Consider the following 144,179-nt stretch of genomic DNA (forward strand, 5'->3'; position numbering starts at 1 on the left):
ACCAGTAAGATTAACAAATTCAACCATGTTATAAATTTGGCTTTTGAACATATTATTTCACTTTGGTTTATGTTTTACTCCACAATTAAAAACAGATAATTGTATTGCAAACATAGTATCAACTAGACTAGAATGAGAATTGCTCCATATCTTGGGCCTGAGATGGAAGGCAACCTTATTATTAGGGATAATACTGATGTTGAAAAGCCACAGCACATTAAAGCTGATTTTAAAAGGTAAAAGAAAGATAATCAGAAAAGCAACTCCACAAAGAGACAGAACTATATATTGTTAAGAATGGAACAATGTGGAGTATAAACTATTCACAGAAACATGGTAAACAAAATATTTTAATTTCCTCATCATTTCAGACATCCATCTTTAAAGGGTAACTGCCTTTTAGGAAGGCGTTAGAAAAACTCATTTTGACTTTGTGATGTGACATGCAAATAATAATGTTTTGCCATCATTATGAGAATGTAAGTTAATTTTAACACATAACATCCCCTCTTCGGAGTTCTTACTTGAGTACCTTATGCAACTTATACTCAAAATTACATTTTCTTTCCTCTCACTTTTGCTAGTTAAGAATGTTAAACATTAACACTGCCTTATTTAGATGTTGTTTGTAGTGAAGTATTGGGAGATATGGCTTCTTGTTCTGCTGTCGCTTTTCTTTTCAGAACCCTGCTACAAAAAGCTGTTCACAGAAAAACTTAATTTCTTCCCTGATCATAGGCTATCAAAAACATAGGCTGGAGCCAGTCTATGTAATGACTATGTAGCTCTGTCCTTTTAAGATCTTAGGAATTAATATTTTTGTCAACAGTGTAGCTGCCAGAGGCCCTCAATGTTTAAATGTAGACGGTGTTACACTGTTTTCACAATACAGAAACCGGTTATTTGATTCAAAAGGCCTAAGCTGGTTCTACTGCTCCATACATGTCTCCTGCCACCCCACTTCATCTAACACCATCAACAACTGCTTTCTCCCTCAGGTGTTTGTTTAGTTTCCCCTTGAATCATCACTGCTTGTTGACTTAGCTGCTCCGTGTGGTTGCAGGTTCCATGCACAAGCCATCCTTTGGCTGAGGAATTGCCCACTGCATTTATTAGTGACTACCTTACATTTATGGCTCCTAGTTATTGTGTCCCCTGCAAACGGTAAATATCTGTTTGTCTACCCTACTGAACCTTTTAATTATCTTAGAGACATCAATTAATTTCACAATCTCATGCTTGGTACCAACACAGCTGTATTACAATACGCAACTAATAATAGTATACTGACGTAAAACTGCAATATTTTATGGCTTTTATATTCCAAAAAATGGTATAAAACTCAAGTGTAAACTCTAAATTAGCCAAAATCCCACAACCTATAAAATAACATGACTGTGCTGCATAAATGTATTGAAGTAATGAAAGTTCACTCGTTTTATAGATTTAAACAAAATGTTCAATTTGGCATGAGATGATTGCAGACAGGCTGTGGAAATAATGACTTCCTGGAGATGGGTAGCAGATTGCATTTCATGCAATCCTCTTAACTCCATGGAAACTCTCCTTTTTCTTTTGGTGCAATTACTCTCTATATTCATAAACTTTTTCAAGGTGCATTTACATTTGCACTGTATAATCTTCAAAGCAAACTGAGTCAGGCCTCAGCTGTTTCAGGGAAGTGACAGGAGAATGTTTTGGCGAGGAAGTGCAAATTAAACATATACTGTTTAAAAAGTGATCAAGAGTTTTTGTCCCTTGAATTTCCTGCTTGCTCCATAATTGCACTTAGCACAAACATTTAGATAGTGCAAAGACTTATTATTCCACTGTCTAAAATGTGACTGCTGAGAAAGGAATTTTGTGCATATGCACAAACACATTAATGCAATACTCTGAGCATAAATCCAGTCAGAGATTGCAGACAAGTGAATGAAGAATTGTCTTGCTGAAACTGACTACCCTTTTCTTTTCCACTCTTTGTAGCTGTACAGGTGAAAAACTTGTGACAGTGCAGTTCTGCTAGTTAGGATTAAACATCATGTGTCTCTGTTTATTCTGTTATTTTAACTATAATAGATTGAGCTGACTGTATTACTGTCAGCAACTTGTGTTTATTTGTTAATTTTCCTAGATTTTTTTTCAAAGTCAATGTTTAGGCATTGATGCTGTGGTGCAACAACAGGGTAATTGCAGGTATGAACAGCTGTCTCAAAACACTGCCCTTGAAATTATCCAGTGTATGGATGTTTAATGCATCCCCATATAAAATTTATTATTGGCATTTCTAAGAGGCAGTTTACAGAAATAGCCTAAGTTAAAATGATGTAAAGTGATAACATCATCATGTTATGTTCATACATTAATATCCACAATTATTTCAAACTGCAGTATTATTTTGGTTGCCATGGATTGCTAATTTAGCATGGTTGTGATGATTTCAATGGGGACAGAGGAAAATTACATCTCTATTCTGATTATGATAATAATCAACTTTGAGTTTTGAGAATTTATTGCAGCACTAATGCAGCAACTGAATTTATTTCCAAGTTCAACAACAATTTAATTTAAATTAGGTACAATAAAACATTTCTAATGAAGAGAAATACAAAGGGAATGACCATTTGATATATTTTCATGCATCCTCCCAAAGAGTTATAATTTACTGGTCAAAGCATCAAACTATCTCTTAATTTATCCAAACATCTGGCCTCCATTAAATTATCTGAAAAGCTATTCCAGGCATGAATCACTCTTTGCATTAAACTGTGCTCTGTCCCATCTGTGAAAATGTTTTTCACTGGCATGTAACTTGTCTTTGGTGATTGAATCTTAATGCATCACATTAAAATGTCAATTCCAAACATTATCTTCCACACTTCATGTACAGTTCCTTCTCATTTGCCTCCTTTAACTGCTGGGAGTCCTGGGTTGGCTTAAGTAAATTAAGAAAATTGCATGGAAAAGAAGGCAGTTGCGTTTACCTAGCAACTGGACAATAACACACTCTTCTTTTCATTAAAAGAATTTAAATAGTAATGATTGAAAAGAAAAAAAACACTCCGCCTCTGGAAACTGTTTTAGCAAGGTGGGAAACCATTTAGTTACTTTGTTCTAAATAATGTAGCTAAATATTCTAGCTGCCTTTATATTAAAATAAATTGCAAGATAAAGTTAAACTCTGGGTACCAAAGCAAAAAGCACTTTTTTTTTCAGTTTTGGCCTTTTTTTGTAAAAATAAACAATTTGTTAAAAACTCTTAAAGTGGAGCTCAACATAAAAGAAAAAAATACAATAAAAATGAACTCAAAACTAGCTTTAAACATTAAATGCACATTTGCTTTTGGTCAAGTCTATTCTTCCCCTACTGTTATTCTATGGGAAAACAGCTTGTAAGAATTTTCAAAGGGGTGGCTGCCTTGCATCTCATGTACAATTAACCACTGTCTATTTTCAAGAGAGGAGTTGCAAACATTTGTAATGTTTATGTACAATGATAAGTGGTTCTAAACACATCTTGTTTTATAGATTTGTCACTTTCTCATTACCTTTTAACCAAGAATGCTGTTTCATCCTGATCTACAGGCATGGTATTTGACTATATTACTGCTTATTATGCACTGCCACACATCCATATTTCCCTCATGGTACCTCCTGCCGCTGATAAACAGGAAATGGAAATTAGGAAGTCAGCTCCCACTCAAATCTATACAGTTTCTCCAACCACTTCAATAACTTTAACCTTGCTGCAATCCCCAATTCCCTTCACACTCTCACCATTCCACTTGCTACTTTCCCTGCTCCCCTTTGCCATTCTCTGCCTAAACCACCATTTCTCTGGCTATTCTCCACCATTTTCCTGCCGTTCTCCTCATTCTATTTCCTGTCTCTTTAGATTCCCTTCCATCCCAGAAGCAAGGCAGCGGAAAGAGGCTGTGGGGGGGAGGGGAGGGGGTGTTGAAGTGAGCTATGAGATGTGAAGAGAGTGATTGATATGAGCAGACTGTTAGTTAAAGTGAGGAGAGTGGTGAGAACAGGGAAAGCTGCTAGGGATGTCAGTAAACCATTTAAAAATTAATTAAATTCATGTTTCCAATTGTGTGCCAACTGTCAGTTCTTAAGGTGCCATTGAGCTAAGATAGTGCCTGCACTGAGAATGCTTCTATGATTATTCAAGGTAACACGGAGTTACAGTGATCATTGCAGGCTCTGCTTGGGACGTCAATGCTCTTGATGGCACAGGTTCCGACTTGGCATCTTTGCATGTGCAGCAAACGCACCCCCTCATGTTGAGGCACAAATAAATGCAGCCCCTAACCAACCATGCTTTATAATATTTTAAGTACATTTCATTAAAGTCATTGTTCTGTTTTTTCCGACAAGAAATAACTTCTAATTGTTCATCTGCCATTAAACTAAATCGATAACAATCTAAAATGATTCACTTTTCACTCCAAAATGAATCAAGAGACCCTAGAATATCATGAAAACAAACCAACTCTGGCTAATCTCAAAATTGCCCAACAGATTATTTTTGAAACAATTAAGCTATGGCTGTTGTAGAATTAACAGTAAAGGTTGCAAAAATGCTGCAGGGTGGAGGCCAACTTGTCTCCTTGTGACTTTCTTCAAAATAATTCATAATATGTTATCAATTGTAGGATTTCTCATTCTACTGATGGCACAAAAGACAAATAGCCCCCACCACATCAACCCCATGCTCCACCAAGTCCAAATTCCAAAAGCTTTTGTGCAAATGTTTCAGTCAGGAAACAATTTCCACTGTTTCTTAACCAAATTTATCTAGTCAGACCATGGCAATACAGCTAAATCCACCTTTTGCCTGATACATGTTTTTGGCATAGGAAAGCTACCTTGGAATGACAAACAATAGACTGCACCATTTAGACTGGTAAATCAGCTTTCAACTTCCAAATTTGGATACATCTGCATTCGAGTTTCCTCCATACTTAGCTCAACTTCCAGATACAGGACCTAACAAGCTGAGATGCTTAGCTCAATTTGAGTTTGCTTCAGCACCTTGCACAACAAACTCTGTTCATGAGTTACCATGAACAGGAGTGAAAATAAAGACATTGAATTATCTTTTTACCCTGTTAGGTTGATTACACATGTGACAAGTGGATCTAGTAACACTCTATCCCTAATATAAAAGGAGCTTAGTATTGTATCTGGACTAATGAAAGTTCTGTATTAATGAATCCTACACAGCAACATCTTTGTCAAAATATCTTATCATTAAGAGGCCAAGTTTTATAAGGACCGAGACTTTTATAATGAGGGTGCATTTTTGTAAATGAAGCACAGCCACCTATCCACATGATTATTTTTTCTAAAGGTGACAGATTTTGTTGGTTGGTCAAGACTCAGCGTGTTAAGCTTTTGATGTTAAGAACACTGCTTGGGAATGGCTTTTGCAAATTAAAAGGCAGCAACTTTTATACTTTATGGGAATATTTCCAGATCTTTAGTTATTGGCTAGGTAACACGCTGACTTAAAGTCTACATTTCTACTATTGGAGATATTAGCAGGTAAGTGTTTAGTATGTTTATGTGGCATTTCATCACCTGTTATTTTAATGGAGTGTTTATCTTAGTTTGGATGATTCTCCATTAAACAAAGCAGGCAAAGGAATATGCCATGGGTTTGTGAAATAATGATGCCAACGACAATTTATTCAATTTTTAATAAGTTTAACTATTAAAAGTAGGCAAACTCTCAAGTGCTTCCCATCCCTCCCCATTACAAGATAAAAGCTATTATTTTAAAAAGGTAATTATTTTATGGTCGGATCAGCAGCTTTATATAATGGGATTTGAAACACTGGAAATCTATGTTTAATTGACATACTCATTTCCTCAGAGTCAACAATAAACATGACGAGAGATCTGCCTTTGAACTGTTGTATAAATAGAAGAAGAGCCCTCTAAGTTTTGTATAATCAATTATCTAAGTTCCAAGGACAAACATATGAAATTTTAAATCCAGTACTCCTTGAAGTTTTGTTCAGTCAGCAGGACCAACACAATAAGGTGCTCAATCCTGCATCTAGAATGTGTGTTACAAAAAGTGTCTGCCTTAAGTATAAGGAAAGATGCCAATTTGAGATTTAATTGTAGGGAAAAATTAGTGTCTTCAGAATGTTCCACACACTATACAGCGGTTAGTGCACAAGCTGGACTACAGTGTGACTGGAAGTCTGAATTATCCTGCACAATAAATTATTTCTGAATTGTCCTTAATTTTCTGTATTTCCTCTCTCCCCTGGGCCTTTCCTATTGTTTGAAATGATGCTCTGAAAAGGTCAACTAAGGTTTGTGAAGCAAACCTTCTGAACATTCATTTATAATCTCCATATCAAACAGTCTAAGGCCATAGCTCACTCCTTTGCATGCTGCTGAAATGGACCCACAGAACTCCACTGCTTCTGCGCTTTTTTGTGGTTCAAGTCTAGTTTGTACAAAATGGGAATGAAGAAGATTCAGGTGTTCAACATTCTGAGATCTGCTTGACCTGACACCTCAAGTGTTTCCTGGAGATTCAGTCAACAGCTTCCAATGAAAGAGCAGTAGGGAATGTGAACATAGAGAGTGCAATCCTATAAAAATCTACAGAATCCCACAGTTAATATCAAATAACTCCAGACTGCTTTGACAAAACCACAACATCATCCATGTTTGTGCATTAACCACTGACACTATTACTTTAACTTGTTCATCACCCTGAGTTTAATCTCCCTTTAAACCTTTCTTCCTGTTTAAGTAAGTTTCATAGAAGAAGCAGCAAAAGAGAAGAAAATAACTAAAGTACATAATGGAAGACAAGATGATATTTGCAAAGAAGGAAGGACAATGACCCTCGTGCATCCACATGTAAATCAGCACATTAACCACCATGCCCATTATCATCTGCATGATCTGGGTGAGGGTAATAAACATGGCAAATCTACGTGGCACATGAAAGCCTGCAGCACGAAGTGTATAGTATGAGTACATAAAGGCATGGACGCCATAATTCATTGTCATAAACCAGCCACCACCAGCTACCATATCTTTGTAAGAATACCAGGAGTAGAGCAACACGGTGATGTGGTGATACCAGTGCAGGAATATCAGTTTCTGTTTCCGTAGAACGATGAACATAGTGTCACCTGCAATAGAAGGTATCAGATAGTTCAGCAAACTTTAGTAAAATGTGAAGCATATTGAACAGGTAAATACAAAATCCACCGTGGTCAAATCCTGATCATGAGGCAAGAAGATAAGCTAAAGCTGACACAATTATTGTTTTTCTTTCAAATTGCATATTTGTACTTGTGAAAGTAAACATAAACATTTTAAGGGACATTTGGATAAGGCCAGAGCACCTTAAGTCACAACTTGTGTATTGATGGTATATGGGGTAATGGACCTTTAAGAGAGTTAAAAGCTAGCAGAACTACCTAATATAGCATCAGGTATTCTGAATAAGGTGACAATGTAACATTTGGTCAAACAGCTAAATTAGCTGGGTTGCCTGGAGATAACAAAACAAATTCAAATATGGCCAATCAGATTAAATTACACCTTAAAGTACCAAACTCGAATCCAGTTTGAATTTAGTATGTTGACAATATTAAAAGCCAATGACACAATCCGATGCTTTGGGGTATAAGACCGGGAAAAATTGAACAATTGGAGAACTGCCAAAAGACCAACAGATGTGGGCTGCTAGTAAGAACTCTCTGAGAGGTACCTGTCTAGAGAAGGAGTTTGCACAGAGAAAAAACATCGACACTGACCTAGAGAGCAAATCTAAAGAAGTTTAAAAACAGAAGATTTGACAGCTGGCTGGTTTTGAAACTTGAATTTTTTTTGGTAAATCTTAATCAGGGGTTTTATCGGGACTAGAATTACAGAAGGTAAAGTAAAAGATAGGTTAGAGGGAGGAGTTGTAAATAGTTGCTGGTTCATTATTTTCTGTTATACTTTAAGAAATAAAGTTGTTAATTTTTACTTAATAGTTCTTGGCCTCTTGAATTTTCACAGATTACTGCACAGGATAAATCTTTTGTGTTGCTGGAGGAAATTAAGCAGGAGGGTTTATCTTGTGATATTAGAGTTTGGGGGCTCAGTCGTCAGGATTTGAACTGGTTTAGACAGATTTGAGGGTATGAAAAATCCCAGCAGATTTAAACACTTGCAGGTTAATGTCCTAGATCTTTAAATAAAATGTAGGTGAGACAATTTGTTTAATTTTGGTTGATTAAATTAAAAGTGAGAGAAATGGCTCTTAAAATTGCTGAAGAGGTTCTGGGATTTGATGATGATTCTCAAATTGGTCAAGGAAGTTTAGAAGGAAAGAAAAAGCCATACTTTTAGAATTAGCAAAGAAATTAGATTTGGGTTTAACCCAGGACATTTAAGAAGCATTTGGATGGGTATATGAATAGGAAGGGTTTGGAGGGATATGGGCCGGGTGCTGGCAGGTGGGACTAGATTGGGTTGGGATATCTGGTCGGCATGGACGGGTTGGACTGAAGGGTCTGTTTCCATGCTGTACATCTCTATGACTCTAAGAGCCAAGGAGAGTGCACACCCTAGGCAGGGGCTGGGTATGGAGTAAGCACCTGATTTGCTTTCCCAAAATGCAGCACCTCGCATTTATCTGAATTAAACTTCATCTGCCAATTCTCAGCCCATTGGCCCATCTGGTCCAGATCCTGTGGTAATCTGAGGTAACCTTCTTCGCTGTCCACTACACCTCCGATTTTGGTGTCATCTGCAAACTTACTAACTGTACCTCTTATGCTCACATCCAAATCATTTATGTAAATGACAAAAAGTAGAGGGCCCAGTACTGATCCTTGTGGCACTCCAGTTTGAAAAACAACCCTCCACCACCACCCTTTGTCTTCTACCTTTGAGCCAGTTCTGTATCCAAATGGCTAGTTCTCCCTGTACTCCATGAGATCTAACCTTGCTAATCAGTCTCCCATGGGGAACCTCGTCGAACGCCTTACTAAAGTCCATATAGATCACATCTACTGTTCTGCCCTCATCAATCTTCTTTGTTACTTCTTCAAAAAACTCAATCAAGTTTGAGAGACATGATTTCCCACGCACAAAGTCATGTTGACTATCTCGAATCAGTCCTTGCCTTTTCAAAAACATGTACATCCTGTCCCTCAGGATTCCCTCCAACAACGTGCCCACCTCCGAGGTCAGGCTCACCGGTCTATAGTTCCCTGGCTTGTCTTTACCGCCCTTCTTAAACAGTGGCACCACATTTGCAACCTCCAGCGTTCAGGCACCTCACTGTGACTATCGATGATACAAATATCTCAGCAAGAGGCCCAGCAATCACTTCTCTAGCTTCCCACAGAGTTCTCGAGTACACCTGATCAAGTCCTGGAGATTTATCCACTTTTCACTGTTTCAAGGCATCCAGCACTTCCTCCTCTGTAATCTGGACATTTTACAAGATGTCACCACCTATTTCCCTACAGTCTATATCTTCCATATCCTTTACCACAGTAAATACTGATGCAAAATATTCATTTAGTATCTCCCCCATTTTCTGTGGCTCCACACAAAGGCCGCTTTGCTGATCTTTAAGGGGCCTTATTCTCTCCCTAGTTACCCTTTTGTCCTTAGTATATTTGTAAAAACCCTTTGGATTCTCCTTAATTCTATTTGCCAAAGCTATCTCATGTCCCCGTTTTGCCCTCCTGATTTCCCTCTTAAGTATACTCCTACTTTCCTTATACTCTTCTAAGGAATCACTCGATCTATCCTGTCGATACCTGACATATGCTTCCTTCTTTTTCTTAACCAAACCCTCAATTTCTTTAGTCATCCAATATTCCCTATACCTACCAGCCTTCCCTTTCACCCTGACAGGAATATACTTTCTCTGGATTCTTGTTATCTCATTTCTGAAGGCTTCCCATTTTCCAGCCGTCCCTTTACCTGCGAACATCTGCCTCCAATCAGCTTTCAAAAGTTCTTGCCTAATACCGTCAAAATTGGCCTTTCTCCAATTTAGAACTTCAACTTCTAGATCTGGTCTATCCTTTTCCATCACTATTTTAAAACAAATAGAATTATGGTCGCTAGCCCCAAAGTGCTCCCCCACTGACACCTCAGTCACCTGCCCTGCCTTATTTCCCAAGAGTAGGTCAAGTTTTGCACCTTCTCCAGTAGGTACATCCACATACTGAATCAGAAAATTGTCTTGTACACACTTAACAAATTCCTCTCCATCTAAACCTTTAACACTACGGCAGTCCCAGTCGATGTTTGGAAAGTTAAAATCCCCTACCATAACTACCCTATTATTCTTACAGATAGCTGAGATCTCCTTACAAGTTTGTTTCTCAATTTCTCTCTGACTAATGGGGGGTCTATAATATAATACAATCCCAATAAGGTGATCATCCCATTCTTATTTCTCAGTTCCACCCAAATAACTTCCCTGAATGTATTTCCAGGAATATCCTCCCTCAGCACAGCTGTAATGCTATCCCTTATCAAAAAGGCCACTCCCCCTCCTCTCTTGCCTCCCTTTCTATCCCTCCTGTAGCATTTGTATCCTGGAACATTAAGCTGCCAGTCCTGCCCATCCCTGAGCCATGTTTCCGTAATTGCTATGATATCCCAGTCCCATGTTCCTAACTATGCCCTAAGTTGTGGGCGACACGGTGGCACAGTGGTTAGCAGTGCTGCCTCACAGCGCCAGAGACCTGGGTTCAATTCCTGCCTCAGGCGACTGACTGTGTGGAGTTTGCACATTCTCCCCGTGTCTGCGTGGGTTTCCTCCGGGTGCTCCGGCTTCCTCCCACAGTCCAAAGATGTGCAGGTCAGGTGAACTGGCCATGCTAAATTGTCCGTAGTGTTCGGTAAGGGGTAAATGTAGGGGTATGGGTGGTTTGCGCTTCGGCGGGTCGGTGTGGACTTGTTGGGCCGAAGTGCCTGTTTCCACACTGTAAAGTAATCGAATCTAAAAAAAAGTTCATCTGCCTTCCCTTTTCGGCCCCTTGCCTTGAAATAATGCAGTTTAATTTATTAGTCCTACCTTGTCCCTGCCTGCCCTGATTGTTTGACTCACTTCTGTTCTCAGCTGTACCTATCTCAGATCGATCTCTTTCCTCACCATCTCCCTGGGTCCCACCACCCAATCCCCCCATGTTACTAGTTTAAATCCTCCCAAGCAGTTCTAGCAAATTTCCCTACCAGTACCCTTCCAATTTAGGTGCAATCCATCCTTCTTGTACAGGTCACTTTTACCCCAAAAGAGATTCCAATGATCCAAAAATGTGAATCCTTCTCCCATACACCAGCTCCTCAGCCATGCATTCATCTGCTTTATCCTCCTATCCCTGCCCTCACTAGCTCATAGCACTGGGAGTAATCCAGATATTACTATCTTTGAGGACCTCCTTTTTAAATTTCTGCCTAACTCTCTCTAATCTCCCTTCAGAGTCTCAACCTTTTCCCTTCCAACGTCATTGGTTCCAATGTGGACAATGACCTCCTGGCCCCTCTCCCCTGTGAGAACATTCTGCACCCTCTCTGGAGGCATCCTTGATTCTGACACCAGGGAAACAACACACCATTCTGCTTTTTCTCTGCTGGCCACAGAAACGTCTGTCTGTACCTCCAACTACAGAATCCCCTAACACAATTGATCTCTTGGAAGCCGACGTACCCCTCATTGCATTAGAGCCAGTCTCAATACCAGAAACTTGGCTGTTCGTGCTACGTTCCCCTGAGAATCCATCACCCCCTACATTTTCCAAAACAGCATACCTGTTTGAAATGTGTATATCCACAAAAGACTCCTGTCCTAGGTGCTGATCTCTCTCACCCTTCCTGGAGTTAATACATCTATGTGACTGTATCTGAGACTTTCCCCCCTTCCTATTCGCCTCTTTGGATAAAGTTTACTCAAAGAACAGGGGGAGAAGGACACAAAGTTATAATTTTGAGAGATACAGGATCTAACCAGTCACAAAAAGTAAGGGATGAGCGAATATGCATGCTTTCTGATCTGTTACCCAACAGTGTGGTAATCTGTGGGATAGATGGACAGACATTTAGCGTTCTGCTATGTAAGATCAGGTTGGAGTGCCAACTCAAGACTGGCGAAGTAACAGTGGGAGTGATTGACAGCATGTCAGTTTCAGGAATTCAGTTTGTTCTTGGGAATGATTTGGCAGGGTCCCTAACCCCCTCTGTTGTGGAGAAGCTAAAGGAAGATGAAGAAACGGAGGAGTTAAAACAGAAATATCCTGGGATTTTCCCAGACTGTGTAGTAACCAGATCCCAGGATCTTAAGTCACAGCACGAAGCAAAAAGTAAAGAGAAAGATGAAGGAGTTGAGGTTCAGTTAGCGGACATTCTGTTTGACGTAATGGTGCAGAAAAAACCTGAACAGGCAGAGGATCAGACAGAAGTGTTTAGTCCTGAAAGGCTAAGAGACTTACAAAAGCTAGACGAGGTGGTAAAAGATATATATGTGGATGCGTCTTCTGAAAAGGAGGCAAAGAATATTCCAGAGGGTTATTATCTGAAAGATAGAAGCCTAAGGCGGAAACGGAGACCAAGGCAGGTTAGTGCAGAGGAGAAATGGGCCGAAGTGTCCCAGATTGTGTTGCTGGTAGCATACAGACAGAAGATGTTACCGGTAGCACATGAACTACCTATAGGAGGTCACCTATGGGTATGAAAGACTCTGGCTAAGGTACAAAAACATTTTCATTGATGTGGTTAACTTTTGCTGTACATGTAATACATGCCAAGTGGTAGGTAAGCCACAGGTGGTAATAAAACCAGTACCACTGTTGCCAATTCCCACATTTGAAGAAGCTTTAACGGGGATTATGACTGATTGTGTAGGTCCCTCCCAAAAACTAAAAGTTGTTAACCATAACGAATGTGTCTACCAGATTTCCGGAGGCATTATGGAGTATCAAGGCAAAAAGGGTAATAGAGGAATTAGTAGCTTTCTTCACACGGTATGGGCTACCCAGAGAGATTCAGTCAGACCAAGGGTCAAATTTTACTGTTATGCTGTTTGAGGTGGTTATGGATAGCTTAGGTATACAGCACTTTCAATCCAGTGTCTATCATCCTGAATCCCAAGGAGATTTAGAAAGGTGGCATTAGACCGCGAAGACCCTGTTGACAGCGTACTGTCAGGATTACCCGAATGATTAGGATAAAGGTATTCCATTCATACTGTTTACCATTAGAGATGCCCCAAATGAATCTACTCAGTTTACTCCCTTCGAGTTAATATTCGGGCATGAAGTGAGAGGCTCTTTGAAATTAATTAAAGAAAAATTGACAGGACCAAAGTCTGAGATCTCACACTTAGATTATGTATCGGAGGTAAGGGAGAGACTAAATTGAGTAGGTGAGTTAGCGAAACAGCACCTAAAGAGGACACAATGTAGAATGAAGCAGGTGGCAGATAAAAGCTCTGAGACACTGACATTTTCACAAAGGGATGACGTGCTTGTACCAGTGGTAGGAGATCCCTTCAAAGCCAGGTTTAGTGGTCCCTATCAAATTGAGAAAATTTGAGTCAGATCAACTATTTAGTAAAAATGTCAGATTTCAAAAAAGAAAGGTATTGGGTATGTCATGTGAACATATTGAAATAGTATTATACTAGAGAGAAAGAACTGGAGGAACAGATGTTAGTTACTGCTCTGCATAGTGAGGAATCAAATCCAGATGATGTGCCTCAAAATAAATTAAAAAATAAAGAAGTCCTTGAGGAGTGGGGCAGATTAGTAAGCTGTTTTAGGAGCATAGAACGCAGTTGAAAGATTTGTTACTGCAGTATAAGGACATATGTAAGAATCAGATGAGGAGGAATTGTACATGAAGTAGACAGGAAATACTGCTGTGATAAAACACCACCCCTATCGGCTTAATCCTTTCAAAATACCAGACAGGTCTAAATGGAGGTGGAGGTCATGCTCGACAAGGACATCATCAAACCACGCCAGTGCGAGTGGAGTTTACCGATTGTCTTAGTTCCCAAACCGAACGGGACTCAACAATATTCGTGGATTAGTGGAAAGTCAACACCGTTTCAAAATCTGACTCCTATTCAGTTCCTAGATTGGAAGTCTGTATCGAGAAAGTCGGTCAAGCCAGTTACATCATCAAGTTGGACTTAATGCATGATTACTGGCAGGTATCTTAATCAGAGACGGTGCAAGAAATTTTTGTGTTGGTAACCCCAAATGGGCTATATCAATTTAAAGTGTTGCCCTTTGGAATGAAGAACACACCTGCCACATTCCAAAGTGTTAACAAACTGTGCAGTCTACTTGGACGATGTAGTGATCTTTAGTAAGTCCTGGAAAGATCACATTGTGCAGTTGGCAGAGCTCTTTGAACGACTACAAGAAGCAAAACTGGTGATAAACATAAACAAAACTGAATTCGTGAAAGCAGAGGTGACATTCTTGGGACTTAACATCGGTCATGGATGTTGACCCCACAGAATGCAAAGACGAAAGCCATTGAGAAATGTCCCTGACCAACCTCGAAGAGATGTTTGATTCTTAGGACTCAGAAGATTCTACTGGAAGTTTGTTCCAAGCTTCAGCAGTGTAGTGGCACTGTTAACCAATTTGCCGAAGAAAAAAGTGTGGGTGGACAGAACAATGCCAGGAGGCATTTGACCATTTGAGATCAATATTAACCACAAACCAGTTTTAGCTACACCAAACTTTTCAGAAGTCACCATCGATGCTAGTGACATAGGAGTTGGAACTGTACTCCTACAGGAAGATGAGATGGGAGTGAACTGCCAGTTGGTTATTTTTCAAAGATGATCAACATTCTCTAGATGAAATACTCTACAATCGAAAAAGAACAATTGAGTTTGGTACTGGCCTTTCAACATTTTAATGTGTACATCACAAACAATGTATCAGAAACGGTACATGGATCACAATCCTCACATTCTTAGAACGCTTTAAAGACAAGAATATGAGACTATTTTGTTGGAGTCTTATATTATTTTAATTTAAAAATTGTATATGTTGCAGGTCATAAGAATGTAATCACCGTTTCTATTGATTTAACCGATAAGGCTTAGATGAGTTTTTACACACACATACACAGGTATTTGGGAAGAAGTTAAGGTGAACTTAGATTAAAGTTATTGCTATGTCAGGGTAATGTGTTTAAGGAATAGAAAAAAAAAAGAAGCTACCTTTTCATTATGATGGTTCATTTTTTTCCTAAAGGGGGAAGGTGTTATGATGGTGTTAGGGGTGCTGTACCTTTAAGAGTTTAAAAAAAAAGTGCTGTATCAGATAGTTCTGCTAAGTGTTCTAAATAAAGTAACAATGTAACATTTGGTTGAACAGCTAGATTAGCTGGGTTTCCTGGATACGACAAAACAAATTCGAATTCAGTCAGTCAATCAGATTAAATTATACTCCAAAATACCAAACTCCAATCAAGTTTGGCTTTTAATATTGTCAATACTAAATTCAATTACACAATCCAATGGTTTGGGTTATAAGACCAGGAAAAAACTGAACAGTTAGAGGAGAACTGCTGAAAGACCAACAGATGTAGTCTGCTCGTAAGAACTCTGAGAGGTGCCTGTCTAGAGAAGGAGTTTGCACAGAGGAAAAAAAAACATCGACACTGACCTGGAGAGCAAATCTACAGAAGAAGATAAAAAGAGAAGATTTCACAGCTGGCTGCTTTTGAAATATGATTTTTTTGTTAAATCTTAATCAGAACCTTTATTGGACTAGTATTGTAGAAAGGAAAGTAAAAGATAAGTAAGAGGAAGGAGTTGTAAATAGTTGTTAGTTAATTATTCTCTGTTAGACTTTAAGAAATAAGGTTGTAATTTTTACTTGATAGTTCTTGGCCTCTCGAATTTTCACAGATTACTGCATGGGATAAATCTTTTCTGTGCAGTTGGTTTAAATTAAGCACAAGGTTTACCCCGTGACATAACACCTGTAAGTTTATTTATTATCAGGTAAAGTTGCCACTTTTGGGTGTAATTGATGGCATCAAAGTGAAAAGTGCAACCGGAAATCAACGATTTTTTAACTTATTTTCACTCAAGTTTCCACTCAAGCTCATTTTAAAATTGCTGAACATGCGATGCTAATCAGTGTTATAGACCATAATATTTTTAAAAAACTGTTTCAATTTTTTCCTTGATATATACTTGAGTACAGGCAGCTTACTGCAACTTTATTAGAACAGCTGAAGATGATTTTATCACAAAACATGCATTTTAAGCAGAATGTCTGGTCCATCATCTGTACTTAAAGTAACTTTAAATAGATAAAAATGACTTTAGAAACACTGTGCAGAATCATTGGAACACTAGATATAGAAGCATGAATCCTCCACCACCCTTAGCATATTCAGGCATTCATTAAATCCTGGTTTAACTTCTACATGAAGTTCATTATTCCAATCTATTCATATATAGTCGGTTCTGATATAACGCGGGAGTTCGGTTCTCGGGCAAACTTGCGTTACAAGAAAGTCACGCGTTATAAACTAATGGGGCCGGAAACGCATTAAAGCCAATACAGGTAAGGAAAGTTTGTGTTCTACAAGTAACTCAATCCTTCAATCTAAATTCTTCAATCTTGTTAAAACCAATTTGTGTTGAAGAAACATGTGTTATAGCAGACCGACTGTATTACTTCATTCCCTTGAACAGATTGAATGCCTAATCAGATTATTGCTTTATTAACAAAATATGGGCTTTTGTCCACTTTAACTGTAAGTAACTTATGTTCATTCTAGACTGAAGATGTGACTGTTCTGTTAAAAGTTCTGTTTTAAAAAGAAAAAAGTTAGCTTGGAGGGCAGAAGAGGTTGAATCCTTCTCTGCAATTTGAGCTCAAAGGTAGCTAATTAACAATAGCTTGATCATTTTACTTTGCAGGGAGGAGAGGGCGAAAATTTGGGTTGTACAAAATCAGGAGAACAATTTCAACAAAACACCATATATAAACATTTAAAAATGGGTTCGCAATAAACGTGAGCACAACTTCACGGCCTCTACTTTTCTTACCTAGTTCTGGAGCTTTGCTCAAGACAAATGCATATGCCCAGAATTTGCTCACAGGTCCATTGTAGAAGCTCTGGTCACACACTGATTGCTTGAAGCCACTGGTGTACAGGACATGCCACATATACCACCCTGTTCTGAAAGCACCAAGTATACTGTTGGGGAAGAAAACATTCGCTATTATTTTTATAACATTGAATATTCCAATTGTATATCGTTAGAATATAGGTTTCTGTTATAAATTAATATAATGGGAATTTATTCTTATTTTTTAGCATCTTCTTTCTGGATTACCTGACACTGGAGAGCAAAGTGTTTCTTTTTAATGCTTCGAGTTTGTAACAGTAAGGGGTGAATGGTAGAACAGGATGATATTAATTATGTACAGGTTGATGATAACAGGACAGATGACTTTTAGAAATGAAAACAAATTTCTGGAAAAGCTCAGCAGGTCTGGCAGCATCTGTGAAGAGAAATCAGAGCTAATGTTTTGGGTCCAGTGACCCTTCCTCAGAACTCCATTATTCACCTTATCTATATCCTTCATGATTTTATAAACCTCTACAAGGTTACCCCTCAACCTCCATGCTGCAGTGAAAAACGTCCCAGCCTATCCAGCCTCTCCTTATAACTTCACCCCTCTATTCCTGGCAACATCCTGATAATTTTTTTCTGAATGTTCTCCAATTTAGTTATATCCTTCCAAAGCAGGGCGACCAGAACTGGACATAGCACTCCAGAAGAAGTCTCACCAACATCCTGTACAACTACAACATGACATCCTAACTCTTATACTCAAAGGTCTCAGCAATGAAGGCAAGCATGCCAAATGCCTTCTTAACCACTCTGTCAACCAGTGACGCAAATTTCAAAGAATGACATACCTGAACCCCTAAGTCTCTTTTGTTCTACAACACTACGCAGAACCCGACCATTAACTATATAAATCCTGCCCTTGTTTGTTTTACCAAAATGCAATACCTCACGTTTATCAAAAATCAGACTCCATCTGCCACTCTTCACCCCAATGTCTCAATTAATCAAGATTTCTTTGTAATCTTAGATAACCTCTTCACTGCGAACAATACCACTAATTTTGATGTCATCTGCAAATTTATAAAGCATGCCTCATATATTCTCATCCAAATCATTTATATAAAATAACAAACTGGACCCATTACCGATTCCTGTGGAACACCGCTGGTCACAGGCCTCCAGTCCAAAAAAACAGTCATCAAGCCAATTTTGTATTCAATTTGCAAGCTCACCCTGAATCCCAAGTGATCTAACTTTACTAATTAATCTACCAAGCAAAACCTTGATAAAAGCTTTACTAAAGTTCATGGAAACAATGTCTACCGCCCTGCCCTCATCTCTTTGAATTTGCTAAAGAAGTAACCAATCAAGTTGTCAGACACTATTTCCCTTGCAGAAAAATATGCTGACTATCCCTTATCAGTCCTTGCCTCTCCAAGTGCATGTAAATCCTTTCAGAATCACGTCCAAGAGGGGAGCAAATGATATTTTTTTTCTTGTAGGCGACAATCACTTGCAGTTATATAGTACTTTCAAAACAGGAATAAATCTGATGCTGATGACTTCACAGATGTAAACAGACCTTCATTCTTTTACAATATCTTCTCCGTATTCGGAAAGGAAGCAATGTTAGTAATTCAACAAAAGGATCGTGTTAAAATATGATCAACTAGTCAAAATTCAAACTCCGGATTTGATGCCAAATGATATTGAGTATCAACATTTGTCTTTGAATCTCAAGGCTGTGGGTTTAACTCCCATTTCAGAACTTGAGCACAAAACTAAAGTGCATATTCCTTCACTGCTGCAGTGATATGTTGCACTGTTGGAATTAAATCAAAGTCTAGATTAGAGTGGTGCTGGAAAAGCACAGCTCTTCGGATGCTGCCTGAACTGCTGTGCTTTTCCAGCACCACTCTAATCTAGACTCTGGTTTCCAGCATCTGCAGTCATTGTTTTTACCTATTGGAATTAAATCAAATCCCCGTCTCCCCTCTTAGGTGGCTATAAAAGATCCCATGGCAATATTTTGAAGAAGGGAGTTGACTTAGCCAGTATTTACCTTTTTAATTAACAGCACAAAAACAGAGTAACTGGGTGTTATCACACTGCTGACTATGGAGCTGACTGCAGATCAACCTTCATATTTCCTCTTTAGCACTGACTACACTTGAAAAGTATTTCACCAGCTGTAAATCACATTTGAACATCCTGTGTTCATGAAAGCCACAATATACAATTTACTTTTTTTCTGATAGACTTTCTAAACTATGTTATGCTATTCCAGGGCAATAGTCTATTAAGACCACCAGAGACAATTCTTTCGCAAGCGAGTTAAGAGTGCTAAAGTGAAAGTTTTGACTTGTCCAACAGATGGCTCAGATATCTTTTCACAGTTAAAACAGAACCAAAGTCACATTTGGTCTGTGTGGGAAGATTTACGGAAACATCATCGTATTAGCTGGGATACATGAGTGAGGTTCAAAAATATTGTGTGAGAAAGCCACTGCAGTATAAAAGTTGTCAAATTGCTCCAGGCAATCAATGCAAAAGAAAAAGTCAAACTGAGACTTGCAGGGACTACATCAGATGTCAGTAGGTGAACATTTAGGGGGCGGTGACCATTGTATCATAAAGTTTAGGAAGAGGATAGGAAATGACAATGATCAATCCAGAATAATACTAATGAGTTGATTTCAATGGGGCAAGATTGAAGTTGGGCCAGACAGACTGAAACCAAATATTGGTGAGAAAAACTAACTGTACAATGGACCACCGATAAAGAGGAGATGGTTCGGGTACAGTGAAAGTATATTTCATCAAAAGGGAAAGGTGGGACAAACAAATCCAGTATGCCGTGGATGACAAAGAAGGTGGACAGCAAGGTAGAAAGAAAGCATTTATGATTAATGTCAGATAATAAATACAACTAAGAACAAAGATAAAAACAGAAGGATCAGAAGGGAGTTGGAAAAGCAAATAAGAGAAGCAAAGAAGGAACAGGCATGGCTGAGGTGTTAAGTGAATACTTTACACCTGTACTTGATGGCAAAGTAGATGCTACACAGGCCATGGTGAGGAAAGGTGATTGAGAGAGAGGTGATTGAGAGAGAGGTTTAACATTGAGAAGGCATTGGTAAGGTACCCAGACTGGATGACATGCAACCAAGCAATGGAAATTGTAACAGCCCAGCATGAATTTCTCAATATTCCTTGGATTCAGTGATAATGCCCAAGGGCTGGAGAATTTCAAACATTACACCCTTGTTCAAAAGTTGTGAATATAAGCCCAGTAATTACAGGCCTGTTATTTTACTTCAGTGGTGGAGAAACTGCTATAAATAATTATTCAGAATAGAATTAATAGTCACGTGGAAAAATGTGGCTTACTGAGAAATAGCCAGTATGGATTTGTTAAAGGGAAGTCAATTCAACTAATTTGTTCAATTATGTTTTGAAAAGGTCAAAGCTTTTGATACAGTGCCACACTACAGCCTTGTAAGTAAATTAGTGGTCATGGAATAAAAAAGTCAGTAGCAACAGGGAAGCAAAATTGGCTGAGGAAGAGGAAACAGAGAGATGTCTAATAGTTTTTTTTAAACTCTAGGAAGTCTATTGTTGTGTCCTCCACGTGTTAGTATCAGACCCTTGATTTCCTGATGTACACAAATGATCTAGATCTTGGTGTGCGGGAAGAATTTCAAAGTTTGCAAACTACACAAAACTTGGGAGTACTTTAGAGTACATAAGGACAGTGTAGAAGTTCAAAGGACATTGCAAGTAGGTGGAATGGGTATGAAGTTCAATGTAGAGCAGTCTGAGATGATTCATTTTGACACAAAGAACACAGAGACAATATACAATAAAGAGCACTATTGAAAGGCATGCAAGAACAGAGTACTACATCTAACTATACATGAGCTATTAAAGATGGCAGGACATGTAGGAAGAGCTGATAATAAAGCATACAGTATTTTAATGAAGCATACTGTAGAGGTGTACAGAACAAGAGCAAAGAGGTTATGGTGAATGTATTTAAGAACTTGGCTGGAATATTATGTACTATTTAGGTGTCACACTTGGAAGCATTTGAACACAGAGTGCAAATTGGTTTGCATGAACGGTTCCAAGGGATGAGAAACTTCAGTTATGGAGATAAATTTAAGAAATTGGGACTGTTTTCCAAAGAGAGCAGATTTGATAGAACTTTTCAAAATCACAATGGGCCCAGACACAACAAAACTGTTTCTGCTTGTAAAAGGAACAAGAACCAGGGTTAAAGTATTCTGCAAAAGAAGCAAATGTAAGATAAGAAAACATGCTTTCACTCAAAGGTTTAACAATAGAATATCCTACCTGGAAATAAGAAGGTGGAGGCAAATTTGATTGAGGCATTCAAAAAGGATAGGAGATCATGATTTAAATAGAAAGAGATATGGCAGGAGTTTGGCAATAAGTCAATGCAGGCACAACAGACCAATACTATAATTCTGTACTTCTCTGAGATTGCAAGGTTACCTGTACGCTCTGTACCCTTACTGCATCACATATTCGATACAATTTAGGCAGCTAAATGCAAGCTTAACTTAATGTAAACCAGTAATTTCTATATCTCGTTTAATTTAAACATTAATTTTATTTAGTGGCATGGAAACTGAACAGTGCATTTTTATCTCCCTTCCCCATTAATGACACTAATGACCCTAAAATTGTGCATAACATTCTGTCTGTACCAATAGGCAGGGACAGGCATATCTCCACAAACCTAGCATTTTGACTGCCACAAGGAGATACAGCCACATTCAATGATGTAGCCATAATATTACAAATAATTCTGAACTCATGTCTCTTAAGAGCCATTGGACTATTTCCAGCATTTCCCTGCCTGATAGTGCTGATTGAAAATGAATGATTGCTTTGAAAAGACCTGTCATTTTAACATTATTCTTTCCTTGCTTTCACACAATACCCACATCAAACTAGGAAGAATTTTCATCTACACTGTCATCAGCCCTGATAGAAGATTAAACATCTAAGAGTCACACTATAAGAAATACGATGACAATAAGTCATTCGGCCCATTGAGTCAGCTCCACTATTCAATGAGATCATGGGTGATTTGATAATCCTCAAATCCACTTTTCCTTTGTCGATCTCAGCCCCGAATACACTTAATGGCTCTATTCACTAACGTCAGAAAAGAAATTCTTATCATTTGTGTCCTAACTGGGTGATGCCCTCTGGTCCTACAAACTCCCACAAAGAGAAATAACCTTTCAGCAACAATCCTGTTAAGCCCCTTAGGAATCTTTATGTTTCAATAGTGTTATCTCTTTCATGTAAATTCCAAAGATTTCGCCCAATTCAATCAGCCTTTCCTAACAAGATGTCTCCAAGGCCAAGATTAACCAAGTGAACTTTGTCTGTACTACCTCCAGTATCAGTATATCTTGCCTTAGAAAAAGGGACCAATATTGCTCAGTATTCTAGGTGTGATCTTGGTCATTTTAGTAGTATTGTTTTACTATAGACTTCCTTGTTTTTATACTCTATTCCCTTTGAAGTAAAGGCAAACGTTCCATCTACCTGCCCTATTACCTGCTGAACTGAAATTCTAGTTTTTTTGTCATTTATATGCAAAGGTCCTGAAATCCCTCTGTGCTGCAGATCTCTCTGTATAAACAGTATTCAGATACTCCTTTCTTCCTGCCCAACCTCACATCTTCCCTCATTGTATTCCAGATGCCACGTTTTTGCCCAATGACTTCACCTCTCCATATCCCTCTTCAGAATCTTTGAGTCATCCTCACTAATTGTCTTCTCACCTATTTTGTGTCATCTGCAAACTCTGTGATAGTGCAGTCACTTCCTTCATCCAAGTCATTAATATAAATAATTGTGACTCCAGCACTGAACCGAGTGGAACTCAACTAGTTAAAGATTGCCATTCTGAAAATGCCCCTCTTATCCCCAATTCAGTCTTCTCTTAGACAGCCAAATTTCTATCCAGGAGCTCTTATCAAGTAGCCTGCGTGTGGTACCTTGTCAAACATCTTTTAGAAACCAAATATATTACCTGAGGCATAAGTGGCAAGTAGAATATTCATCTTAGCTTCCTTCAGAGGTCCTCAGCACCATAGATGTTTATTTTCAGTCAATTCAATTCACACCACAATATCAAGAAACAGTTGGAGGACCTGCATACTGCAAAGGCTATAGGCCCTGACAACATACTGGCAATATCACTGTAAATGTAATACTGAGAACTTGCGATACCCTTAGCCAAGTTGTTGCAATACAGCCACAACACTGGAATCTATCCAACAATATTAAAAATTGCTGAGGTATGCCAGCTACAAAAATGGCAGTAAAAAAATACAACGCTACCAATTACTGCCCCATCAGTTTATTCTCTATCATTAATAAAGTGATGGAAGACACTGTCAACACTGTTATCAAGCAGCACCTGCTTAGCAATAACCTAGTCACTGACTGTCAGTTTGGGTTCTGCAAAGGCCACTCAGCTCTTGACCTCCTTACAGCCTTGGTTTAAATATGTTTCAGAGCCAAGTTCTGGAAGTGAAAAAAATGAATGGTCTTGATATCAAGGGATGCATTTGAACAGGATAGGCAAAGAGCCCTCATAAAACTCCAGTCTATGGGAATATGGAGAAAAAAATTATTTTTGGTTGGAGTCACATCTGGCTTGCTGAAAGATGGTCGTGTTTGTTGAAGATGTGTCATCTCTCAAGAGCTTATCTAAGTAGTGTCCTCGAGCCAACAGTCATCAGCTGCTTCATCAATGACATGCTCTCCATCATGATGTCAGAAATTGAGATGTTTGCTGATGATTGCACATTGCTGAGCAATACTTGCAACTCCTCAGACACTGAACAATCATGTACAAGTGCAGAAACAAAATCTGGGCAAAATCAGGCTGGGGTTGATAAGTAGCAAGTAACGTTTGTACCACACAAACACGAGACAATGACCATCGCTAACAAGAGAGAATCTAATTATTGCCCCTTGACTTTCAACAATATAATCATCACCAATCCTGACAACTAACAACAGCCTGGGGATTACCAGAAAATGAATTGGCCGAGCCAGAAAAATACTGTGGCTACTGAGGTCTACAAATCCTGCAACAAATAACTCACTTCCTGATTCCCCAAAGCTAGTTTACCATCTCAGACACAAGTCAAGTTTAATAGAATACTCTCCACTTACCTAAATGAGTGCTGCTCCAACATGACTCAAGAAGCTTGACAAAGCAACCAACTTGATTTGTACCACATCCACAAACATTCATTCTCTGTACCGCTGACATGCAATGGCAACAGTGTGTACTAGCTACAAGATACACTGGAGAAATTCACCAAGACTCCTTAATCAGCACCTTCCAAACCATCAAACCACTGCCATCCAGAACAAGAGCAGCCGATAACTGGAAACACCACCACTTCCAAGCCACTCACCATCCTGACTTCGAAGAATATTGCCGTTCTGTCACTGATGCGGAACCAAATTGTTAGAACTCTCTCCCCATTGGCATTGTGGGTCTACCTACATCAAATGTATTGCAGCTGTAGAAGAAATCTGCTCACTAGCACCTTTTTTAGGGCAATTAGAATATGCAATAAGCGCTGGCCCAACCAACGACACTCATATCCCATGAATGAAAAAAACATCAGAAGTTAGATCTCGTGAAATACAGGGAGAACTAGCCATTTGAATATAGGACTGACTCAAAGTGAGTAAACAGAGAGTGGTGATGGGGGGGCTGCTTTTTGGACTGGAGGCCTGTGACCAGTGGTGTGCCATAAAGATTGGTGCTGGTTCCACTGTTTTTTTGTCATTTATATAAACGATTTGGATGTGAACATAGGAGGTATAGTTAGGAAGTTTACAGATTACACCAAAATTAGAGGTCTAGTGCACAGTGAAGAAGATTACCTCAGAGTACGACGGGATCTTGATCATATGGGCTTATGGACTGAAGAGTGGCAGATGGAGTTTAATTTCGATAAATGAGAGGTGCTACATTTCAGAAAGGCAAATCAGGCTAGGACTTATACACTTAATGGTAAGGTCCTGGGGAGTGTTGCTGAACAATGAGACCTTGGGGTCAGGTTCATAGTTCCTTGAAAGTTGAATCGCAGGAAGATAGGATAGTGAAGAAGGTGTTTGATATGCTTGCCTTTATTGGTCAGTGCATTGAGTAGAGGAGTTGGGAGGTCATTTTGCAGCTGTACAGGACATTGGTTAGGCCACTGTTGGAATACTGTGTGCAATTCTAGTCTCCCTGTTGTAGGAAGGATGTTGTGAAACTTGAAAGGGTACAGAAAAGATTTACGAGGATGTTGCCAGGGTTGGAGGGTTTAAGCTATAGGGAGTGGCTGAATAGATTGGGGCTGTTTTCCCTGGAGCAACAGAAGCTGAGGGGTTACCTTATAGAGGTTTATAAAATCATGACGGGCATGGATAGGTTGAATAGACAAGGTCTTTTCCCCAGGGTGGGGGAGTCCAAAACTGGCAGAGGGTGATGTGATAAGGAATGAACTGCCAAAGGAAGTGAGGGAGAAAAGTACAATTACATTTAAAAGGCATCTGAATGTGTATATGAATAGGAAGGGTTTAGAGGGTAAGGGCCAAATTCTTGCAAATAGGAGTAGATTAACTTAGGTTATCTGGTCGGCATGGACAAATTGGAATGAAGTATCTGTTTCTGTGATGTACATCTCTATGACTGTAAGATTCTGCAATGAGTATTTAATCATGTAACTTTAAAAAAAATTCTGGGATTTACATATGGATATAAATGTAATTATATATCACTAACATAGTCATTCTAAAAGGTGAAAGACATAAGCTAAATTTGTTTAATATTACATTCCATGACACTGCAATTCTATTGCTATAAAGTCCGTGTCTTATGATTCTGCTCCAAACCAGCTTATGAAGAAGCAGTGCTTCAAAAGCCAGTGATTCCAAATAAACCTGTTGGACTACAACCTTGTGTTGTGATTTTTAACTTTGTGCACTCCAGTCCAACACCAGCACCTCCAAATCATATTTTAATCAAATATGATGGAAATACACAAAATGAACTGAGAATGAATTCAAAATTCACTCCACTGATTTTAGATACAGTGTTTAATGAATACGCAGATAAACCAATGAGATGAACTTGATATAACTGTAACATGTAAAAGCACTGAGTATGTTGCTTGGTAGCCTTACCATCATTTACAGTCTGTTTATAAACATCATTTACAGGCAGCCTGAAAGTCTAGCCTGAGTTTGTATGAAGAACAGAATTTGAGGGTAATGTTTACAATTCCAACATGGAGATGGGAGGAATGGAACAGCAAAAGTTTTTAATTTGCAAAGAACAGCCCCAGGGCATTCTAGAGTCCGTCTTCATTTTGTATATCAAGCACTTGCTAAAATGGGTTTGGGAGAAAGTATGAGATGGTGGTTAGGAAGTAATGCACATAAAGAATGCTTAAGGGCTATATGTATGAGACAAGGCCTTTGAATAATTTTATGTGAATGGAAATGGAACAATCAAAGAAGAAACCAAATCAAACTGCAAAAAAGTTGGCAAAATTGCCATTATTTGCTTACTGGTGATCATACAAAAACCTTGTCTTTCTTTTGCAGACATATGTAGGGGGGCAAGTTTTAGGAGGAAAAGCCCAATGTTCCATGCATGCTCCAATTGCCAGTTCTGGAAGATGTTGCTGCACACAGGGCTCTGTGGTCCACACAGAAGTAGGAAAAATGAGGGAGAATGCAGGAAGTATGTCTCCTTAATTTCCTTCTATCTCGACAAATACTACTCAATACTGAAAAGAAACAGCATCCCTTCCTAACTACACTGGAGATGTACCTACTCACCATGGACTGCAATTAAAGAGTCATACAGCACAGTCAGACCCTTCGGTCCAACCAGTCCATGCTGAACATAATCCCAAACTAAACTAATACCACTTGCCTGCTCTTGGCCCATATCCCTCCAAACCTTTGTTAATAATGGATCCATCTAAATGTCTTTTAAACATTGTAACTGCACCCGTATCCACCACTTCTTCAGGAAGTTCACTCCACACTTGAACCACTCTCTGTATAAAACAACTGCCTCTTGTTGAAGGAGGTAGCTCGCTACCAACTCCTCAAGGGAAATTAGGAACAGGCAATATACTCTGCCTAGCCAGTAATGAAAAAAAGTGAAATTCAAAAGTCTGGAAGCCTAGATCTATGAAACAGATCTGTTTTCGGAAAGCAGGCAAAAGAAAGTGTTCATTCTGCAAGGTAGCAGAGTAAAACGAAGAATATTCTTACTCCAAGTGTCAGATTAGTTACTTCTGTTAAATCTGGTCTGGGAAGGATGTGTCAGCCTTTTATGCAATTCCCCATCCTGCATCATCCAAGTGACGCACAGAATTGATATTTATTTAATTTGAATCAGATCTTGTTGGAGTATAGCCAGGAGTAACCATGCCTCATGATTTAAAATGCATTCAGGGCACTTTGTCACCTTGCATTATATGAGAGTTGACCTAAATATATCCATTGTCTTGAGCTTGTTTCTAGGAAATAGAGATAGAGGGCTCACTGCTGGGATTTTTATATTGTATTTCAGACTGCTGCAGAGATACAAACAGACCTAGAAAAAATATGCAAAGTTAATACATTTGTCCGGATTGAGTCAAGAGTTTATTCAGGTAGAATTTCATTAACAGGCACCATATTTACAAGTTTCTCTGAAATAACTCTGACTGACAATGTTCAATTTTAGTTGTTACGGTCACTCTTACCTAAAATGTCACTTATTTAAACATTATGTGGTGAAACACTTCATTTAGTTAATATCACGGGTAGATTCTGTCAAAGCATAATTAACTTTTTAAAGGGCTAGTGTTTAAACAAAGATCTGTATTAGCATTTTTTTCTGGTTTATAACAAATATAATGATGAAAAGAATTACAAGAGCTAAATACCTACATTATCATCAAGTATTGGTCCTGATCCTCATGGTGTATGAAGGTCAGTGCTTTCACAATAAATGTCGTTTCTTTCAATTATTAGTTTCAATTTGCAAATAAATCAGTGAGGTTTCAACTGATTCTTTATTTGTATTTTATATTTAAGTCCAGTATTCAAAGGAAAACATGCAAACTGAAAAGACCTGGTACAGATGGCAAACCACTTGTTTATGCTTTGAACAATCAACTAAAATTTAATAGGTAGATTTGCTCTCTTTTGTGTAATCTGATGATCTGTATAGTAAACCTGACAAATGTTCAATGGAAATATCATGCAAACATGGCAACTTCCCTCTTGCACACTGTACTTGAGACACACAGCAAAACCATTATTAGATTCATTGTGAATTACACACAATCTTAATCTTTTTCAATACATTAGCTCTTTTACTAGAAAATCCAATTTTGATTATGGGTGACAATGAGGAGGACTATTAAAACCGTACAAGTTTTACACGTACACCAACCTGGAGAAGGATGGCATAACAACAAGATATTAAAATATTTATATTAGGTGATGACTGATGGATTGGAATGCAAAATCAACTCTGTTGTAAATTAGCTTCTAGTCACTTTTAGCTTTCTCGGAACCAGCAAGGAGTGCTGAATGCTCTTGCAGAACCTAAACTGAATATCAGTGAGCAAATTATTGCTGAGCAGGAGTTGCTTGATAGCACTGTCGATGACTTCGTCCATCACTTTACTGGTGATCAAGAGTAGACTGATGAAGCAGTAATCGACCAGCTTGGATTTGTCCTGCATTTTGTGTAAAGATCATACCTGAGCAATTGTCCACTTTGTCAGGTAGATGCCAGTGTTGTGGCTATGCTGGAGCAGTTTGATTAGGATTGTGGCAAATTCTGCAGCACAAGTCACGGTAGACTGATTGGTAAAGTTAGATCACATAGGATTCAGGGAGAGTTTGCCAACTGGTTATAAAATCGGCTTGATGGTAAGAGACAGAGAATGGTGGAGGAGGGTTGTTCATCGTGACCAGCGGTGATCTGCAGGGATCAGTGCTGGGTTTGTCATTTATATGAATGACTTTGATGAGAATTTAGGAAGCATGGCTAGTAAGATAGTGGTGACACCAAAATTGGTGGTATACTGGACAGTGAAGAAGGTTATCTAAGATTACAAAGAGATCTTGATCAATTGGGCCAATGGGCTGAGGAGTGTCAGATGGAGTTTAATTTGGATAAATGTGAGGCGTTGCATTTTAGTAAGAAAAACAAGGGCAAGATTTATAAAGTTAATGGTAGGGCCCTGGATATTGTTGTCGAACATAGAGACCTAAAGGTTCAGGTACATAAATATTTTGAAAGTTGTAACACAGGTAAACAGAGTGGGAAAGGCGGCATTTGGCACGCTTTCCTACATTGCTCAGACCGAGTACAGGATTTGGGATATCATGTTGCAGTCGTATAGGACATTGGTGAGGCCACTTTTGAAGTACTGTGTATAGTTCTGGTCACACTGCCGTAGGAAGGATATTATTAAATTAAAGAGGGTGCAGAAATGAATTACAAATCAGTTACCAGGACTGGAGGGTTTGAATTATAAGGATAGGCTGGGGCATTTTTCAATGGAACATAGGAGTTTGAGGAGTGACCTTATAGAGGTTTATAAAATCAGGCAGGGTATAGATAAGGTGAACAGGAAAGGTCCTTTTCCCTGGAGTAGGGGAGTTCAAAACTGGACAGCATATTTTTTAAGTTGATTGGCGAAAGATTTAAAAGGGACTGAAGGGGCAACATTTTCACACGGAGGGTGGTTCACACATGTAATAAACTCCCAGAGGAAGTGGTAGATGCCAATATAATTACAGGAGCTGCTCTAAGCAGCATTTAAAAGACACTTGGATAAGCACATGAATTGGAAAGGTTTAGCAGGATAAGGGCCAAATGCAGGCAAATGTTGAGTTTAGTTTTGGAAACTTGGTGAACTTGGACAAGTTGGACCGAAGGGTCTGTTTCTGTACTGTATAACTTTATGACTCCAGTACTGAAATGTTATCAGTGTCTCTTTGCAGTATGCAGTACCTCCATCTATTTCTGGAGTTCACGTGGAATTAACTGAATTTGCTGAAGACTGGCAACCGCGATGCAGGAGTCCTCTGGAGATGGCCAAGGTGAATCATCCACTCTGCACTTCCGGCTGAAGGTTGCTATGAATGCTTTAATCTTTTGCACGGATGTGCTTTTTCTCCCATCATTGAGGAAGGGATATTTGTGCAGCGTCCTCCTCCAGTGAGTTTTTGATTGCCCCCCCTCCATTCACAACTGGATGTGGCTGGACTGGAGAGCTTAGATCTGATCAATTTGTTCCACGATCACTTAATTGCTGGCTTACAAGTAGTTCTGTTTTGCAGCTTCTCCAGGTTAACACTTCATTTTTAGGTATGCTTAGAGCAGCTCTGGGCATGTCCTCCTGCACTCTTCATTTAACCTGGATTGATCCCCTGGTTTGATAATAATGGTAAAGTGGGGGATATGTTGGTTCATGAGGTTGCAGATTGTAATGGAGGAAAATTCTTTTTCTGCTGCTGGTCTACAGCATCTCATAGATGCATCATGTATAGTTGTTAGATCAGTTACAAGTCTGTGCCATTGAACACAGTGATGGTGCCACACGACACAATGTAGGGTAGGCTCAATCTGAAAGCAAGACTTCATCTCCACGAAGACTGGAATGGTCACACTTACTAATACTGTCATGGAGAGATGCATCTGTAGCAGATAGACTGGTGACAATGAGGTCAAGTAAGTTTCTACCTCTTGTTGGTTCCATCATCACCTGCTGTGCCCAGTCTCGCAGTAATGTCTTATCAGATTCAATCAGCTTGATCAGTAGTGCTGCTACTGAGCTATGCTTGGTAGTAGACATTGAACTCCTTCACCCAAAGCATATTCTCCTTCCTGGCCACACTTAGTGTTTCCTCTAAGTGTTGTTCAATGAGGAGGAAACAGCGTCATCAGCCAAGGAAGGATGTTATGTGGCAACCAGGAGGAGATTGTCTCCATTTCTGACCTGATGTTGAGGTCTCCCAAAGCAACTCCCTCCCAACTGTACACCATGGTGCCGCTATCTCTGCTGGCCTGTCTTGACAGTGGCACAGGGCATATCCTTAAGGATGGTGATGATGTCTGGGACATTGCAAAGTATGGTTCCATGAGTATATCCTTGCCAGGCTATTGCTTGACTAGTCTGTGAGACAGCTGTCTCAATTTATCAATAGTTCCAAATGTTAGGAAGGAAGTCTTTGTAGGATAGGGTCAATTGGCTGTTTTTGCCATTGATGTTTCTAGTTCCAAGGTCAATATTAGGTGTACTGTCAGGTTTCATTCCTTTTTTTGAGACCTTCCATTTATTGACACAACTGAGTAACTTGCTGGGCGATTTGGAGAGAGTTGAGAGTCAACCACGCTGTTGTGAGTCTTAATTCACAAGTAGGCCAAACCAGGTAAGGCCAACAGATTTCTCTCCCTTAAGTGTATTAGAGAACCAGAAAGGTCTTTCCAACAATTAACAGTGGTTTCATGGTCACTGTTAGGCTTTTCATTTTTATTAAATTCAAATTCAATGACAGAATTTGAAACCGGATCCTTGGAACCTTAGGCGAGTTCCTGAAGAAGGGCTTATGCCCGAAACGTCGATTCTCCTGTTCCCTGGATGCTGCCTGACCTGCTGCGCTTTTCCAGCAACACATTTCCAGCTCTGATCTCCAGCATCTGCAGACCTCACTTTCTCCTACTGTATTAATAACCTTACAATAATATCAGTGGGTCATCACCTTTCCTCATTTACGTGGTTGATTCCCAAAGCTCAATTTGCTAAGAATCATGTGAACCTCATAGTAAACTTAGAAAGACCAACTAGAGTACCAACCTCTGCCTTTCATTTTACTTTTAGTATTAGCATTTTTATTTTAAAAATTACCTAGACTGGACATAAACATTTAGCAAAAATTGTTTAGTTGTATCATGAACCTAGTCATTTTATTATTGAAATTTGTCTGTTATCCTCTGATGGTAAAATCCTTAACTGTTCTTTGGACCATTCCATTGTTAGATTCAAGACAGTGATACCAGAGTCTGAGAGACTTCATCTGGCCACTCCTATCGGTTTATAATTTCTCTCTTAATTTTCTTCCAAGTTTCCACTTGGCATATGAAACACGAATAATCTTATCTGCCTATCATTTATTTTAAAGTAAAATTGCCATTATATATCAACCACTCACCTGAATAAAGCAAGGGTCAGTGACCACAAGACTAATGGTTTCCGAAGTTCAAACTTCTTCCGCTCTCTCATGTAATACTGCCCAGCAAAGATCAACGCAGCATAAACTGCAGAAAACAGAAACGACTTGCTCCTAAAAAGAAACAGCAGAAAAGTAACTAAAGGTAGATTGTTGAATTTTACATAGAGAAAACCACTGACTGATGACCTGCTGATTTCAAACACCAGCAAAACTGGAATAAAAAATGTTTGATTTGAAAAATTATTTAAAGCTTGAAATGATGTACAAGCGTGCAACAGCTCATGGGAGCACTAATATGTTGGAACACAGAATAGCAAGCTTCGGATTTTCCGATCAAATCCATTCGTCTCAACTATTTGTTACAGGAAGGTGAAAAAATGATTTAAAGCCAAGCACTGTCCAAAGGAATAAGTTACTAAGTTAGGAGTAAGAGAATAAACTATTAGGTACAGGTACTGTTCCCAATTATATTGTAGGCTTGAACATATTTTATACATTCTGATATTTAAAAGTTTTTTTAACAATTAGGTAATTTTGCATTATTTTAACACAAGCAAATAATTACACTTTTCCTTACTTCTTGGGTTGTTAAGAGTAATTTATTGTTAGTGTTGATAATAATGGCTCAAGTAATCATTTTCCATTGTTAAAAATCATACAACACCAGGTTACAGTCCAACAGGTTGATTTGGAGCACTAGCTTTCGGAGCGCTGCTCCTTCATCAGGTGGTTGTGGAGTATAAGATTGTAAGACACAGAATTTATAGCAAAAGTTTATAGTGTGATGTAACTGAAATTATATATTGACAAAGACCTGGATTGTTTGTTAAGTTTCTAATCTTTTAGAATGAACATGTTGATTTCAGTTTTTCATATGTAACTCACAGAACATTTAGAAGTTACATTCTCAAGTGAACATTAACTATTGGTATCATGTCGGCCCAGATAATGCAGTTATGGTGTGAGCTATCTGTGTGAGACTGTCTGTGCCACAATGGTCAAACGGATTCTAATCTAAAAAACAGATTTACAGAATCTTACATGGATTCATGCAGTTTTTGAGCAAACTAAAATGTAATTCTGCAGCTACAAATTCACCCCACAAACTTACATGTGTATGTGTGCATGTGGGTGTGTGTGGGGTTTTAAGTGTCTGTGAGAGAATGTGTGTGTGTGTGTGTATAAAGGGGTATAAGTCTGTGAAAGGGTACATGTGTAAGCGTATGAGAGAGTGTCTGCGTGAGTATATGGGTCTGTAGGAGTGCGGGTGCTTGTGTGTGCGTGTGCGTGTGTGTGTGTGTGTGTGTGTGTGTGTGCGCGCGCGCGCGCGCGCATGTGTGTGTATGTGTATAGTGCAATGGGGTCACCTGCAGTGTGACATGAACCCAAGGTTCTGGTTGAGGCCGTCCCCACGGGTATCGAACTTGGCTATCAGCCTCCGTTTTGGAGGACGATCACCTGAAGGTTTAAGGTCGAAAGTCCTGAACCACTGAAGTGTTCTGCATCTGGGAGGGAACACTCCTGTCTGTTGATTGTTGTGCAATGTCCATTCATCCATTGCTGTAGCCTCTGCTTGGTCTCGCCAATGTATCATGTAATTTCATCACACTGTAAACTTTTGCTATAAATTCTGTATCTTACGATCTTATACTCTACAACCACCTGATGAAGGAGCAGCGCTCTGAAAGTTAGTGCTTCCAAATAAACCTGTTGGACTATAACCTGGTGTTGTGTGAATTTTAAACTTTGTGCACCCCTATCCAACACTGGCATCTCCAAATCATTTTCCATTGTTTCATATGTGTTTTCTATTTGCCTGTTTCTCACTCATTTGCAACATATTAATTCCACTAAGTGCCCTGGGAATTAAGTTCAAACTTCTAATGTGTTTATCTGTGATCATAAACTATTTTGTTCAATTTTTCTCTTAATTATAAGATCTCTAGTAGATATCTGAACTATAATAATGCAATTATGTGGCATCTTTTACATTGAAATATTTCAAAACCCTTTGCACAATTAATTTGTTTTAAGTATAATGACTACTCCATGTAGCCATACAGACTTTGAAGGTGAATGGTATTGTTAAAGTAGAGATTTGAGACGGCCCAGGGAATCCCTTATGGACGCAGATCTGTAAGCCTCTCTCTTGGTTCATCCTGGAGATCGTACTCTTTGGAAATCTGGAATAAAAAACCTCTTCCAGACAGATTAGTTTAATTTTAGTCATCCCCTTTATTTAGGAACAGCATCACTGTTACAACATAACACTGATACCTAGAAGCTAAACTGACTAGGTTCTAATAACCTAGGAGAATAGGGTACCAGCTCAAGTGCCCCAGCAAGCTACTCCAATGTACTGATGCAAAGTGGCTTCCTTTATACAAAAGTTTACAAAAACATTGCATGTTCTTAATTACACAGATAACAGTGAAAGACAATAATTCATAAGGAAGAAAAGTTAATTGACAGGCTGTGTACCCTTGACGAATCACTCTCACAAGTTCTGAGCTGTTCATCAGATGGGAAAACATACCCAGCTGAGTTAGGTGCCTGCTAGCGAGATAAACTCCTATCATAAAGCGGTACCAGTCTAAGCTAATTGGAGAGTTCATAAGGAAACCTTGCACAGCTCATATGTCAGATACAGTTGTTTTACAAAATGGCTTCTTAGCAAGGAGGGCAAACGGTTGGCCATAAAATAGCTTCCCGATACATTGTGCCAGAATCTCTTCAATGTTAAGCCTAGAATAATTTCTAAGCTAGGAACAGACTCCTGCTTTTTAAGCATTGAATCATTCTGTACCTGAGGCTGAGATGTTACCGTAAGGTTGCATTAATTTTTGAACTAAACATGCTTTCTTTTCAGGGTTGTGATTCAAACTCAAATAAGACAGAAGATCTGATTAGTTAGAATGGACAGTGGGACAGTCTGTAAGGTCTGTAGAGTGGTCTGCAAGAACAGCAAGTAAGTTAAAGCTTCATCAATATTAATTTTTACAGAGTTTGTATTTAATAACCGGTAATGGCTATTCAATATCATAAAGTCCCAAAATGCAATTAAAAGTAATCCATAGCAGGTACGCACTAAGAGTTAATTTCCTACTGGCTTCAACAGCTTCAGCACTAAAATGGTCTCTCTCTCTCTCTCTCTCTCTCTCTCTCGTGTCCTTTTGAACTCTCAAGTCAGGGTCTTGTAACAGCAAAGATGTTTTTCTCGGTGTTTGCCCCGCTTGCGAGTGGGATCTGACCGTCAATTATAAGGCTTTTGACAGTACCGAGTTTCGTTTCAGGGTCAGAATCAAACACGGTCATTAATTTCACAAGGGAACGGCCGTGAGTGTTATCACTTGGTGTCTTGTTCACACAGATTCATCGATGCTAAGGCAAAGGTTCTTAATTGCCATCGAGCATCTCGTTATGACTTGAAAGCACAGACGTCCCTATCTTCTGCATTCCTTGAGTTCCCCCCTTTTTCTGGGCCTTCCTGCCTGTCTATTTTCTAGTGTGCAGCAAGTGTTTGATAATTCACCATTACATTTTAGTCTAAATGTTTAAAAACAAAGTTTTAAGGTTATAGACTTTCTCAGTATGAACCATCACGAGCACAACCTCAGCTGCCTTGTATGAGAGGTCTTTCATAGATCAAATTGGATAGACTATTTCCACTTGGAGGAGGATCAATATTCAAAGGACAAAGATATAAGATTATTGGCAAAATAAGCTCAAGAAAGATTACTTTCTGCAGCAAGTTGTTATGTTACTTGATGCAATGCTTGAAGGAATAGTAATAGCAGATGCAATAGTAAGTTTCAAAACATAATTTGATACAACTCGAAAGGGAATTTTTATTATTCTGAGATGTGGACATCACTGACAAGACCAGCTTTTGTTGTCTATCCCAACTGCTCTTGAACTGAGAGGCTTGCTCTGCCATTTCAGAGGATAATTAAAAGTCCTAACAGTTTTCCTTTCTTAACGGGAAGAAATCTTAGAGCTTGTACGATTGAAGATACAGCAGACACAATGTGTTAGAGGAAGGGATGAGGAGAATTTCTTTTCCTCTCGGAGACATTTTCTTTCCCAATGGTGGAGGCAACGGCATCAAATATATTTAATGTTATGTTAGATTCTCAATTGGCAAGGGAGTCAAATGGGAAGAGGCTAGATAGGAAAGTGGACTCGAGGCCACAATCAGATCAGCCACAATCTTATCAAATGGCAGAGCAGGCTGAAGGGGCCAAATGGTCTTCTGAATGCTCATATACATGTTCTGTGACCCTATGAAAGGCTCAGTAGAACGTAGCTGCTCATAGGAGTTAACTGTATTCTTCAGATATCCTAAGCTATTCAGACAAAAGTGAGGAATTATCGGGCAAGATAGGAAGGACATACTGGCACTGGAGCACGTCCAGTGGAGATTCACACGGATGATCCCTGGAATGGTAGGCCTAACATACGATGAATGGCTGAGGATCCTGGGACTGTATTCATTAGAGTTTAGAAGGTTGAGGGGAGATATAATAAAAACTTACACACTGGTGAGATGATTTGAACAAGTCAGCATGGATTGAGTAAGGGGACATCTTGCCTGACAGACCTGTTAGAATTATTTGAAGAGGTAACCAGGGTAACCCAGTGGATATTATCTATCTTTTTCCAAAAGGCTTTGATAAGGTGCCTCACAGGAGGCTGCTGAGTAAGGCAAGGGCCCATGGTGTCCGAGATGAGCTGCTGGCATAGATTGAAGATTGGCTGTCTGACAAAAGGCACAGAGTTGGGATAAAAGGTTCTTCTTCAGAGTGGCAACTGATGACAAGTGGTGTCCTGCAGGGTTCAATGTTGGGGCCACAGCTGTTCACTTTACATATTAATGATCTGGATGAAGGGACCGGGGGGCATTCTGGCGAAGTTCGCCGATGATACAAAGTTAGGCAGACAGACAGGTAGTACTGAGGAGGTGGGGAGGCTGCAGAAAGATTTAGACAGTTTAGGAGAGTGGTCCAGGAAATGGCTGATGAAATTCAACGTGAGCAAATGCAAGGTCTTGCACTTTGGGGAAAAAAAGAATACAGACATGGACTATTTTCTAAATGGTGAGAAAATTCAAAAAGCCAAAATACAAAGGGATCTGGAGTGCTAGTCCAGGATTCTCTAAAAGGTGACTTGTAGGCTGAGTCCGTGATTAAGAAAGCAAATGTAATGTTGTCATTTATCTCAAGAATATAAAAGCAGCGATGTGCTTCTGAGACTTTATAAAGCTCTAGTTAGGCCCCATTTAGAATACTGTGTCCAATTTTGGGCCCCACACCTCAGGAAGGACATACTGGCACTGGAGCATGTCCAGCGGAGATTCACACGGATGGTCCCTGGAATGGTAGGCCTAACATACGATGAATGGCTGAGGATCCTGGGATTGTATTCATTAGAGTTTAGGAGAAAGTGAGGACTGCAGATGCTGGAGACCAGAGTTGAAAAATGTGGTGCTGGAAAACCACAGCAGGCCAGGCAGCATCCAAGGAGCAGGAGAATCGACGTTTCGGGCATAAACCTTTCTTCAGGAATCAGCCCTTCCTGAAGATGGGCTTATGCCCGAAACGTCGATTCTCCTGCTCCTCAGATGCTGCCTGGCCTTCATTAGAGTTTAGAAGGTTGAAGGGAGATCTAATAAAAGCTTACAAGATAATGCATGGCTTAGAAAGGGTGCACACTGGGAATGTGTTTCCATTAGGTGGGGAGACTAGGACCCATGGGTCCTAGCCTTAAAATTAGAGGGGGTCAATTTAGAATGGAAATGAGGAGACATTTCTTCAGCCAGACAGTGGCGGGCCTGTGGAATTCATTGCCACGGAGCACAGTGGAGGCCGGGACATTAAATGTCTTCAAGGCAGAGATTGATAAATTCTTGATCTCGCAAGGAATTAAGGGCTACGAGGAGAGTGCGGGTAAGTGGAGTTGAAATGCCCATCAGCCATGATTAAATGGACTTGATGGGCCCAATTGCCTTACTTCCACTCCTATGTCTTAGGGTCTTATGTGAGTTATTCAATGTAATTAAATTCCTAATCCTTGTCAAAACATTGAAGGAGATAGAGATCAAAATTTGGAAAATTTGCCAAAGGACTGAGAGAAACTCAATAACTCAACTATTCTCAAACTTATCATATATCACCTCAAGCATCAATAACTTCCATTTAACAAACACTTTTCAGTGTTCTGAGGCAATCTCTGGGAGCAACTGCTAAATCAACTTTAATACTATGGCACATAACTAGATAGTACAACAGATCATCCAAAATTTAATAGCTACCATAGAACCATCACAGAATCATAGAATCCCTACTGTGTGGAAAGAGGCCCTTCAGGCCTCCAAAGAGTAACCCACCCAGGCCCATTCCCCCACCCTATATTTATCCCTAACTAATGGATCTAACCTAAATATCCCGGAACACTATGGGCAATTTAGGATGACCAATTCACCTAACCTGCACATCTTTTGGATTGTGGGAGGAAACTGGAGCACCAAGGGGAAACCCACACAGACACTGGGAGAACGTGCAAACTCGACATAGACAGTCACCTGAGGCTGAATTCAAACCTGGGTCCTGGGTGCTGTGAGGCAGCAGTGCCTGCACCAAAATTTTCCAGTGGTACCATATTAACCAGATTTTGCTGACCGCTTATGATTCGATTAGATTTTCTACAGTGTGGAAACATGCCCTTCAGCCCAACAAGTCCACACTCGCCCTCCAAAGAGCTATTGCTATTGCTTTTAAGGAAACGGTGTCATAAAGCAAATCCAAAAATTTCTCAAACTATAAAAATGGTCTCAACTGCCCCCAATTTAAGCTGGAAGTTGCTTTTTTGCTTAAATGTCTCGTACCCTGTCCTCCACAAAGGCAAACAAGGCAAAGAAATTGGTTAAAAACTCCAGGTTTTTGAAGTAAATATTGTTTATCTTTCAGTTTTTCTTAAATGGACTATTATTCAATGTTGAATGTCACTTGTTTAGCATTTTACAGCATACAGTATAATTAGTCATGCTGACATGTAAAAACTCATTGCTTAGGACCTAAAGAACAGGACAGATGAAGGAGTCCATTGATCCTCACCCCAAAGTCTTAGCAGTTTATGGTTACAAAAAAAATCTAATCTTACAATATTCATGGAGATTTTAAGGCTGCACCCAATTATTTTTATCACAGTTTTTTTTATTTGTTCATTCCTGTGGGCAAATCTTGACACTGAAGAAAAAGCAAAACATTCGTCAACAAGCAAAGAACGCAGATGAAAGATACTATTGCAAGAACTAGGCTCAGCAGCTGTCACCAGGCTTGATACTGTACTCTGTTCGTTTAAACTATACTGTGCCTGCACCAAAATTTTCCAGTGGTACCATATAAACCAGATTTTGCTGACCGTTTATGAGTAGATTAGATTTCCTACAGTGTGGAAACATGCCCTTCAGCCCATCAAGTCCACACTCGTCCTCCAAAGTGTAACGCACTCAGACCCATTCCCCTATGTTTACCCCTGAATATGGACAATTTAGCATGGCCACTTCACCTAACCTGTACATCTTTGGATTGTGGGAGAAAACTGGAGCACCCGGAGGAAGCCCACGCAGACACTGAGAACGTGCAAACTCCACACAGTCACCCGAGGCGGGAATTGAACCCGGGTCCCTGGCGCTGTGAGGCAGCAGTGTTAACCACTGTGCCACCCTTTGCCATCGATTTTCATCAGCGATTTAAGGAGGAATGTATTTTTTACTGGAAAAGTACTTTTTCAAAACTCAAACATAAGAAAAAGCCCCAAGGCTCTTCACAGGTTTATCCATATCCTGGGCGGGAGGTTTACTAGAGCTCTTCGGGAGGGTTTAAATTGGTTTGGCAAGGGGTTGGGATCCAGAGCTACAGATCTGAAGATGGAGTAGTGAGCAGTGTGTTGAGAGTCTGTGAGGAGGAATAGACAGTTGTTTAGGCAAAGTTATAGTCTGTGTGATGGGTCGAATTGTGTCTATTTTAACTTAAGAAGCGTCAGGAATAAGGGTGATGAACTTAGAGCATGGAGCAGTACTTGAAAATATGATGTGGCTATTATGGAGAGTTGGATATCACAGGGGCAGGAATGGTTGTTGGATGTTCCAGGATTTAGATGTTTCAAAGGAATTTCAAAGGTGGGGGAGGTAAAAAGAGGTGGACGAGTTTCATTGCTAATCAGGAATAGGGGAGGTCCTTAATGAATACTTTGCTTCAGTATTCACTACTGAGATGGACCTTGATGTTTGTGAGGACAGTGTGAAACAGGTTGATATGCTCGAACAGATTGATGTTCAGAAGGAGGATGTGTTGAAAATTTGAAAACATAAGGAGAGATCAGTTCCCTGGGCCAGACAGGATATACCCAAGGCTATTACAGGAAGCGAGGGAAGAGATTGCTGTGCCTTTGGCCATGATCTTTGCATCCTCACTGTCCACTGGAGTAGCACCAGATGACTGATGGGTACCAAATGTATTCCCTTGTTCAAGAAAAGGAATAGGGATAATACTGGGTATTACAGACAAGTCAGTCTTTGTCATGGGCAAATTATTGGAGAGGATTCTGAGAGACAAGATTTATGATCATTTGGAAAACCATAGCTTGATGAGAGATAGTCAGCATGGCTTTGTGAGGCTTATTGAATTTTTTGTGGATGTGATAAAGCACATTGATGAAGGTAGAGCAGTGGATGTGGTGTATAGGATTTTAGCAAGGCGTTTGAGAAGGTTCCCCATTGTAGGTTCATTCAGAAAGTAAGGAGGCATGGGATACATGGGATAAAGGCTATCTGGATACAGAATTGGCTGGCCCATAGAAAACAGAGGGTGGTAGTAGATGGAAAGTATTCAGCCTGCAGCTTGGTGACCAGTGGTGTTCCAAAGGGATCAGGACCACTGGGTCTGGGACCACTGCTCTTTGTGATTTGTATAAATAACTTGGATGAGGTAGTGGAAGGTTGGGTTACTAAGTTTGCAGATGACACTAACATGGGAGGAGTGGTGGATGGTGTGGAGAGCTTTTGGAGGTTGCACTGGGACATTGACAGGATGCAGAGCTGGGCTGATAAGTGGCAGATGGAGTTCAACCTGGAAAGTGTAAAGTGATTCATTTTGGAAGTTTGAATTTGGATACAGAATAAAGAGTTAAAGGGAGGATTCTGGGTAGTGTGGGGGAACAGAGGAGTCTTGGGGTCCAGATCCGTAGGTCCCTCAAAGTTACCACTCAAGTTGATAAGATTGTTATGAAGGCATATGGTGTGCTGGCTTTAATTAGCAAGGGGATTGAGTTTAAGACTCCCGAGGTTATGCTGCAGCTCTAGAGAGGCCTTGTTAGACCACATTAGGGATACTGTGTTCAGTTCTCGGCGCCTCATTACAGGAAGGATGTGAAAGATGTAGAGGGGGTGCATAGAAGATTTACAAGGATGTTGCCTGGATTGGAGGACATGTCTGATGAAGAAAGGTTGAGGGAGCTAGAGTTTTTCTCATTGGAGTGAAGAAGGATGAGAGATAACTTGATAGAGGTGTACAAGATGATGAGAGGCATAGATAGAGTGAGTAGTCAGAGACTTTTTCTCAGGACAGAAATGACATAATTTTAAAGGTGATTGGGAGGTGGTTTAGTGGGGATCGGTTCTTTGCACAGAGAGAGGTGGGTACATGGTATGCCCTGCCAGCGGTAGTCGTAGAGTCAGATACATTAGGAACATTTAACTGACTCTTGGATTGGCACATGGATGATAGTCAAATGAAGTGTGTATAGCTTAGTTTGATCTTAGAGTAGGATAAAGGGTCAACACAACACTGAGGGCAGAAGGGCCTGTACTGTGCTGTACTGTTCTATGTTTTATAAGGAGAACTGGCAATGAGCTGGAGGGGAGATATGAACTGGAGGTGAGAAATTAATAGAGGTGACCAAAAGCTTAACTAAAATGACTGGAAAGGGAGAAATTTAAATAAGAATTCCAAAAAAAAGTTCTTAAGTAGCTGAATGTTTGCTACCAGGGAATGGGTAAGAAATAGAGTAGGTTGACTAAACAAAAAGAAACACAGAAAAAAAAAATCCATGAAGTAGCACCTTACACAATTTTAAGACGTCCTAAAGTGCTTTACTGCCTGTGAAATATGCTGACTGTTGTAATGTAGGAACTGCAGAAACAAATATGTGCACAGCAAGCTCCCACAAACAACATTGAGATATTCTGCATCATTGGTGCTAATTGAAGGATAAATATTACACCGAACACTGGGGAGAACTCCTTTCTCTTTGAAATAGAAAATGTAATTAGTTCTGTCCACCTCAAGTAACCTCAATGTCTTTCCGTTTCAGTCTTTCATGCTTTCTTGCTGTCATGTTCATTCCTAACTTTTCCCCTGCCTGAACAATAAGAATTAGTTCCAGCTAATTTTAGTAAGCATGTAAAATAGTTCCAGCATAGCAAGGAGATCTAGTATACATCAGGAACCATTGTCTTCAGCTGCCATGGGTGAACAGCACCCTCTACTGCACAACTCAACAATTTAATTATCCACATGGGCAAACCTTAAGGTTCTGGTAGATCAGTGTGACCAAGCCCTCTTTTATTTGAGAGTGGTTACAGTTAGTCTTTTCTCCCACCATTTTCTACGAGGCAAGACTGAATCAGTCTTTTGAGATCAAGGCCTCTCTCCAAATTATTCTTGAACTATTGACATTCTAACCTCAGAAACAAACCAAAGCCATCATGTACTTGAAATATGATAATCCTGTAAAAGGATCCTCAAAACAGCATCGCAATCCAGCAACTTATGAAATATGGTTAAATAAGTTAAATTTCAGCACTCCTCACATTAATATTTCTACCAGCTTAAAATTGCTTTTATTCTTTGATTTCTTAGGTTTTAGTTTATTGTTTGGAGGGGAGGTACAAAAGTGATACAATTCAATATGCTTGCCGTTTTGGGCACAAGACTCAAATCAATGATGACCAAAGTGTTAGAAATCTTTCTACCTTGCTATTAAATCCTGTTTGGCATTGGTAGTGTTTACATATAATGTAAGAACAAGGAGCAGGATCAGGCCATTCAGCAAGATCACAGTTGTCTTTTACTCCTCTAAACTCCAGAGAATACAAGCCCAACCTGCGCAACCCTTCTTCAGAAGAGAACCCACTTATTCCAGGTATTCCTGGTAAACTTTCTCGGAACTGTTTGCAAGACATTTACATCATTCTCTAAATACTCTGCACAGTCACCTGCAATGGACAACACCTTCTCCATGTTCTACTCAACGAGTATTTTCCTATACTTATAAACCTGCTTATGGACACACACCAACACCCCCCTCCCACACACCCCTCAGCTAGATATTGAAGTAATAGTCCCTTTTTATGAATTTAACTAACAGAGCTCACAAAGTGTACAGTGAGTGCACTGTGAGGAAGCTTGCAGATCTAGTTAAACCCTGGTCTTGGCTGAAGCCATTACTGACTATGAAGTTGGGGATAGCACAAAAGAGAAAACATGTCATGTGGCAAAGGGCAGTGGGAAACCAGAGGATTGGGAAGCTAACAAAGACCAACAGAGGGTTAAAACAAAAGGACGGAGAAGATTAAATATGAGGGTAAGCTAGCCAGTAATATAAAGGAAGACAGTAAGAGTTTCTTCAGATATATAAAAGGCAAAAGAGATGCAAAATGGACACTGGGCTGCTGGAAAATGACGCTGGAGAGATAGTAGTGGGGAATAAGGAAATGGCTAAGGAACTGAATAATTACTTCACGAAAGTCTACATGGTGAAAGACACAGGTAATATCCCAAAACATCAAGCGAGTGAGGGCGCAGAGCTGAGTATGGTGACCATCACCAAGGAGAAGGTGCTAGAAAAACTGCATCATAAAATCATAGAGTCCATACAGTTTGGAAACAGGCCCATTTGCCCAGCAAGTTCACACCGGTCCTCCGAAGAGTATCCGACCTTGGCCTGGAAGTGGATAAATCACCTGGACCATAGAGTCATAGAGATGTACAGCATGGAAACAGATGTTTCAGTTGAACTCGTCCATGCTGACCACATATCCCAACCTAATCTAGTCCCATTTACCAGCATTTGGCCCATATCCCTCTAAACCCTTCCTATTCATATACCCATCCAGATGCCTTTTAAATGGTACAATTGAACTAGCCTCCACCATTTCCTCTGGCAGCTCATTCCATACGTGTACCATCCTCTACATGAAAATGTTGCCCCTTAGAACCTTTTGATATCTTTCCCCTGTTACCCTAAACCTATGCCCTTTAGTTGTTGACTCCCACACCCCAGGAAAAAGACTTTGTCTATTTACCCAATCCATGCCCCTCATGATTTTATAAATCTCTATAAGGTCACCCTCAGTCTCCAGCACTCTACAGAAAACAGCCCCAGCCTATTCAGCCTCTTCCTATTGCTCAAATCCTCCAACACTGGCAACATACTTGTAAATCTTTTCAGAACCCTTTCAAGTTTCACAACATCCTTCCCATAGGAAGGAGACCAGAATTGCATGCAATATACCAAAAGTAGCCTAACCAATGTCCTGTAAGCCACACTTCCCAACTCTTGTACTCAATACTCTGACCAATAAAGGAAAGCATACGAAACACGTTATTCACTATCCTATCCACCTGAGCCTCTACTTTCAAGGACCTATGAACCTGCACTCCAAGGTCTCTTTGTTCAGCAATACTCCCCAGGACGTAATAAGTCCTGCTAAGATTTGTTTTCCCAAAATACAGCACCTCACATTTATCTAAATTAAACTGCATCTGCCATTCCTCAGCCCATTGGCCCACCTGATCACCTCCAATTTTGGTGTCATCTGCAAACTTACTAACTATACCTCCTATGTTCATATCCAAACCATTTATAATAAATGACAAAAAGGCGTGGACCCAGCACTGATCCTTGTGGCACTTCACTGGTCACAGGCCTCCAGTCCGAAAAACAACCCTCCACCTCTGTCTTCTACCTTTGAGCCAGTTCTATATCCAAATGGCTAGTTCTCCCTATATTCCATGAGATCTAACCTTGCTAACCAGTCTTCCATGAGGAACCTTGTCGAACGCGTTACTGAAGTCCATATAGATTATGTCCACCACTCTGTCCTCATCAAACCTCCTTGTTACTTTTTCAAAAAACTCACTCAAGTTTGTGAGACATGATTTCCCATGCACAATGCCATGTTGACGATGCCTAATCAGTCCTTGCCTTTCAAAATGTGTAAATGCTGTCCCTCAGGATTCCCTCCAACAACTGGCCCACCAACGACCAGCTGGGTTACACACAAAGTTCTAAGGGAGATAGCTGAAGATATAGTGCAGGCATTAGTGGTGATCTTCCATGAATCGCTGGAATCAGGGGAGGGTCTCAGGACTGGGAAATCTCTAACGTGACACCTCTTTTAAAAAAGGGAATAAGGCAAGAGATGGAAAATTACAAACCAATTAGCCTAAACTCAGTCATAGGTAAGATCCTGGAATCCATTGTGAAGAAGGAGATTTCTGAATACTTTGGATTGTACAGTAAATAGGGTAAGGTCAGCATGATTTCATCAAGCGGAAGTCATGCCTGACAAATCTGCTAGAATTCTTTGAGAAATTAGCAAGCAGGTTAGACCAAGGAGAGCCAGTGGATGTTTCTACCTAGACTTCAAGAAAGCCTTTGACAAGGTGCCCCACAGAAGGCTACTGAATACGATAAGGGCCCATGGTGTCAGGAAGAAAGCAGAGTGGTGATAAAAGGGTCTTTCTCAGGATAGCAGCAGGTGACCACTGGTGTTCCGCAAGGCTCACTGTTGGAACCACAACTTTTCACTTTATACATTAATGACCTAGATGACGGAACTGAGGGCATTCTGGCTAAGTTAGGTAGAGAGATAGGTAGAGAGACCGGTAGTATTGAGGAGCCAGGGAAGCTGAAGGAGGATGTGGACAGGTTAGGACAGTAAGCAAAGAAGTAGCAGATGGAGTACAAATGTGGGAAAGCGTGAGGTTATGCACTTTGATAGGAAGGAGAGAGACATGGACTATTTTCTAAATGGGGAGGAAATGCAGAAGTCTGAAGTGCAGAGACACTTGGAATTTTTAGTCCAGGATTGTCTCAAGGTAAGTTGTAGATTGAGTCAGTGGTCAGAAAGGCAAATGCAATGATGGCATTTATTTTCAGAGGACTTGATTATAAAAAAAGGGATGTACTTCTGAGGCTCTATAAGGCTCTAGTCAAACCACATTTGGAGTACCGTGCACTGGTTTGGGCCCCATGTCTCAGGAAGCACGTACTGGCCCTGGAGCATGTTCAGACGAAATTCATGAGAATGGTACCAGGAATGAAAAACTTAACATAGGAGGAATGTTTGAGGACTCCAGGTTTATACTCTATCGGAGTTTAGATGGATGAAGGGGGAATCTAATTGAAACATACAGAATACAGAATGGTCTGGACAGAGTAGATGCTGCGAAGATGTTTCCATTGATAAGAGAGACTAGGACCTGAGGGCATAGCCTTACAGTCAAGAGAAGACCTTTTACAACGGAGGTAAGGAGAAACTTCTTCAGCCAGAGAGTGGTGAATCTATGGAATTCACTGCCTCAGAAAGCTGTGGAGGCTACGTTATTGAGAATATTTAAGATGGAGATAGATAGGTTCTTGAGTATCAAGGGGTTACAGTGAGAAAATGGGAGATGGGCTGAATGGCCTAATTTCTGCTCCAATGACTTATGATCTTCTGAATATCTTCTGTCTGCTTAACTTTAACAACAGAGAATGAAGTCTAGTTACCTCTCAAGTAGAGACTCCAAATGTCTTCTCTAATGCATCATGCCTTAATGGCCACTGACAATATCATCCATAGCCTGCTAAGGCTGCATTTTAGCTGCAGCAGGCAGCACACTGCAGAAAGAATATACTTACTGAATTTTCATCACTGAGGTTCAGATCAGAGAATTGCTCCTTTAACACTGGGTGAAATAGGCCTCCTGCTGACAGACTTCCTTCCCCCCACTCTTCCATTAGCTTAACATATTATACTTGTCTTCTGCTCATTTTTAGAGTCACTGCAATGAATGTCCAGCATTACACCAATGTCTGGGAGCAAATGGTTTGATTCTACATAATAATCTAGAATCTTTGAAGTGAGCCAAATGCTCTTCAGCGCCTGGACACTGCTCCATGGCAGAAAATGTCTCCTGTTCAGTTTCCCCCCCCCCCTCCCTCATGTTTATTTCTCAATCTGTTGTGTAAAGGCTTTAGGACTTTGATGCAACTTTCTGATGGTTGTCAGAGCTTCCTTTGCTGGACATAAATAGCAATAGGAGAAGAATTTAAGAGAGACAAGAAATACATGGGGAATAAACAGGCCTGAAATTTAGTCATGTGAATGTTGGAAACACATGCAGAAAAGCACATGGAGTAAATTGACTAGCATCAGGCAGAATTAATGGAATAGTCTTTCAATAATAGCACAGTAAGATTATATATCTGAATACTGTGTATTTAATCTTAATATGCGCTAATCAGTATGATAAAGAAGCCCAAGCTTGAAGATAACCTTAATTTTACCTTCTCCTTGTCCAATCTGTCTTGAACCCAAATTCTTGAGCAGGCATCTAAGACCACACAACAAAAGAGCATTCAAATCTGTTGCCAATGCCTGCTCCTTAGGTAACCACAAGGACAGGCATAGATACTAATGCTTTGATTTTCTCTTCCTCTTTGTGGAATTATTCAAAATGCTAAGGCAGGAACAGGGAGGTTATTTCCAGGATCCTGACCAACATTTATCCTTTAACCAGCAAGAATATTTCTGTATATTTTAAGGGTTTTAATCCTATACAAATCAGGTGCTACATTTCCCAATAAGTGAACATGTGAAAGGTGATAGATAAATACAATTTATTTTTTCAGAAGCACGATTGTGGATGCTGAAAATATGAAATAGTAACAGAAAATGCAAAAAGTACCCAGGTCTGGCAACACCTGTATTTCTTTTGTCTCGAGAAGGACATTGACAGCCCCACTAAAAAAGAAACCATACTGACTGAAGTCCACTGGCTTTGTACCTATGGTTCATCATGAAACAAGACCCTGATTTGAGCCAAGGGAGATTGATAGCAATTAAGAGGTATGCCATTTCTCTGCAGAAAGAGACACACTGGACTATCCTATTTGTAGTTGGCAGCAGGGACCAACAGCAGCAGAGGTTTGCATGCCAAGGGCTGCTTTACCTTTTTGGGCAGGAAAATAGTACTAAGGATTACTAAGATGAGAGAAAACAAGAATGAAACTTAGAAAGACAGCAGAGAAACTCAGTGGTCTGCCATCTTACTGGTGATCAGCTTTTGTAGTACATTTCACCATTTAATTTGTTTTATTATTCAGCATAGAAAGTGAACTGCAAAGATAGGCCACCAGACAGGCTGAAACACATAAAATGTAACAGGAATAAATAATATAGTACACAATATATTAAATCCTGAAAACTGTAAAAGGAAAGAATTCCTTCAGGAGACAAGGGAAGTGAGATTTTAGGACCTGTTAAATTATGGACTAAAATTAGACCGTCGAGGAAAATAGTCTCAATGGATTTAAGGATAATCTAAATAAGTGCGCGTGGGGTGAAAAGAATAAAAGCATATATTGATTGGACTAGATGAAGAAGGGTGTGAAGTTTAAAGCCAGCACAGATCTACTGGGATGAATAGTCTCTGCCTGTTCTGTAAACATGTTGGAGAAATTCTAACACCCCCAAGATTGGTGGCTGAGGGATTTGGAGGTGTAAATAAATGTGAAAACAACCCATACCATTGTGAACATGCTTAAATCTTTAATTATTATGGGTTGCGGGTTCTGAGCAATCTGGTCTAGAGACCTCGGTCAGTGCTTTGAAGACAGTACTGAGGCCAGTTCCTCAAATTTTCAAGACTATTGCCTCGGTTTTCCAGGGCTTAGATAAACTAGACAGATGAAGAGAGGTAGGAATCACCAGATTCAGCAGGTATATGCTTTTTGCAGCGTTGCTTATTAGCCATGGCAAGCAGCAGTGCTTCTTCCCAGACCCCTCAAGCCAAGTAGCTCAATCTGTTCCATTATCTTCCCAGGACCAACATGATTCTACACTAGTCTGAATTTCACCACCGTGAAAACAAAAGGGAAGGACAAGAATTCTAGATTGACCAAATTGTGCTGCTGAAAAAGACAGAGTTAAATTAAAAATGAAGCAGTTCATAGGTTGACATATACAGTTCTGGTAGCCTTCCTTCATATTTATACAGCATTACACAAATCAGCAAAATATAGTGATGCTTGACTTCTAAGAAAGAAGGGATGAATCAGTCTCTGTGAGACTCTGTATTCAGTGAAATTAACAGGGCATAATAAGACACAAGGGAATGATCTGAGAAGAAGATTTTGTCATCCAAAAAGCTTGCTGAACAAATAGACTAAAATTAGATCAATAAAAGACCAAAGAAACTGATATTATTTTGCTCACAAGATGAGTAAAGTAATGCTTCACCTTTTTAATGATCTACTTGTCTCTCTATTTTCTAAAAACCTAATGCTCTACTCGAATGCATTAGTTTGTTCAGCACATTTTTCCAATATCAAAAGTAGTAGCTCAAAAGATTGTGCAAGTTTAACTGGAAATTGCAGTCAGCATGACCCAAATTTCTGCAGTCTTCTAGTTTATAAGTACATTGCATTAATGGCAGGACAAAACTGGCTATTAATTCAAGCTGAATAAAGAACTACTTGCATCTTCCACTAAAACCAATTTGTTTACAGACCTCTCAGACACTCCAAAGATTAAGCTGGAATATTTTTGGCAGCAAGTCACTGGTAGTGATGTTTTCAAAGACTTTCACAGAATCACAGTTTTGAAAATACTTTTTTAAAAAAAGAAAATCTCAAGTAACTAAATTGCATCTCAAAACAATTAAACAGCTTTTTTTTTCATTCAAAAAAGGTCTTTAGTTTGGATTTTACAATAAGCTGACAGAGTTAGAAATGTGGGATTGGAGGTGGTGGCCAAGCCATACTGACTCCTATTTCTGAAATGAATCTTGCTTCAGTCCGCCAACTAACAAACAGTAGACAAGGTGTTTGACCACTCACCAGCTGGAAATCAGGAATGGGGCAGTGGCTCATCATTAGCGGACATAGTTGGTATTTAAAAAGTTGCCAGCATTGGTATTCTGCTGCAGGTCACTTATGTTTCACCCTTCATCAAAGCAAGAAGCCTGGAATACTTCAGCCCATTAGCCTAAGAACTCCTGACGAAAGAAGCATGGCAGAATTAAGATCCCCAGATGGCCCCACAGTTTAATGATAAATGGTATAATGTGCCTCTCACATGTGGAAAACAGGCAAGGCACAAGGTCCCCTTCTTCAGAGATAGAAGGTGTATACCTCCTCCAAACAACTAAGATTCATCAAAGATGATGGAGGAGGTTGTCAGAGTACCTGGCTGCAATACAACATGGGTAAGTACTGCATTTTGGTTCCTTTGGGGGACAGTAGCTGGATGAGTGTGAAGGTGTGGCTTCTGGAAAGGGATTACCCACCACGAAGTTGGCAATGGCTGAAAGCACTGTCAAGGGGCATAGACATGGTATTACTGTTCTTGTCAACGTGGCTCCAGACTAGATCATGGCCACAGTATGCAGGAGACCACAGATTCAGCATGCAAAACTGGTGTAATGATTATAACAAGGTCAGCCAGGTAGACATCACAGAACATGAGTTTGCTGATTAGTGTTGTTAACCTGGTCCAATCAGGAAACCCTGGCTGACGGCGAGAGGGGTTAGAGGTTCTGTTCACTCAGAGCTGGCTCTGAGGAAGCCAGACCAGTGTTAAGTACTATGCATGGTCAAATAAAGGATGACTTGGTGATGGGATAACAGTCTCTATGGAGTTATATCAACCAGCATTCTGTCTGTTTTTGTGGGGAAGCTAGCATTACATTTGTGCTTTCCTATAAGACAGAAGGACCAAAACACCAAGAAAAGGGCCCAACCATCACTGGGATCCCAATTCACATCATCCTGAAGCCTATAGTGAAAAGGATCCAGAGTTAGCAGGGCATTATATTAGCACTTCATTACAAAAGTTGAGGCTGGAATAAGTACTGGCATGACTGGACTCATGGGAATCCAGACAAAGAAGAAGATGATGCCTGTGTACTCAACAGGACATATCAATCTAAACAGCTGCTTATACTGTAGACTCATGTCTGGAGGGGTGAAAATCATTGATTGCTCTGTTTGGTCACACAGATCAAGCACTCGAGCAGAGAGTCATTGTTTCCAAGAAATATCTGTCCACATCTGAAGAGGAGGAGATCTCAGAGTGCAATATCATATTATTTATCCAATATACTGCAACATCTCAGACACCGCCACCTTGAGGAGTTTGAATTTACATGTACATCAAACCTAATCTGGTGCGAACATGCGACACTCCTGATCAGCTGTCAGGCAAAGGACCAACAATGACCCTTGGTGCTGTGTGGAAGGCCAGACCAATGTTGTGCCCATGCTGACAAAGCACCTTTGAATTAGTTAGTCAGGTATCAGGTGCTTGATATTCAGTTTCAGGTGCATGATGATCAGGCAGAGTTTCCAGTACACATGTGTACCTTGGTCTGAACAATGGAGGAGTCCATCTAGGCTGCTGCCTCCTTTCAAATAACCTCCTTCAATAAGAGATTGATAACCTTCAAGCAGAACGAGATCAGACAAGTCAGTGAATGCTGAAAATGCAAATAGACCTGCATATCATCACCTTGTCCATAAGGTTAAGAGAGCAGTAGCTGGATGACAGAGGGTTGAGTTGCTTGATTTCTTTCCAGTTCACTGTCCTTTCATTTAGGAAGATAACAAGTGTGCAGTCCAAGGAAAGAGGCATAGTTGCTTTGCAAATCTAAGACTTCTCAGTTACCTTTCATTGATTGTCTACATACCCTTGCTGCAAGATAGCATTGTATCCAGGCTGGCATCTGTTTGTAATCACTTCTCATAAAGTCACAGAGTCAGAGGGCATGGAAACAGACCTTTTGGTCCAATTAGTCTTTGCTGATCAAGTTTCCCAAAATAAACTAGCCCCATTTGCCACATATCCTTCTAAACCTTTTCTATTTATGTACTTGTCCAAATGTCTATTAAATGTTGTAAATCTACCTGCCTCTACCACATCCTCTGACAGTTCACTCCATATATGCACTGACCGCTGTGTGAAAAAGTTTCTCCTCAGGTCCCTTTTAAATCTTTCTCCTCTCACCTTAAAACTATGCTATCTAGTTTTGAACTCCCTTACCCTAGGGAAAAGACCTTTGCTATTCACCCTATCCATGCCCCTCATGATTTTATAAACCTCTAAGATCACCCCTCAACCTTGTACACTCCGTGAAAAAGGTTCCAGCCTACCTAGCCTCTCCTTATAATTCAAACCCTCCAGTCCTTGCAAATCTTTTCTGCATCCTTTCCAATTTAATAACATTCTTCCTATGACAGTGCGACCAGAACTGTCCACAGTACTCCAAAAGTAGCCTCACCAATGTCCTGTAGCAACATGTCACCCAACTCCTTCTGCTGCTTCCCCATCGCAAGGTTGCCCCTGTCAGTGATCCAGAGATTCTGCTGTAATCAATCTGACACCAACATAACACAAACAAGGACTTTGCCAGCTGGGCAAGATCAGAGAGAATTTGAGAAAGAACATTTTTACAGTAATAATGACCTCAAAGCGTTTGCAAGAGAAGGGCTGAAGCAGAAACAATAGGATTTCTGTAGAAAATTGGATGGCCACTTCAACAAAATAATTCTGCTGGATTACTGAGGATAAAGCAGGGAAATAGTATTGAACTCCCTTCCTATCATGCTGTCCTCTTCACTGAAGGATCTCACTCCTCAAAGGAGGATTCTATTCACACATGAACATGAGGATCCAAAGGACTACCGTCCAGTTGCTGCTGCATTGCTACCTATCACAGGCCTTCGTGGGGACCCTACCTATTGATCTCATGCCAGATATTAACTGACAAAATTGAGGCTGAAACCCAGATTGTTTGGTTTCTCCACTATCTTACCATGATAAACGCTGTGACTGTCCTGCAGTGACCTTATGAGTGCAATCCTCTGTGTATGTGAAGTGCAGCTTTATTCTCAGCTGTTATCCCATTCCTACCCTTAAAACACTGCCACATGGGTTTCTGTTCATCCTTGGTAAAAGAGGTTCGTATGGTATGACAACATCAGTGTTCATCTTGACACCAATCCATGCAATTTTATAACACCCAATCCTCTGCCTCCATTGACTCACTGTTCAGAGCCATAAGATCCTACATATTTCTATTCATTTACAACTGGATCACACAGGTGACAGATTGAGACAGTACTTACTTTATTTTCAGCTGTATCAGATTATCACTAATTAGTATATTAAGGAATTTTTTTTAAGTTATTTAGTTTTTTTTTAAATTACCTTTTAAAATATTGCTTGATTTCAGTGGATGCTGGCAGATGCTGCAATCAGCAAAAAGCAAATATGTTTTCAGCAGAAACTCAGAGGTGTAAAAAAAAACACACATCTAAACCCAGGTTATCTGGTCTCAAACCTGTTACAGAATTGCTGATTGCGCCTCAGGCAAAAATTCTATCCCTGAATGCCACAGGATTTATATGAAAATGAGAGGTAGGTGTCGAAAACTCAAGATTGCTGTGTTTGCTTTTTCAGAATTCTTACAGGATTGTATTTCTCAATGATTCAATATGGAACATTAACACCGATTTTCAACATATTTTTGACTTATTGAAGGGTTGAGAGAGATCGGCTGTCACACTCCCTCACAAAAAGGCACAGGAGAAATTTAAACGGTCAAAATATGCTTAAGAATGATTTCCTTTGTTCCACTCTGCTTTGAGTAATTCCTTGACCAGGCTTCTTCCTAAAGCTACTTAGCCAGTTTATAAGGGACATGCAAAAAATGTTTGATTCATAACTGGATACTTAACTTAAATCTTTCAACAAAACTCTTCCTCCTCCCAACCCACTCCAGTTTTAATTTCAATGTACAGGTCAGATTATTGCGTGAAACAGTTACAGGGCTGCTTTCACTACTTCTGCTCCAGTGTATAATTAGAATCATAGCATAAAAACAGACCTTTCGATCCAACTTGTCCATGCTGACCAGATATCCTAAATCAGTCTTGTCTCATTTGCCAGCACTTGGCACATCCCTTTAAACCCTTCCAATTCATATAGCTATCCAGATGCCTTTTAAATGTTGTAATTGTACCAGCCCCCACCACTTCCTCTGGCAGCTCATGCCATACACTCATCACCCTCTGCATGAAAACGTTGTCCCTTAGGTCCCTTTTAAATCTTTCCCCTCTCACCCTCTAGTTCTGCACTCCCCCACCCCAGGGAAAAGATCTTGTCTATTTACTCCAACTATGCCCCTCATAATTTTATAAACCTCTATAAGGTCACCCCTCAGCCTCGGATGCTCCAGGGTAACAGCCCAGCCTAATCAGCCTTTTCCTGTAGCTCAAATCCTCAAACCCTGGCAACGTCCTTGTAATTCTTTTCAGAACCCTTTCAAATTTCACAACATCCTTCTGATAGAAGGGAGACCAGAATAGCACACAATATTCCAAAAGTGGCCTAACTTATGTCCTTCTTCATTATCCTGTCTACTTGCAACTCTACTTTCAAGACCTATGAACCTGCACTTGAAGGTCTCTTTGTTCAGCAAAACTCCCTAGGAGTTAAGCGTATAACTCCTGCTAAGATTTACCTTACCAAAATGCAGCACCTCACATTTATCTAAATTAAACTCCACCTGCCACTCCTCAACTCATTGGCCCAGCTGATCAAGATCCCGTTGTAATCTGAGGTGACCTTCATTGTCCACCACACCTCCAATTTTGGCGTTATCTGCAAACTTACTAACTATACCTCCTATGTTCACATCCAAATCATTTATATAAATGACGAAAAACAGCTGACCTGGCACTGAACCTTGTTGCACTCCACTGGTCACAGGCCTCCAATCTTAAAAACAACCCTCCACCACCACCCTCTGTCTTCTACGTTCGAGCCAGTTCTGTATCCAAATGACTAGTTCTCCCTGTTTTCCATGAGATTTAACCTTGCTAACCAGTCTACCACGAGGAACCCTGTCGAATGCCTTCCTGAAGTCCATGGTAGATCATGTCCACTGCTCTGCCCTCAACAATCCTCTTTGTTACTTCCTCAAAAAACTCAATCAAGTTTGTGAGACATGATTTCCCACGCACAAAGCCATGTTTACTATCTCTAATCAGTCCTTGCCTTTTCAAATGCATGTAAGTCCTGTCCCTCAAGATTCCCTCCAACAAATTGCCCACCACTAATGTCAGGCTCACTGGTCTGTAGTTCCCTGGTTTGTCCTTACCACCTTTCATAAATAGTGGCACCATATTAGCCAATCTCCAATCTTCCAGCACCTCATCTGTGATTATCAATGATACAAATATTTCAGCACGGGGCCCAAATAAATTAAAGACAAAAGGGTAACTAGGGAGAGAATAGGGCCCCTCAAAAATCAGCAAGGCTGCCTATATGTGGAACCACAGAAGATGGGGGAGACTCTAAAGGAGTATTTTGCATCAGTATTTACTGCGTAGAAGGACATGGAAGATACAGAGTGTGTGACATCTTGAAAAATGTCCATATTACAGAGGTGGTGGTGCTGGATGTCTTAAACACATAAAAGTGGATAAATCCCCAGGACCTGATCAGATGTACTCTAGAACTCTGTGGGAAGCTAGGGAAGTGATTGCTTATTGCAGCAATTTTTTTTAAACCAGACTAATCTTACAATTCTGTAAGAAAGTGAAGGAGGATGATTAATTTTGAAAAGACCATAAATTAATGATTGCTGATGTTGGGATGCTGTCAGTCCTCAGCTTACAGTTACATTTCTGATCTGGATTAGAAAAAAAAAGAACACTTTCATGATTCATTTGAGTAGTTGAAAACAAATATTTTCTGACAGCTGTTAAAATGTTTAGTTTTCCATGAGCTTGATGTGTGAAAAGTGATGGCTATGACTCTGAAAATCAAAACTCAAAATTATAAGTGTCGACTAACAAAACTTAAGCAGGAAAATGTTCACTGAAGAGACATGGTACAAGTCTTTGAAACAATGTAAGGAAGGAATAATATTGATCAGTTTTTTAAATTCAACTGGGTTAGAAGGATTTAGAAAATATAAATATCAAATAGTCAGGGCATGTGCCTTAGAACCTCATGGAAATAGACTGCCATGGAATTTATTTAGTGGCAAATTAATGGAGTCTCATTAAACAGGAGTTGAATAATCAACTGCCATAAATCAGGATTCCAGGTTCTAAAATAAATTTAAGCCCAAAAGATTAACCAAATCAAGGAGTTCCAAAATGCGTGCTGTTCATGGTAACACAGTATTATCAGATGGAAGATCACAATTTTGGCTTGGTTGGAAGTATTATCTGTGTTATTATTATCTTTAACTGCCTGCTGAAGTAATGAAAGTCTATTCGGAGCAAAAAAGCAAACAAACTGCTGTGAGTCTTAGTTCCTTCAAGAAAACTTGCCTAGGATGAATGGACATATCCTGCTCTGACAATTGATATTGCCTCAACTTCAGAGTAGCATTTCTTACGATGTGACATCTTTCCCTTATACCCTATGGTTTTACGAAATGCAAGTCATAGGATGGCAGATGTGGCACATCAAGTATGCACTGATTTTTCAGAAGAGCAATCAAAGATGTCTCGTTCCCAGGTTTTTTAACATATCCGTGCAATTCTTTCTCCAAGTCATTCCTAATCCTAATCACTCATAAAACTTAGAACATTACAGCATACTACAGGCCCTTCAGCCCTCTATGCTGTGCCGACCTATGGAACTAATCTGAAGCCCATCTATCCTACACATATTTATTTTCATCCATATGTGAATCCAATGACCATTTAAATGCCCTTGAAGTTGCTGAGTCTACCACTGCTGCAGACATGGCATTCCATGCCCCTACTACTGAGTAAAGGAACTACTTCTGACATCTTTCCTATATCTATCACCCCTCAATTTAGATTAGATTAGATTAGATTACATTACAGTGTGGAAACAGGCCCTTCGGCCCAACAAGTCCACACCGACCCGCCGAAGCGAACCCACCCATACCCCTACATTTACCCCTTACCTAACACTACGGGCAATTTAGTACGGCCAATTCACCTGACCCTGCACATCTTTGGACTGTGGGAGGAAACCGGAGCACCCGGAGGAAACCCACACAGACACGGGGAGAACGTGCAAACTCCAAATTTAAAGTCATGTGCCCTCGTGCTCGCCATCACCAGTCAAAGAAAAAGGCTCTCACTGTCCATCCTATCTAACCCTCTGATTATCTTATATGTCTCAATTAAGTCACTTGTAAATCTTCTTCTTAGTCATCTCTCAACCTTCCCTCAGCCTTTCCTTGTAAGACCTTCCCTCTATACCAGGCAACATCATAGTAATTCTCCTCTAAACCCTTTCCAAATCTTCCACATCTATCCTATAATACGGTGACCAGAACGGTACACCAATACACCAATACAGCTGCAACATGATCTCATGGCTCCGAAACTCAATCCCTCTACCGATAAAAGCTAATACACCGTATGCCTTCTCAACAACCTGATCAACCTGGGTGGCAACTTCCATGAATCTATGTACATCTACACTACCAAGAATCTTACCATTAGCCCAGTACTCTTTATTCCTGTTGCTCCTTCCAAAGTGAATCACCTCACACTTCTCCACATTAGACTCCATTTGCCACCTCTAAGCCCAGCTCTCCAGCTCATCTATGTCCCTCTGTAACCTGCAACATCCTTCGGCACTATCCACAACTATACCAACTTTAGTGTCATCCACAAAATTTACTAACCCATTCTTCTATGCCCTCATTCAGATCATTTATACTAATGACTAACAGCAGTGGCGCCAAAACAGATCCTTGTGGTACACCACTAGTAACTGAACTCTAGGATGGTAATTTCCCATCAACGAGGAGAAAGTGAGGACTGCAGATGCTGGAGATCAGAGCTGAAAATGTGTTGCTGGAAAAGCACAGCAGGTCAGGCAGCATCCAAGGAACAGGAGAATCGACGTTTCGGGCATGAGCCCATCAACCATCACTCTGTCTTCTTTCAGCTAGCCAATTTCTGATCCAAACCACTAAATCACCCTCAACCCCATGCCTCTGTATTTTGTGCGATAGTCTACCGTGGGGAACCTTATCAAATGCTTCATGGCACAACTATTTTTCCCTTAAAGATGGCTCTACTTTTTTTTTGCCAATTATCCTAATTCTGTATTCCAAAGTCGTATGGTATTTTATGTAATAGTCTGATTTGATATTGATTTAATTCAGTTAGAATTGGAATAGCAATCCAATTAATCCCACTTCTCTGCTCAGTCCTCATAGCCCTGAAATTCTTTCCTCTTCAAATACTTTCTTTTGGAAAAATACCTTCTTATTCCATTCGGCAGGAAATTTCACATCACAATGACTTAAACTCATAATGGCATAGAAGGAGGCCATTTAGCGGATTGAGTCCATGGACTCAATCTAGTCAATCTCATTCCTCCACCAGATTCCTACTGCCCTGCAGGTCTATTTTTTTTTCATTTGGAAAACATTAAGCACCTCTGCTTCCAGCCTCCTTAGAGTTTACAAATTCCAAGTCATTATCATTTACTATGTAAAAATGTTCTCACATTCCCATGCTCTCATGATAGACAGTTGTGGTGCTTTGCTTGAGACAGTTTTGCAGAAATCTGGGAGTTGGTGAGGGGAGGGAATTGGATAAGACAAATGCAAAGAGATTGGGGCAATCAGAAGTACATCGATTTGTGCAGACATTGTACCTGTTTGTTGACAGGACTGGGATGGTTTCAGTGAAATGAATGCTTCACTGGTGTAAGTGCTGCTGAAGATCCAAAACTGAATCCTGAAGATGGCTGCAATGCTCCAAATGGAAAGGAAATAAAAGTCTCAATTTGAACCAATAAACATAAGCTCATTGCTTGAAAAAGATTTATTTCATCATCTGTAGGTCTTTTCATGATTAAAGACTCAAATGCAAGATTAGTATTAAGCAGCATTTGGCACAATCCACAGAGTTGGTAGTTCATATATTTCACTCTTGTTTTTTTGGAGAAATCTCTGAAGCTGTGACACTTCTGGTTTTCCACTGAAATTGCATACTGGATGTTGCAAGTTTGGCACGGATAGTCTTCAAAACATACTGAACAAAATATCAGGGACAGATGGTTGCAATGATTTCCCAAGAGAGATGGCCCATAACACAAAAGTGCCAGCGGTTCCAATATAGACAGACAATAGATAATAGGTGCAGGAGTAGGCCATTCAGACCTTCGAGCCTGCACCGCCATTCAATATAATCATGGCTGATCATTCCTAATCAGTATCCTGTTCCTGCCTTATCTCCATAACCCTTGATTCCACTATCTTTGAGAGCTCTATCCAACTCCTTCTTAAATGAATCCAGAGAGTGGGCCTCCACTGCCCTCTGGGGCAGAGCATTCCACACGGCCACCACTCTCTGGGTGAAGAAGTTTCTCCTGAGCTCTGTCCTAAATGGTCTACCCCGTATTTTTAAGCTGTGTCCTCTGGTTCGGCACTCACCCATCAGTGGAAATATGTTTCCTACTGCCAGAGTGTCCAATCCTTTCATAACCTTATACGTCTCAATCAGATCCACTCTCAATCTTCGAAACTCAAGGGTATACAAGCCCAGTCGCTTCAGTCTTTCAGTGTAAGGTAATCCTGCCATTCCAGGAATTGACCTCGTGAACCTACGCTGCACTCCCTCAATAGCCAGAATGTCTTTTCTCAAATTTGGAGACCAGAACTGCACACAGTATTCCAGGTGTGGTCTCACCAGGGCCCTGTACAGCTGCAGAAGCACCTCTTTGCTTCTATACTCAATTCCTCTTGTTATGAAGGCCAGCATGCTATTAGCCTTCTTCACTACCTGCTGTACCTGCATGCTTGCCTTCATTGACTGGTGTACAAGAACACCCAGATCTCTCTGTACTGCCCCTTTACATAAATTGATTCCATTGAGGTAGTAGTCTGCCTTCCTGTTCTTGCTACCAAAGTGGATAACTATACATTTATCCACATTAAACTGCATCTGCCATGCATCTGCCCACTCACCTAACTTGTCCAGGTCACCCTGTAATCTCCTAACATCCTCATCACTTTTCACCCTGCCACCCAGCTTTGCATCATCAGCAAATTTGCTAATGTTAATGCTGATACCATCTTCTATATCATTAATATATATTGTGAAAAGCTGTGGTCCCAGCACGGATCCCTGCAGTACCCCACTGGTCACTGCCTGCCATTCCGAAATGGAGCCGTTTATCACTACCCTTTGTTTCCTATTAGCCAACCAATTTTCAATCCAATCTAGTACTTTGCCTCCAATACCATGCACCCTAATTTTACTCACTAACCTCCTGTGTGGGACTTTATCAAAAGCTTTCTGAAAGTCCAGGTACACTACATCTACTGGATTTCCCTCGTCCAACTTCATAGTTACATCCTCAAAAAATTCAAGAAGATTAGTCAAGCATGATTTCCCCTTCATAAATCCATGCTGACTCTGTCCTATCCTGTTACTACTATCCAGATGTGCAGTAATTTCATCCTTTATAATAGACTCCAGCATCTTTCCCACCACTGAGGTCAGACTAACTGGTCTATAATTTCCTGCTTTCTCTCGCCCACCTTTCTTAAAAAGTGGTATAACATTAGCCACCCTCCAATCCTCAGGAACCGACCCCGAATCTATTGAACTCTGGAAAATAATCACCAACGCATCCACGATTTCCCGAGCCACCTCCTTCAGTACCCTGGGATGCAGACCATCAGGACCCGGAGACTTATCAACCTTCAGACCTAACAGTCTCTCCAACACCAAATCCTGGCAAATATAAAGTCCCTTAAGTTCAGGTCCTTCAGCCACTGTTACCTCAGGGAGATGGTTTGTGTCTTCCCAAGTGAACACAGATCTGAAGTCCCCATTTAATTCCTCTGCCATTTCTTTGTTCCTAGTAATATATTCCCCTGTTTCTGTCTTCAAGGGCCAAATTTTTGTCCTAACCATTTTTTTGCCTTGCACATACCTAAAAAAGCTTTTACTATCCTCCTTAATATTCTTGGCCAGTTTACTTTCGTACCTCATTTTTCCTCTGCGTATTTCCTTCTTAGTAATCCTCTGTTGCTCTTTAAAAGCTTCCCAGTCCTCAGTTTTCCCACTTATCTTAGCGGTGTTATACTTTTTCTCTTTTAACTTTATATGTTTCTTTACTTCCCACGTCAGCCACGGCCGCCCCTGCCTCCTCCTGGGATCTTTCTTCCTTTTAGGAATGAACTGATCCTGCAACTTCTGCATTATACACAGAAATATCCGCCAGTGTTCCTCCACGGTCATCCCTGCTAAGGTATTGCACCATTGAACTTTGGCCAGCTCCTCCCTCATAGCTCCATAATTCCCTTTATTCAACAGAAGTGCTGTCACTTCCGACTGTACCGTCTCCCTCTCAAATTGCAGATTGAAGCTTATTGTATTATGGTCACTACTTCCCAATGGCTCCTTCACTTCGAGGTCTCTGACCAATTCTGGTTCGTTACACAATACCAGATCCAGAATTGCCTTCTCCCTGGTCGGCTCCAGCACCAGCTGCTCTAAGAATCCATCTCTGAGGCACTCCACAAAGTCTCTTTCTTGTGGCCCAATACCATCCTGATTCTTCCAGTCTACCTGCATGTTAAAATCCCCCATAACAACTGTAGTGACATCTTTGCGACAGGCCAATTTCAGCTCCTGATTTAACTTACATCCGACATCCAGACTACTGTTTGGGGGCCTGTAGATGACTCCCAAGAGGGTCTTTTTACCCTTAGTATTTCGAAGCTCTATCCACACTGACTCTACATCTTCTGACTCTAGGTCCCCCCCGCGCAAGGGACTGAATATCGTCCCTTACCAACAAGGCCACCCCTCCCCCTCTGTCTGTACTTACGATAGCACGTGTATCCTTGAATATTCATTTCCCAGGCCCTGTCCACTTGAAGCCACGTCTCAGTTATCCCCACAATATCCTATCTGCCAATTTCCAAAAGAGCCTCAAGCTCATCCATCTTATGTCTAATGCTTCGTGCATTCATGTATAGTATTTTTAATTTGTTATTGCTCTCACCCTTCCCATCAACCCTTATTTCACTCAACCTTACAGCATGATGCCTTTCCGAGTTTTCTGCCTCATTAATACAGTTGTCTTTCTTGACTTCTCTTGTTCTAACTTTCCCTTCAATTTCCTTTTTAAACATCCAGCTTGTCCCCTCCCCCCGCTACTTAGTTTAAATGTAGCGGTGTTGCAGTAGAAAACCTGCCTGCCAGAATGCTGATCCCTAACCTATTAAGGTGCAAGCTGTCTCTCTTGTAGAATTTATGTTTACCACAAAAAATACCCCAGTGATCCAAGAACTTAAATCCTTGCTTCCTGCACCAGTTCCCCAACCACACGTTCAAGTCCATTATCTCCCTGTTTCTGGCCACACTAGCCCGAGGAACTGGAAGCAAACCGGAGATAACCACCTTGGACGTCCTGCTTTTCAGCCTTCTTCCTAGTTCTCCGAAGTCTCGCTGTAGTATGTTCCTCCTCTTCTTCCCGACATCATTTGTGCCGACATGTACCACCACCTCTGGCTCTTCACCCTCATCCTTGAGGATTTCCTGCACTCTGTCCGCAATGTCTTTCACTCGAGCACCAGGAAGGCAACACACCATCCTTAAGTCCCTTCTGCTGCCACAAAAACCCCAGTCAGTTCCTCTCACGATGGAGTCCCCTATTACCACGGCTCTGTGCGATGTCCGACTCTTCCGCTCTGCCTCTGCGGCAACTTTTGATTGACAAAATTGGCCACCTTGCGAACTGGCAGTGTCATCAGTCTCTGCTTCCAAAAGCTTCAACTTGTTCCTGACAGGTACTTCTCCCGGGGTCTCTTGCACCTGTCTCCTCTCTGCCTTCCTCATCGTCTGCTCTCTTCTGGCATGATTGGTGTAATAACATCGCTGAAGGTCTTATCCAGAAAGATCTCGTTCTCTCGGATGAGCCTAAGGTCTTCGAGTTCTTTCGTCAGCGCTGCAATATGCTCGGTCAATTGCTGAATGTGCACACATTTTCCACACATATACGAGCCAGACACACCAGAGTCGTTGACCTCCCACATCAAGCACGTAGCGCACTGAACCAGCTGGGCAGTCATGTCTTCACCCTCTTCAACTGTGGTGTAATCACTTCACTCAACCTCCTTGTCAAAGAGTCCTGAGCTGAAGCCTCACTCTTCGATCTAAACTTCCTTAGACCCTCTTTTTGTGGCACGTCTGTGGACTCTTAATTAAGGTTAGAGGAGGAGGGAGGGAGGGAGACCCTACTTTGTAGTAATCACTCTAATAGTAATCACTTACCTTCCCGACCGGCTTTGCGCTCCGTCTGAACTTCCGCCCAGCTCCCGCCGCTCTCTGCTGCGAAAAGACCGTTCCATTTTAAGGTGTCCCACATAAATCCTGTGGAGGATTCAGTATTCACCAATGTTTCAGACATGGCTTGGATATTTGAGTTAAATTTCCTAGAATTGGCCTCCCACTTTTTAAGCCAAAAAAAATGGAGACTTCAATGTTTCTAATTTTGTCCAGTTATCAAATTCTCATTACGAACTTCATAATTCTTTACTGGAAGTGTTCCAACGCTTTGACATGATGCTTATAGCCGACTCAAGATTCTATGCAGAGGCGAAAGGACAACAGTTGTTGTCGTTCAGTTTTATTCTTCAGCTTTATACCATAGTTCTTTCATATAAAATTATGGAGTCTGCAAAACACGCTTCCTGGATGTGTAAACAGATACTTTCAGCAGCATCTACCTGCACTTTTTCCCCAAAATCTTAATTCTGCATCTTGCAGAGTTTGAACAATAAGCTAACATAACAGCCTTATTTAAAGGTTTAGAGGGACATGGGCCAACACAGACAAAATGGGAACACAGGCAAATGGGACTAATTCAGTTTCGGAAACTTGGTCAGCATGGACGAGTTGTACCGAAGGGTCTGTTTCCGTGCTGCATGACTCTATGATTCAAAAACATAATGTAGCACACTTCAAAAAGTCTTCCCTCAATCTTCTTTGCTTCAAGGTGAACAAACCTAGTTTCTCCAACCTATCTCATATCTAAAGTTCCTCTGGAACCATTCTAATAAATCTCCATGTTTTATAAATAACACTTCAAATTCTTTCTAAAATGTGGTTCATGTAGTAAACAAAGGTGTTTCCTCCCTTGATAGAATGTAGGAAGTTTGCAATGATGGGTATGTAGACAGCCTACATTTTCAGATAGTTTTACTCAAAAGATAATGCCAAGGCAAAAGGAATTTTTACCTTCATGATTCTGGATGCATTATACCAGTGTGAAGTCATTCCATTCAGATTGTAAAATGCCTTCGTCGTCTTTCAAAGTTGATAAACAGGACAGTGACAAGTTTACCCAATTGCACAATGTAAGTAGACAACCTCCTATCATACAGCTACACCTGGGAAACACATTTAGAGGAGATGGAAGCCTTCTTTTAGAACAGTCAGCTGACTTAGTGGTCAACTCACAAACAGTGAGTTTGTTAAGGCCCAAGCGATCTATCTGGGATGCATAACAGGTTAACGACGCATACTGCCCAGGACTGCAAAGACAGAAGCAGTAGCACATTTCCACAGCAAAACGGAAAATGATGAGGGCTTTGGGAACATGTAGATTTGACCAAAAGTTTGTCCCAAACTTCAGTATAGTAGCTGTACTGCTGTCAGAACTACTACATTAAAAAAAATAGATTGAGAAATGCCAAACTGCTTTGAAAAGCTGAAGGACATTTTAACAAGCAAGGCTTTGCTTGCAGTTCTGAACTTTAACCAAACTTTTAAACTGGCCATCAATGCAAGTGATACTGAGACAGGACGGTTCTCTCCCAGGAAGATAATTTAGACAATTGGGTGCTTCCAAAAAAAAACTAAACATGTATCAGAAACATTACTCCACAGTAAAGAAGGAAACACTCTTTTTTTTACTGGCTCTCAACCACTTTGAGATATTTGTTCAAAATGCGCACGGAGAGATCACAGTCTATGTTGACCACAATGTGTCAAACACTTCCACAGAAGTTAAACCGAAGAATGCCATGTTATTCCTTAAACTGCACCAGCTGAAAATTATCCATATTCTGAGCAAAACTGACTGCAGATGCCCTAACTAGAACTTAGAGAGACTAATTAGAACTGAAAAAACAATACTGACTGTGACTAAGATAATGAATGTCTGTGAGTGTGTTTGTTGTTTTATACATTTAATTCATTTTACCTTGCAACGTAATGAGAATGAAGCTTGTTTATTTGTTTATATGTCATGACCAGGATCATTAACTTACAATTTCAAATGTTTGTGATTTTTTAAAAGACATGACTAATACAGCTAAAAATGGCTGTGAATCTAAATTAAGTGGCTGCCTTAACAGAAAAGGCTTGATGGAACCTCACACTTAAAGATCCTTTTCGTGGGCAGACAGGTAAACCAAAACAGTCTGTCTGTGATCTCTTGTGGCTACAAAGATAGTGAACAGCTGACAACACCCTGGTTTCTATGCTGCATGACTCTGTGTTTTTATCAAGCCACCCACTGCAGATTACATCCAAACTGCAGACTCATCGGGAGGACACTTCAAGACAAATGTTACAAGCCAATTTCAACTCTACCAGAGTGTACAAGAGGGCTAACGTATACTAGCCTGGATTTGAAGGTTAGCATACGTAACTGAATGCTAGAAGACAGCTATCGAGCAAGACAACGAAAGGAGTCTCTCTCAACCTGAATGCTGGAATTCAGATATAGTCAAAAGAAGTCGGAACAACAGAATCTAAAACAACTTGCAGAACTAAGAATCTTGAAATCGAATGTTCAACTACCAACAGTGCTAACAGTCACCTTCAATGTAACATTAACCCCTTTGCAAACAATTCAAATACAGATCAGCGTATATTCCTTTTTGTCTTTTTGGACTCACCTTGTAACTAATCTGTGTGCTGCATTACTAAATGTTAGAAAAATTAGTATTGAATAGACTCATTTTTCGTTAATTCAAGAAAGTCTGGTTAAATTGGCTCCTTTTAAAAAGAAGTTTACTTGGCTTTGGGAGAAAGGTATTTGCAAGGGAAGAGATCAGTTTTTAAACTATCCTTCTTACGACCAACCAGGGAGGCAGGTGAATAAAGAGGAGTCAGTTCATCCACCCCCCTGGTTGGTCATAACCTAACAGTTTGGAGTATCTCATGTGGAAACTTGCTCAATATGTGGAGATAACTGGCAAAACCTTGGCCAAAGAGCACCTTAAATGAGGGTAGAAAAGCAGAGCGGTTTAGCCAGATTTAATCAATGCTGGGCATTCTCTCAAAATTTATAAGGCAACCGGATATTATTACATACAGAAAAAAGTATTTGTTCACCCCATTTCAATACAACCAGTTCCAAGCTGAACTAAACATCTAACCCAAACAGGTTTCAGACTGTTTTACATTGGGACCTATTTAATTTTTGTATTAACCCCCAAAAAATAGTAATTTATTTCTGTCATAGAAACTAAAAGCTACACTTCCTGCAGTTCAGAGATATTAGGAGTGTTTTCCCTGTGGCACCCAATCAATTCTCTGCTAGTTACAACACAATGACATTCTGGAATTGCACCAGAAAAGATGTCAGGACAACAGGCAGCTGATGTCTTGCCAAAACATACTCGAGCTTATTGAAAGCCACAGTCTTGCATTATTAATTTCTAATGCATTAATAATGCATGCTAACTAATCCAACCTAGGGTGAAGGATTTGCCAATCAAGCTACATCAGATAAAATGCTTTTATTTAAAAATCAGTTTCCTATTCTTCTGATGGTTTGATTACTGCTATTCTAATTTCCTGCATCAGTCAGAGAATCAGGAAAAATAGTATCAATACAATTTGTTTCCTCAATAATATAGTAATTAAACTTCAAAAGTATTCCAATTGCTGTGAATCTTTTTAAATATTATGTAAAGTCCGACATAAATGCAAATTAATTCTTTATATTGAATAGCCAGACCAGAAATCATAAAAACTGCAGTGCCTTTGATTACATCCTTTCACATTACCAACCTGATCACCTTTCCATCACAAGATCTGTATTTAAAACACATCTACTACATGGTCATCTCAAAGATCACCATCAATGCACCTACAAACTCTTCATGTATCTCCTTCTGAACTCTGGGGTGTAGTCCATTTTGTTTGGGTGATTTAGGCACCTTCAGACTTTTCAACTTGCCCAACATTTTGTGGGCGGCACGGTGGCACAGTGGTTAGCACTGCTGCCTCACAGCACCAGAGACCCGGGTTCAATTCCCGCCTCAGGCGACTGACTGTGTGGAGTTTGCACGTTCTCCCCGTGTCTGCGTGGGTTTCCTCCGGGTGCTCCGGTTTCCTCCTACAGTCCAAAGATGTACAGGTCAGGTGAATTGGCCATGTTAGGTAAGGGGTAAATGTAGGGGTATGGGTGGGTTGCGCTTCGGCGGGGCGGTGTGGACTTGTTGGGCCAAAGTAATCTAATCTAATCTAATTTTCTTACTTGTGATGGCCACTACACCCACATCTGCCCCTTGACTCTCTTGAAGTTCTGATATGTTGCTGGCGTCTTCCACTGTGAAGACTGTTGTAAAGCACCTATTCGTTATCTCTGCTATTTCTTTGTTCAGTGTTACCATTTCTCCAGTCTCATTTTCGAGCAGTCCAATGTGCACTCTTGTCGCTCTCTTACATTTTAGATAGAGAAAAAGCTCTTGCAATCGTTTTTCATATTAGTAGCTAGCTTATCCTCATATATTTCATCTTCTTCCCCTTTTTGATTTTTTTAAGTTAAGTTATCGGAGTAGAGAGTGTCGTGCTGGAAAAACACAGCAGGCAGCATCAAAGCAGCAGGAGAATCGACATTTCGGGCATAAGCCCTTCATCAGGAATGAGGCTGAGAGATAAATGGGAGGGTGGCGAGGTAGCTGGGAAAGCAATAGGTGGACAAAGGTGATAGGTCAGAGAGGGCAGTGATGGACGGGTCCAGAGGGCGGTGCCATGTTCGAGGCTTGGGATTGGGATAATGTAGGGGTGGAGAGAGAGAGAGAGAGAGAGAGAGAGAGAGAGAGAGAGAGAGAGAGAGAGAGAGAGAGAGAGAGAGAGAAAAAGCTGTCAAAACCCAGATTTATCCTGTGTGGTTGTACGGTCCCAAGGCAGAATATGAGGCGTTCCTCCTCCAGGCGTAGGGTGGTAACGGTTTGGCAGTGGAGGAGGCCCAGGACCTGACAGAGTGGGGGGGAGGGGGAGTTGAAGTGTTCAGCCATAGGTACAGGTGTCCCAGAGCTGTTCTCTGAAACGATCCGCAAGAAGGCATTCTGTCTCCTCGATGTAGAGGAGACCGCACCGGGTGCAATGGATCCAGTAGATGACATTGGGAGAGGTGCAGGTGAATTTCTGACGGATGTGAAAGGATCCCTTGGGGGCTTGGATGGAGGTGAGGGCAGTGGTGTGGGTGCAGGTTTTGCACTTCCTGCAAAAGGTGCCAGAAGTGGGGTGTGGGCAGGTGGGGGGGTGTGGGCAGGTAGGGGGGTGTGAACCTGACAAGAGACCATTCCCTCATCTACGACTCCCTCGTCAGGTCCACACCCCCCACCAGGCACCTTTCCCTGTCACTGCAGGAAGTACAAAACTTGCGCCCACACCACTCCCCTCACCTCCATCCAAGGCCCCAAGGATCCTTCCACATCCATCAGAAATTCACCTGCACCTCTCCCAATGTCATCTACTGCATCCGTTGCACCCGGTGTGATCTCCTCTACATCGGGGAGACAGGATGCCTTCTTGCGGATCGTTTCAGAGAACAGCTCTGGGACACCCGCACCCACCAACCCCACCTTTACTCAGTTGCAATATTGTTACATCTGATTACAGCTTATCCCTCTCAACTGGATTCTTTTATGGTCACTGCCCCAGAGATTCCTTCACCATAAGCTCTCTAATCAAGTCTGCCTCATTACCCATCGTCTAATCCAGAAAATGCACATTCTCTAGTGAGCTTTACCACAAGCTGCTCCAAAGAAAATCTTATAGAAACTCTACAAATTCCTTTTCTTGAGATCCATTACCAACCCGATTTTCCCAGTCAACTTATATATTGAAGTTCCCCCATGATTAATTAATAGTGCCTTTTCTATCTCCTGCTTTATTTTCTTCCCACATCCTGACTACAACTCGGAGGCCTATCCATATCTTCCATCAGGGTCTTTTTCTCTTTGTGATTCTTCACAGCTATCCACACAGATTCTATGCCTGACAACTTTATATCACTACTGGTTATTGATTCGATTTTATTTCTTACTAACAAGGCAATCAAGTCATAAAATATCCTGATTTGGTAGTATAATACTGCTCATTCATGTGGTCAAGATCCTGAATTTCCCTTCCTAACAACACTGTGGGTGTACATACACTAGATAAACTGTAGCGATTAAAAAAGGTGCTCATCTCCATATTCAATGGCTATTAGGGACGAGAAACAACTACTGACTATTGCAGTAATGCTCACATCCCATGAGAAAATGAAAATACAGCTAATGGTGACATACAAGGTGCAAATTATTGCTAACATTCAAAAGTAATCTTGAGTAATGATTCTTTTGTCAGAAAATGAAACTGTGTATTTTGGCACTGCAGTACCTCACTTCTAGAATTCATTTTACTGAATAAATCATTCTCTCCTCATTAGAAAAATCCATGTGGCTAAATTTGGATGGATTTTCCTTTCCAGAATGATAGAGCAATTTTAAAATGTGATTTTTGAGTGTCATCAGTTTACAGCTGGAGTATCCAAGTGAGGCTGTTTCTCCAGGGAGAAAAAGGACATATTGTAAAGCATATATTCTGCCTAGTTTCAAAACTGCTGAAATGAGCCTTTTTTTTATTTAGTGAAAAGAATTTCTGCTGGTGCTGGGTAACATTATTCTTAACAGAAAATTAAATTTTATATTCACTATTTTTAAAAGATAGAAAGAAAAATCTTTTGCAGCTGTTCCTAATTATAAAAGTATACTTATCAATGAAAACCAATCACCACATTAAGACATGTTCTGCACTGATTACTCTACCCTTGAAAAATAATAATACTTTCTCAACCAAGAAATGTACGCCATATCTCACACGGGTTGAAGTAAAAGTATTACTAAGTAGCAATGAATGTTGTAATAAAGTCTCTAAAGAGACTGCTCAGCACCTCAGGGCTACTTCACAAGTAATATAAATAGTCAAGTTTGTATTTCATTTTATCCAATTAAGTAATCTCAAGATGTTGCAAAGCACTTTACAGTCAAGGAGGTACTTTTCAAAGGAAGGCATTGTGCAAAGAAAAAAAATGCAGTATCCAATTTGCCCACGGCAATGTCCAAAAGCAAGTAACAATGACCAGGGATGCTAATCAAGGAATAAATATTGGCCAAGATAGTTTGCCATCTTTAGAATAATGCCGTCGGATCTTTTATATCCAGGTCAGTTTAACACTTCACTCAAAGGGCAATATACTGTAAGCTTAAATTTTAGTATTCAGGAGTGAACCCGAAACCACGACTTTCTGATTAAAAGGACAAATTGAAATTACCATGACACCTTGACATGATTAACTGCCATGCTCCCAATAATTGATTACAGACTAGAATGACATGAAGAATATACTTGCATACAGTCGCCATAAAACATTTACCATTCAAATTCTTACGGCTTGATTTGAGAACAACATAGCTTGTACTTAGTTGGCACATATAACATAATAAAACATTCAAAGATTCTTCACAGGAGCATTATCAAAGACAGAAAACATTAGCCAATCCATGTTACTAATGACTATGATAGGCAAACATATATTCTACAAGTAACACAGCTCATTTGAAGAGAATTCAAATTAACAACTTAGGACTTCTTGCACTGTACTAAAAACAGACCTCATACTGTTAAACATAAATCATCCAAACTCCCAGAATGGCTTCTTCCCACTGAGAACTTGACAAGTGAGAATGAGAACAGGAATGAGTTCAAATTAATGATTTATATCACATCAGAGAAATCAGCAAGGGATGTTGTAACACTTTCGGATTTGTTAAAATAAGTGTTGAAACAAACTTCAGAGAAAATCAAACACATAGAAATCTAGCATAAGATGTAGGAGCAGGGACTATTCAGCACCTCAGGGCTGCTTCACAAATAAGATAAAGAATCACATTTGTATTTCATTTAATTCAACTAAGTATTGTTGCAAAAAGCATCAACATGTCTTTTTATTTTGTAGTTATCAGGATAATTCGCAAAAATATCAATTTAAGGGGAAAACGAATGTTGAAAATGCATGAAAGTAGAGTGTTAATTGGTAGATGATTCACAGTTAATCACCAGGTTCTAAAATTTAATCTAGTTGTCAGCCAATCAGCACTTTTTGTCATCCAGTATAAATAATGGTTTTCCCTTTTAAAATGGCACTCTTGCAAATTGTCCTGATGAGTGCAAGGCCAAAACTGTAAACAACATTTTTTTTTAAAGCAGTACTCAAGTTGCATATTACCAAATTAACTCTATACAATTAAGTTGACTCCTGGGCATTTAAAGTATTCTATGGTCCAATGTCAAGTTATAGATATGGAAGTGTATTAAATCAGTAGATACAATAACATCATTCCTAATTCACTTCAGTATTTTTAAAATAGGTCTTCCAGAAGAGGGTGCACTTATATCATGAAGTTCTACCTTTGTATAAAAACCTACAAACAGACTCAATATCTAGGCCTGTTACTCAGATCTACCGGCTAAAATTGTCTCACACCCTAAAAGAGAAGAGGACAGGGTGCTTACAGGTAAAGATCTCATTAGTGGTATATGTCTAGATAAATTAGCTATACCAGCTGTTAGCACCAGTCTCTGTCCTCAAAGGCCTGGTAATCAGTGTATTGTGGGTGGATGACAGTAATTATAAATAGGCTAATTACCTAGTCATACGTGAGACAGTGACTTCTGACATTTTTATGTCAATACCCAGAAAATGCCAAGGCTCCTGATGAGTTTCTTTTTGTGAAACATGACGTGATTGCGACAAGCAATCTCTATATTTGGTCAACCAGACAAAGCACATCTCAGATTGTAGACATACTGGCTTTGATTTATATATTTACTCAATATAAGTTTGCATTATATATACACACTAAAAAGTCAGAAAACCAAAACCACAAATACTTTAAGCACAGACCTCTATCAGCAACATATCCCTGTAAATTCCTAATAATTTAACAACTTAACATTTAAATCCAAAACAATGCAAACACCTGGGGTATGCATACAAAACATATTTTCAAAAGTATGTGGACTGTATCCAAAGTTTCTATGACCAGTGGTTAATTAGTGCTAGATCTAATCAAATATGCTTCCTTCTTTTTCTTAACCAAATCCTCAATTTCTTTAGTCATCCAGCATTCCCAACACCTACCAGCCTTCCCTTTCACCCTGACAGGAATTTACTTTCTCTGGATTTTCGTTATCTAATTTCTGAAGGCTTCCCATTTTCCAGCCATCCCTTTACCTGCGAGCACCTGCCTACAATCAGCTTCCAAAAGTTCTTGCCTAATACCATCAAAATTGGCCTTTCTCCAATTCAGACCTTCAACTTTTAGACCTAGTCTATCCTTTTCCATCACTATTTTAAAACTAATAGAATTATGGTCGCTGGTCCCAAAGTGCTCCCCCACTGACACCTCAGTCACCTGCCCTGCCTTATTTCCCAAGAGTAGGTCAAGTTTTGCACCTTCTCTCGCAGGTACATCCACATACTGAATCAGAAAATTGTCTCGTACGCACTTAAGAAATTCCTCTCCATCTAAACCTTTAACACTATGGCAGTCCCAGTCTATGTTTGGAAAGTTAAAATCCCCAACTACCCTATTATTCTTACAGATAGCTGAGACCTCCTTACAAGTTTGTTTCTCAATTTCCCTCTGACTATTAGGGGGTCTATAATACAATCCCAATAAGGTGATCATCCCTTTCTTATTTCTCAGTTCCACCCAAATAACTTTCCTGGATGTATTTCCAGGAATGTTCTCCCTCAGCACAGCTGTAATGCTATCCCTTATCAAAAACGCTACTCCCCTCCTCTCTTGCCTCCCTTTCTATCCTTCCTGTCGCATTTGTATCCTGGAACATTAAGCTGCCAGTCCTGCCCATCTCTGAGCCATATTTCCGTAATTGCTATGATATCCCAGTCCCATGTTCCTAACCATGCCCTGAGTTCATCTGCCTTCCCTTGCATTGAAATAAGTGCAGTTTAATTTATTAGTCCTACCTTGTCCCTGCCTGCCCTGACTCTTTGACTCGCTCCTGTTCTCAACTGTACCAGTCCCAGATTGATCACTTTCCTCACTATCTCCCTGGGGCCCACTGCCCAACCTTACTAGTTTAAATCCTCCCGAGCAGCTCTAGCAAATTTCCCTGCCAGTATATTAGTCCCCTTCCAATTTAGGTGCAATCCATATTTGTTGTACAGGTCATTTCTACTCCAAAAGAGGTTCCAATGATCCAAAAATGTGAATCCTTCTCGCATACAACAGGGCCTCAGCAATGCATTTATCTGCTCTATCCTCCTATTCCTGCCCTCACTAGCTCGTAGCACTGGGAGTAATCCAGATATTACTACCCTTGAGGACCTCCTTTTTAAATGTCTGCCTAACTCTCTGTAATCACCCTTCAGAATCTCAACCTTTTCCCTTCCTATATCGTTGGTTCCAATGTGGACAATGACCTCTTGCTGGCCCCTCTCCCCCCTGAGAACATTCTGCACCCTCTCTGAGACATCCTTGATCCTGGCACCAGGGAAGCAACACACCATTCTGCTATTTCGCTGCTGGCCACAGAAACGTCTGTCTGTACTTCGGACTACAGAATCCCCTAACACAATTGATCTCTTGGAAGCCGAGGTACCTCTCGTTGCATTAGAGCCAGTCTCAATATCAGAAACTTGGCTGCTACGTTCCCCTGAGAATCCATCACCTCCTACATTTTCCAAAACAGCATACCTGTTTGAAATGGGTATATCCACAAAAGATTCCTGCACTATATGCCTATCTCTCTTAACTTTCCTGGAGTTAACCCATCTATGTGACTGCGTCTGAGACTTTCCCCCCTTCCTATAACTGCCATCCATCACATACTATTGCTGTTGCAAATTCCTCATCGCTTCTAACTGTCTCTCCAACCGATCCATTCGATCTGATAAGATTCACATCCAACAGCATTTATGGCAGATATAATCCGCAGTAACCCTTAAACTCTCTTTAAACTCCCACATCTGACAAGAAGTACATATCACTGTACTAAAGGCCATTTTTGCTCCTTCACAATCTAAAGACCCACCTGAACCTGAGGGGAACCAGTATCCTTGGGGGGAGGTTTGCTAGTGCTCTTGGGGGGGGTTTAAACTAACTCGGCAGGGGCATGGGAACCCAGATTGTAGCTTCAGGGTGCAGGGCCTGGAGTGTAGGGAGGTGAGGAACATGGCATCAATTTCCAAGGAGGGTGCCTGTAAACAGGGAAGTGGCTTGAAGTGTGTATACTTCAATGCAAGAAGTATACGAAATAAGGTAGGTGAACTTGCAGCGTGGGTTGGTACCTGGGACTTCGATGTTGTGGCTATTACGGAGACATGGCTAGAACAGGGACAGGATTGGCTGTTGCAGGTTCCGGGATTTAAATGTTTTAGTAGGGTCAGAGGTGGGGGTAAAAGAGGGGGAGGTGTGGCATTGCTTGTCAAAGATAGTATTACAGCGGTGGAAAGGACGATGGATGAGGACTTGCCATCTGAGGTAGTTTGGGCTGAGGTTAGGAATAGGAAAGGTGAGGTCACCCTGTTAGGAGTCTTTTACAGGCCTCCTAATAGTCCTAGAATCATTGAAGAAAGGATTGGGAAGGTGATTCAGGAGATGAGTGACAGTAATAGGGTGGTTGTTATGGGGGACTTTAACTTTCCTGATATTGATTGGGAAAGCTATAGCTCAAGTTCGTTAGATGGGTCAGTGTTTGTTCAATGTGTGCAGGAGAGTTTCCTGACACAATATGTAGACAGGCCAACAAGAGGCGAGGCCATACTGGATTTGGTTCTGGGTAACGAACCAGGCCAGGTGTTAGAATTAAAGGTAGGTGAGCACTTTGGGGATAGTGACCATAATTCGGTGATTTTTACACTCGTGATGGAGAGGGATAAGTGTGTACTACAGGGCAAGAGTTATAGTTGGGGTAAGGGAAATTATGATGCGGTGAGGCATGACTTAGGATGTGTGGCTTGGAAAAGTAGACTCCAAGGCAAGAGTGTAAAGGATATGTGGAACTTGTTCAAGGGGCAACTATTGAGTGTCCTTGATAATTATGTACCTGTCAGGCAGGAAGGAAAGGGTCGTGCGAGGGAGCCGTGGTTTAATAAGGAATTGGAATCCCTTGTTAAATGGAAGAGGGCGGCCTATCTCAAGATGAGACGTGAAGGTTCAATTGGGGCGATTGAGAGTTATAGGGTAGCCAGGAAGGACCTGAAGAGAGAGCTAAAAGCAGCAAGGAGGGGACATGAAAGGTCCTTAGTCGATAGGATTAGGGAAAACCCTAAGGCTTTCTATAGGTATGTTAGGAATAAAAGAATGACTAGGGTAGGAATAGGTCCAGTCAAGGATAGTAGTGGGAAGTTGCGTGTGGAGGCGGAAGAGATTGGGGAGACACTGAATGAATACTTTTCGTCAGTATTTACTCAGGAACAGGGCATTGTTGTAGATGAGAATACTGAGTCACAAATAAGTAGAATGGATGGCTTTGAGGTATGTAGAGAAGAGGTGTTGGAAATCCTGGAAAAGGTGAAAATTGATAAGTCCCCTGGGCCTGATGGCATTTATCCTAGGATTCTCTGGGAAGCAAGGGAGGAGATTGCAGAGCCATTGGCCTTGATTTTTATGTCCTCTTTGTCTACAGGAGTAGTCCCAGAAGACTGGAGGATAGCAAATGTGGTTCCCTTGTTCAAAAAGGGGAGTAGGGATAGCCCTAGTAACTATAGGCCGGTGAGTCTCACTTCTGTTGTGGGCAAAGTCTTAGAGAGAATTGTAAGGGATAGGATTTATGCACATCTGGATAGGAATAATGTGATCAAGGATAGTCAGCATGGTTTTGTGAAGGGCAAGTCGTGCCTCACAAACCTTATTGAATTCTTTGAAAAGGTGACGAAGGAGGTTGATGAGGGGAAAGCAGTAGATGTGGTATATATGGATTTTAGTAAGGCGTTTGATAAGGTTCCCCATGGTAGGCTACTGCAGAAAATACGGAGATATGGCATTGAGGGTGAATTGGAGGTTTGGATTAGGAATTGGCTGGATGGAAGAAGACAGAGGGTAGTAGTTGATGGCAAAGTTTCTTCATGGAGTGCCGTCACTAGCGGTGTTCCGCAAGGATCTGTTTTGGGACCATTGCTGTTTGTCATTTTTATAAATGACCTGGAAGAGGGGTTAGAAGGTTGGGTGAGCAAGTTTGCGGATGATACGAAAGTCGGAGGAGTTGTTGACAGTGAGGAAGCATGTGGCAGGTTACAGCAGGATATAGAGAAGCTGCAGAGCTGGGCAGAAAGGTGGCAGATGGAATTCAATGTAGCTAAGTGCGAGGTGATTCACTTTGGGAAGAATAACAAAAAGATGGGGTACTGGGCTAATGGTCGGATACTTGGTAGTGTGGATGAACAGAGGGATCTTGGTGTCCATGTACACAGATCTCTGAAAGTTGCCACCCAGGTAAATAGTGCGGTGAGGAAGGCATATGGCGTACTGGCTTTTATTGGTAGAGGAATTGAGTTCCGGAGTCCTGAGGTCATGATGCAGTTGTACAAGACTCTGGTACGGCCGCATCTGGAATATTGTGTGCAGTTTTGGTCGCCATACTATAGGAAGGATGTGGAGGCATTGGAACGGGTGCAGAGGAGGTTTACCAGGATGTTGCCTGGTATGGAAGGAAAATCGTATGAGGAAAGACTGAGGCACTTGGGGCTGTTTTCACTAGAGAAAAGAAGGTTTAGGGGTGACTTGATTGAGGTGTACAAGATGATTAGGGGGTTAGATAGGGTAGACAGTATGAACCTTTTCCCGCGTATGGAGTCGGGTATTACAAGGGGGCATAGCTTTAAATTAAGGGGGGGTAGATATAGGACTGATGTTAGGGGTAGGTTCTTCACTCAGCGAGTCGTTAGTTCATGGAATGCCCTGCCAGTAACAGTGGTGGACTCTCCCTCTTTATGGGCATTTAAGAGGGCATTGGATAGGTATATGGAGGATAGTGGATTAGTGTAGTTTAGGTGGGCTTGGATCGGCGCAACATCGAGGGCCCAAGGGCCTGTACTGCGCTGTATTCTTCTATGTTCTATGTTCTATGTTCTAAAATAACTTAGTCTTATTCCTTTACAAAACTCTGCCCCAGGTTAAATTAATAGTTATGGCTTATATTTTAAGTTTAATCAAGAGACATATCTCTAAAAACATATAATCAAGAAAGAACTCACTCTACTTACTACTACACTTAAAACAACGATTAACTTATCTGCTTCTGTGTTGTGAACTTCGCCCAAACTATGTTTTTCTAAGTTGCAGGTTTGTTGAGATTGAGATTGAGGGAGGCGGAGTGCTCTCTATATCCTTACTGTGTGCAGTCCATGTTGCTTTCTCTCTCATCCACTGAAAGAAAGCTATCGAAATATCGTTTGCTTATATACTACCAGTCTAGCTCCACTGTACTTTTCAAACTGAACGCTCTGCATGTAAGCTTTCATCATCCATTCATTATACTGCAAGTGTGAATAAAGCAAAAGGTGCAAATTTCTGGAAACCTGACTGAGTTTCAGTGCTTCTCAAGTCAAATTGAATGCCTCCAAATCTCACGTCGGTGGGAGAGAAATTATTGGAAAAGATTTTCAGTGACAAGATTTATAGTATACGCATTTAGAAACAAATGGACTTATTAGCGATACACAGCATGGTTTTGTGCAAGGGAAGTAATGCCTCACTAACTGGATCAAGCTTTTCAAGAAGGTGACGAAGATGATTGTGGAGGGAAAATTAGTTGGCGTTGTCTACATGGACATCAGTGAAGCCTTTGACAAGGTCCCTCATGGTAGACTGGTACAAAAGGTGAAGTCACATGGTATCGAGGTGAGCTGGCAAGATCGATACAGAACTGGTTGAGTCAGAGGGTAGCAATGGAAAGATGCTTTTTAAAATGGAGGGCTGTGATTTGTGGTGTTCCATAAGGATCAGCACTGGGATCTTTGCTGTTCATGATCTACGAAATGATCTGGAGGAAAACGTTGGTAAGTTTGCCGATAATAGAGAATGGTGGAGTTGCAACTCATCAGGAGAATGGTTAGAGAATATAGATCAGTTGGAGGCATGGTGGCAGATGGAACTTAATCCGGACAAATGCGAAGTGATGTAATTGGAAATTATACAGTAAATAGCAGAACCTTCAGGAGTATTGATAGGCAAAGGGATATAAGTGCACAGATCCATACATCAGTGAAGGTGGCAATGCAAGTAGATAAGGTAGTAAAAAACGCTTATGACATGCTTGCCTTCATTGGAAGGGCATTGACTATAGGATAGACAAGTCATGCTGCAGCTTTATATAATTTTAGTTAGGCCACACTTGGAATATTGCATACAGTTCTTGTCACCACACTATCAGAAGGATGTGGATGCTTTGGAGAGGATCCAGAAAAGATTTACCAGGATGTTGCCTGGTTATGGGGATTTTAGCTACAAAGAAAGTTTGGATACACTGGGTTTGTTTTCACTGGAACAGAGGAGGTTGAGGCGCAACCCAACAGAAGTTTATAATATTGTGAATAGCATGGACAAAGTGAAAAGTATGAGACGTTTTCCCAGGGTGGATGGGTCAATCACTACGGGACATAGGTTCAAGGTGCAGGGTGGGGTAGTTAAAGGACAATGCAAGGAAGGTTTGTCGCAAAAAGGGTGGGGAGTGCCTGGAATGTGTTGCTAGATAAGGTGGTGGAAGCAGACACAACTGCAGCATTCAAGAAGCACCTAGACAAATACATGAATAGGAAGGGAATAAAGGGATACGGATTCTGCAAGTGAAGATGACACAGCCATGCAGTGGCACAGGCTTGGAGGGCGGAAGGTCCTGTTCCTGCGCTGTATTGTTCTTTGTCCTTTTTGTTCTAAATAGCAATTCTGAGGCAACCGGTTTTTGTACCAATTCTACAGAACATAATTGTGCGTTATGGTTGTGTGTCTGCCTTCTGTGAACAATCCTAATTTATTCCTGTAGTCTGAGGATATCTAACCTGCATAACACTGCTAATTCAGCCCGCAAAACCTGGGAAATTTGATCCACTTTTTTTCCCAAGATTGTCTACTTACTGACCACGCTCCCCACACACTGCAGTACAGAGGAACTATGAAGAGCAGAGGAAAATCAACTATACAGTGTATTCAAAAAGAACGAGTACCCAATGAACACAGTCCGCCGATTTCTCAGCAACAAATCCAAACAAACAGACAAAATGCATCCAGAAAACCTAGCCACTCTTCCCCTACATCAAAGACATCTTGGAAATGACTACCAGACTACTCAGACCTCTTGGCACCATGGTAGCCCACAAACCCAACAACACACTAAAACAGCAACTAATGAACTCTACAGACAACAAGCAAAAGTAATGTCATTTACAAAATACCTTGCAAGAACTGTGACAAACACTAAATTGGGCAAACAGGCAGAAAACTAGCCACCAAGATACATGAAAATCAACTAGCCACAAAAAGACATGACCCACTCTCACTAGTATCTCTACATACTGATGAGGAAGGACACCACTTTGACTGGGACAAACAGAGACATGCGCAAGAATTCCTAGAAGCATGGCATTCCAAAACCAGAACTCTATCAACAAACACATTGACTTGGATCCCATCTACCACCCCTGAGAAAAAGAACAGGAAATGGCATCACCACAGGAAATGATATCACCATCGCAAGGAAACCGAGACACACAAATAAAAAGGCTATATCACCAGTGCTTCACCGGAGGCTCACTGATGATGTTACCTAGTATGGTGACAAACGTCTGAAAACGAACCTTCCAGCTCAGCGAGCAAACTTACATTCAGAACCTCAACCTGAGCTCCAACTCTTCTCAAAACTCACTAGAAGGTGGAATATTTGAGATCCTATAGCAGAAATAAGATAAACCCAGAATATTATTTCAGTGCATGCCAGAGAACAGGGTCAGAAAGGACACATTTAAATTAGCGAAGAATATATTCAAAAATCAATATGAAAATATATTGTACATTGTAAATGTGCTTAGAATAAATTGAAAAAGGCAGGTGAGTCAGAGACAAGAGGATCACTCAGAATGAAGTTAAATGGCTAGCTGAAATAATTAGTGTACTCAAGGCACAAAGATTGACAGGTTCAACAACCTTTTCACATTGTACGAGTGAGTATCTTCTGTTTTCAGTCCTCTCACATTCTTGAACTTTTGTTCCGTTTTATCACTTAAAGGCATCCAAATGTAATTGGAGGGGAAAACCTTTGAATTCTGCCAATATAATTTGTGTAACAGTAATTGTATGAATTTAAATAGGGTTGTGGCAGCTTCTCTTGCGTCTAGGATTCATCCAAAATGAAAGTTATAATAAACTTGATAATGTATTTTGAGGCTTCATACATTTCTTAGAGATTACAATTATGACTTTTTACAAAGAGTTGTCATGAAATAAGTTAATGAGAACTGAATTGACTTCACCAAGTAATGCACATCTCCCAACTGGCAGTATTTACTATAAAAGCTTAAATACTAATGCAAGAGTCGAACTTTAATACATTTTTGGTCTTGCATTCATCTGGACAATTCACAAGATTACTAACTTAAGGAGGAAATCAACATATCTCTTCAAATATTGCAACAATCAGCCCACATTTGGAAAACTCACAACAGAGTCCAACATTAGATATGAACCCACAACTGGCCAACATTTGCTGAATAATTCTGAATTTACAAATAATTACCCTGAAAATAGGCTTGTGCTGTGGCACACATGCACGTAATGGAAGTTACATATAATGCACAGGGCCCTCTTCTTTACACACAGAAAGAACATGTATTTGCTCTGCACCTGTTTCACCTCAACAATATAGGTATCAGGCATTCACTCATTACTCAAAACAATGACCTGGCCAATCCCCAGTATATAATTCAAACATAGCCTAGCTGTTAACTGTCAATCAACATTAATGAGTGCATTCTCCCCAGTAACACCTTTACCAGAGTCCATTTGCCAATCAATCTCATACAATGTAATGTTTTGGATGTAAGTTTGCTCACTGAGCTGGAAGGTTTGTTTTCAGAAGTTTCATCACCATACTTGGTAACATAATCAGTGAGCCACTGGTGAAGCACTGGTGTTAGTGACCCATTTTCTATTTACGTGTTTAGGTTTCCTTGGGTTGGTGATGCTATTTCCTGTTCTTTTTCTCAGAGGGTGGTAAATGGGGTTCATGTCAATGTATTTGTTGATACAGTTCCGGTTGGAATGCCAACCCTCAAAACTCGCTAATGTAATGTTTGTTTTCCCCTTGAACTGGTATTCCCACAATTTGTCTTGATGTATGCAAAATGATAAACTTTGATAAAATGTTTCTTTCAGCAAAATTCAAGTTCTCTACTTGATCTTTACATTTTTTTGGTTAATGTTATAACCACTGATTATTTCATATTGGTAAGATATAGCAAGACATTCAAATTCTGAAATGTAAAAAAAAAATTTATTCAGTTGTAACTCACTTTCTCACTACATTGTAGTCACTATATATTGACAAGAATCTCATGCTGTTTTTCATTCAACAGAGGGTGCCAGGGAATCCAAAAATTCCAAATAACTATTTCTAATGTCAACAGTCAATGGTTCAAAAGTAGCACATTCTCAATCTTATTATTCTGGGATTAAACAGCAGTGATGCCAACAGAGACATCAAATTCCCCAAAGTAAGATTTCTGGATTACAGTAGAAGTATACTCTTGTTGTTGTCTAGTTCCTCCTGAAAACAAGTTAGACAACTCTGACCAAAATGTTAAGAATGAATTTGTCCAGGGTGTCCTAAATATCGAAGTTGTCAAATCAATATGAATGCAGGCCAGTACCAATGCAAAACAGTCCCAACGTTATTAGGAGAAAAGTTACAATAACCTTTGATACTAAACGTACTAACTCTAATCCTATGTGGCCCCTTAAACTTAGAATACATCCTGAGTCTCTTGAAGATTTCCACAGTCGCTCTGTCTCTGGGTTGGCAAAGCTGCTTTCTTTATCTCTCTCTTTCTCTCTCTCTCTGGATGTCAGCTGGTCTCTGCCTCTTGCTTTGCTGGTCTCCTCAAAAAAGCCTCCAGAAGATTCAAGAGAGATTGGTCTTCAGGTGAACCCTGTTTTTATACCTTTTCAGCTGGTTTTCTGGAATTTTCTATAATTCTGGTCAATTGGGGATACACACTCAATAGTTTGAAACATTGACAATCATTTGGATGGCTTGCTACTGTTTGTTTCTTTGTGTAGCAGGACCCTGTGCATTCCTGTCTCGGCCCTCGTTTGTTTGGTGGATATGTTGTTGGGGATATGTCTGTCCAGGATAACTGTTGTGTTTTACATTATGCTAATATCATTAGCACCTGACTACAGTGTTTGCCCTGTGTCTGGTGTAAGGGTTTTGTGATGTCAGAGTTTTACTTAGCCAATGTACTCAGCATCCCTTGTTAGCTATCTGTGTTTTAGCAGCCAGGAGGTTACTACAATCTTTCTATACTAAAACATTTCTCTACAAGGCAGAAGCCTCTCTTTTTCCGACACATGCTTTTCATACAAGATTTTATTTTGATTATGGTTGCTATTCATCCATAATCAATCTATGATGGGTCATAGGCTTGTATCTCTGTCCACTCTAATCCTGCATAACCCTTCACAGACCCCTGCATGATGCCACTCGTTGCATCTGCCAATTAGACAAAGACCTATTTATGCACACTGTTTTCTACAAGCCAATGTTAAACCTATGCTAATAGGTTATCTCTACACCATGCTCTTATTTTCTGCAATATTCTTATTTTAAGTAAAATGAATAAAGCTTAGACTTATTCCTTCCCACATCTCCCCTCACAATGAAAATCTATTACTTTGAGTTACCATATACATAAATGGGACATTTGGCCCAATGTGTTTTCATGGTCCACAGAAACCCACTTCCAACGGTCTTCAGCCAATCACATTAGCATAATCTTCTCATCATTTTACCGATGCTTGTTTACCTAGCTTCCCACTAAATGTATCAATGCTTTTCACTTCAGCTACTATCCCAGTAGTAGCAGGACAATTTGCAATTGTAACTTTACTTTCTAAAATATGCAACATGACTCCTCAACCGGTTGATGACCAATTATTTAGTTAAAGATGTAGACAGTTTTCAAAGAGGAAAAATATAGCATGGGAGAAGTTTAGGAACACAGTTCCACAATGTACTCTGTTTAAGGAGAAACATTAGGTAGCAACAGTTGATCAGGGAGGAAGGGGTCAACCAACGGAGCAGAACTGATACAATGTAAGGCTTGAGAAGTTTGCAAAATCAGGGTGAAGCAAGATTTAAATGCAAGGACAAATATTCTGAGCTAGTGGATAAGGAGCCAATGAGTATATAAGTGATGCACATATTGGAGTTTGTGTCTTGAACTTAAATCACACAAAGGTTTGAATGTCATTTAGTAGAGTAGGGAAATCAGCAAGAAAAGCACTGGAGAAAATAAAGTCTTAATTTGATGGGTCACAGGAGGGCAAATTTCTCAATGCTGCATAACTATTTGTGTTGTCTGATCACATGAGAATTGGTCATGGATAAAAGACAGGTTTTGGTAGGAGTCAAACATTACTTCAGTCCTGATCTTGAGGAAGTGAAATTCTGGCTCATCCAGGACTTGATGTTCAACTAGCGATTGGACATCAAGGCAACAATTACAGAATCAAGCATGGAAAGGAGAGATCACACTGATTATCAGTAGTAAATCATGTGAAAGCTGAGCTGGCAATGATGTCCCGGAGCTGATGGTGTTGGATTTGCATGCTTAGCAATCAGTGAATTTTACTGTCAGTTGGGCTCTGACCTGAGTAACCCAAAAGGAAAATTGACAGGAGCCATATGGACTGATCCTTGCACCCTTTGGTGTTTCAGTATTCATATTTCTTGCTAGTACTGCCACATCATTCAAGTAATTTCCTTCTGATCAAAATAATGCAGATAGTTATTTGTAGCAATATCTGCTGGCACAGTTGTTCTGATAGTTATATAAATGAAATCGTAAACGTTTCATTTTAGAATTAAAGTTATTAAGATCACAATTGTAACTTTATTTTAAAGCCAAAGCAATGTTCAGTATTATTTTGTTGCTCATTATATGGTTGAGGGATAAATGTTGGAAAAGACTATGGAAGAGTAATTAAATAATACAATTCAGAATAATTAGAATCGTTCACACCTGCTCAAAAGGATAGACTGAGCTTCATTATGTTTCATGTGACAGACAACACCTTTAGCAAAGCAGCACTCTTAAGTTATGTACTGGTGCCAACCTGAACTGTATGCCCAGAACGTGCAATAGGGCTAGACTCCTATTAGCCTGTAGCAGAGATACCAGTGTTACAAGATTAATTCCCATACAGTAATATTCTTCTAAGATGAAACTGAAAAACTACAGCAGAATATTTAACAGGCCACCGTCGGTCTGTTGACTTCAGAAGCAAAGATTTTCAGAAATTTAAAAGGGTTTTACTGTAAATATAAAATTTCACACAATCATCAGTTTCCACCTTTCTCATATGGAGCCCTTCCCTATCCAGAAGAACTCACCTCTTCCATTTTAATAAATCTATATATAGGATGGACTGATTGTTGATGATATTCGATAGCAGCAAGGCTTGATTGAGTCCTGTGACATTCCTACGCATGCCGCATGTGGCATAATCAAAGTTGCTTTTCTGTACTATTTTCTGTACCAGTTGTTTGTTACACTGTATGAAAGACAGATTTTCATTCAAAGTAGTTGGATTTTACCTTGGGCCATAATCGTGAACGATGCCAGGAACAAACCTAAGCAAACAGACCAGCCATCGACTGATGGGTCCCTGATGTGCAGGTGAGCATGACGCTCACTGTTTTCTTTTCCTTCCTTTTCTATCCTTTTTCTTTATCTATTTTTCTTTCCTTTTTCATCTTTTATTATTATTCAATAAACGTTCATATTTAAGTAATTGCTATTGTTTAGTCTTCTGTTAACTACATTTAACCAAATCCGAAAAGAATCACTTGGATATACTCTGTGATCCAAGACAACCTAACACCAAGTTATCTACTCACCCAATCAAAGAACCCAGCTCGTTTGTTACGTTATGGACTAGATCAGATCACTCAAAACATTCTTAAGCAGGAAGCCCAGACCATAACTTTGCAATTTGTTTAAACAAATGTACAGTGAAAATTACCCAGATTAAATTAGTGAGGTTGACTCCCAGGTTTAAAACAGACAAAAAAAATGTATTCACAAAATTACACAATGAAACATGAAGAACAGAATAAAGGACCCCTACAGAACTCAGTCTATCCAAACTAAGCTCTTCCCAATATACACAATAGCCCCAATAAGCAAACCCTCTTTAAAACACAGAACAAAAAAGGGTCAGATGCTTACAGGTTGAAGTTGGAAGGGGAAAAGAGAGAAGAACAGAGCTCACTACTGAACTCCCAACCAGTTCTGGACTTAACTAAACTGCTCAGCTAGAGAGCCGATCACCCCACCCTTTCATTCCACGGGTCACCTCTAAAATATGACCACTTTGGCCTGAAGTCTCATCTGTTTGCATACAACAAAAGGCCTCTCAAAATCATTTTCATCTCTGTACCAAACCAGTCTGATCGGAGCCAGGCCTGGTTTATTACCCCCCTGAAAAAAATCAACGGCACAGTATCTTTGAGCTAAGGAACAGCTTTTAGACAAATTATGATAGACCTCCAGAACAGGTGGGACTTGAACACAGGCTTCCTTGCCCAGAGGAAGGAACTGCTATAAGAGCCTCTGAACCCAACACTTCTTTTATCATTTTGTTGACAGTACAGCAATAACAAAGGGAAGGGTAGGGTAAAAGGGAGGGTAAATCAAGACAGAGTTAAAAGGGGAAATAATGCACTCCTGCAATGCCTATCATTTTTTAACTTTTTTGAGTGTTACTGGACACTACATGGCTTCCTTCTCCAAGGACACCTAGGCATGAACGTAGCCACGAAAGGAACACAGGCAGTCATGACCACTGTCCGCAGCCCACTGTCTGGGCCTGTTGATAGTGATCTTAGTCAGGCCCAGGAGCCAGCCCACGAGTAAGATCAAGGGCATGGAACTAAAGATAACCAAAAGAACAACAGATGATTTTTCAAATAACTAAAAAAGGGGGTGTAAGTGCCTGCAACTAACATACATATGGTCCGAGTACTTCACTGCACCACACAATAAACAGTTGGGCTTGGAGTTCATCTTAACCTCCAAATGCACTAAACTGCTGCGTGCAACACCCACCACTCCAGGTCCCCAAGGGAAAGTGAGAGGATTCTCACGTTGAGCACCCTTCTCTGGGCACCCTGAACTCAGCTCTTTTCTAAAATAAACCACCACCAAATGAATCATGTTATTAAAGAGATTAAAAAATTACAGCACTGCCCACTAGGTGCAGTGCAACATGAATCCAGTTTTTTTTTTGAATAATGCACCACCAAATAACCTGTGTCACTAATTAAAGTACATAACGGCGCACTGCAGCAATAACAAAACAGGAGAGGGCAAGGTTGGAAGAGAGGGAGGGGATAAAATTAAAATCCAGCTGGATTTGAGAGGAAACGCTCTCCAATCTCCAAGGTGTCCATCTCTACACAGAAGTTGAGTGTGTGGTGCTGGAAAAGCACAGCAGGCCAGGCAGCATCTGAGAAGCAAGAGAATTGACGTTTCGGGCAAAAGCCCTTCATCAGGAAAATTGAACTGGACTAGCAATATAAATATTGGGCTTACAAGAGAAGATAAGAGACCAGGAATTTTGCAAAACGTGACTCACGTGAGGTCTCCCCAATAAAAGTCCATGGCGAAAGTCAACAGTCCAAAAGAGTACTGTCCGCTTGTCTGGATGAGTACAGTTCCAACAACACTAATGGAGTTTGACACCATCCAGGACAAAGTAGTCTGCTAGACTCGTACCCCATCCATCACCTTCAACATTTGCCCAAAATGTCGATTCTCCTGCTCCTTGGATGCCTGACCTGTTGTGCTTTTCCAGTACCACACTCTCAACGCTAATGTCCAGCATCTGTAGTCCTCACATTTACCACCTCTAGACATAACCCTACTGTTTTATTTTAATATATAAAGCCATCACCAAATTACCCATGTCACTAAGACAAAGTCTTACTCTCGGCACCTGTTCTCAATCATCTCTGCTTGGTGCCTACAGGAACAAATGCGCTAGACTGTTGCGTGCAACACCCACCACTCCAGGTCCCCAAAGGAAAGTGTGAGGATTCCAATGTTGAGCACCCTCCTGTGGGCACCCTGAACTCAGCTCTTTTCTAAAGTAAACCATAACCAAATTAATCATGTTACTAAAGAGATTAAAAAATTACAGCACTGCCCACCAGGTGCAGTGCAACATGAATCCAGTTTTCAAAACTGATATATATTACCAATAATTCAGTCCTGCCATTTCAAGGGCAAAGTGTTGTGATGGAACTAGAGATAGAGTTTTCTTTAATATCCTTACCAACAATTTAGAAGATAAGTAACATGGGCAATGATTTGGATAGGGGGAAGGAGTTACTAAAGGAAATCTAGATTCCATGTGTAGGTTATTTCTTTTATATCTGAATCAGAACCAGTATTAAATCTTCTCCAAGCAAGTTTCAATCTATACTGACAATGGAACACATTTTCCAGAATGCACAGGAAGTGAGATGTGATTTGGCATTACCATCACTGAATCCACCAATATCACATCCCAGTGATTACCACTGACAAAAAACTGAACTGGAATCGCAATATAAATATTGGGCCTACAACAGCAGATCAGAGGCTAGGAATTTTGGAAAAAATAATTCACGTAAATTCTCTCCAATACATGTCCATCATTTCCAGGGCCAAAGTCAACAGTCCAACGGAATACTCTCCACTTATCTGAATGGGTGCAGTTCCTACACCACTATGGGGTCTGGCACCATCCAGGACAAAATAGTCTGCTTGATACGTACCTCATCTGTCACCTTCAACATTCAAAACCTTCACTGCACATAGTGGCAGGACAATCTATCACCTTCAAGATGTTTTCCAGTAACTCAAAGACTTCAACAGCACCTTCTGAATCTGCAACTTCTATCATGCAGAAGGACTGTGACGATACTATGGCTTTAAGAGGTGTATTTTGTCCTGTCTTTCTTTAAAACAAAGTAAGGTTGAGACAGAAGCACCAAGTGGTCTGCTCAAACCTAATAAACAGCTTGTGAGGCCTTGGGGATTTTCAAAATTAAAATTGGAACAATAGAAGCAGCCTGAATGGATGGGGTCAAACTCTCACAGCACCAGGATCTTTGGTTTTAACTTTCAGCAATTGCTGGGGTCTTGAAGCTAGATGTGGAAGCTCTTATTCCCTTCTTTGTTACAGCTAAAAGCTGGGTTTCTGTTTCTGCTGCTAGAATTGCAGGTGAGACGATCTACTTTACTGAATTTGCCTTTGCTAAAGTTATGTTTATGGGATATTACTGTATTGGAACAGTTAATTGGTGGTAGTTAATATATACATATTATTTTGCTCAGCATTTTGAGAGAGTTACAGTTATAGAGTCATAGAGCTGTACAGCATGGAAACAGACCCTACGGTCCAACCCGTCCACACCGATCAGATATCCCAACGCAATCTAGTCCCACTGCCAGCACCCGGCCCATATCCCTCCAAACCCTTCCTATTCATATACCCGTCCGAATGCGTCTTAAATGTTGCAATTGTACCAGCCTCCACCACTTCCTCTGGCAGCTCATTCCATACACGTACCACCCTCTATGTGAATTGTTTTATTTTTGTTGTGTGTATTTTAACTGTAGTGTAAAAACTAAGTATATTTTGCTTAAAGTAGTTTGACCCTTAAAAAATAGGAAAAAAGTTAGGGTCCAGACTATCATCTTAATATATTTTGAGGAAGTTTGGTGTGGTTTGGACAATAACAGGACAAGGACAGAAAAAAAGACCTTCATTCCTGATGAAGGGCTTATTCCCGAAACGTAAACTCTCCTGCTCCTCGGATGCTACCTGACCTGTTGTATTTTTCCAGCACCACATTTTTCAACTCTGACTCTCCAGCATCTACAGTCCTCACTTTTTCCAAGGACAGGAAATGTATTGGAACACCATCACCTCAGGTTCTTCCTTAGTAATGGACTGTAGCATTTTCCCAACACCAAATGTTAGACTAATAGAATATAGAACAGGCCTAAAGGTTTCTGTTTTCTGTCTCCCCCCTTTCTGAACAAGGGTGTCAAATTAAAGGTTTTCCAATCTATTAGAACCCTCTCAGAAACTACAGAGTACTGAATATTTTGACCAATGTCTCCGCTACGTCTGCAGCCAACTTATTTGCCAATATACTCATAATAAAAAGTGAGAAAATTGATTAACATTTAGTCATCCGCTGCTAGTTCCTAAAATATTCCAAATCCTCTGATTTACCACTAGTTTTCACCATTTGATATGCCTTAATTTTTTTTTAAATTGAACATTCTCCCTGACCACCTTTTTTTTAAACTGCAGTTCATCCTTCTCAATAATACTTCTTTTTGACCGGAATAATTTTTTGCAGACCATTATAAAATATCTGCTTAAATATCGGTCAGTACTCATAACTGACATTCCAATTAGGCTATATTTCCAGCCCGCTTCAGACAAATCATTCTTCATACTTTTGTGATTGACCTTTTCTAAGTTTGAAGACACTGGTTTGGGGCCAGAGTTTCTCTCCCTCAAACTGAACTTGAAATTCTACTATTTCAACTCTCAACTACAACATCTCTTATTAATCTTATCTCATTCTAACTACAAGATCAAAAATAGTTTATCCCCAGGTAGGTTGTATAAGAAACAATCTCTGCTGCATGCTACAAATTCATAATCTATGTCACTGATTTGACCAGTCAGTACACAGCTTAAAATCACCATGACAATCATAATGTCTTTCTTACACATCTCCATCATTTCCCAATTCATACTGTGTCCTATGGTGAGGCAACTCTTCAGGGGCTTATAGATGACTGCCATCTGTGACATTTTTCCTTTGCTGTTCTGATTCTTATCCAGTCTGTTTTTTGAACACCAATGCCAATACTGACATCATCTTTGGTTTCTAATATTTATTCTAATCTGTATTGCCCAGCTTTTCAAACAGTTCTTGATTTATCCAGTCTCTCACATCTGATCAGAACTGCAGTATAGATAACATTGACATCTAATCTCCCTCTATGTATCTTCACCTTAGGATTTTTCCAAGTATCTTCCCTGCCCTTTTCATTTACATGCGAGGGAAATAAAAATATAGTTCTGAAAAGAATTTGAAAAATGGCAACTTCAAAAATCTGACATATATTTAGTCATGAGCATGCTGGTTTTGAGGCACTTAAGAGTCACAGTCACACAGCACAGAAACAGGCCCTTTGGGCTCATGTCTATGCTGACCAACAAACACCAAACTACACTAATCCCATTTACGTGCACTTGATCCAAAGCCTTCTATGCCCTGACATTTTAAGTACTCATTTAGATGCTTCTTAAATGTTGTGGGAGTATGCCCCACAGCATCCTCTCAAGCAACACATTCCATATTTCAAACACACTCTGGATGAAAAGACTTTTTTCTCTCCCTTGTCTAACTTGCTTATTATCTTCTCAAAGAATTCTAACAGATTTGTCAGGCATGACTACCTCCTGATGAAGCTTTGTTGACTCAGCCATATTTCAACATGCATTTTCAAGTACTCTACAATCACAACCTGAATAAAGGACTCTAAAATCTTGCCTATGACCAAGGTTAGGTTAATTAACCTATAGTTTCTATTCCTCTGCCTTTCTCCCTTCTTAAACAGGGGTGTTACATTATCCTTTGGCAAGCTCCCTAACTCCAGTGATTCCTGAAATATATCACATCTACAATTTGCTCAACTATCTTCTTCAGATCCCTGTGGTGCAGTCCATTTCGTCCTAATGATTTATCCATCTTCAGATCTTTCAGCTTCCCCAGCACCTTCTCTTAAGTGATGGCCACTACACTCTCCTCTGTCCCTTGAAGTTTTGGTATGCTGCTGGTGTCTTCCACTGTGAAAATTGATGCAGAATATCTATTCAGTTCTCAGGCTTCAACACCATAATTCCAAACAAACTCATCTCTGAACTCCAGGACATAGGTCTCGGCTACCCCTCAAACTGGAACCTCGACTTCCTGACCCACAGACTACAATCAGTAAGAATATGCAACACCACCTGCTCCACCATAATCCTCAAAATCGGTGTTCCGCAAGACTGGTACCCAACCCCTACTATATTCCTTATACAACTCCACTCACAACTGTGTGGCCAAATTCCGCCCCAACTCCACTTAAAGGTTTGCTAACGACACCACTGTTGTAGATCAGATTTAAAACAACGATGAGACAGACTACAGGAAAGAGATTGAGTACTTAGCACCATGGTGTTAAAGACAATAGTCTCTCCATCAACATCAGCAAAATGAAAGAGCTGGTCATTAAATTCAGGAAGTGGAGTTGAGGGCACATTCCTGTCTGCATCAATGGTGCTGAGGTTGAGATGGTCAATAGCATCAAATTCCAGGGAGTGATGATTACCAACAATCTGTCCTGGTCCACCCACATCAATGCGACAGTCAAGAAAGCACAATAACATTGCTACTTGCTCAGGAGGCCACAGAAATTGGCATGTCCTCCACAAGAAGTCTTATCACTTTTTATGCATGCACCAGAGAAAGCATCCTATGTGGATGCCTCACAGTATGACATGGCAACTGCATTTCCTAAGACCCACGAGAGACTACAAACAGTCATGAACACAGGCTAGTCCATCATGCAAACCAGCCTTCCATCCAATGACTTCATCTATACTTCTCACTGTCTCGGGAAAGCAACCAATGTAATCAAAGACCCCTCCCATCCTGGTTATACTCTCTTCCATCGGGTAGAAGATATAAAAGTTTGAATACACATATGAACAAATTCAAGAACAGCTCCTTTCCCATTGTTATCAGACTTTTGAACAGAGCTCCTAAATGTTAATTCTGATCTTTCCCTCTGCACGATAGGCTGTAACACTGTATTCTGCACAATGTGTTCTGGAACCTTACCATCCCAACTGAAATCCTAGCGACAATGTCTTTCTCCTCTGTGAATACAAATGAGAACTATTATTTTAAGATCTCATCAACATCCACTGCTTCTCTACATGGGTTACCCCTTTCATCTCTTAGTCCCACCCTTTCCCGGTAACCTTTTTACTCTTAGTATAATTTTAAAAAGCTTTGTAGTTTCTCTTCACCCCATCTGCGAAAGATGTTTTGTGGCCCCACTGTGCCCTCCTAATTTCCTTTTTAACAATTTCCTACGCTCTCTATTCTTTTGAAGGTCATCCTCTTTTTTTAATGCACTGTACCATCATGTATGCTCCCTTCTGTTTCTTTATCAAACTCTTGACATCTCTTGGCATCCAGGGTTCCCTGGGCCTACTCCTCTTCACTCTTACAGGAACACGCTAGCCCTGAATTCTCACTATACTCCTTTCAAAACTGTACCTGTTAACTAACTACAAATCCTTCCTTTTCTCCAATCACAATTAAGTGATTAGTTTTTTTTAAAAAATGAACAGAACCAAGGAATGTTTTTCACAGTGGCTAAGAACCACACTGTGCCTATTGAAGAGGAATGGAATTAGATTGATTAGCTGTGAAAAGACATGCTGATGTTAACACAAGTTGCCTATAGTAGAACAAGCACTCCTCTGGTTATAGGCATCATGTGCTGGGAAATCACCGAATGGGAACTTTAAAAATTAATAAAAATTAGTAAATTAATGATCTTCCAATTCTTTCACAGTGGTATCATCTGAAATGGTGAAAAATGTCACCCAAGTGCAAACAACCACATGAATCAATATAGATAGGGTCAGATGATTGCCAATATGAATTGAGGTGACATAGGAGATAAGTAAGCAAGAGGTGGGTGTGAAGAATGCTCGTGTGACCTCAATGGTGTAGGCAAAGAGGCGAAAAGTGACAGTGTGGGATGTGGAGAAAGTGGTAGAGGAATGCCTATATGTCATTTGTGATAACCGTATGAACTACTTTAAATCAATTCACTAGATCTGGCAAGGTAGAACATAAACAGATATCAATATTCATCTACAATTTCCCCACCAAAAAATTCAGAATTGCACTTGCCTTTTACAGCCATTCCTACCTGCACTTGCACCTTTTAAAAATCTATTTTCTGTGCTTTTAGCACTTTTACTTTTAGATTAGGTTAGATTCTCTACAATGTGGAAACAGGTCCTTCAGCCCAACAAGTCCACACCGCCCCTCTGAATAGTAACCTACCCAGTCCCATTCCCCTACCCTACATTTACTCCGACCAATTCACCGAACACGATGGGCAATTTAGCCTGGCTAATTCACCTGACCTGCACATCTTTGGATTGTGGGAGGAAACCGGAGCACCCGAAGAAAACCCACGCAGACACAGGGAGAACGTGCAAACTCCACACAGACAGTCGCCCGAGGCTGGAATCGAACCCAGGTCCCTGGTGCTGTAAGGCAACAGTGCTAACCACTGAGCCATCGTGCCGCCCAAAGAAGATGCAGATGCAGGGAAAACAAGACTGGAATTGAACCCGGGTCCTGCCACTGTGAGGCAACAGTGCTAACCACTGAGCCAGCATTGGTCTCCTTTGTTTTTTGTTTTAAATTCACACATTAGTCCTGAATTGTTACTCTATTGATTAATAGTATTGATAGATGTCATTTATAGGAAAGACTGGAAGGTTGATTTCCCACAGTTTAATAATAACAATCACCAGAAGAGAAAATGCTGCCCTGAAATTTAGGGATTAAGGCACAACAGCTGCGCTTAAATTCTCTTCCTGTATACTGTGTGGTTGTGCAGATCATTCTTTCATTTAAACATTTCTACACTGTAAAAAATTGTTTTATAGCAGCCATTTAACCAGCAATATGTCAATATCATAACAGAAACTCACTCCAATCATATGTGTTCCAAAAAAAAGTTGAACTTAAGAAATCTTTTCAAAGCTCTACCTAACCCAGGTTGCAATGAGCAGTGTAACTTTTAAATTATACAAACTTCAAATAAAATTGCATTCTCTCAGTGGATTCAGTACTGACATCAACTAAAAACAAATTAGAAAAATATACTGAAAAGTGCCTAAGTACCATTAAAGCTATCATGTCCTAAACATTTAAAGTAATTGTCGACCTGCTATTAAAAGGACCAATTCCCTATGAATGGTCCTGTTGGTCAAGAAAACACAAGTCCATGAAAAAGAATACCAAACAAAAGCTGCACAATTACAGAAATAGCAGAATAAGTTAAGTAGTCAGAAAGTTCAGTTGAGAGTGTGATAACGGAATTGTAGTTCAAAAGAAAACATGAAAAGCATGCGTGATAAACTCGGAATGCCAAATGATATCAGATAACTCCAAGACATGAAATAAAAATAGAAAGCACTGGATAAAAACAGCAAGTTTGGCACTATCTGTCAACACAGAAACAGTTATCATTTTGAGCCAAATAAAAATCTTTGGATGTAATAAATTTTGTGATTTCTTTTTGTTTTGAAAAGCAGAGGGGTTGTCCTTGTCGCTGTTAGAAGTGCAGGTCCCTTTAAGAGTAAACAAGGTCTGCTCCACAGTTGATTGAGAGCAGGTGATGCTTCAACAACGGAGTTCCTCACCAGTGGGGGCTGGCTTCTGGATCTGGAAAGTGTCCAGAAGGGAAAAGATGGAAACTGGTGTATGCATTAAATTAAAGATTACAGTAAAACACTTGTAAATCTGAAAGTTTTTTGCTGCCCATCTCAATATATGGATACTGATCTATTAAACAGTCCTCATCAACATCTAACCCTCAATATACACCAATGTAACAATGTAACAGAATTTCCTGTTTGTGGAAATTTGCTATGTATAAATTGGCTGCAACTTATACCTTAAACTTACATAAGTACTTTGCAAACTTGTTCTTTTGTTCTCATCTCAAATTTAATAGGAAGTATTTGATGGCTATTGATTATGCTGCTGTAAAACTATGTGTAATATAGTGCTCAAGGCTCGAATTCTTAAATTGAGTTGGGCTAGGAATCTATTATGCTGACTGAACTGCAAGATGCTCATGGAATGCTTTATAATTCTGAGACTATTATGATAGTATTTCAAGAGATTACACTTAAATCTCTATGTTATATTTCAGATGTAAACTTGATAAAATAAAGCTCTATTCTTTATTCTTTCAAGGGATGAAGGCATCATTGGCAAGACCAGCATTTGTTGGCCATCCCTAATTGCTCTTGAACAGAGTTACTTGCGAGGCTATTTCAGATAGCAGTCACGTTACTGAAGTCACATGCAGGCCAGATCTTGCCCAGTTACTTTTTCAACAATTGGCATTTATTTGTTATGGCCATAACTAATGACTAGTTTTTAAATGCTAGATCCAATTAGTTCAATTTAAGTTTAACCTGCTGCCTAGAGAATTAGCCTGAACTTCTGGATTACATAGGAAAAAGTGAGGACTGCAGATGCTAGAAATCAGAGTTGAGAATGTGGTGCTGGAAAAGCACAGCAGGTCAGGCAGCATCCGAGAAGCAGGAGAATTGATGTCTCGGGCATCGGCCCTTCATCAGGAAACTTCAATAGGTTTTCTTTTTAACGAGGCTTAACAGTTGCAAAAGATGCTTGCTTATAAAACATGCAGATTCAGTATTATTAGAGCAAATGCATATGCACAGAAAAGAAAAACTTATTTCAATGTGTCAAATAAAAACACAGGACATTCTTGCATAAAGTGGTGGTTGTATCCCTGAATATCATAACTTGAATTCAAATGATACTAAGTGAGGTATTGATTCTCATAGGAATCAATATTAAAAGGGCCTCCTTCATTATGAAAAACATTAAAACATTATACCTGTATCATATGGTGCTTTAAATGGCTACATTCCTATGATGGTAAATTAAATAGTTCTTTTTGAAGGAAAATGTGACGTTCTATCTACAGAACCTCCTGGAACAAACTCTCAGAGAGCAAAGCTCAGGATGCTACTGGCTTGAATCTGCTCCTAGGGCTATCAACCACCAACTTCTTGGCATGTCATCGTCATTGCTTGATAGCATCTATTTATGGAGGCTCAAGGCACTCCTTCCTGCTGGCCTCCAATGCCTCCGAGCATGGAGTTGCTAGATTTTGTCTGTGAGAGTCAAAGGAGTGTCTGGGCCTAGTGAGAGAGGACTACCTGCTGCAAACATCAGGCAGTAGAACAGTGTGAGAGAAGCCACATGTCAGAAGGCTTGGTATTAGGAACTGTTTCAAGTTCAAAGAGACTGGTTGTCCTTACTACAATATACAACATTAAAACAAACCTCGAGATTCATACCACAACTACTCGATGACATGAAAGCAAAACAAACTAACCAGAGGACTGTTAATTGCAGATCCCCTGACTGTAGTCTTCTCAGCAGATCGCTTCTAAAATTATGTTTACGTTATTTCATTTCCCATTCTGAAGCCCAGCACCCTGCAACAAACTATGTCTAAATTATATCCACTCAAGTGGGAAATGGAGCTGGATCTTACTGTAAGTCAGTGTTTTAAAAAAAATTCTCAAGGTCAGGTTCGTAGGAGAGTAGTCTGACACAGAACAAACGACCAAGAGGCGAGTCTGCTAGAATATGGGCATTTTATTCCCCGCAGCGTCGCCACAACCAACGGGTCTGGCTTATACTCACTCTACATGTTACCGGAACTGGGAGCCGTCAGTTCTCGTAGAGCGGTTGCCAACAACCCACGCTCGGCGGTTAAACGTAACCCCGGAGCAGACTCACCGAACTGGAGACTTTTCCAGCTGATATACTCTTTTCCAGATATAAACATTCATGTGAACAGCAGAGCAAGGCTAAAAAACACATTCCATTCTGGTTACATACAGATAAGAAGATTCACACGGGGAGGTGTGTAATAAGATTCACACGGGACTAAGCAACACCTCCATTCCGGTTAGATTCACACATGTATTGGGACATAATTTTTAACCGTTTCACCACATTCCACTGCTTGGCCCAATACATGTGTTACATTATGATTCACACATGTATTGGGACATAATTTTACACCACAGTCAGAAACCCACTTCCAGTGAAAATCTGATTAAAGTTTAGCTTTCATTGACGAGAGTTTAATTGATATTGAGCTGAATTCCCTATCTGTCCACAGAACCAGTGTGGGCAGGAGCAGAGGTAGCTTAGATGAAGTGTGACACTGATTTAAGTATCCCACAGGAGCCATCAAGGAGGTTGCTGAATGTCATAGTCCATGCCAAAACTTTCCACCGCACCAAGGAGAATCAAAAAGTTACAAGAATCACAGAAGCCTGGAAACTTCACTAATGTCAAGCTGGATCCAAGGCTGAAGGACATGAGAAGAGCAGAGAGAATCTCTTACCAGAGGAAGGGATGGTTTAGACTGGGCTAACAGTTTGGCCCCACTTACTCACTCATAACCCCTGTCCATCACTCACCCACTCACTTGCCCGGTCTGCCTGTTGTCAAACCCTGCCTGTTACTCACTCACCCACTCACTTGCTCAGCAAGCCCATCAGTCATTTGCTCACATGTGCTAACCCTGTCCATCATTCACTCACCACTTTAGACCAATGGCCTGCCTTATATTCATCGCCCACCAAGTGCCCATCTCAATGGTCTCACTGTAAATCTTCAAAAAAAGAGAGAACTGGCTTCCAGCTAAACTTTCTGTTTAAAAGTAATGAGTAATCAAGCAAGATTTGCAAAATCCAAAATATATGTGGGCACAGCCTCAGTTACATCACCTTCGTGGAAGCTTAAACACATGACTTTTTTAAAGTCACAAATAGAATAATACCTCATACTGTTGATGAAGTCATCGTCACATCAAAATAATTTGCAAGATACAATAGCCTCCACTTGAAGTAATCTCAAGTTCTATCAGCAGACAATCACTGAACACCACAATTACCTCAAATGGGTACAAGGGGTCAATAAGAACTTTGATCATTATCTGAAATTTCAATTTTGAACATTGCACATGTCCAAAAATATACAGAGCCTTTTATGCAGGCATTCTTTGAGCACTAACTTACAACTACAAATCATTGTTGATAATTTAACCCAATAGGATTTGTGTGTTTGTATGTATGGAAAGCAGTTGACCTTTTGAAACCTATTTTGGCATCAGTTCTTCGAATTGAACAATAAATAAAGACTCTGTTTACTATCCCACTAATGCTGATGAATGGTTGACTGAGAGATTCTACCTGCAATCCTGTCCTTCAAAAGAATTTCCGGCACATTACAAGTGTTTGGACTCATGGGAATTAACATCACAAACAACTGCAGAGATCAAATTTAGTATTTGACACTTTACCACGACACAGACATAAACATATTACCTAGTCTAATGCATTTTCTTATCAAATTACATGTAACCTGAGGAGAAACTTATGGAAAACCAATACAGAGGCCTGTTGTGAAAGCATATATTTTGAAGCATTAAAATCTAGTCTGTCAAATAACATGCTAAGTGGGCTGGAATTCCCTCCTGAGGTCAGGGAATCTTCTGTATCTCAAATTCTTAAGTTCACACACAATTTTGGTTTCTGAAAATTGAGGGTGGGGGAACAGCCTCGAGGCAGGACTGCATATCCAGAGTGAATGCAGATGCAAGAGTGTCCAGAAGGTCTCAAGTGGAGAAGCAGTGCTTTCAGTTCCAGGCCTAATAACAGACCCAACAACATCTGCACAAAAATGCTTCTCCTGCCCGGCAACAACCCTGAAGCATGGAGTGCTTAGACAAAAGAAAGCTAAGCTTTCAGTGGAAAGAAGTCAGTGCTGATATTATTGATGGCCAAAGTATTTGCCCTTGGAAAGGCAGCATTCACAACCTATAGTTATACAAATATACTGAGTACAACTGAGTACTGAGTACTCTGAATTCTGAATACACTGTCGCACCAGATTTTGGTTGCTTACTCCTGCATGTCCCTGGACTATAACAAAAGAAAACAAACAGTAACTCACAGTATGGATGAGCAAGTAGTCACAGCAGTCCAACTCAGTCACTACACCCCATCTTCACAAATCAAAACCTCTGCCCCTTACAACTCCACTCTGATTTTAACGTCAGCACAGGGGACAAAACAACAGCCATTCCGATGCTTAAACTAAATATCACCTGAAGTGTTCTTTCAAAGACCTCAAGCCGCTTACAACATTTTTAAAATTCATTTGTGGGACTTGGGTGTCGCTGGCTGGCCAGCATTGATAGCCCATCTGTATTTGCCCTTGAGAAGGTGGTGGTGAGCTGCCTTCTTGAATCGCCGCAGTCCGCTTGCTGTGTAATGCCAGTAGGGAGGGAATTCCAGGATTTTGACCCAATGATTGAAGGAACGGCAGTATATTTCTAAGTCAGGGTGGTGAGTGGCTTGGAGGGGAAACTTCCAGGTGGTAGTTTCCCAAGTAACAGCTGCCCTTGTCCTTCTAGATGGAAGAGGTTGTGGGTTTGGAAGGTGCTGTCTAAGGATCTTTGTTGTCAGTACATTCCACTCTGTCACATGTTCAGCAATGCTGAAATCACCAAGCCTCTTAATGCAAGAACCCATCACCTTACGTCACATAACACCATACTCTCACTGACATGTCATATGGCCAAGCTATTGATAAACCACATAACAAACATGACTGAATGACTCTTGGATCTCTTCAACTTATACATCAAAATGGGCAAAACTGTATCAGGAGTCCCAGCAATCACAGACTTGCAAATCATTCTGGTGAATTCAAGCAGAGAGGTTCTATTCCCACACAGGCCAAACTTTCCTTGCCACCATAAAGACTATGTGGGTGCAGATCATGGAAGTGGTGAGCACCAAGAATAACCATTATAGAAGCCAGGTGCACTGCCACAAATATTCCAGTGATCTGCTGTGCTCAAGCAAGATGAGCAAGATTTTTCTACTCCGTGTCCACACTTTGATTACTGAATATAACATGCCATTTGCAGGACACAGGGTGCATGCTCCTCTTCAAGGTTGAGGAACATGGTCCGAAGACATTTATGTACAATCCCTGGTAACATTCAAAGATGCAACCGTGCTGATGTTGTTCCAGACCTGCCAAAAGGTGCTTCCAACTCTATGGAACATTAAAGCTACGAATCACACTTTCCCTCATCCCTTCAGCAGAAGTGATTGCACAATATTCACGAAAATAAATAAGCTTCCTCCAGCTTCTCGGAGGTAACAAATAAAGCACTGCACAGGAGCATGCAGAGTTGGGCATGTAAGGTGGGATTAAGGGCCAAACTGACTGCCCTCAAGTAATTGTTTGCACCCAGTTGCACAAGGCCATGCAGATTCTATTTTCAGAAATACTGTGGGGATGTTTATCCTCGTGGGGAATTCTGGGGAGGCAGAGAGAGACGTTAGGGAACAACCAGAGAGTGGAAGGATTTGTCACTCCATGTTATAAATGAAATGCTAAGCACTAGGTTTAATATAGAAAGTAGTCACTGAGGATTGAAGAGGCTCTCCATTAAGTAATCTCAAGTCCTTTGTGTTCCCTTATAGCTTCCTATATTGTGGTTTCATTCCCAAAGAAAAAGAGCACTGCTTCAGACATGATGAGGAACCAGCCATGTGTGAGAAAGTACCATCCAACCACAATCACCCGTCATAAGCCTTATATGTCAGTAAATGCACAGCATTAAATTCAGCGTCACTGGGCTGAATCTTGTTGCAGTATCAAGGATCTTGCCTGCTGATTGGAGAGCGAGCAGGTGATCAGTGTTGTCTTCTTTCTAGAAAGAATGGGTATACCACAGGCTAAGGCCACTCAGTCCATCAGAAGCTTTGGTAAGCCAGGATTAATTGAAAATAGCTGCCACTGCAAAAATGCAAGTATACAGTCCCTTGACATGCCTGCATTGTCAAGACTATGTCACCAGAGAGATGAATGAGCTTCCTCCAGCTCCTCGGAGGTAACAAATGAAGCACTGCATAGTAGCATGCAGAGTTGGGCATGTGGGTTAGATTCCGAAATAGGTCTCTTTATTGGTCAGAACAGAAAATGTGACTAAGAAAATTTAAGGAAGCAATTTTAAAGTTCAGCAAGCAGTTCTGTTACCGCTTTCAAACTATATACAATATATAGAACTATTTAGAGAGACGTCATCATAATCTCACATGAGGCCTCTGGAGGCTGCTGGCATACCATTCATACATGTCAACTCTGTTAAGAATAAAGTTAAGTCATCGTCATCCCAATGAAGGGATGCATCCATTCACCATCTTCTGACATTATCTGAACATCTGTTGAATACAAGCATTATGACCCCTTTAGTTCAACTGCAGCTCCATTCTCTGGGATTCTGTGGCAACTCTGCATGAAACCCACGGCTGTACTTTCTTGGCCTCCACACACATTTCTCCTTTAATCACTTTCTTTTCTTTCAACACTACATCCTAACTAAGACAGTAGGTTCTTTCTCACCATCTTCTTCAACAATTGCCACATAGTTCTGCAGCATTTGATGGTGGCTTGCTGTAGACTGCACAATAATTTGGGAAGCTCTGGTGGGCAGTAGTGGACATCACACCCTGAACAGTGGAGAAATCCATACTTCAGTTTGACAAGGTCTACTGCCTGGTATGGAGACAGCACTGAGAAAGGGGTAATGGCCATTGCCAGTGTCTGCTGCCTTCTCCATGGCAACATCTCCCTTGAGAGTCAAAGTTTCCACCTGCACTGTCACTTGCTCATCTTGAGGTAGGTCAGTCTATTTTTATAGACCTGGTCCTCAAGGGTTTTCCCTTGCCAGCTTCTTGCTGTCCTGAGGCCTCTTGCTGCATTGGGAACCTGTGTTGTGACACAAGGGTTTATAGCATCATAAAATTTTGTAGTACAGAAGAAAGCCATTTGACCTCTGTGTTTGGACTGGCTCCCAAAAGATCTATCTAGCTAGTCCCATTCTCCATCTCGATATCCTTCAAGATTCATCACTTTCAAAGAGATATCCAGCTCTCTTTGGAATCCACCTTCATCACTCTCCCACGCAGCACATTCCAAATGCTGACAACTCGAGTCAAAACATTTCTCAGTATTCTAAAGGGGCACTCTACCTTATAATGCTTGGTTCATATCTCCTTCATATCACTCCTCCTTTTCATTACATCTGACCTTATTCCTCCTCCCATCTCACCAGCCAATATTCCCAACACTCCTTCCTGAAAAAAGTGATTTACATAATCAATTTAGAAGGGAAAAAGAGAAAACTGCAGATGCTGGCGAGCAGGAGTCAAGAAGAGCGGTGCTGGACAAGCACAGCCGGTCAGGCAGCATCCAAGGAGCAGGAGAATCAACGTTTCAAGCATAAGCCCTTCATTAGCATTCCTGATGAAGAGCTTATGCTCAAAATATCGATTCTCCTGCCCCTCAGATGCTGGCTAACCGGCTGTGTATAATCAATTTAGAACTCTGCATTAAATTCTTATACTGCAGTGTCTTGTGTAACGGGAGTTCAAATACAAACTAAGTCACCACTTAAAAAAAAAGCCTCTATTCAGCCTGAAATTGATTCAGCACTTCAAGTCAGAGTCATAGAGATGTACAGCATGGAAACAGACCCTTCGTCCACGCCGACCAGATATCCCAACCCAATCTCGTCCCACCTGCCAGCAGCCAGCCCATATCCCTCTAAACCCTTCCTATTCATATACCCATCCAGATGCCTTTTAAATGTTGCAATTTTACCACCCTCCACCACTTCCTCTGGCAGCTCATTCCATACACGTACCACCCTCTGCATGAAAAAGTTGCCCCTTAGGTCTCTTTTATATCTTTCCCCTCTTATCCTAAACCTCAGCTCTCTAGTTCTGAACCCCAACCCAGGGAAGAGACTTTGTCTATTTATTCAATCCATGCCCCTCATAATTTTGTAAACCTCTAAGGTCACCCGTCAGCCTCCAACGCTCCAGGGAAAACAGCCCTAGCCTATTCAGCCTTTCTCTCTATAGCTCAAATCCTCCAACCCTGGCAACATCCTTGTAAATCTTTTCTGAACCCCTTTAAGTTTCACAATATCTTTCCCATAGGAAGGAGACCATAACTGCACGCAATATTCCAACAGTGGCCTAACCAATCTGGTTGTCTTAATTTTCTCGCAAACTCCCATTCTGAAGTCTGAGTCCTCAATCTTCTAAACTGTTCCATTAAGTTCATCATATCTCACCAAGCTTGAGCAGCAGTAACTCACTTTCTGATTGGGGCACTTTACAGCCTTCTAATCTGAATACGGAGTTCAACAATTTCATACCATAACATTTGTTCCTTTTTGTTTCAGAAATCAACTGCCGGTAATCTTCTTGGTATTCCTGCTCAAATCTGCTTCAAACATCTTTTTTCTTTAATTGTTCTGTACTCATTTCCTTTGGTTTTACACAATTGCCTTCTTCATCATTTAATTCATTTATCCTTCAACCTATGAAAGATATTCTATTTCATTATTTATTCTGTACCTATGCCTTAACCCCCGCTATAGCAAAAGAGAACTACTTATTATTATTGCTCGAAATTCTTGTTACAAAGACAATTCCCTAAATCTTGAATAAAATTATATAAGGTTAGAAATTACAGTACAATAATCATCTGCAAGAGTCATTGAGGCGCATTCACATAATTAAGCTCTTGTAGGGCAATCGAATCTGTTTTGAACTCCACTGTAGCCCTGCAAGCTTACTTTCCTAAATTATAATGCTAAAGGAACAGTTTGTTACAATTCCAATTGCTTATAATGCCATAAATAAATAATTTCATGACATAAATAAATGAGTTAACATTTTTATTAATCCAGTTTACCCAACATCAGTTTAACTTTCTAACATTCCTATGGCCAGTACTCCTCCTTGAAAATATGATTATCATGTAACTTAAAACATGAAAAAGCTGGAAATACTCAACAGGTCCGTGGAAGAATATAAAGCAGATAATGAATGAGATTCTGAGGAGGATCTCAAAACTAGAAACATTATCTGAATTCTGTCTCTCCATAGATATTACCTGATCTGCTGAATACTTCAAATTTTCTTAATCTTCATATATCCATTTCACTTTGTGTCTTGTCTGTAACTTGTCTCCTCCTGAAGCTCAGTACCCACAAAAGCTACAGCATTTAAAAGTGGGAGAGGAAGAAGACCAATTTTCTTTGAACTCTCGGGATGCTGTAATTTCCAAAAGATGTCATTTGCTGCATTCAATGTAAAGAATACATCTCCAATCCAGGGATACAGAATTGAGTCTAACTAAAACTTTGTTCACAGGAATTTTGTGACAGAACCGCAATATTGATGATTCTATTCTTAATACTGTCCAAGTATGCATTTCCTCCAGTTACTAATGTTTCATTCTACAAGACACGAGTACAAATATGCAATTATTTCTGCTTCTGAAAACAAATTTATAATTATTATCCCACAATAAATTCCATTCCTGTTACAGCATTTTTGATACTGATGTAATTTACAAGGCCTTCTTATTTAATATAAGCACAATTTAGACTAGATTCCCTACAGTATGGAAACATGCCCTTCAGCCCAATAAGTCCACATTGACCCTCCGAAAAGAAACATACCTAGACCTATTCCCCTATCCTATATTTACCCCTGACGAATGCAGCTAACACTATCGACAAATTGGCATGGCCAATTCACCTTACCTGCATATCTTTGGATTGTGGGAGGAAACCAGAGCATCCGGAGGAAACCCACGCAGACACAGGGAGAATGTGCAAACTCCACACAGACAGTCGCCCAAGGAAGGAATCAAACCCGGGTTCCTGGTACTGAGGCAGCAGTGCTACCACTGAACCACCGTAAGTTCCATAGTCAAACAAAATTTTACAGAACTGGAGTAAGGCACATCTTCTGCCAATGTCATATTGGCATGAATGCCATTGGTGTTTGAAAGAAACAAAATTTTGTAATGTTTACAAATTCATATTTTAAGTGTGCATGGCATAAACTGGGATCACCATGAAATGCTTTGAATAAAATTCCATTCGTAAATTTCCACTGCATTAACTAACTTGTAAATTCTTCACTTGTGGGATTACAAACCAGGGTCACTTATGGATTATCTACATGCCATACTAACCTCGAGCTAGTCACTTCATCACATCTAATACATTATCTTGTTCAGAAATAGACTTATGGCTAGACATAATGACTGATCAGGTATTGAATAGCAATGCTTGTAATCGGTAGACAGACAATATTCTCTGAGCTGATGAATGAGTCCTGTATGAAATATGTATGTTTCAAACTGCCATTTTCACTTGGTTTGTTGCTAAGTAAAGGGAATTATTTTAATATTCACCTGTGCGGCAAAACAGCTCATCACAGGATAAAACATCCCATTAGTGCTCTACATTCATCTAATATCATCTAATCTCCTGAAAACTGGGAACAAGTAATGCACCATCATCAATGGTCACCACTTGCAGCAAAGATGACAGCAATTTTTTTTTGGTAACAACAATTATGCAGCCTGCAAATTATCAGTAAACGTGAACTCATCTTTTTTTTTTAAGTAACTATGGGGCATGTAACCATATATGTTACTTTGTGAAAGCAAATTACTGCAGATGCTGGGTACTTGAAATGAATATGAAAATTTGCTGAAAATAATCCAAAAGATGTGCAGGTCCAGTGAATTGGCCATTCTAAATTGCCCAAATTGTTAGGTGCATTAGTTAGAGGGAAATGGGTCTGGGTAGGTTACTCATCAGAGGGTCGGTATGGACTTGTTGGGCCGAAGGGCCTGTTTCCACACTGTAAGGAATCTATTCTAATCTAATTTAAGTAGGTCAGACAGTCTCTTTGTAGAGAGAAACAGCTGTCATGTATAGGTTGATAAAGGTTCACTGACTTAAAACATTAATTTTGTTCCTCTCTCCACAGAAGTTGTCTGACCTAAGTATTTTCAGCATTTTCTTTTTTTAATTCCGATATATTATTTCAACTCATCTGGGTAAAATGAAAGTTAGCAATCAATACTCTCCTGTATCATATAAATACTTCAACTCAGCTCGGTGCTTCCTGAAAAACACCAGTTGAGCAATTACTATCACATATGGACTGCCTGTTGCTATAATGAATGATTTTACTGTATTTAATGTAGGCACAAGTCTGCATTATATTGTGTACCCACCCTTCTTCAATCCCTTCACCTCAGCTCTATTATTACAGAGACATCGTTACAACCTGATCACTATGCACTGTCAAATAAAATTAGGTCACAGACTTAAGCTTTGACAGCAAAGGGAAGCTTCTAAGATGCAAAACAAAACACACACATAGCTTTTATGGGTCTTCCATCAGATGCTTAGTCCTCAGGAGCAGATGGAACCTATTTTTCCATGGATATTGATGAAACCAAATCCAACTGGAATCTCTGTTATGCAACATTTGTAATAATTACATAAATTTTAAATTCGATTTTTATTTAGAAATGAAAGCGAGTGGCTCTCTACACCTGCATTCACTCACCAGTTTTCCTGCATCCATTCTATGGCTCCCCTCTCGTCGAACTGTTTCTCAAAGTCATACTCCTGAAGAGAAATCACTGACATGTTCATCCTCCTCCTCCAAGCTCTTTGGTTTTCCCGGTTGCCCGCCCCCGATTTCTACAGAGAATGTTTGGATTTCCTTCCCCTAAAATTAATATAATTTTGTTTTGAAAAAAAATAAGGTATATATTGAGAGAGAAGAATGGGATAGGATGGAGCGGGTTGGAGGTTGAAGGCTGCGAGGGTCTGTGGTGCTGAAGCAGCGGCGCGATGACTTTGAACGACGCCCGATGGAAGGGCGACAGGAACCGGACTGGAACTTAACCGCACTGGACTGGACCGGAGCAAAGCGGAGCGGACTTCACTTGAGTGGATCGGACCGCGCTGCGTCGTCGCTTGACTTTCCCCTGCCGCGAGAGCGCGCGCGCCTCCCGCCCACCTGCCCCGCGAGCGCCGCTTGGAACCCCGCCCGGACCGCATCTACCACTCAGGCAGACACAATTGTGAAAATGGATGGCGGGGGAGTGGTGCGTTTTGGGTAAATGCATAAATACTCTCAGCACCTCACCTAAAACCTATTCGCCTCCCAGCACCCTCTCCTCTACCTTATCATGTCCGATAATATCCTGGGCTCGTCAGCTCTCGTTGCTTCGCGGCGCGGCGATTTGGGACTTTTATGCTATCTGTCTCTCCCTCACCTTTCGGAAGGTGGCGCGGCCTCGATTGACAGTTTCCTCACGCCTCACGCGAAACCGCGCACGCGCATTTGTCCCAGTGTATTCCTTTTCGGTGGAGGATGCTGCTGCTGTTGGAGGGACAGATGTGAGGTCCTGATGATGCTGCTGCCGCTGCTTGATGCAATGGGTACTTAAAAAAAAACTCTTTACTGGGGATGACGCTGCTAAGTTTTGCTTATATTTTTATGCAGATTTCCAGAAGTAGATACCTGTTGTGGGCACAGAAAGTCAAATTTATTTTATCTCGTTTCACAGCCTCACTGATATTCCATATTCCAAGATTCACTCATTAGTAATCCTAAAGCACATGCTGCATTATTTTGCCAATGGTGAGGTTTTAGGGGACATTGAATGTGCCACCTTGTCAATGAATTAACAATATTTCAGCAAGGCCACAGTCAATCTCCAAAGACAAGAGATTTGTCAGGCTGGGCACAACTTTGTGCCTTAGTGGGCAGTTGTACCAAGTTTCTACTTTGTGAACATTTTGACAGCACAACTATTTTTACTGTAGATGTTATCAATTATAATGTTTTAAAAATTATGATCTTTAAAAAGACATGGGCATGAAATTAAAAATTCTACATGCTCTTATCTAAATTGTTATTCCAATCCTGCCCACTCGGTGTGTGATACAAAACTAAGAGATATCAAATTCACAAATCTTTTTGAATTTTATAGTTTTTTTTGTTAAAACTATGTATTATTTTAATTCACACAGCAGTTGGTTTTATATTGAAGAATATCATAAGTTGACCAATTTTCTTCAGACCTGAAAAACTGTATGTCAATTAAAAATGTTCCTGAATACCTTCAACAGATAGATTTTGACAAGGATCTGAAAATGGATGCCACAGCCAAACCTTATTGACAAAGGGCAAGACATAACACAATATAATCACTTACCATGAAATCAAAAGACTGACTTTCTGGTACAATTGAAAATAATCCAAGTATGAAGAAACTCATGCTAATGTGATTGATACCATAATGCTTATTTTAGAGGATCAGTAATCCAAAGGCCTGGACTAATGATTCAAAGACACAGCATAATTCCACCACAGAAAGGAGGGAATTTACATTTGGTTAATTAAATAAATTGGGAGTAAAAAGGGAGTATTGGAATTGGAAATCATGGAATCCTGGAATCATCATTCATTTTTTTTTGAGACTGAGCATGGAGGTAGGCCTAAAAGAACAATGTACTTTTGCTCAGGGCACGTTGGATTTTATTGCTAGACTGCATCTTTCTCAGTTCATTGCATAATTTGGTGGTGGCAGTGTTTGACTGGGATGTACAAAGTTAAAAAAAAATCATCCAACACCAGTTTATAGTCCACAGGTTTATTTGGAAGCACTAGCTTTCAGAGCTCCTGCTGCAACCACCTGATGAAGGAACAATGCTCTGAAAGCTAGTGCTCCCAAATAAACCAAATTTTATAGACTGACATGTTTCTGGGATTCAACTTCAGGGTACTGTATTTAAATGGCAGGCAAACTGCACTCAGTTTCTGCAACCCAGGAGTGTCACTCAACCTCTGCTCATAACCACTAAGCAACCGGAGGACATCAGAGACTGGGCAAAACAAAGGCACCACAGTTCAGCAGTGCCTCAGCAGAGGATCTCAGAGGACAAGCCAATTCCTAAAATAGCTGGACTATCTGAAGGATGTGGCTGCAAAGGATAAATGATTTGCTGCATTCTTCTAAAGTAAGTGCAACTCAATGCCTCCTGCTTCTATGACTGTGAGTGAGCATTGTAAGCTTTCCATAGCCCAGGAATATCACCAAGGTTGGGTACCAGGCATGTCCATCAGATGCCTCATGAGCAATCAATATCTGTCACATAATTGCAGCTACCAATTGGCATCACAGTGCTACTGTATCTCATACATCTTCCAGGGTTCACACTTTAAATATAAAAGGAACTACAACACTCAGCAACCAGCTACTTGAGTTTTCATTACCACTACGAGAACGTACACATCTGATAGTGCTTCACGAAGGCTTGAATGGAACAAGGACACACACACGCGAGGGATCAGTAAGAATACCTCACAGATATCTTGTGTACTCACATTATGTGATGCTTTATTATTGTCATCAGCTCTAGCTCTTTGACAACATTGAACCACCTCTTAATAAGAACCCTGTAATTCCCAAATTCTCCCATATCATATTCTTCTTAGTACAATAGTAATGCAAACAGAAATCCAGCTTTGTATATAGACATTTCTATCCGTATCTAACAATGTATAAACAGTGTACATTTACACATGCTAATGTCTCTTAATGCTTTTCTCCTTCTGCAGGAGATGATCATGTGTAATATGTATGAACATGCCTAGAGAGATGGACAGATGTATAAAATTCAGATCTTCAACTCCTTCAAGGAGCATGCTGCTGGGCTGGAAAGAGAGTATGAGGAATATGCATGTGCTGAAGTAGGATTTGATAGCTGAGCCATTTTAAAAAAAAAACTCAAAACTGCTGCTCCCTGTACATCAAGCATCAACACCTTAATAAAAACTTGGTCAAGTGTGGCACAAATCCAACAAATCTTCAGGTTTTGCTATGTAACCTCCAGATCCTACTCCCAAGCCATGTGCAGATTGGATTGTAAGGCAGTGGACTCTGACCGAGATCTGTTCATTGACATGTGTCCAGCATGCAAGCATCTGTTAGCTATTGTGGACGAGGTAAAAACAATGACTGCAGATGCTGGAAACCAGATTCTGGATTAGTGGTGCTGGAAGAGCACAGCAGTTCAGGCAGCATCCAAGGTGCTTCGAAATCGACGTTTCGGGCAAAAGCCCTTCATCAGGAATAAAGGCAGTGAGCCTGAAGCGTGGAGAGATAAGCTAGAGGAGGGTGTGGGTGGGGAGAAAGTAGCATAGAGTACAATGGGTGAGTGGGGGAGGGGATGAAGGTGATAGGTCAGGGAGGAGAGGGTGGAGTGGATAGGTGGAAAAGGAGATAGGCAGGTAGGACAAGTCCGGACAAGTCATGGGGACAGTACTGAGCTGGAAGTTTAGAACTAGGGTGAGGTGGGGGAAGGGGAAATGAGGAAACTGTTGAAGTCCACGTTGATGCCCTGGGGTTGAAGTGTTCCGAGGCGGAAGATGAGGCGTTCTTCCTCCAGGCGTCTGGTGGTGAGGGAGCGGCGGGGAAGCAGGCCCAGGACCTCCATGTCCTCGGCAGAGTGGGAGGGGGAGTTGAAATGTTGGGCCACGGGGCGGTGTGGTTGATTGGTGCGGGTGTCCCGGAGATGTTCCCTAAAGCGCTCTGCTAGGAGGCGCCCAGTCTCCCCAATGTAGAGGAGACCCAATGTAGGGGAGCAACGGATACAATAAATGATATTAGTGGATGTGCAAGTAAAACTTTGATGGATGTGGAAGGTTCCTTTAGGGCCTTGGATAGAGGTGAGGGAGGAAGTTTTACAGTTTTACGCAGGTTTTACAGTTCCTGCGGTGGCAGGGGAAAGTGCCAGGATGGGAGGGTGGGTTGTAGGGGGGCGTGGACCTGACCAGGTAGTCACGAAGGGAATGGTCTTTGCGGAAGGCGGAAAGGGGTGGGGAGGGAAATATATCCCTGGTGGTGGGGTCTGTTTGGAGGTGGTGGAAATGTCGGGGGATGATTTGGTTTATGCGAAGGTTGGTAGGGTGGAAGGTGAGCACCAGGGGCGTTCTGTCCTTGTTACGGTTGGAGGGGTGGGGTGTAGACGAGATGCCCTTCCACACTATCTCCCTTCTGTCAGGGACCCAACTGCCTTAATTAGGTCAGTTAAAGGAAGTTGCAACTACAATATTTGAGGGACTTCTCCGCAAACCAAAACCCTCCAGGCCAATGCGCAACAGAGGACCCCTGCTAAAGTCATCTGAAGCAAGGCAGCAACAGGGTCAGTAGGCATTCTCAAGGTCAGTTGTTGACATGATACCAAGTGTTAGCAGAAGGAAAAGAAAGATTAAAGTGCATTTGAAGTCTCATTGCATGCACAGATGTTAATTTTTGGTACAGCATTCTGTACAGTCAAATAAATGCTGCATATTGTATGACATTCTGTGGACTATATAAATCTGCTAAGGCATCTGACTTTTTATGTTTTCCTTGTAGACTACTTCAAGGGATGATGCTAGCCTAGACACCCATGTGTGCATCATGTGCAGCATTGCAAAGAGTGCTAAGGCTATCATTCACTGCTGACATCTGGGAGGATCATATCCTTTAGACAGCAGCAACCTAATTTAGATGTTTGGGTTTTGAGAATCATCAGCATAGTGTAGTTACTCCACATCTCAGTGATAGCTGAGTGCCCCTTGCAAACTGAAGTTTGAGTTATATAAATGCAGCCACCATTTAATAGAGTCATAAAGTCATACAGCACAGAAACACAGCCTTCTGCACAACTCTATACTGATGGTTTGGCTATGAAACTGTACAGCAGGTTATTGGTGCAAAGGGAACAAAATCATTCACATTCTATACTCAACAAATTAACTTAATGTTGAAATTTATAAATCAAGCATTTCCCTTGAGGGCAGAAACACTTCTGCACCAAAATGTCTCATAGTTCTAAATGTTAACAAATGTTCAGTCAGTGACAATCACACTCACCTCTAGACATATGAGGTTCGCTCGGGCTTGTTTGCCTTGATTCATTCCTGCTCTGGCTTCCTCAAGATTTTCATCATCAGTGTTGCCGCTCTCAGCATCTTCATCAGTCTCCCCTTTTCCTTCTGAGGAGGAAACTTGTGTCTAGTCCATCACAATCTGGACACTGAAGAAGTGAAACCTGTTTAGGAACCTGGCTGGATGATACCTCAGAGTGCCATGTGCCTGCAATCGATAATCCCTTAGATCTGAGGGAAACCAAAGATGCCTGAAAATCTGATGACTCCAACACATTGACTCTCTGAGTCCATGGTGAACTGCACAAACTGTATCACTTTTCTATAAAGGACTTTTCTATAAAATGAACCTAGGGTTGTTGTTTGGGAGATGCAATACAACTACCTAGTTGAAGATTGAAAGAAGCAAGTAGCTAAGAAGTTCATTGTCACTGATACTCAAAACCTTGCTATTGTAAAGCTGTGTGGCTGCTGATCTGTCTGCAGGAGGTGGCAGATGTGACAGTCTTCCTCATCCAGTATAGATATCTCCAGCACTGCCTTTGGTACATCCTTTGTTGGAAATGTGTTGCTGGAAAAGCGCAGCAGGTCAGGCAGCATCCAGGGAACAGGAGAATCGACGTTTCGGGCATAAGCCCTTCTCCTCTGTTGCTTCACTTTGAATGTCACTGAAGACCCTGGTTCCCCTTTCCATGCATTTCTTCCTAATTACAGTCCCTGCACCGTGTATCTCCGGTTCTATTGGCATTATTTATTCCACCTTTTCCTCCTCCTTATTTTACTCTGAAGCTTAATAAAGCTAAAGTAGCTGCTAGGTTAAGTCGATCGAGCATCTGGCATGTACATATTGATTTGTGAAGAAGGATTAGGAATGAGGTGATTATTTTCCATTTGAGATCTTGACATAGTCAAACTAGTCATTGGATCCTTATCAGCCTACCCATCTGATGGGTGAGAGTCTGGCCTACAGCCCCTCTACACAATGAGGTGCATCCTCTCTAACCCATAACTGGTTTTCCACCTCCTGACGCTGTCATATCAAGATCTTTGTAGCCTTGAACTTTACATGCAAGCGGCAATTAGCTTCATCCAACTCATGATGGTTTTCATTATCTCCTCTGTTATGGCTCTTTAACATAGGAATGTACAACCTGCAAAAGGTTTTCATCCACATGTCCTTAATTTTTTTATGCATGGGCCTGTTTGGCCAAGTGTAGGATAACCCTTCCCAGCACTATCAGTACTGCTGGTGATTTTTTTAAAAATTCATTCATGGGTGTTGTTGGCCAGGTCAACATTTATTGCCCATTCCTAATTTGTCCTAGAGAAGATGGTGAGTTGACTTTTTGAACCACTGCAGTGTTACAAACCCCCTCTGTTAATTTTAAATCAGCAACACAGGTTATCCAGTCCGGTAATCTGTAAAAATTCGAGAGGTCAAGAACTATTTAAAGTAAAAAATAATAACTTTATTTCTTAAAGTATAACAAAGAGTAATTAACTAACAACTATTTACAATTCTTCCTCTAACCTATCGTTTATTTTCTCTTCTATAATACTAGTCCAATAAAGCCCCTGATTAAGATTTACCAAACTGCAAATTTCAAAACCAGCGGCTGTGAAATCTTCTCTTGGTATCTTCCTCTATAGATTTTCTTCTTCTTAGGGATTTCCATTTCACAGGTCACTGATTGATAAAGGTACCTTTAAGAGAGCTATCTTTCGGGCAGTCTGTACATGCTGGGCAGTTCTTTCTCAACTGTTCAAGTTTTACCGGTCTTATACCCGAAAAGCATCAGATTGTGTCATTGGCTTTTAATATTGTCAATATACTAAATTCAAACTTGATTGGAGTTTGGTTTTTTTGATAATTTAAACCGATTGGCCTAATTCAAATTTAGTTTTGTCTCCAGGCAACCAGCTACACTAGCTGCTGGACCAAAAGGTTAAATTGTATCTTGTTCAAATCACTTGGTACTGTATCAGGTAGTTCTGCTAGCTTTTAACTTTCATAAAGGTACTACTTCATAACAGCAGTCTTTAAGACTGTAGCATTGTGACACTGACAATATGTAGGAAGTACCAGGACTTTGACCCAGTGACAGTGAAGGAATGGCAATATAGTTCCAACTCAGAATGCTGTATAAATTGGAGTAGAAATTGCAGATGTCAATGTTTCCTGCATCTGCTACCCTCGATCACAAGTTTGGAAGGTTCTGTTGAAAGAGCCTTGGTGAGTTATTGCACTGTATCTTGAAGATGATACACAACTCTGCGACTGTGCATTGGTGGTTAAGGGAGTGAATGTTGAAGGTAGTGGATTAGGTTGCCAATCAAGCGGGCTGCGTTGTACTAGATGGTGGCAGTCTTCTTGAGTCTTTCGCCCCTATACCAAGGTCGGACGACTGATTGCACTTCAGGACTACTACGGACCTCCACCAGAGTTTCCTCTGGCTTCGCCCTGCCCAGGCATAGTTCACCATCTTTCGGGTCCTAACACGTGCGCTCATGCTCTACATTCAACATAGTTTGATTCCCAGTATTTTTGTTGAATTTGAATTCAGCCATTGACTATGTTAGGATTCAAAGCCATGTTGAGACATTCACCTGGACTTATGGATTGTTAGTCCAGTGATTTTACCACAAGTCCGTCACCTCCCTATTCTTAGGTGCCCTTCTTGTCAAAGTTTATCAATGACAATTGGAAAAATGACTCTGAGAAAGTTGGTAATTTTGAACTTTTTCTTTGATTCTTTCACTCTCAACCTTTTGGCTTTACAATGCACTTTTCCTCGTGTAAATTTAGCTTAATCTTCTTTACTCTGGTGTCCTATGTCCTCCTTAAATATCCTCTTTGACTATACTCTCTTTCACTTTTTTCCTTGATTTTCTTGTTTTTCCTCCAATCCCACTCCCATCCAGATTTCCATGTTCAGTTTTAACTTTACATCCACTATTCAGTTCACCTGCTAATTCTCCCTCGCTCCCATCCTTTATATGTAGCTTATACCCTTATTTGTCTGCTCTCAATATAACTCTTCTATCAGCATCCTAGTTTGCTTCCTCCATTCCCTGCGTTCTTTCTAGTGCCTTGATAAACATACCTTTAAGTTCCATTCCCCTACTCTCCCTCTCGGTCAGTGCATCTTGCTGTGAACCTGTTGAGCTCCCTTTTAAGTGAAGCCCCCTTTTCATTTCAGATTTGTTTTCAGTTGAGTTCTACTTGGTTGCCCGTTTCAAGTTTGCTGGCACCACCAATATGCCTGCCTCATTTGGGCAAATTAGTGGGCCTTGTCAAATTCATCCCATATACTGTAAGTTTTTAAATACATCAAGCAAGACCTCAAATGACTGAAACTCCTCATGAGCTTCTGAACCTGGTGAGGTTTCAGTCCTTACAGCTTGGATATGAAGGAGTTTGTACTCACTGGAGCTTAGTGGAAGAAATCTCCTCCATCAGTGACTGCTTCTATACAAATAGTGAAGCCATGCATTTCCGAATTTTAATGAATAAGATTGAGACTGTGAACATAATTCCAGCAGGCTGTAGTGTTAATGAATGTTCATGGATGCTAATGAGTGCAAAAGAGCTTCCCAACCAAAGCCATGTTGCCTGAATGCTTCCAAGAACCTTAGTTTCATAACTTAAGCCTGCTATCAAGAAATCTTTGCCTCCCGCCCAATTAACATTCCCAGCCACCCTTACAAAATTTCGGGTAGATGCTGATGGTTCCTCCTTATATAAACACAGTCTGTGATGCTGTGAACTTCAGAACTTTAATAACCATTGGGGTTCAGCAATAACTCTCTCTTGAATAAACTGATTCCAGGGATGAAAGGGGCAAAGCAAAACTGTTTATAAAGGAATTAAAACAACATCCCAATTCATCATCCCTGCAATTAGTGGAACATAAACAAGCTGTTTTCTGGGAGCGTGGAGATAATAACTGCTTGATAACATGCAGCCTTGTGACAAATGAACAATTAAAATTGCATGCATAAGGATAGTCCTGAGATGAAGAAGTTAATGGCAAGAAAGTCTGTGTTTTGAACAGGCAGTTAACACTGCATGTAACAAGAAATAGAGAAGCTACTCCTGATAAGAATGCAAGCTACAGACTCCAAAAGTGTAATCAATGTTGTGGATGAAAGGATCCTAAGGATCATCAATAATGTCACATCAGAAACTTCACATGATAGAAAATCCTATAAGAATTCAACTTCAGGATTCTTCAGCAGCAAAACTTTGAAGAATAACACTGTACAAGGATTGAACATCCAGAGACAGATGCTGTTGTTTGGAATCATATCTGAATTTCACCATTAATTGGGAAGTAGCTAAGTTGAGTTGTGAGGCTTACCTGCTTACTTGAGGGGGCTTATTTTGATTGCTACATGCAATAGCGTTTAAGTAATTGTTTCAATCCAGTCAGTTCTGTTATAACGCATGTTTCTTCAAGGTGAATTGGCTATAACACGATTGAAGAATTTAGACCATTGTTTGTAGAATGCGAACTTGCCTTACTTGTATTGGCTATAATGTGATTTTTACCCCAACAGTTTAAATGTCAACGCTATTATGTGATTTTCTCATAACACGGGATTGCTTGAGAATAGAACTATCGGGTTATATCAGAACTGACTGTATTTAATTGTGAGATTTCTTAGTAAGTAGCCAAATTAAAAGTAGCTTGTGGTAATTTACACAAAACAAGCCTGTTGCAAAAAATTGATTTGTTTATGTTGTTCAGGGAAGGAAATTTACGATTCATACCTAGACTGATCAATATATGGCTCCACACGCACAGTAATGTGTTTGATTCTGAACTGCCATTTGAAATGGTCCAACCTGCTGCTTGTTTGCTGAAAAGATGGTTCACCACCATATCCCATGGTAACTAAGAATGGACAAAAATTTTCGATTTGCCAGTGACACCCTATCCTTTTACTGATGTCTGTTACTATTTTCCTGTCATTCCCTTAGCATTAGCACCTTTTTTTTGTTTGATCATATCCTTTGCTCTTTGTATATTGTCTGGGATCCAGTGAATCTTTCCAGTCATTAGCTTTAGTAAATTATTTTAGGATTGGCATTGGCTGTCAGGACCAATATGTCTTGAAGAAGTGGTGCCAATATGACAATTAACTTCATTTGAAATCAGTTATCCTTATTCAGAATTTCTCACTTAACATTTGAAGATGTGAATGTGTAGATGTAAATAGCCACAAAGAACTACATGCATCTGGGAGATGTTAGTTATTTATCCTGCTGTAAATGCCAATAGTCAGGTTTTTCTGAGCCAAATCAGGTTTGCGTTCAGACTTAACTGGCCTTTGCCTGCCCACCATTTTCATATCTTCAAGCAATATTTATTGTCTTAATCTGAAATATCAATTCGGTTATTTATTCATATAGTCCACATCATAACAAATGATTTGATTTAAGATGTTCCAGGGATATGACATGTCACTTCGAACAGAATACTTTGTGTCTATTTAATCTAGTGCCAACTGATAGACATACAGGAGCCATTGTGATATTTTCTCAAATGACTGTTGCTGGAACCTTGTGATATTTGCCACCTCTACCTACAGGTAGTATTCAGTGAGGGTTATTTAGGATCGTTCACTGCTATCAATCCTCCTTTATCTTAGATTTGTCTTGATCTATCTCATTATTAGTAGGAGTTGCACCACCTTAGATTATCTACAGAAGAAGCACGTATCTTAAGTAACAAGGAGGTTTACTGCATGATAACAGTAAGTATAAATGCATTTGGTCAAGCATAATGAGTTTACCTTCGGGTATATTTGCTCCCCCCCCCAAAAAAGTAGAACTGCTTCTCTCCATTCACAAGGTAAAAACAATGACTGCAGATGCTGGAAACCAGATTCTGGATCAGTGGTGCTGGAAAAGCACAGCAATTCAGGCAGCATCCGAGGACAGGCAAAATCGACGTTTCGGGCAAAAGCCCTTCATCAGGAATAAAGGCAGTGAGCCTGAAGCGTGGAGAGATAAGCTAGAGGAGGGTGGGGGTGGGGAGAGAGTGGCACTGTCTGTGACATCAGAAGAATGGGTGGAACCAATGTAACGTAAACATTAACTGATTCAAAACCATTACCTTATACAATAGTCATTATAAGCATATTAAATTTTACAAGGAGTATTGTCTGTCAGATACTGCACAGATTTTCAACTAGAGATCTCGGAAAGGAATATAAACAATCTGAAAGATTTTCAGATTTCTGTTTGCATGGGTCGCATCATAAAGTAAGCATTGCATTTTAGAATTAGGTTAATAGTCATGTGTACTCGAGTTACAAAAGAGCAGGAGTACAATGAAGAACATAATGCCACCAACACATGGTGCCATCTTAGGTACAAATCTTAAATACAAAAAATAGAGAACATAAAGGAAAAAGGTTATACTACATTACAGGTATCATAATAGAAGTTACGAAAATAAGAAATTGTGACAATGCTGCCCCTTTAACAAGGTTATGTTGTCCTTGATTTTTATCAAGAGGGATTGTAAAGACAGAGGCTCATTTGTCTGAAATGGTTACTTTGAGCAATGGTAGGGGAGTGTCTAGTTCTTCCAGTTTAGGTTTATATCTAGTTTGGTTTGTTTTCGCACGCAGTCAGAAAACTGCCAAGGACCTAGGGAAGCAGCGAGAGTGAAAAGAGGTTCCATGCTTCAACAGAGGTCTTGCCTGAACTTTCTCTCTGAAAACTCTCCAGCCTGTAAGAACCTGTGTTTGAATTTACCTTTTGCCAAGGGATGTGTTTATGGAATGTTGCAGAGATTGGAACAGTTTTGTTAAGCTGTGATATAGTGTCGTTTGGGTTTTCAAATTGTAAATTCTGTTTCTTTTTGCTTGTATCACATCAGTAGTGTTTAAATAAATTCTGTTTTGCTTAAAGCTGACTGGTCTGACCAGCTGCACCACTCCTGGAATATCCACTCTACTTCTGCCTTTACAAAATTTAAAAGGTTAGGGTCTGGAATACCTCTTAAAATGTTTCATAACAAATAAAGCTAAAAAGATAGACATTACAGCCTTTCTATAAGGGCTTCCACATGGTCTGTCCAGGCTCCATGGGTTACCAACCAATAGCCATCTTAGCTCCAGGCCTGCTGGCCACTGTCCCCACACTGCACCAGGCTTCTGGCTGCCCTTGCTCTGGGTCATTGGCCAACCCACTCCACTCAGAGCCCACTGTCGGGGCTCCTTCTGGACCGCTGACTGCCATCCCTATGCTCCAGCCTTGACTAAGATGTGCATTATTTCTTTAAATGTATGTTAATAACAAAGTTCTATGTAATTATGTCAATGTTTTCCTTTGGTTTATTGATTCATAAGTGTGTCAGCATTTGCAAAAATCCCTTAAAATACTATGGGGTGGAAAGGCTTTGTGAAAAGCGAAACATTCTTTCTATTCAACTCAACTTCAGGACGCAATCAGAACACTGTTTATAATCTTAACACCAAGACAAGATTCTTATGGACCTCTTTGTCACTAAGACAGAGACGTGAACATACAAAATAGAAGCAGAAGTAGACCATTCAGCCCCTTCTACCTGCTCCTTATTTTAGTGAGACTGAAGTTGATCTGACCATTCATCAGCTGCTCCTGCAGCATTCCTCCTTATCACTTTCCCTCCAAGCCAAGCTTCCTTTAAGGTTTTCCCTTTCTGTAGCCATGAACTTGCATCTTTCCCTAGCTTTTCTTGTGATATTAGTCTGTTATGATCCCAGCTTATGTTATTACTGGACAAGTCAGATCCCAGACTGAAATCTGGCTTGATAGATCTTTTTTTCTTTTGGATTTAATGAGGTGGTCTCTCACTGAAACATTAGCATGCAATATTGCAGATTTGAGTTTAATAATAAAACAGAAATATAATACATCAAAAAAGAAGATGAAATAAAACAAACCAAACTCTTTACAAATACTATAAAAGTTTTAGAAACACACACCTATAAGGCTGTCTATCTCAAATAATTTTTAAAGAAATTACCATGACTACAGAAATACTTATGTGAACCATTAAACCCTTTCAGTAACACAGATAGCCATATGTTACTAAGTTAAACATCAAAAATCCACACTCTAAAATGAATGATGCTAAAATATGTGTAAATCAGAACAATACATCACAGGCATCTTCTAATTGCAATTTTACTCAAAGAATAGGAGAGTGTAGCTGGAAGTTAACAGGTAAGGGGCCTCAGGAGGCAGGAGCCTTAGTTTTTGTAACTGTTCAAAACGATTTGAGTTCTTTCAGCTTATCTAGATGAGAGTCAGGATGCAGGTTGAATGAGCCAACTGACATTATGGAATAGGAACCATTCAAGGGAGGGGTTGTAAGAAGGAATGTGATGGTAGTAAGGGACAGAATAGTGAGAGGAATTCATACTGTTCCTAGCAGTAAAAGGCATAAATCCAGAAACCTTCATTGCTTGCCTGATGTCAGGGTTCAGGATATCTGCTCAAGGCTGGAGATGATTCTGCAGTGGGAGGGGGACAATTCAGCTCTTATGGTCCACGTAGGTAGCAATGGCATAGGCAGTACAATGAAGGAATTTCCATATCGTAAATATGAGGATTTTAGGCTCCAAATTAAGATTATTACCTAAACCAAAGGACATTGAAAATAGAGAGGTGAATGTGTAAGTCAAAGACTGGTGTTGGAGAAGAGGTTTCCAGTTTGAGGGGCACTTGGCATGAATAATGAGGAAATTGAGATCTGTACCAATGGGATGGCCTCCATTGGAATGAAGATCAAATTTTTTTTTTCAACATCCAGAGCCGATTTTTAGGTTGTTTCAACTTAAAGCAGGTTCAAAGGAACTTTAGAATGAAGCCTCAACCATTCCAGTTCTGACAGCAGTAAACCTGTTTGAGCTATAGAGTCATACAGAATGGAAACAGACCCTTCGGTCCAACCTATCCATGCTGACCATAATCTAAACTAAATTAGTCCCACCTGCCTGCATTTAGCCCATATCTCTCAAAACATTTCTTATTCGTGTACTTATCTAAATGTCTTTTAAATGTTGTAATTGTACTTGTATCCACCATTTCCTCTGGAAGTTCATTCCATACATGAACCACTCTCAGTGTTAAAAGAATTGCCTTTTATGTCTTTTTAAAATCTTTCTCCTCTCACCTTAAAAATGCCCCTGGGTCTTGAAATCCCCCACCCGAAGGAAAAGACACTTGCCATTAACTTTATAAACCTCAATAAAGTCACCCCTCAACCTTCTACACTGCAGGGAAAAAGTCCCAACCTCGCCAGCCCCACCTTATACTCAAACCCTCCCAGCAATGTCTTGGTAAATCTCTTCTGATTCCTCTCCAGCTTTGCACAACAGGGTGACTAGAATTGGATGCAGTTCCAGACGATGCCTCACCAATGTCCTGTAGAACCTGAACATAATGTCCCAACTTCTATACTCAAAGGTCTGAGCAATGAAGGCAAGTGTGCTAAACATTTTTTTAACTATATGTGGTATAAACTTTACAGAATTATATTCCTGAACCTGTAGGTATCTCTGTGCTACAACACTACTGGAATCTACAACTGGTACATACATCCAAGTTAAACTTTCAACTTATGTTACCACATCAGTCATTCTCCTGTTCTTTAGATCATATTCCTTGAAACCCATTTTCCACAGCATCTATAACATACTGCACTTCACAACCACAGCCTTAGGATCAATAGCTCGACAGTTTGTCACTAAAGACTTTTTTCTTTTGTGGTATTCATAACCCCTAAATTAAATAATTTTATAATTTATGAATGGCAAAATAATGAACATGCATCCAGAACTGCTAAATCTTTAGGTATTTTATGAACTATCTTAATTTCTGTCTTTCTTAATAACATACCCTAAATATCACAATTTGTGGGCAGAATTTAATACCCTTCCCTTGCTGGGTATGGTGGTTGAGGGGCACCAATTGAGAAGGGAGGACAGTGAGTGAGTGCCTCACTGCCTTTTGACTCTACCCTGATAAGTCCATGACAAGAAAGCCTGTTGATGGTTGACTGCCCCACCAATAAATGCCTTTAAGTTGTCAATTAATATTTACTCATGAGCTGCCTCTTGCTTCTCCTTGTACTCACTCACCACAAAACCTGAAAAGAATCTCTGTTTGGATGCATGAGGACATCCAGAGAGTGGTGGTAGGGGAGAAGTGGGAGATGTGTGTCGGAGGGATGGTAGGAGGGGAGACGTGCAAAGGCATTCAATGTCTGTTCAAGGGGCCTGGCATTGGGAAGGGCATCCAGTGAGGCCCAACCCTGCCTTTGCTGTTGATCCCCTTCCCTCTTCGAGAACCTATTAGGAGTACTGAGTGTGTACTTAATTGCCTATCACCTCCCTTATCATGGATTGCAGCAGTTCAAAAGGCAGCTCACCACCACTTTCTCAAGGCCAATTAGGAATGGACCATAAATACTAGCTGAGCCAGTGACACTCAGATGCAGTGAACAAATGGAAAAAAAAACCTGCCATCACTTATATGTCCATGGATCCATTCGCTATTATAGTGCTTTGGCTGGATGTAGTACTGGCAGCACTCACCACCTCCCCAGTGGCATTGCTGAGTTGCAGCTCTCACTGAATACAATACTGGAATAAATAACCCAATAATATTTATCACATTAATCCATAACCCTTTCCTCTAATAACTTATCAATGAACCATCTGGGTTTAAACGCCAAGATTATGGCTAGGAGTAAATGATTTGCTGAACTGAGTTGTGTTTACCAGTTCCTCTTAATTATTAACATTGACGCTGTCAGCCTCCCATTGGGTGCAGGACAGGTTGTTGAGTGAATGAATTCTTCTTTCTTTGCTGATTATCAAATAAATCCTAGAATGACATCACAAATTAATATTTGTTTCTCTATGTTAGAATCACAGTCAATAACATTAAAACATTAAATAAACGATTAACCTGCAAAAGAAATAACAGATAACAAAAGCATTTCAATTACCTTCAATTCAGCGGTAACCGACTGTAATTCTTCATTAATGATTCAGATCTCAAACTGAGATTGATGTAAATCCATGAGATTAAATTAGGATTAAACTTGCTAGATAATTGACAAATTAAAGTATTCAACAAACTGTTGAATAGCATAAAGCCTATAGTCAAACTGGAAGCCATGTCTTCCATCTGGTATTAATTTACTAAGACATCAAAGTGAGCAACAAGTGTCTATTTCTCACTTGCTCTTGGGTAAATCCGCTTTTGCTCACTGCTTCTGGACCAGCAGTCAATTGTTTAATTTTCCTCTAATTCAGAAAAAATTTAGAATTATGAATGGCACACTTATCTCTGCAGGTATGTGACTAATGTAGGCAGATGATCTTCATGTCTGTAGGCACTTTTTCCCTTTTCAGAAGAACATTTTTCAGTCATATTGGTCCACACTTTAAGTATTACCTTAACAGAACCAACATAAACTAAAGAATGAGAACTGAGACTTCATTTTGGAGACATGTCTAAGACAATTCTTACAATTTTTCAACAGTGTTATGTTGTAGCACTTTTTGATTCGTGACTGAATCTTCATTTTTCCAACAATGTACTTACTATATATCTTTAAGGAAGCAGTCATGAAAAATTTCTGAATTTAATAAATATTTAAATTTAAGCTAACTGCAATCATCTCATTTTATGAAATATAAATGAATCATTATAGAAAATCTTCACAAGTACCATGTTGGTTATAAATTGAAAACGATTAAGGATTAATCAAGACAGTAAATCAATTTCTGAAAACCAAGGAAAATGACAGTTTTAGTAATTGGGTGAACCACGGTTTTCAATAATACATATTTATCGCTAATAATCATAGCCATTTACTTGAACTAGCCTGTGCACTTTACCTCTCTACTCTCATGGTGCCAGTCACAGTCAAGAGTACATATGGGAGTTTTTTTGGCGTTCCTAAGTCTCTATCTTCTTCAAATTCTATGTCCCTTAGCTTCAATGCCTGGAATAATTCATCCTCTGAGCAATTCCAATTGCACTTCCAACAACCAACTGTTCAGACTTCAGCTTTCCATTTTTTTATTATGTCAATCTGCTCAACTCTCACCCACTTTGTTTATTTCTTATGATATGACTCCGATCTTTGCTATGTCCAAATGGAAGAGATAGTTATATCTGGGTCCATCCATTACCAGATCTGCTTGGATCATATCCATGATTACAGAATGTCACCTTCCTTGGCTATCTCTGACCATTACTCTAGGGCCATTCTGGAGAACAAACAGAAATACAGAAAGTCAACTATTTGATACATCTGTAGAAAGTAAATTGGCTTATTGTACACATTGATTTCAGGTCCTTTACATCAGAAGACATAATTCCTTTCCCACTCAATTTCAATTGGCAGATACAGTTCTCTTCAAACAGTAGCACTTAGCTGTGTCAGTGTTTTCATTGTGTATCGTCTCACAGCAGATATGTGATATACTTTTAAGAGACATGCTTACGATGTCATCATGAAAAGAGCAATCGGATGACCAACTAAACATGTAAATATGTGAGAACAGATCTCTCAATCTAAATAACGAGGAGACAATTTACATTTTTCTACTTAAAGTTCAGGACTTCTCAAGCTTCAAGCCCTGAATTTCTGTAATAAAAAACTAACGTGAAGATTCAATCTGCTTCCTGACATAAAAGTTAAGGTACAGCGGTTAAAATACTTCATACGAATTTAAAAGTAAAATCAGTGGCCGAAAGGCTCCTTCCAGGATTAAAACTAAGACTGAGGGTCAAAGAAGGTTGTCAGTTTAAGTACACAGCTCTATTGTTCTAAGTAAAAGGGGTTTTAAGTACCAAAAACAAACCGAAAGAGGCCTACCTGTTTGCAGTTGTCAGCTAGTGCTGCCCCTTCGTTACCTTCAATTGGGTGTCAAAATTGGTATGACATCATCACTCCTTATTTAGTGCAACTCTGACCCCCCCAATCTCACACACACACATACACACACGCACACAGGCTGAAACCAGCTACTACTGTCTTTCATCTCTTATAGGTACACACAGCAAGACTTTATAAAGAGACCACAGCCACAAAAAAAGTAAAATTGAAGTTAGAAAAATTAAACAAGTAGACCCTTTTTGCTGTAAGGAAGCTGCTGTTAAACTTGAAAGAGTGCAGAAATGATTTACAAAGATATTGCCAGGATTAGAGGTTTGAGCAATAGGGAGAGGTTGAATAGGCTGGAGCTATTTTTCCTGAAGGCTGAGGGGTGACCTTATAGAAGTTTATAGAATTATAAGAAGCATGGATAGGGTGAATAGCTAAAGTCTTTTTCTGAGGGTAGGGGAGTCCAAAACTAGAGGGCACGGGTTTAAGGTGAGAGGGTAAAGGTCTAAAAGGACCTAAGGGGCAACCTTTTCACCAGAGGGTGGTATGTGTATGGAACAAGCCGCCAGTGGAAGTGGTGGAGGCTGATACAATTACAATATTTAAAAGGCATGTGGATGGATAAATGAATAGGAAGGGTTGAGAGGGATATGGGCCTAATAGTGGAAATTGGTACTAGATTAATTTGGGATATCTGATTGGCATGAATGAGTTTGACTTAAGGGTCTGTTTCCATGTTGTACAACTCTATGACTCTATGGCCAGTGAATTAGGTAAAAGAAAGTAACAAACAAATCCTGCATTCTACTTCAATTAAAAAAAGGGTTCAGACTGTCAACAAAAAATAGAGTGCTAGCACTTTAACTGTGCATTAGGTGACAAGTGACAACTTCATTGAAATCCAGGTATATGAGAAACATATTCTGCTTTATAGGTTAAGCCATAAATAATCCTGAGAGGAGATCTCTTCAAATACTACTTGCTATCAGCACAGAATAAATGCATCGGTCTTTCTGAGGATGATAAAAAAAATCTAGAGAAAATCTAGAGAATGTGTGAGAATCAGTTCAAGATATGAATGTCTACTTAACAAACTCCAATTCACTTCTTACAGATAGAAAACCCAAGAGTCTATTAATGACAGATGCTGTAGCAAAGGGCATGAATATGATTTCTCTGAAGAAGAACTTGCAGAGTGGCTGATCGAGTTGGTAATCCCTTCTACTCTGATCAAAGCTTCCTAGAGAGCGCTTCTTGACAAGAAAAAAGCTATACTATTGATGTCTTATTGGAAGATGGATCCCCTCATGTGGCCAGTGACAGACTAACATCCTAGATACCTGTACTTAGGTGCAGACAATAGTATTGTGACAGTCAGCAAAATGCACCAAACCATCGAGATCTCTTATAGATACCTGATGAAGAGCTTATGTCTTAAACGTTGATCCTCGTGCTCCTCTGATGGTACCTGACCTGCTGTGCTATTCCAGCACCACAGTCTCGATCTGATCTCCAGCATCTGCAGTCCTCACTTTATTTCTCTTATAGATACAAGTTGTTGTATCTACCTGGAGGTTATTTGCAAATCTCATGGCACCAAAGGACATCAGGCACGCATGTGCAGAATGTTTGATTTCAAAACCAAGCCAAATCCCAGAACAAGACACAAGTGGCCAACAAGGAAGTACAATTCTACAATGAACATTTGTCTAAATTTACATAAACCTATCAACAAAGTCAACAGACAACAGACCTAAAAGCATGCTGTTGAACAGTGGGAAGATATTCTTCCTGGTGAGTGACAAGGAGCCTATTTATAGCATGCATTAACATTTCATTAATAAATTAATCTCGCATCATTTATATGAAGTTTTCCATTTATTCATCTGCCAGATAGAAACTAGAAGATGACAATTCTTGACATGAAAATCAGAGTGGTAGCTCCAACTTGGCATTTTATCCTCTGGCTCTCCTTCTTAGACACCTTGCAGAAACATTTCAGGGTACACTCCATGGACAGTCACCCACAACCTGGTCTATTGCACATTGGCATTTGGCATCTACCAGAACCATTCTCATGGCATATCTCCAATCCACCTACAATGTGGTTCTGTGTTTCAATGCTGCACTTTGGAGTTCACTGCCACCTTTCATTGCAATTCTGCTATAAGATCACTTTGAACACAGGACAAACACATAATTCATTGATTCGACCAGAGTGCATCTCAGGGCTCCTTGCTTGCTCTCTTAGTGCACATTCATTTTGCACCTACTTGAATGCTCATAGCATTTCTGACTTCCGTTCCTTGCTTTGTCTTTTGGTGCTTTGCTCCCTCAGAAAGAACTTAAAATCTCACAGTATTTCTGTCTTGATTTGCCTTTTAGCACAAAGGTAAGCAGCTTGTCAAAGTTGTTAGGAGTGAACATGTTGTTGTTCAGTGGTATGCTATGCCTGTCTCACACTTGCACCATATGCCAGCAGCATATGCAGCAAACACACTGCATGTACTTCACCCAAATGGCCATGTCTCAAAGTCTAACGGAAATAGTTCTCTGTCTAGTCAAGAGATACTTTCAGTCAAGGACAGACTTCATTATCAGTCCAGAGGCTTGGGAACATTCAGTCAGCTATTTGAGGCAGTCAGTTGACTGCTAAGTGTCAGAATTTTGACTTGATTTGATTCACTGTTGTCACGTATATGGAAGTACAGTGAAAAATGTTGTTTTCATATGATGCACATATGAAGTGCATCAGGTAGCATTACTGTGCACAAAATACAATGTTACAGTGACATAGAAGATGCAGAGAGAAATCAACATGAACATTTAAGAGGTCCGTTCAAAGGCTCTTAGAGAATAAGGAGCCACCTGCTGGGTCTTTCTGTCTGTGGGCTGTTTTCCCTTGGAATGAGACAAAGGCAGGGACTGAGGGAGACAAAAGTGGCTGGCACAGCTGTTACTGTTGGTGTGGGTGGCCGAAAGGCGATGAGAATTCCCAAGTGACTGAGTAGGCCATGCAGAGGCTATACAGCATTATTGGTATGAGGGGATTTGTGGGGGAGAGCAAGTGAAGAAAGATGTTGTATGCAATATTGAGGGAGAAGTAGAGCATAAACCTTGGTGGGAGGTAGGTGCAGTAAAAGAGATAGTGAGTGTGAGGTAACAGAAAGGAGATGATGGCACTTATCTTTGAAAAACAGTGTAAGTTATTGTCCTTCTCCCTGCATTGTTGGGCATTCCTCCAGACCATGGAAATAGCACTGAGTGGAGATGTCATACAAGGCTAGCAAGGTTCAGAGTAATGGTGTCCTTTGCTTGTCTTGAGGAAAGACGACATCCCTCCTTTGAAACACCATGTCCATCCAAGCCTCCTTTGTAATAAAGGGTTCCTATTATCCTCAGCCCAACATGTCAGGAGCAATTGACAGGAAGCATACATGGTACCTCTAGAATGACAGTGCTTGATGTAGTGCACCTTAGAGAGGTCCCAGCAATGGCAAGTGCTCCCACCTGTGATGGAGGTGAGGATATGATGAGCATTGCACCATAGGACATAGTGCACAGATAATGAGGAAGGTTTGGGAACCTAGAACAAGGAAACTCACTCAGCCACATGGAGAGAAACCCTTCATTAAATTCACCAATATAGTTGATTTCCAGTAAAATTCAGCCTTCTGTGCCTAATGCCATTTGATCTTCGTGACATCCTCACATCATACTCTGAAGAAATCACACAGTTAGTACTTATTACATTTTGCAAAGGAATGGGAGGGAGATAAAAGGTGTAGTGTTGCTAATGGCCTTCAAGGCATATTCAGCTATTGATAGAAAAGCTTAAAAATGTGATGAACTCATCCTGACTCATGTATATAGACTTATGAAACTTTTGCGCAATACTGTCTGGACTAGTGGAAAACCAGGTTAGCAAGTTTATGCACAGTGGATGGAGAACCAGAACAGTCCCATATTTCAAGATTGTCTGGCCCCTGCTGACAAAAGCAAGGTTACCAGCAGTAATTTCTACATTTAAGTTTCCTTGTCAACCTGAGCAATGTTTATAAAGCATTGATGAGCTGCCACAAGATTAATAATGACTGCATTATTAATTATTTTAATCGAAGCAGTCGAAATATATTTTAGATTGTTTCTGTAACATTGCAATAATGGAACATTATGTTTTATTTCTTTTTCTTCCAGATTCTTCCCATTTTTGTTTCTATTTGAAATTTCCAATCTCACATTTTTTTTTGCTTTTCATGACTGAAGAATAAAAAAAAACTTGAATTTTTATAGGACCCTTCACAAGCACAAAACCTTACAATGTACTTTACAGGTAAAGAGGGACTTTTGAAGTGTCGGAAATGTAGCAGCCAATTAATGCACAGCACGTTTCCAAAAACAGCAAGTTGATAAGAATAATACTTGGTAACATGGGAGGTGCAGGCGAGGTGGATTAACATGGTAAATGCAAGGTTATGGAAATAGGGGTTTGGGTGGGATGCAGTTTGGAGGGTTGATGCAGATTCGATGGATTGAATTGCCTCCTTCCAGTGTAAGGATTTTATTTTATTCAAAGACTCTGCTTCTGCAATATCAATCTCCTGCTGTATTTGTGCTGCATTCATCAGAATAAGTTCCCCTATGTCAAAGGTCCTTGCAGAAAACTTCCATCAACCTCCATGTCCCACAGTACGGGAAGAGTATGGCTTGTGAGTGATGAGAATGCTGATTGCTTACATTACTTAATGACCTGTTCTGTTTCTTATATTTTTCACACAGGTTCATTGGAAGCGTGATCAATGAATTTAGCCACAGCAGAGTTCTTCATCACTGTTACTGCTGCACAACAAGGAGCGGTCACCAAGGGAAGATATTTAATTGGGGAAAAGGAAATTATGACGCTATCAGACAGGAGTTGGGAAGTACAGACCGGGAGCAATCGTTCCGCAGAAAGGGCACAGCAGACATGTGGAGACTGTTTAAGGAACAGTTGTTGCAAGTGATGCACGAAATTGTTCCTCTGAGACAGGTAGGTAAAAACAATGACTGCAGATGCTGGAAACCAGAGTCTAGATTAGAGTGGTGCTGGAAAAGCATGGCAGTTCAGGCAGCATCCGAGGAGCAGTAAAATCTCCTCGGATGCCTCTAAGACAGGTAAGAAGGGGTAAGATTAATGAGCCTTGGATGACAAGAACAGAGGAGCTTCTTGTCAAAAGGAAGAAGGCAGTTTATGTAAGGTGGAGGAAGCAAGGATTTAGCACAACTTTAGAGGATTACATGCTTGCTAGAAAGGAGCTCAGAAATGGACTTAGGAGAGCTAGGAGGGGGCATGAGAAAGGCTTGGCAGGAAAGATTAGGGAGAACCCAAAGGCATTCTACTCATAAGTGAAGAATAAGAGAATTATCTGGGAGAAGGTAGGGCTGATCAGGGATAGCATAGGGAACTTGTGTGTGGCATCTGAGCAGATAGGGGAAGCCCTAGATGAGTTCTGTGCCTCAGTTTTCACTAAGGCAAAGGACCCTCTTGTGAATGAGAACTTTGAGGAGCTGGGATATGGGCTTGACCAGATCAAGATTGATGAAGTTGATGTGTTGGAAATTTTGGTGAACATTAAGATTGATAAGTCCCCAGGGCCAGACAAGATTTATCCCAGGCTGCTCCAGGAAGCGAAAAAGGAGGTTGCTAAGCCGCTGGTGAAGATCTTTGCTTCGTCACTCTCCACAGGAGTCATACTAGAGGATTGGAAGAAGGCGAATGTTGTTCCTCTTTTCAAGAAAAGTAATAGGGAAATCCCTGACAATTACAGACCAGTCAGTCTTTCATCTGTGGTCAGCAAGGTTTTGGAAAGAATTCTGAGCGATAGGATTTATGATTATTTGGAATAGCATAGCATGATTAAAGGCAGTCAGCATGGCTTTGTGAGGGACAGGTCATGCCTAACTAATCTTATTGAGTTCTTCGAGGCGGTGACAAGACAGGTCGATGAAGGTTGAGCAGTAGATGTGGTATATATGGACTTCAGCAAGGCATTTGAAAAGGTTCCCCATGGTAGGCTCATTCATAAAGTCAGGAGATTTGGGATACAGGGAGATTTGGCCATCTGGATTCAGAATGGGTTGGCTGACAGAAGGCAGCGAGTGGTTGTAGATGGAAAGTAACCTGCCTGGAGGTCAGTGTTGAGTAGTGTCCCGCAGGGCTTTGTTCTTGGGCCTCTGCTCTTTGTAGTTTTTATAAATGACGTGGATGAGGAGATTGAGGGGTGGATTAGTAAATTTGCAGACGACACAAAGGTTGAAGGTGCCGTTGATAGTATTGAGGACTATTGCAGGCTGCAGTGTGACATAGACAGGATGCTGAGCTGAGAAATGGCAGATGGAGTTCAACCTAGATAAATGCGAAGTGATGCATTTTGGAAGTTCGAACTTGAATGCTGAACATAGAATTAAAGACAGGATTCTTGGCAGCGTGGAGGAACAGAGGGATCTTGGTGTTCAAGTACATAGATCCCTCAAAGTTGCTACCCAAGTGGATAGGGTTGTTAAGAAAGCATATGGTGTTTTGGCTTTTATTAACAAGGGGATCAAGTTTAAGAGCTGTGGGGTTTTGCTACAGCTGTAAAACTCCCTGGTGAGATCACACTTGGAATATTGTGTCCAGTTATGGTCGCCCTATTATAGGAAAGATACAGAGGCTTTGGAGAGGGTGCAAAGAAGGTTTACCAGTATGCTGCCTAGACTGGAGGGCTTGTTTTATGAAGAGAGGTTGACTAAGCTTGGACTTTTCTCTCTGGAGAGAAGGAGGAAGAGAGGTGATCTGATCGAGGATACAAGGTAATGAGAGGCATGGATAGAGTCAATAGCCAGAAACTTTTTCCCAGGGCAGGATTGACGGGGACGAGGGGTCATAGTTTTAAGATATTAGCAGGAAGGTATAGAGGAGACGTCAGAGGTAGGTTCTTTATGGAGAGAGTTATGAATGCATGAAATGCGTTGCCAGCGGTGATGGTGGAAGCAGAGTCAGCAGGAACATTTAAGCGCTTCCTGGACATGCACATGGACAGCAGTGAACTGAGGGGTGCGTAGGTAAGGTTACTTTATTTTACATAAGGATTAATCCTTGGCACAACATCGTTGGCTGAAGGGCCTGTTCTGTGCTGTACGTTTCTATGTTCTATTTTCTATGTAACAAAAAGTAGAGAAACTGAGGAATGACAGATGCACCAGCAAGACTAGAACCAGCAGCAATTTCCTGCAGATATAAACAGTCTCCACCTGAAGAGGTCACAGCTGAAGGCAGGAGATCCCCCCCAAAAAAGACCACAGGATGTACAGGAGTCCACTTTTCTCCAGATGAGCTAGGCACAGTTTTGCTGCAGACACCGGTCTTCCAGGGGACTGCCACTGAATTATCCCAGCTGCTGGTTTTGGAAATGTCACACGAAGGAATGGGTGGCCATCCCATCACAGTGGTTGCCAAGGTGATAGCTGCACTAATTTTTTTATGCAACTAGCTGCTTCCAAATAGCCACTGGAGATGTATGTCAGATCTCATAAATCTCAACTCACAAATATATTAAGGCTATTATTGTTGCATTTTGTGTGAGACCACTTTATTTCATTTCCCTGTGATGTGGTCAGTGCTCCAGCCCAGGCAGTCGGCTTTCCTTAAGTAAAACAAATAACCTTGCCTACACACCCCTCAGTTCACTGCTGTCCATGTGCATGTCCAGCAAGCACTTAAATGTCCTTACTGACTCTGCTTCCACCATCACCGCTGGCAACGCATTCCATGCATTCACAACTCTCTCCGTAAAGAACCTACCTCTGACGTCTCCTCTATACCTTCCAAATGGCACACCCATGGGATCTCCACTATCAGGATTCATAGCAGAAGCGGTAATGCAAAGACTATAACAAACAGCCCTACCAACCATCAAACCAAAAATCTGGGTCCGCTACGTAGATGACATCTTTGTCATCACAAAACGAAACAAGATAGGAGAGACATTTAACATAATCAACAACACCCTCACAGGCATAAAGTTCACCAAGGAGGAAGAAACCGACAATAAACTCGCATTCCTGGACGTCACAGTTGAAAGAACTACAAACGGAAAACGGAGAACTACAAACCTGCATATACAGAAAACCGACAAACACTGACCAAATACTTAACTACACCATCCAATACACACAAACGAAGCTGTATCAGAACACTATTCCAATGAGCCACATCACACTGCAGCACAGACAAACTTCGGAAAATAGAGGAGAACCACCTATACAATGTATTCAAGAAGAATGGATACTCAAAAAATACAGTCCACAGATTCCTCAAGAACAAACCACGACAAGCAGACCAAACACAGCCAGAAATCCTAACCACCTTACCATACGTCAAAGAAGTTGCAGAAATGACAGCCAGACTACTAAGATCCCTCGGAATCCTAGTAGCACACAAACCCACCAACACTCTCAAACAAAAACTAACAAACTTAAAAGACCCAGTACATCCCATGGACAAAACCAACGTCATCTACAAAATTCCATGCAAGGACTGCCAGAAACACTACGTAGGACAAACAGGAAGAAAGTTAGCCACCAGGATACACGAACACGAGCTAGCCACAAAAAGACACGACCCTCTCTCCCTCGTAGCCCGACACACAGAGGGAAAAAACCCACCATTTCGGCTGTGACAACACATCTATCCTGGGACAGGCTAAGCAAAGACATGCCAGAGAATTCCTAGAGGCCTGGCACTCCAACCACAACGCCATAAACAAACACATAAACCTAGATACCATCTATCAACCCCTCAGAAAACGAACAGGAAATGACAACACCACAAACCCCAGGAACCCCATCCAGGACAAACATACAAATAGAAAGCAGGAGACAACAGCTTCGCTTCACTTGGACGTCGCCACTGGTGATGTTACCTAGCCAGGTAATGAAACGTCTGGATATCAAACCTACACCCTATGCCTTCCTCCTAATATCTTAAAACTATTACCCCGCGAGCCCGTCAATCCTACCCTGGGGAAAAGTTTCTGACCATTGACTCTATTCATGCCTCTCTTAGCTGGCTTCTCCCAGGTGCAGGGTGCCACAGACTCAATACACAGTACATTTACAGTACCATACCATAACGCAGCTGGCTTTGACAGGAAAAGCTCCCATACTATTAGTATTCAATTCATCTGTGACAATGAGTGGAACATCTTAAAAGTCTGTGTTAGGTACCCTGGGAATTGCCACGATGCCTAACATCCTTGAGAACTCTCAGGTTCCTATCTCACTTCAAGAGAGATGCAAGGATGTTTACTTAGAGAGAAGTGCTATCTTCTACAATGATGGCTAATGGCTGTTATGCAAATACCTTACTGATACTGACTGTAACTCCAACGCTGCCCATTCTTTAATCAGGGCCACAGTGTGCTGTGGTCCACATAATGAGATGGATGCAGTGATCACTCATTAACTGTAAATTTATTGCCATTCCAAAATCAAGCAACACCAGCCTGTTCCCAGAGGCAAATGAAGCTTCTGCTGTTTATTTGCTTTGTCTGTCACTGAGTAAAAATGAATGTTTTCAACCATTGAAGCCTTTACAGTATTTGATGGCCCCACATTAAACAATAAATTCAGCTTTGGAGCAAACTGGGGAAAGTGTAGTACTCCCTGAGGGTAAGGATGAGTAAGATGTGTAGCTTGTTTCTTAAATTGCAATATATTTACAAATGTGCTCTTGTATTTGAAATGACATGTCAACCATGCCACCTGTATGCGCAGAGAAGCAGTTTTTTTTTTGGCTCCCCTCTCATCATGTGCACAGTGAAGGATATCTCCTTCCTGACAGTGCTTGATGTGGAGCATTGCCTGGGCTTTAAAAATGGTGCTATCACGAGGAATTCCAGCAGACTCCAGAAGTGGGAAATCCTTTCACCTCGAACAAGAGGGGAGATAAGAAGGCGGGCTGCCATAGAGACGTGGTGCATGGGTAATGAGATAAGTTTCAGAAAATAGCATGACAATTCACTTTAGGACTCACAGAGAGAAACCTTCATGAATCTTGTCAAGATTGATGTTTGGCTGATTCTTGGCAAAATTTAGCCCATTGTCATCCAAGGAAGAAAACATACATACAGATGAAGGGAGTGCATAAGAAACAAGTATTTGATGGGAGAATTTCTGATTTTAAAAAACGTTTTGGTTCGTATAGTCATGGAACAGGCCAGACCCCCTCAAAACATTTCAAGAAGGTAGCCCTGATCCTAACTTTTCTAGTTGTTTTAAACAGGTGTATAGTGGATATTCCAGTAGTGACGCAGCTGGCCCAACCACTTAGTTTTAAATAAAATGGAATTTATTTGCAAGATTACCAAATGAAACACAAACAAAAGAGAACAGAATATAGAACAACTTAACTATTTAAAACCCAATCAACTCTATCACAACTTATTATTGCTTTTCCAAATACTTGAAACATCCCTATAAACACTCCTTAGCAAAAAGGTAAATTTAAATACTGGTTCTTACAGGAGAGATGTCAGAGAGAGAGAGAGGATCAGCATGGAACTGTTTCTTCGTCCAGCAGTCTCAAAAAACTGACCAGCAGCTCTGAACAGCTAGACTGCTAAAAACCCAAAACAAACCAGAGAAAAGCTGAGCTGGGAAAACTGACTACTCCCCTTTCATTGCACAAGTTTTTTTTTTAAAACTTAAAAGCTTTTTCAAGTAGATAAACCGAGACATCTCAGCAACCTTGCCTCGTACAACACTTGATTAAAAAGCAAGGACAACAAAGCTTTGTTAATGGAGCAACATCGCCATACCTCCCCCTTAAGAATAAATGAACCATCAATATCCAAAGATGGCTTCTTTTTAAAACACTTTAATCTTACAACGTTAGTACACTACATAAGTCCAACTTAGGAATATAAGTTGTATGTCCAATCTTTTCGACTCAGTCTTCCAAATGTGGAATTGAATATGCATCGGTCTTTGTGACTGCATTGACTTTATGATAGTCCATACATAACCACTGGGTACCATCTGCTTTTGGCAACATTATTATGGGTGAGCTCCAGTCACTGTAACTCAGTTTGGTTATGTCAACTTGGAGCATGCATTCAACCTTTTTTTTAAACTGTGCCGACTTTAGAGGGTTACGCCTATAAGGATGTTGTTAATAGGAACAATATTTCCTATATCTACAACATGCGTAAGTAGGTTAGTGCTTCCCAGCTTACTTCCACATATCTCCCCATGCTATAGGAATAACTCTTTCAGGTCATTTTGATTTTCCTCTGGAAGGTAACTCAAGAATTTATCCCAATTTTTGACAACTTCCTAATTGTCCAATTTAATTTGAAGAATTCTAATTCAGAATCCTCTGAACTTGGTTCTTCACTAGATGTTTTTGGAGCTAAGTCTCTTGATTAAACTTAAAATATAAGCCATAGCTCTTAATTTAACCTGGTGCAGTGTTTTGTAGAGGAATAAGACGGTGTTATTTTTTGGATCTGTAGATTGTGAAGGAGCTAAAATGGCCTTTGCAGTGATATGTACTTCTTGTCAGATGTGGGAGTTTAAAGAGAGTTTACAGGTTACTGCGGATTATATCTGCCATAAATGCTGTTGGATGCGAATCTTATCAGATCGAGTGGATTGGTTGGAGAGACAGATAGAAGCGATGAGGAATTTGCAACAGCAACAGTATGTGATGGATGGCCGTTATAGGAAGGGGGGAAAGTCTCAGATAGAGTTACATAGATGGGTTAACTCCAGGAAGTGTAAGAGAGGTTGGCACCCAGAGCAGGAGTCTTTTGTGGATATACCCATTTCAAACAAGTGTGCTGTTTTGGAAATGTAGGGGGTGATGGATTCTCAGGGGAACGTAGCGCAAACAGCCAAGTTTCTGGTATTGAGACTGGCTCTAATGCAACGAGGGGTAGGTCGGCTTCCAAGAGATCAATTGTGTTAGGGGATTCTGTAGTCCGAGGTACAGACAGAAATTTCTGTGGCCAGCAAAGAAAAAGCAGAATGGTGTGTTGTTTCCCTGGTGCCAGGATCAAGGATGTCTCAGAGAGGGTGCAGAGTGTTCTCAAGGGGGAGAGGGGCCAGCAAGAGGTCATTGGGAGGGTAAAGGTTGAGATTCTGAAGGGAAATTACAGAGAGTTAGGCAGAAATTTAAAAAGGAGGTCCTCAAAGATAGTAATATCTGGATTACTCCCAGTGCTACGAGCTAGTGAGGGCAGGAATAGGAGGGTAGAGCAGATGAATGCATGGCTGAGGAGCTGGTGTATGCGAGAAGGATTCACATTTTTGGATCATTGGACACTCTTTTGGGGTAGAAGTGACCTGTACAAGAAGGACGGATTGCACCGAAATTGGAAGGGGACTAATATACTGGCAGAGAAATTTGCTAGAACTGCTTGGGAGGATTTAAACTAGTAAGGTGGGGGGGGGGGGGGCGTGGGCCCCAGGGAGATAGTGAGGAAAGAAATCAATCTGAGACTGGTACAGTTGAGAACAGAAGTGAATCAAACAGTCAGGGCAGGCAGGGACAAGATAGGACTAATAAATTTAACTGCATTTATTTCAATGCAAGGGGCCTAACAGGGAAGGCAGATGGACTTAGGGCATGGTTAGGAACATGGGACTGGGATATCATAGCAATTACAGAAACATGGCTCAGGGATGGGCAGGACTGGCAGCTTAATGTTCCAGGATACAAAAGCTACAGGAAGGATAGAAAGGGAGGCAAGAGAGGATGGGGAGTGGCATTTTTGATAAGGAAGAGTATTACAGCTGTGCTGAGGGAGGATATTCCCGGAAATACATCCAGGGAAGCTGTTTGGGTGGAACTGAGAAATAAGAAAGGAATGATCACCTTATTGGGATTGTATTATAGACCCCCTAATAGTCAGAGGGAAATTGAGAAACAAACTTGTAAGGAGGTCTCACCTATCTGTAAGAATAATAGGGTAGTTGGGGATTTTAACTTTCCAAACATCGACTGGGACTGCCATAGTGTTAAAGGTTTCGATGGGGAGGAATTTCTTAATTGCATACAAGACAATTTTCTGATTCAGTATGTGGATGTACCTGCGAGAGAAGGTGCAAAACTTGACCTATTCTTGGTAAATAAGGCAGGGCAGGTGACTGAGGTGTCAGTGGGGAAGCACTTTGGGACCAGCGACCATAATTCTATTAGTTTTAAAATAGTGATGGAAAAGGATAGACTAGGTCTAAAAGTTGAAGGTCTGAATTGGAGAAAGGCCAATTTTGACAGTATTAGGCAAGAACTTTTGGAAGCTGATTGGAGGCAGATGTTCGCAGGTAAAGAGACGGCTGGAAAATGGGAAGCCTTCAGAAATGAGATAACGAGAATCCAGAAAAAGTATATTTCTGTCAGGGTGAAAGGGAAGGCTGATAGGTATAGGGAATGCTGGATGACTAAAGAAATTGAGGATTTGGTTAAGAAAAAGAAGGAAGCATATTTGATTAGATTAGATTACTTACACTGTGGAAACAGGCCCTTCGGCCCAACAAGCCCACACCGACCCTCCGAAGAGCAACCCACCCAGACCCATTCCCCTACACCTACGGGCAATTTAGCATGGCCAATTCGCTTAACCTGCACATTTTTGGACTGTGGGAGGAAACCGGAGCACACCCACGCAAACACAGGGAGAATGTGCAGACTGCACGCAGACAGTTGCCTGAGGTGGGAATTGAATCCGGGTCTTTGGTGCAGTGAGGCAGCAGTGCTAACCACTGTGCCACCGTGCAGCGCTTATGTAATGTATAGACAGGATAGATTGAATGAATCCTGAGAAGAGTATAAAGGAAATAGGAGTATACTAAGAGGGAAATCAGGAGGGCAAAAAGGGGACATGAGATAGCTTTGGCAAATAGAATTAAGGAGAATCCAAATATATTAAGGACAAAAGGGTAACTAGGGAGTGAATAGGGCCTCTCAAAGATCAGCAAGGTGGCCTTTCTGTGGAGCCGCAGAAAATGGGAGAGATACTAAATGAGTATTTTGCATCAGTATTTACTGTAGAAAGGGATATGGAAGATATAAACTGTTGGGGAATAGATGGTGACATCTTGCAAAATGTCCAGATTACAGAGAAGGAAGTGCTGGAAGTTTTGAAATGGGTAAAGGTGGATAACTCCCCAGGACCTGATCAGGTGTACCCTAGAACTTTGTGGGAAGCTAGAGAAGTGATTGCTGGGCCTCTTGCTGAGATATTTGTATCATCGATAGTCACAGGTGATTTTCCGGAAGACTGGAGGTTGGCAAACATGGTGCCACTGTTTAAGAAGGGCAGTAAAGACAAGCCAGGGAACTATAGACTAGTGAGCCTGACCTTGGTGGTGGACAAGTTGTTGGAGGGAATCGTGAAGGACAGGATGTACATGTATTTGGAAAGGCAAGGACTGATTAGGGATAGTCAACTTAGCTTTGTGCATGGGAAATCATGTCTCATGATTGAGTTTTTTGAAGAAGTAACAAAGAAGATTGATGCAGAGCAGTATCTGTGATCAATATGGACTTCAGTAAGGCGTTCGACAAGGTTCCCCATGGGAGACTGATTAGCAAGATTAGATCTCTTGAATACAGGGAGAACTAGCCATTTGGATACAGAACTGGCTCAAAGGTAGAAGACAGAGGGTAGTGATGGAGGGTTGTTTTTCAGACTGGAGGCCTGTGACTAGTGGAGTGTCACAAGGATCGGTGCTGAGTCCTCAACTTTTTGTCATTTACATAAATGATTTGGATGCGAGCATACGATGTACAGTTAGTAAGTTTTCAGATGACACCAAAATTGGAGGTGTAGTGGACAGCGAAGAGGGTTACTTCTGATTAAAACAGGATCTAGACCATGGACCAATGAGCTGAGAAGTGGCAGATGGAGTTTAATTCAGATAAATTCAAGGTGCTGCATTTTGGGAAAGCAAATCTTAGCAGGACTTATACACTTAACGGTAAGGTCCTAGGGAGTGTTGCTGAACAAAGAGACCTTGGAATGCAGGTTCATAGCTCCTTGAAAGTGGAGTCGCAGGTAGATAGGATAGTGAAGAAGGCGTTTGGTATGCTTTACTTTATGGGTCAGGAGTTGGGAGGTCATGTTGCGGCTGTACAGGACATTGGTTAGGCCACTGTTGGAATATTGCGTACAATTCTGGTCTCCTTCCTATTGGAAAGATGTTGTGAAACTTGAAAGGGTTCAGGAAAGATTTACACGGATGTTGCCTAGGTTGGAGGATTTGAGCTATAGGGAGAGGCTGAACAGGCTGGGGCTGTTTTCCCTGTAGCGTTGGAGGCTGAGGGGTGACCTTATAGAGGTTTACAAAATTATGAGGGGCATGGATAGGATAAATAGACAAAGTCTTTTCCCTGGGATCGGGGAGTCCAGAACTAGAGTGCATAGGTTTAGGGTGAGAGGGGAAAGATGTAAAAGAGACCTACGGGGCAACTTTTTCACACAGAGGGTGGTACGTGTATGGAATGAGCTGCCAGAGGATGTGGTGGAGACTGGTACAATTGCAACATTTAAGAGGAATTTGGATGGATATATGAATAGGAAGGGTTTGGAGGGAAAAGGGACGGGTGCTGGCAGGTGGGACTAGATTGGGTTGGGATGTCTGGTCAGCGTGGACAGGTTGGACCGAAGGGTCTGTTTCCATGCTGAACATCTCTATGACTCTATGACTCTGTTGTAACTAATAACACAGTCTCCTTTTGCTTTCTGTCCCTATCAAAATATCTTTTGAGCATATTCACATGACACACTCTGTGAGATTTCTTTCTGTCTGGAGTCCACATCAAATAATTCACCTGACTCAACCTCCTTTCGACTTGAGAAGGTCCACTGAACCTTACTTTTTAAGGTTCACCTATCACTGGAAGTAATACTGACACTTTATCCCCGATAGCAAAATTGTGCGTTTTTGATTTGTTGTCTGCTTCCTGTTGTATGCTGTCTAGCCAGCTCTCGTGCTCTATTTAATTGTTCCCTGAAACCTGACACATAGTCCAAATATGTAGTTTCTGAATTCTGACTTACCAATTTCTCCTTAATCAATTTTAGCGGTCCTCTCACTTCATTCCCAAAAATTAATTAAATGGACTGAATTTAGTTGATCCATTTGGTGTATCTCTGATGGCAAAACGTACAAACACAATTCCTGTATTTCAATCATCTCAATAGTTTTTGACTATAAACACTTAACATGTTCTTTAATGTCTGATGCCACTTTTCTAGCACTCCCTGCAATTCTGGATGGTCTGCAGTAGAATCATAGAGATGTACAGCATGGAAACAGACGCTGTGATCCAACCCGCCCATGCCGACCAGATATCTTAACCTAATCTAGTCCAATCTGCCAGCACCTGGCCCATATCCCTTTAAACCCTTCCTATTCATACACCCATGCAGATGCCTTTTAAAGGTTGTAATTGTACCAACCTCCACCACTTCCTCCGACTGCTCATTCCATACACACATCACCCTCTGTATGAAAAGATTGCCCCTTAGGCCCCTTTTATATCTTGCCCCTCTCACCACAAAACCTATTCCCTTCAGTTCTGGGTTCCCCCACCTCAGGGAAAAGACCTTGTCTATTTATCCTATCCATGTCTCTCATGATTTGAACTGTTTTATTTCTAAGTTGCCCATAACTTCCTTGAATAATTTTGATATGAAGTTTGACCCTTGATCTGATTCTATCTCTGTGGTATAGTCCATATCTATTGAAAAATTTGAGTAGCTCCTCTACAATCCTTTTAGCTGTGATATTGCATAATGGAATGGCCTCTGGAAATGTCGTGGACACATCTATTAATGTTTACATTTACTGATTTCCACTTTTTGTTTTAGGTAGGGCACCTACGCAATCAATCAAGATTCTTGTAAAAGGTTCCTCAAATACAGGAATCGGTATTAAAAGTGCAGACTTTATGACTGCCTGTGGTTTTCCAATTACTTGACATGTATGACATGTCTGGCAAAATTCAACTACATCCTTGTGCAATCCAGGCCAGTAAAAATGTTTTTGGATTTTAGCTTGAGTTTTTCTTATCCCTAAATGACCCCCCCCCTCATTGGTAGTGCTACCTGCAATACTCCTTTCTATAACCCACTGGCAATACGACTTGATTAGCTTCTGTCCATTTCTCATCTACCTGAATATATGGTGGTCTCCATTTTCTCATTAAGACATCATTTTTAAGGTAGTAGCATTCAGGGATACGTCGAGATTCTTCCTTCCTGTATACCTTTTGATATAATTGCTTTAAATTTTCACCTTTATGCTGTACCTCAGTTAATTTCTCTGAACCAAAGATGTCTGTTTTGATATCTATCTTCACCAGGTTTGTTACAACCATTTGATCAAACAGGGTCTCTGCTAATTCCACTTCAACTTTCTTATCTATACTCTTTGATCTCTCCTGTTTCAACTGGTGACTTTGTGACCTTGTTACCACACAGTCAGGAAAACTCCCAGGATATGCTTCTTTTTATAGTTCAGTTGTCTGAGTTTCCACCAGCTTTTCAACCACAGTAGGCAGCACTCCTACATGTGAACCAGTTATATCATTAGCATGGACAAATTGTATTCCTGGAGCTGAAAGTTTGACCAGTACCCCTACCACAACTTCTCCACACTTCACTGAACATTCTAACCTCACTGTAATAATTGAGCACTTCTTGTCTCACCTTGAATTCCCCTTACCAGCACTTTTTCTGGCAACAATCCTTCTGAGATGCATATCTCCTCATCTTTCAACATCAAAGATTGAGAGGATCCTGTATTTCTTAATATTGTAACCTCTACCAGCTGCTCCTGGCCTGTGCGAATAAACTTTACCTTCGCAGGTAAATGGTTTAAGAAGATCTGACATTTCCTGCTTAATTAACCTCTGACCAGGTTGTATATTCTGGTACAACTTTTTAGTCTCCACTGTGCTTTCCGTTACCACTCCAACAAAATTCACGGCTCATCCTGATTTCCTACATCTGGCTTCCCAGTGCTTTTCCTAACTCACCAATACTGTGATTT

General features: G+C 40.6%; 1 protein-coding gene across 2 annotated transcripts; it reads right to left on the reverse strand.

Annotated features, from left to right (window-relative positions):
* Nucleotides 1-570: 570 nt before the first annotated feature.
* Nucleotides 571-108,531, reverse strand: LOC122541869 (very long chain fatty acid elongase 6-like). Of its 2 annotated transcripts, XM_043679018.2 has the most exons (5): nucleotides 108,431-108,531; nucleotides 107,806-107,970; nucleotides 32,417-32,548; nucleotides 17,090-17,241; nucleotides 571-7,172 (listed from the first exon to the last, which is right to left on the reverse strand). In XM_043679018.2, exons 2-5 carry the CDS (start codon nucleotides 107,892-107,894, stop codon nucleotides 6,751-6,753), a joined length of 795 nt encoding a protein of 264 aa, XP_043534953.1. In that variant the 5' UTR covers nucleotides 107,895-107,970; nucleotides 108,431-108,531; the 3' UTR covers nucleotides 571-6,750. The 2 variants fall into 2 exon arrangements, with proteins under 2 accessions (XP_043534953.1, XP_043534954.1); XM_043679019.2 differs by lacking the exon at nucleotides 108,431-108,531 and having other exon boundaries at nucleotides 107,806-108,177.
* Between the last annotated feature and the right edge of the window lie 35,648 nt (nucleotides 108,532-144,179).

This window comes from Chiloscyllium plagiosum, unplaced genomic scaffold (assembly GCF_037043375.1).
Source record: "Chiloscyllium plagiosum isolate Xiang-an unplaced genomic scaffold, Cpla_swu_hap1 HiC_scaffold_43, whole genome shotgun sequence".
Lineage (NCBI taxonomy): Eukaryota > Metazoa > Chordata > Chondrichthyes > Orectolobiformes > Hemiscylliidae > Chiloscyllium > Chiloscyllium plagiosum.

What these genes read in the sequence shown, in the direction of transcription:
- LOC122541869 (XM_043679018.2), bottom strand. Translation starts at nt 107,894, where the DNA reads ATGAACATGTCAGTGATTTCTCTTCAGGAGTATGACTTTGAGAAACAG. An exon ending in GAATGGATGCAGGAAAACTG is followed by an intron (nt 32,549 to 107,805) that starts GTGAGTGAATGC and finishes GTTTCTTTTTAG; the next exon opens with GAGCAAGTCGTTTCTGTTTT. An exon ending in CTGACCCTTGCTTTATTCAG is followed by an intron (nt 17,242 to 32,416) that starts GTGAGTGGTTGA and finishes CTTCCCCAACAG; the next exon opens with TATACTTGGTGCTTTCAGAA.